Source organism: Aythya ferina, assembly GCF_964211825.1.
Source record: "Aythya ferina genome assembly, chromosome: 1".
Taxonomy (NCBI): domain Eukaryota; kingdom Metazoa; phylum Chordata; class Aves; order Anseriformes; family Anatidae; genus Aythya; species Aythya ferina.
In genome coordinates this window covers 81,730,813-81,874,478 of record NC_140296.1, presented here as the reverse complement: position 1 = coordinate 81,874,478, position 143,666 = coordinate 81,730,813, and the positions used below count along the sequence as shown (strand labels likewise).

The window sequence follows — 143,666 nt, the reverse complement described above, 5'->3', positions numbered from 1 at the left end:
TATAGGTGTTAACTAGTAACTGTAGTTAGTAGGGAGTTTTTTTTTCCTTTATAGATGACTAATAAAGTCTAATAAATCTTTATTTAGGATAACAAGGCTGATGTTATTCTAAAGTACAATGCAGATGAAGCCAGAAGTCTGAAAGCATATGGGGAGCTTCCAGAACATGGTAAGAATCTTCTCAGTTTAAATTCAAAGTTCATATTGGATAAGAATATGTAGTGTGTCTTGACTTGGTATAATTGCATTCCTTAACTTCTCTAAATGCTTTTTTAGCTAAAATCAATGAAACAGACACATTTGGTCCCGGAGATGATGATGAAATCCAGTTTGATGATATTGGAGATGATGATGAAGATATTGATGATGTAAGTAGTAGACATGTATTTTGTATCACGTTTGTCATCTTTGGCAATAAGCTGTTTTTCAGTGTTTTTTAGAACAAGTAAAACAATACATTAATGTTCAGAATAGCTTACCTTGTCAAGGATTTTATTCTTAAAATAATTTTATGATAGTGTATTCACATTCTCAGTTTGCACTGCTTCAAGGACCTGTTGTTTCACTTCATCAGCTCCTGGAATTCTTTTCAGAATAAAGCTTTACCTCAGACAATCCTCATAGTTGTTTGAGATTACTGCTTCAGAAAAGGGTTCCGTTCTCTTTTCTGTCCTACAGTCCTCTTTTAGTTCACCTCTGTGCAAAGCACGTATGCTTAGTGTCATGATATCAAAACTTTAATGAAGAGCAGTCTTCTCATTAACTGTTAAGATGCTCAAAATCAAAGTAGATTGACCCCAAAGACTCAGATTTATGTTGCAGTGTCTAATTGAGTGATTGTGTGTGTGTGCACACATGGGGGAGGAATTGCAGTTACAAAATTCACCAGTTAGATCCTTGGATGTAGCTGGATTCTGAAGGAGTGGAACATCTCCCTAAATACTGCTCCTGTAAGCTCCTTCCAAGGGGCTCATGTTGGAAAGCAAAGTAGATGATACAGGAAAGTTTAGCAGACGAGTAGGATTTCCTGGCATCTCCTGCAAAGTAGTCTGGAAATACCACTCAGGGAGCCTGCACAAAGACCTGTGGGTCAGTTCCTGTGCCATGTGGGGCAGATTTGGCCAGTTCATTTGAATCAAGACGAGCCGTAGACAATGTTGACCCAAATTGTATTGGGCACCAATTGCTGGAATAGGTCACAGGTTACGTAGCTGTTTTGAGGACTTACGTAACCATGTAGGTTTCAACTTCCTAGTTTCTCTGTAGCTTTAAAAATCTCACCATCTAATACTAAGTACAGAAACAGTTGAAGGATTTTTTATTTTGTTTTTGTTTAATACCTTAAATCTCAGTTTTTGTTGCATGCTGTGAATTCCATAAGATCATGAAAAGCTTCACCTTAGTCGTGCTAATCGTAATTGCGAATTTGCAGATTGTCACATTCAACTGTGTTACTGCTTATCACTAACCCATAGTAACTGACTGTGCACATTCTTATGGTAGTAAAATGTATTATAATTCAAATTAGAATCTGCTGTGAAATCTTTTCTATGATTTACTTTATCTTGCAGTAGAGAGATGAATGTGTACACAGTCAGCAGGCTCAGAGGATAAGTAGTAACTTACTGAGCCTGTGAGTTAACTTAATTGGATAGACTGTTGTAATTATCTCCTGATACTTTAACTCATCATCTTTTTAGTCGTTTCTCTGAGTTGGTGATACGGCTAATTCTCTTTAAATGCTTGTATTATTTTGACCTCATTGAGGCTCTCAATTTCGATCACATATTTTCAAAGTACCAAAATCTTGGTAAATTTTCTTCCGACTTCAAAAATTGCCCTTTAGATCTGTCAGCGGTTGAGCTTACTGAATGTTTAGCTAGAAATGCTTTCTAGTACTGCGTGCTTTTAATAACGAAGCTACTGAAAGTGCTAAATTGCTGTATGAATATTGCAAGAATAAAATTTCCAAACATCCATCTTTGTGTGGGATGATAATATATTAATGTGAGCAGCTAGGATTGTTTTTAATTTTATTCAGCTATGCAATATTACAATATTCTTTAAGAAAGGAGCAAGTGTAAGTAACAAAATATGAGTAATCTCTGAGGATCATTGCAGCCCACTTAGAATGAAGTGTGGCTTTGAAAGTCAGAGTTAATGTGGTGGAGCCCTTGCTTGGCTGCTCAAGTCAGAAGAATGGTTAGAAAACTGTTTTGCCACTAAACTTCTTTTGATAGTCAATACTTAGGAACCTTACCCTTAAACTCAGTTTTGGCTTTTGTTCTTGAGAATCAAGCACTTATTTATGTCTGTACTGTTTATATGTAAGCATATTGGCGTAATTGCTCCCTTATATAACAGTAATAGCATAACATCAGTGGTGGGGACGTAAGAGGAAAGTGGATGTTTGCTTATTGAGAAAGTGGGATACAAGCTGAGGTAAAAACATTATTGTAGTGAGTTCAGGAAGTTTCCTGTTTTGACTATTAAAAAAAAACAAACTTAAAGACAGAACTGATTGATTAAAAATCATGTGAAGAAAATGATTTTTTTTATTTATTTTTCAGATCTAATTTGGAACAGAGGTTTACATTCCAACTTCCTTCCTCCAAGGATTGTTCTACATTGATATTTCGATTATTTTTTGGGTGAAGTCCCTTTCTTTTAAGAAGACTGAAAATTCTCGGTAAAGAGTGTAGTTTGTTACATCAAAAGGATTTATTTTCAATGTTTGTTTTAAAGTATTTATATTTCTTTAGAGATGGATAATGCTGGATTATCACAAAGGCTAAATGAATTGCCACAAATATTTTGTCTCTTCACCAATTAGAGCTTTTACCTCTGGATGTAAGTGAAATACAATGACATGGGCTGTAAAAGACTGCATTTTCCCCTCTTCTGCTTTCATCACTACAATGCAGTTAATCTTGTATTTTGAAATAAAAATTGTTTACCCTGTAATTATCATGGATTTTGATTAAATACCCAGTTCAGATTAGTATCAAAACATACTATGCAGTGTCTGTCCTTATACCCCTTTCCTTGACGTTAACTTTTAAAAGATTTTGATAATACAAAGGGAAGGCAGAAAGCTGCATTTAAATTCATAATGCGTGAATCTGCTTTTCATGTCTACTAGCATGCTGCTATTTTTATACTGATTTTGATAATTAAAAACACTCATTATTATGAAGTTGTAAATTTGCCATAGTGGAGAGGTAGAGGGAAGTAACAAAGAAAAGTAAGCAGCATCTCAAATTTGCAGTTGTTAAAAACTGTCTTGTATGCATAGCTCTTCTGTATTTTAAGTACAGTAGTTAAGCTGTAGTTGCAGAAGATGAACACTGGGTGGCAACCAACTTAACAGGGATACCCTGATACAAAACATTAGCAGTTGGGTTTGTACTGAAAAATACATAAAGCAGTTTTTTCCCCAAAGTGAATGCTTAACATTATTGATATGTTAAACATGTAGAATATTTTTACATTATAGAAAAGGGTTATGTTAAGAGTAGAGTTTTATTTTAATCTTAAACTCCATGCAGTGTAAGGCACAACATTAAAGTTTATGTGAACCTTGAATAACGACGTAAAAGAGAAATTACACTTGTGTCAAACGTAGGAAAAGAATCTTTTCATCCAGGATGAATCACTGAAACAAATTAATGGAAAGATTCTTCTCCACCTTTGGACTGGAGGAGTCAGTCAAAAAGCTGAATAAAGACTAATATCATCATGCAAATATTATTTTGTGGTAGCCTTAGTTTGTCTTCACTTATGTATTTAACAACTCTGAAAGCAGGTTAATGCAAAACTTCCTTTTGTGCCATAAAAATCTGATTCTTGACACTTGTATTCGTTTTACAGTCTTTTTGGTATGATGTAAAGTGACTACCCCCAATAGATAAAAACAAAATGGCTTTAAATATTGAGTGGCCTCATTGCTTTACATGATTTTTGAGGAGAAGTTCTGTGCTAGAGCTTCCAGAGCTTTTAAGATCATGTCCTCTCTCTTATATCTTTCCTTCTTCATAGCATCTCTATCCTTTATTGGATCTGATCTTATTCTAGGGATGATTATTTCTTAGTATTGAGTAGTTTTGCCAAATGTTTCATGGGTTTTAAATAATCATTGTAAAACTTGCTAAATATTGGGAAAAGGTGCTATTGACACAGCATTCTTAGTTCCCTGTTGTTAAAGTGTATAAGGTCTTTCTATGTCTATAGAGTTCAATTGTGAATCAACATAAAAACGATAGAGTTTCAGGATAAGGTTTATAAACCATTCCCTAGCTTACTGGTGTCCTCAGACTATTGAGCAGATCTGAAAATGGTTAAAAGCTCTCAAAACTGGGCTTGAGGTCCAAGTGCAGAAGATTTCTGTTCAGTTGTGCTAGCAGAAAGGTTAATGATTAAAATCCAGTGAATGTTACTGAAGATAAAAATACTATGGGATTTATCTTGCCAAAAACAGTATTGTACATAGGGGAAAAATGTAAAGTACGTGGTCAGTGCTAAGGAGAAATACAGATAAATACACTGCTGTTGTAAGGAACTTCTTTCTATGTACCAGAGTTCTCTGGTATCATAGATACTTCAGCTCTGGAGCTGAAAAAAAAGATGAAATTCTAAATTCTGGCAGAATTGGTTCCAGTCCTTGGCGGTGATAGGCTTGTGTCTGGCTCACCCAAAACTCTTCAGAGCTTTTAAGGAAATTTCCTATTTATTAGTGCTCTGTCTCAACACCACCTCATTGATGTTTTCATGCTAGGCTGCATTGTCTTTGTCGATACATTCCCTCATTCTCAGCTAGAGCTTCTTTCACAGAGCAATCTGGGCAGCTTTATACTGTCTTTTTTTGGGGTGGCGAAACAGCTTGTACAAGTAGCTCCCTTTTCAGTGTCTCCATGCGAAGAAGGAGGTAAAACAGTAGCTGCCAGGTGGAGGATTACAAGATTACTGACTAAAACCATGAAAGGTGGTCCATCTGTAACAGTATTTTCAAAATAATTTTTTAATAAGGCTTTCAATATTGGGAACTGATGCTGGCTTTTCACCTGTAGTGTAAAATTGAAAGTAGAGATTCAAAGATGAATTTTCTGCTACTGAAGTGTAAACTTTGTGTTCTCCAGGATGTTTCACATTTTAAGATCATTTTGTGATTAAAACTTTGAAACACAATTTTTGTTCATTGTTCCAGATTTTATCTTCTTTGTCTCTATCCCTCATAATGGTGGCAGCTGCATGCTTCTTTGGACAGCCCTAATGCTTTTCCACCCTAATTCTTTGCAGGTATAGTCCAGACACAAAGTTCTAAAAAAAAATATATGTTTTTAAAAGAAATAAATTATCCTTTCCTTCCTCAAAAGGAGGAGGAGGAACTGGTGACCCATGATTGCTTGGCTGTGTGCCATTTACTTGTTACTACTGATAGGTTATGTATAACATATGACTGTGATGTATGTGCTACTGTGCCTGTATGTGGTACTGCATACTGTGGCCATCAATGAAAATACACTGATGACTATCTAAGGGTGACGGTTTGCTCAGTGTGGTACCTGGCAGTGCTCCTAACCAGGTTCTTCGTGACAAACTGATCAGACTTGTGGGCTATGTAAGTTGTGAACCACTGCTTCTCCCCATGGCTATGAGGTAAGTCTCATTTTCAGGTGAGATGGGTTGCTGAAGCTTGCTCAATAACAGGAGCAGTCAACCTAAACCATAATCATTTGCTATTACTGAACACGGATGTCATGGGACCTGAGTCTCTACTGGCTCAGTAGCTCAAGCCTAGTTTTTTGCCTGTGAACACTATGAGTGAATATTAGAAATTAGGACTTGAAAATTAAAATAAGCACAGCCTTTTGGAAGAGCTGTGGGAAGAGGCAAGTACTGTCTGAAATAATGGAGTAGTCTGATTGCAATTTCATTTGTACCTTTAAATTTGATGCCTCTTGCTTTTGTGAAGGTCATTGTTGGCAATGCTTTCTCATTCTGACACAAAGCAAAACGAAGCTTAATTTATTTCTGTCGATGTTCATGCCCTTTGGGAAAGGTGGGAGAAGAGATGAGCGGGGAGGATGCCAGGAAGGATACACACACACTCATCACACCAAGCATGAGTCAGCATTCCTATTGACTAATTCAGGTTGCTTGTGCTGTATCTTGCCCATCAAATTTAGTGTTGAAGATCAACTTTTATAATCAGTCTCAACCAAATAGAGAAACTAGCTGAAAACAATGAGTACTTTCATAAACTCCATCTAGGAAGATAGGTATTAACAGCAGGGTACCACTAGAAGTGTCTAAAAATGCGTTTCTCCTTTCAAGTGCTTGTTTGCTCCTGGGCTGCATTTGGGATCCATATGTTTTAATTATGCTAAATGTATTTGGGGGGGGGCTTTTTCTTTCAATACTTTAAAACGTTTATAGCTAAGATAGAGACAAGTTGAGTGACCAGATTTTTTTTTCTTTTCAACTGCATATATAATGTATAGGTTGTCAAAACAGACAACGGTTCTAGTAGTTTGCATGTTTTCTTCAGTGCTGCTGTGGTAGGCCTTGCCTCTAGCACTTTGTATTTTCTGTCCCATGAATTAGATTTTCTTCATTTTATTAAACGTGTAGACGGAAAGGACAGTTGCAGAGCAATTTGGTTTATATTCAGGCTGTCAGCTCAAGAAGAGGAAGTTTAATCAGAAGCCAAAAGAGACTCGGTAACAGCTGAGGGACCTATTAACTGCATCACGTGCCTAACAGTAAATCCTTTTTTTGAAATGCTTTTACTGGGTATTCTTCCACATTCACTCTTCCTGATTGTAACAGTGGGTAGCTCAAGTCCAGTGCCTGTTAACTGTGTGTCTAGGCTGTTACGTTGTTAGGAGTCTTTTCTGTTGTCAGTAGCATCTATACTACTTTATCTATACTACTTTAACTCTTCTTTATGGTTGGTTAATTTTATTCCAGCTTGAAGTTGATCATTGGCAAAATACCCTTATGTGTTCAGTCTGTGGAGGGAGCAGATGAGCTACCCAAAAACCATCAACAACAATAACAACAACGACCAAAACTTGGCATGTTGCAGTGACTGGATTGCTTCAAATTCTTAGGATTTTCCATCACAGGGTTTGGGGACTCTGAGGTGCCTCGTGTCTTTAGTAACTACTGCCAGGAATTGAGATTTTTTTTTCTTCCAGACCCTTGAAGTAGTTTGCCTTCTTCCTAAAGAATGAGCTGATGGAAGCACACAGGCATGGGCTAAGGATGCAAACCTGTCACTGGCAGCAACACTTGATGGATGCTGCTGCCCCTATTTGTAGTAGGTGCAGTGAAGATCAGCAGAGACAAGAGGATTCCCCTGCAGCACCCGGGCCTGCCTGGGTTGTACGCAGTTCCTCCAGAGAGGGCTCAATTTTGTGACAACCCTTGAGCTAGTGACAGGAGTCTTTACAGTTGCTGCATGAAATCTGCAAAGAAGGGAAGTGTAGTGCCTGCAGAGTGCTAGGCCAAGGGAAGCCAGTTGATGTAATCTTTTTGGATTTCAGCAAAGCTTTAGATGCTTTTTCTCACAGTATCCTTCTGGACAAGATGTCCAGCATACAACTAGACAAATACATAACATGATGGGTGAACAACGGGCTGATGGGTCAGGCTCACAGGGTTATAGTAAATGGGGTTACATCAGACTGGCAGCCAGTCACCACTGGGTTTCCCCTCAGGGCCCCATTTTAGGGGCAGTCAAAGCATCAGTGCTTTTATAAATATAAAAATAAATATAAAAACATCGATACTTTTATAAAAGATCTGGATGCAGGACTTCATACTAAATAAGTTTGTGGATGACACTAAATTAGGAGGAGCTGTTGACGCCCTTGAAGGTAGAGTAGCCTTCCAGAAAGATCTTGACAAATTGGAGGGCTGTGCGATCACCAACTATGTGAGATTTAACAAGCAAATTCTGTACCTGGGATGGGGCAACCCTGGATATGTGAACAGGTTAGGATGCCATGACCACTTCCCTGGGGAACCTGTGCCAGTGCTTGACCACTCAGCACAGAACCCTTTCATATTATCCAACACTCACTAAAAATGTTAGTATGCCACCTGTAAGTGGAAAAAATGCTGGTACGAGTGTATTGGTATACAACTATCAACTGTGAAAGAACTGGACAGTGGGGAGAGGGGTAACAAGAACAGCTGGTGCTCCTCTATTTAAGCTGTAAACCTCAACAGACTGCCTCCTCTTTCCTTCCTCTCCCCAATTTGAGTTGATGCCATTGTCTTGCTAGACATACTTTTCGTCTACAAAGGTGGGAAGAGTGATCTCATGCTTCATAAAATGTTGCTTTAGGTTTTGATCTAATCTGTTGCTTTGCTGATAAGTTGGATTGATTTGTTAGAGGAAAAACAGTATTTTGACTGAAACTGCTGTAAACTTGTGAAAGTCAACGTTAACTGTAGTATTTCCCTTATTATCATACACTAAATACTACACGATTATGAAAGAGAAGAATACAGCCAGTAACTGAATATATAGGTGTTATAGGCAGCCTTACCTATGCAATGTTAGAGAATCGAGGGGAAAAGAAACACTGAAAATGTGAGTCTGATTTAGGGCATGGGGAAACAGAAGAAACAGCTTGAGTGCCAAGTATCGAATAACTTGATTTAGATTGAGAAGAAGGCATGACTATTTCTGATCATTTTCTGTAGATTGACGTCTTCTGACTTAATCTTTAGTTTTTCAGCCTTCAAAATGATCTTTATGCTTGTTTCAAGAGGTATTTTCATTCCCTTTTTTTCTGAACTTTTATAATCAGTTATACATATGGTAGCATATAAATGGTATTTTACAGTCTCATTCTTCATTTTGCACAACAAGGCTAAGTAAATCTGTTTTCATTTTCCTGTGAAAACCTGTTTCTTCTGGCTTGAAGTTCTTGAACTTTTAATTTTTCCCACATAATGTCTGGTGGCCTAGTTAAGTGTCATTGCAAAATCTTCCTACAGGGATAGCTGTGCTGGTAATGAAAGTTGGAGACCACTCTTCCATTACATGGTCCTGGGTCAGCAGTCTTCTGTCTCTATGCCACATCCCCACTAGGAGGCTCTGCCAACATTCCCTCAGTGCTACTGCTAGTCCAGCTGGGACTACTATGTTCTTCAAAAGGTGTCTTGTTAAAGCTTTCTCTAGGTCTGAATATGCTAAAACAGGGAAAAATCTTCACTGAGGCCTTGTTTCTTCCCAACTCTTGCAAGGGAAATTGGCAGAAACCATGTTCTCCTGATACACAAATGTTTATTCAGATCAGAAGACTCGTAAGACTATTTACATCCTCTTTCTGTGCATGCATTTCTTTTGATTCATATATTTTTGCTATCCACATGTTACAGACTGGTTGTTTCATACTGTTTATCGTTGAGATTTCACAAGGGACTTTTCCACGTATCTTTATCATGAGAAGTATTGTCATCATGGGGATACAGCATTGTTCCTAATAGCTTAATATGCCTTAGTAATTTACCTTCCTGTGTCCTCCCTTTAAAAATATTCTTTTGATTTTTACCTCAACGCACCATGGGTGACCTTGGTAGGAACTCAGTTACCGGTTTTCCTAATGACATCGTTACAATGGATGATACTTAATGGTCCTTCCAATAGCTATCTAAGCAAGTTTTATTTTTTCTCTCTCCCAAAAACTATGCTTTCCTCAACTGGAGTGCATTCATGTGTAACTTGATCTTAGGCATACAAAGCAAAGGTGTTTAGCTGATCTCCTGTCTTATTCCAGAAATTTCAAAGGATCAAGGACTGTTTGTTAACCATAAGCCATAGCTAATTGTCTGTTTCAAAATAACTTGGTGTGCATACTGTAGCTAAATGTTTTGTCAAGCCACAGGCAATTTAATATTATTCAGAAATATTTTCAGAACTGATTTGTATGGCAACTACATCAAAGAGTGTACATAACTCACTAACCATAATTCAGTTAGAGGTATCTTATCTTGACACAATTTGCTGAAGTCTACAGCTACTGTTCTGTTAGACTGAAATCTTTCTTCTAGCAGCAGTCTGTTGCTTATATGTGATAAGAGATGGAGTGCCCAAGGGAAATCACCAGCACAGTAAGTAGATTTGGAATGCACTGAGCATGGATTTTCCACCCACACCACTATGTAGCTGTTTCCATTAAAGTCCAGCCTCTGCATTCAGAAATCCAGAGGTGGCAGACAGAGTAATGTTCCACCTCCCGTCTCCACCACATTTTATTGCACTTCCCTATTAGTCCCATTTGAATCTTAAGTAACAGGTCTCTAAGTAAAACACATTGCATCTCTTGCAGTATCTTGGAATGTTTCAGCTTCGGAATATCAACAAAGTATTTCATAAACATGGAAAATTAGCCAGTCTGTGTCCGATTGAAAGGGTAGTCTAGGCCCTGTCATCCTGTTTGTGATTACCAAAAGCAGGTAGAGAAGAATGCAGGAAACAGGTGGTATGCAATAAAGTCTTTCTTATTCTGTAGCTTCCCACTGCCAACACTTACCAGATTGGGGATTCCCCAGCTGGAGCTCACTTTGTCATGTCACAGCCTTCCCTTCTCAGATAGGAAAATGGGGAGCAAGGAAGGGAGTTGTTCAGAAGAAGACCGGGAACAGATTTTTGATTCTATAAGTGACCAGGGTTGCATGTGTGCTCTGGGGCTGGATCAGGAATCTGGGCTGAGCATTCCCCTTGAACTTCAGGTCATAGTCTTCGAGTATGCAGAAATACATATTTCAGTGGCATCGCTTCAGGACAACAGCTCAAGATTTGTTCTTTTTGGTGAAAAAGTGATTTCCCCTTGGAATCTGTTCTTCTGTTACAAACAGCTGCAAATCACTGAGAGCACTGTATGTACTAGCAGAATACTTAAAGAGTAGGTTACAAAGGGGAAAATAGATTCCTCTTTCAGGGCTGAGAAAAACTTTGTGTCAGTTATTTTCATCACCTACTAGGAAAGTGCTAGACTTTCAGATCTAAATCCAGACTCTCTCCAGGCCCCTGATGGGCACTCCCCACCCCATCTGAAAAGACTTCACATCTTTGTTCTCTCCATAAAGGTACAGTGGTGCCTGCTTCACTAGCTAGCGGCCTGCTGCCATGGACAGAATCGCTTCCTGTGGTGGTGGTGGAGCTGCATGGGGATTCTCTGAACCTCTTGTTTTTTATTACTATATTTTTATTATTACTTTTCACAGTAATAATAATGCACGTAGCTTACTTAACTGAAGTATTATATCCATGCCATTTCTTCAGACAATATTATTAAATTATACAATAAGAAGTCAGAAGCTACAGAAACTTTGTTCTTTCTTGAGCTGAGCTGAATTAGTGTTGGCACAGGAGTCTTTTCAACTAAACTTCCCCCACTGTAGTTCTACTGTGAAACTATTCCCTTAATGGTGCTGAAGGCCACTTTTCCATTGATTAGTATAGAGTTGAATATTGGGCACTTTATGAAGCGGGTGTTTGTGTGCCCAAAAACGGACGTGGTGTTTTAGATGCAGTTTCAGCGTAACAACATTCTTCACTGCAGTCTGAAACAAGCATCTGGTGTATGATTTTAAAGCGTGCTGGCAATTATTCTCCCTTTAATTGTAATATCATACTGTATGGTACTTTCTTTTCTTGTCTTGCTTCAGAAGACCTGTGGCTCTCACAAAACCAGAAGTACTGGCAGGACTCATCAGTCTCACGTTCAGATGCACTGAACGCTACCTTCATTTCCATCTGCCTGCTGATCTAGTAGGCAACTAGCTTTCTGCTCTGCTCCCTGCAGCATTGCTCCATATTTACTCTGGCTAACAATAACTTCATTTGAAAATGAATATGTTTCTTTGAAGCTTATTATCAATCTAATACTTTGTTTTACCAAAGGGAGTATAACTTCAGTCAGCTGCATTTGTATTGGCTAAGCGTTACCAGTGCCTAAAGTTTCTAAAGCATTCACTGTTCTCTAGCTTGCTCATTCTTCTGTACAGATTGCCTTTATGTTCAGGAGTCAAGTCTCAGGTTTCCCTGGAAGGCTTGTCCACTGTTGAGCCCTTGGAGTGCTCGCTGGCTCTGAAACACAGGACATGAACTTGACTCCAAGAATAAGAGAACTCCTGACTGACCTCCCTGTTAGAGAAGGTAACTGAGGGACTCTGTCCCGGCGGAGGAGTTCTGTGAAGTGAAAAAAATATGATTGGTAGATACTGCAGAATAAGTGTATAGATTCACTTTTTTTTTTTTTTTTTGAGGCTACCTTTCATCTTTGGTTCAACCAGATGTGCTTCTATCTTCGGTGAAAAGTGCACCACAGACTGCAGTATTGGTTACTCTCATATCCACAGTCACATAGACCTGAAAACCTTTGGGAAAATAAAACAATTCTCATGTTTCAATGATTCCCTGTGAATTATTTGTGAAAAAGTTTTCAATTGTGTGCTCTTAAAGCTGGTTTTGTTAATAGCCATTGACTTGGGAGAATAAATGAGATTCAGACTGTCACTGTGGATTTCTGAAACAAGTACATGTTCCACAAGAAGACAGTTCTTAGATGCACCCATGTCTTGAGCTTAGATTGGGACTTTTGTTAAATTCAAGTTATTTTGTCTCGAGGCTATGCTTCTAAGATTTTTTCAACTTTAAGTTGTCAAGGTTCAGCTCAATTTATTAAAGTGTTTTTTGTTTGTTTTTCATTTTGTTTTCTTTCAGAACTACATGCTTGCCAAAAGGGATTGGCTGCATAGCATGAATGTGGAAAGGCTTTTATCTGTTATTTCAGTGATTTTGGTTTGTTAACTCGGGGTAAGATTCAATGATCAGTTTGGAATCTACTGAATCCCAGCTGAGAAAAGTAAGACTAAAAGTAAAAGTACAGAGGGTAGGAAAGAGTTCTCATACCAGAATGGCCTTCACAGGTACACTTACACTTGTTTGAGGTTTGTTTGGAATTAGTTTTAAGTTCGTGTTTATAGAGAGCATTATTCTTAAGTATATAATCAGTTCGAGTGTTCATTCTGTAAGATCATGTGGTGCTTAGCTGCCTGCCAGGTCAAGCCCCAACACCTGTACTGGTGCATGGGTTTATTACTCCCCAGATGCAGCGCTTGGCGTTTCCCCTTGCTGACCTTCATGAGGATTCTGTTGACCCATTTCTCCAGCTTATGAAGGTCCCTTTTAATGGCAGCACACCCATCTGAGGTGTCTACTCCTCCCAGTTTTGTCATCTTGCAAACTTGCTCAGAGTACACTCTGTCACATTATCCAGGTCACTGGTGAAGATGTTGAGCGATACTGACTTCAGTACACCACTAGTGACTGGCCTCCAGCTGGACCTCGTGCCACTGATCACAACCCTTTGAGCCTGGCAGCTCAGTTGGTTTGCAGTCCACACTACTGTCCATTTATGTAGTCTATATTTCATCATCTTGTCTGAGGATGTTACGAGAGACAGCACTGGAAGTCTTGTTCAAGTCAACATAAGCCACACCTACTGCTCTCCTTTCCTCCACCAAGCCGCTCATATCACCTTGTCATAGGGGAGGCAGGATCTCCACTTTGTACACCAGTTCTGACTACTCCCAAACACTTTCTCATTCTTATGTTTGCAAATCCTCCTAGAAATGATTTCCAATACCACCTTCCCAGGGACTGAGGTGAGGCCACCTGCCCTGTAGTTTGTTGAATCTTCCTTTTTGCCTTTCTTGACAATAGGAATGACATCTGCTTTTTCCCACTCCTCAGGAACCTTCCATGGTGGCTGTCATCCTTCAGAGATTAACGAGAGTGGCCTCACAATGACATCAGCCAGGTGCCTCAGAACTTGGGAGTGTATAAGGTGCATCTCATCAAGTGTCTTCTGGTTCTAATTTCTCCTAGCATGGCTAGGAGAAATCCTAGGGACGCACTATGCCCTACCATTTCTCCATGGAAACCTAGAATACTGGATCTAAAGCCAAATCCAAAACAAAAGGAAGAATTTATATGTGTAGGATATATGCATACATATTACCCTCTCTGGAGATTATTTATTTTTTTTGGTACGAAAAAACCAACCACCCCACACCTCTAGTCAAGAGACTAGCAAATTACAGTGTTCCCCTGAATACGGTAAAACAAGTTCTACCTGTGACACCCGAAAAGGTGACACATGAAAATCCTGTTGAGTATAAATGACCTTATTGTCACTTGCCTAAGATTATAGAAATCACGTGGACTCTCATTAGCATGGCAACTTGCTTCTTGCAAGTATTAAGTCCACTTTGTAGATCCAAAGTATGCAGGTCCAGCTTTCTCTTCTGCACCATCCGGCATTGCTAGAACGAAGTCTGCAGCCTCTTAGAGTGTCATAGTGGTAGGACCAGGATTCTGTCATAGGTCTAGTTGCTTCAATTTCCTCTGCTTCAGAGGATGATCTATAACTCCAGTTTAATGAGGATAGAATCGTTTTTTTTTTTTTTTTTTAATATTATTTTGTTGAGATTTAAGCATCAAATGCACTGTTCTGATTTCATCTGCTCCATCATGTCAAGCTGTATGGAAAAATATGGAAAAATTATATTTTATTCAGGAGGGATTGTCGTTCCTATGTACCTCATTCCTAAGTGATAAAGGCTATGACAGTCCACGGATTTACAGGCAAATTATAATCTTCAATATTTCCTTACAGAGCAAGAAAAATATAATGCAGTTGAGAGACTTGTTTTCTGTATCATGCAGCATTGGAAATTATGGGGCTGAAATGTTATAGAATCAATATAGTTCACAGAAAAATGTGTCTATTTATACCAAAGCATTTCCCACACAGCAAAGAAGGGGGATAATGCTTTGCAAACAGAAGGCCAGACTAATTAGTAATTTAGGTTATGCTTCAGACATGACAGAAGGAATGACTGAGTCTAGATTCACATTTTAATGAAGTATGGGACTAAGCCAGAAAGATGAATGGGTGCCGTGGCAAGGGAGTGAGGGATGTGGATTTAATGCTGTTCCTTAGCTGAAGTTTCTGACTATGCTTCTACCATCTCCATAAAGTGGGTTGATGAGAGGTGTTGTCTCAGTTACATAACTCACCAAGGTGTTTCCCTTCCGTAAAGTCATCTCTCTGCAAACAGGCTAGGTGACAATCTTCTACCAGCACTCATGAAACCAAACAAGTTAATAAACAGATTATTTTAATAATAGGGTTTTAATAATAAGGCATTGTGAAGACCTAAGGCCTGCTGCAAGATCATAAAAATGTTTGTTGGAAGACACCTCTGGAGGATATCTTTGAATTGAACTAGCTCAACACCGGATTATGTTCCTCGTGGCTTTGTCTGAATCTTGAAAAGGCCCAGTGACAGAGGTTCCTCCACCTCTCCGTTCTAGTGCCCAGCTACTCTCATGTTGATTTTGTTTTCTGATATCTAGCCTGAACCCCCTGAGCTGTAAATTGTGGCAATTGCTTTCTTAGATTAGCTAGCTGAAAGAAGAATTTGTCCCTGTTGCTTCCATAATAATCCTTCAAACAGTTGTAAACTGATGTTATTATCATTTCTTAGCTTCCCTTTTAGCAAACTAATTAAGTCTGTCTCCTTCAGCCTCTCCTCCATAGCCTTCTTACAAGTCTTTCACTGAACTCTCTCCAATTTCTCCATGTCCCTCTTGACCAGAGGTATCCAAACCTGAGCACAGTATTGGTATTACAGGTGTGGCCTCACCAGTACCAAGTAGAGATTATCAGCAAAGCTCTCTAGATGTGTTGGCCACGCTTCTAACCTAACCCAGCATGCAGCTTCTTTTACGAGAGCTTGCTGCACATTCACATTCAACCCAGGGTGCACCGGCCCCCTCAGGACCACCGTAACCCAGTCAGTCTCTTCCCAGCCCGTACCCATCCAAGGGGGTTATTCCAGCTGTCCCAGATGTGGAACTTCATAGAGATCATGAGGCCTATGACCAATCCTTAAGTTTCTCAGGGTCCTTCTGTGTTGAACCATCAGCCACTTCCCCTAATTGAGCATTATCTGTAGATCTGCTGAGAATTAATTCTGTGTAGCAGCCACGTTGTTGATGAAGGCAGTGAGCATGGGTGCCAATACTGACCCCAGGATGTTCTGCTGTTTATCAGCCAAATTTTGAGTTATTGACCACTCCCCTTACAACCTGATGGTCTGGACGGTTTTCAGTCCCTCTAACAATCTATTTGTCCAGTCCATCCTTTTTCAGTTTTCAGAGGGGAAGGCTGCAGGACGTTGGAGGTTCTGTCAACAGCCATGCTCTAATCAAGGTGTATTACGCCCTCAGCTCTGCCCTTGCCCACAAAGCCAGTCACTCTATCATACCAAGCAGGTCACACATGATTTGCTGTGCTGGGCTGACTATGACTGGTTGTGCTCCGTGACCTTTGTATTGATTGAGGTGAAGTTGACTGCTGCAGAGTTCCCTGAGTCATCCTCCTGGCCTTTTTTAAAGATTGATAATGGCCTCACAGTCATGCCCACAAGACAAGGAAGACCTTCCAGCAGCTTGTAAAGGAAACCTAATGGGTCTTAATAGACTCAGTTTCTCTACTTAGCCTCTAACTTGGTCCTCCATTGCTGGTTGCCCTTTCCCCTTCCCTGCTGTGCTCATACAGGCAGTACGGGAGCAAGCTTATAGTTGTGAAGGCAGCAGGAAAAAGAAGCAGAGCCCTGTTTTCCTTGAACTTGCTTTTCTAAATAGCATGCCTACAGATTCTGTCTTGTTCTCATCAGTGCCCCTGGGCAGTCCCAGCTCCAGCTGGGCTTTGTCCTTCCTGATTTTGACACGAAGTACCTAGCACTGCTTTTATACTCCTGTTTGCTGCCTGTTCTTGTTTTTGACTCTTCTCCACTCCCTCTTTTGTGCTAGTTCACCAAGAAACTCCCCTTGCAGCCATGCAGGCCTTCTCCTGAAGTGCCCAGGCTTCATGTATTACTAGATGGTTCATTACCAGGCTCTCAGTAAGTCTCTCCCTGGAAACTCCCTTGGGCATCATTCCCCTTCACAGCAGTTCCATGAGGGATCCTGCCTTGCAATGCCTGAGCAAGGCCCTGTTTGTTTCTCCAAAGCCCAGGGTCCCCACTCTGCTGCTCATCTTCCAGCCCTTCCTTTCAACCCCAGCCTCTGGCACATCTTCGCAGACACATCACCTTCAGCTGAGAGCCTTCTTTGTACTTACAATGGGTAAGGAGCTTTTAAAGCAATAAATAGAAGCAATGCACTTTCTAGTTTTGACTGGAAGTATGGATATATAGTTTCAAGTTTCACATGAGGGTGAGAAAGCTGTAAATTGAGTTCATTATATTTTTAGCTTCTGGAGAAAACTTTTAAAATATGTCTGTAGCTGGAATTCACTGTGAGTCTTCAGAGGTAATAAATTATGACTGTGCTGTGCAGCTTCACTCCCTCTTCTGCACGCATACTCCTTTATCTTTCCTCAGTGACAGTAGTTTTCAGAGAGGCTTACTACAAAAAGCGGTCCCTGTAGTGTAAGAATCATTAAAAGGAACAAGATTTTTAGAGGCAAAAGTTTCTACTTCATGTAACTTCTGCTGACTAAAGAAAAATGGAAAAAACAATCCAATACCCCTTACAAATTGTTATCAGAAATGTATATTTCAGTATGGTGTTGCCTGTATCCATTGCCTGCTCTCTTGCTACTTCTCATGAAGGGGATGCAGTTCTTGATACAATACATGTGCCTTAGCCAAAATTCTTCCTCGTTCTTCTATTTCTGCCTATTTAAGTGATGTCTGTCAAGTCATAGTGGTTTACTTAAGATAATACAATAGTTTTATCTACTTTTGATTATCTAAATTGCATAGTAGATAGTCTTTCTAACTATTGCCCACTTTTACGGGGCATCTGAACAGAACTCATGAATGAACATGGACAAATTTCTCCAATTGCAGAAGCAATTGTGTGCCAGTAGGAAGACACGAAAAAGATGTCTAATTACAACACAATTTAACTGTGATTAATAAAAATATCAATAAAAATGGAATGAAATTCACCTGGACTTTGACAAATTAGAGGAAAAATGCAACTGGACAATGAAGATCCAACAGATCATCCTACATGAAGGTATTGGGTTGGTCTGCCATTCGGGGAAGAGGATCATGCGACAAATAGTTTGAGTTCTGGACTGGGATTAAGGCTAATTTGATAAGAGCTTAAAATTACAAGTAGGGAACAAAGCTGGGAAAGGCTCATTTAATGACAATACAAGTTCAAGACAAAAACAAACAAAAAACACTAAATTATCCAAGATCTAGAATTCAGAAAATATACTAAGTGACTGCAAAATAAAACGTTATGGATTTGGTATAGAGTTCTTTGCATTATTTACACAGAATCTGTAATACCTATTTTAACTCGGTACAAATTACCAGATCTTTTTATATTTTGATCTCTTTTATGTTAGCTAGAGAGGTCTTGAATTGTGTTCATAAACATTTACACACTGCATTCGCTATGTTTGCTTAGCTATAACTCCTATATAATTCAAAGCTAGTGGAAGTGACATGTTCCATGAATTGCTGCTTTTCAGCAAGGATTGTATACGATGCCTAATTGTATATGAGAGTGATCTTTCACCTGTGGAATTAAGTTAATGTTTGATTAGCCTCTGATGTTTACTCAAATTTTGAGATGTACAACTACCTAAATACATTTCTGTGAAGCATGTAAAATTATTAGACTTTTTTTAGCATATATATTTCAGATTTCTTTGTTGATCATTTATACATTATAAAACAAAGTATCTGAGTTTTCTGTTCAGAGGTGGATTGTGTAATTTGTTGTAACCAGGCTGAAGTTAGTGGAGCTCAGCCTGAGGATCTATTTCATTCCTGATGAACAAGTTTTGTCAATAGAAACCTCCCCCTTTTGTGTTAAAACGTTCTCTATAATATTTCATACCCATTGATTTGAGGCTCAGCTACCTTTTTTCAAACACTGCTTGCTTTAAAATTACTGATCTCATTTTAATCATCAGGAGACCTTTAGACTGTATCTATAGGCATATCCCGATTTATCGTGCTTTGAAGCAACCGCAGAAGCACTGTGACCAGTGTCGTGGTCTTTATGTTTGAGTGCACCAAGTCACGTGGATGAATAAACATCCTGGTCTGTGGAAGTTAAGGAAGAATGAGAATTGATCATGAAAGTAAATGAAATCCTCATCTTTTGCAATATTCTTTCCCTCTCTTCCAGAAAAAGCACTCAGAATTCAAATTCTGTTTCCCTACGCTGTGCATGTGTATCTGCAAGTCACTGATCTTTCTCTCAATGCATCTGGCTCTGTCATAGACTCATATGGTAAAAATTCCATAGTTCTGAAAGCGTACCTAAACTATTCTGCCTTGTCTCCTCTTTTTATTATATCTATACCTTATTGACACTGCTCAGAAAGGACGAGATACTAGACTTACTTGCTGTATGCAGAGAAGTTCCCCTGGAGCATGCAGATGGTCTCACTGTGGGTGCAAGGCAGAGCTCTCCCTGCACATGCTGTACAGCTCATGAATTTATCTCATGGACATACCTGGTCTATGTCTGAGAGGTTTGCGTCCCCACTGTAGCCATGACTTCCCTCCAAGATGATTTACTTTCTCTTAGACAGGATGCTAGTTTAATCAAAAAAGTCAAACAAAAATGAATTCTCTACTGACTGCCATTCAATGCAGTATAATTATTATTCAATGATAACAAAACTTAATTAGTTTAATGCTATTTTGGGCATTCAATCAGAGCTGAAGTATCTTAGGATTTGGTATTCCATAACCTTGAGAACATGTCAAACTGGAGAAGATCTGTTCTTGTCCATGCACAGTCTTCCTCTAAATGAATAGATGTACAGCTGGGGACAGAGTGCTCCTATTCCTGGCAAAGTACACTGGTGCAGTTAAACAAAAATACTACAAATAACTACAGGCAAATATCAATCACTTCGGCAGGTGGTGAAGAGAAATGTAAAAAATAAAAAGCGTTTCTATGGCTGCAGGGCAGACATTCTTTCCTTCCTCGGCAAGTCTTATCTACTCTTGCCTCTCCCAGCAAATGCGATGACTGTGTCACATCCTGTTAAAGCATGAAAAGCAAACAGAGCTTTTGCCTTTTCTTTGCCTAATAGTGCAGTTAATAACCTTTAGTTTAATCCCACAATCAAAAGTAATCCAAAATTCATCAAAATCTCACTTGTTCACCCCCCTTTCCTCCCCCAGGTGATTCCTGGCCAGTAATATGCAAAACAATAAATAACAGAGCTCTTGTAATTCATGGCTCACAAGGTTTTGAATCTGGAGGAGAAGAACACGTGTTTGGTGGTAAATAAGGATGGGCTTTTTTATGGGAGAACTGGAGGAATAACATATATCACCCTTTTAATGAAACATTGATGAAAAAATATTCAGTTTAAATCAGGTGTGAAATAGGTTTGTGCTGCATTCCACCACTGTTTCTCCCACTGCTGAGCTCAGGAAAGCAGGGTGTGTAGGCAGTTCTGTGTTTGTACATGACTTAAAATGCCTGTGCCAACAGTAAATAACGCAGGACGAGGTGATGAGGGAAGTTGTCTCTTTCTCTGTGCTTTCACTTATTTTTGTGAAGACAACACCAGTAGTGTCAGCCTGATCCAAGTCAAATAGCTTCAACTGAACTTCAAAAGGTACCATAAATGTGTGAGAACTTGCCCCTAGGATGAGGCATTCCAGGAGCATAAAGAAAAATCACACATGGCATAGGATATTAGGGTAGAAGATCCGTGATTAGCATAATGTAGTCTTTCAAATATGTATTTTTATGTGGAGAAGAACTAATATACTTTTTGCATGCCAAATACAAAAGCAATCTATTATGATTCATCCTAAAAATTATTTTAACATTAGGCTGATATTATTCATTGAATGGCACTTCCTAGCTATGTAAGTACTTAAAAATAAAGCAGGCAGATGCAGTTCAATCTTCACCAGACTGAGTTACACCCTGGTCCTGCTCTTCAACCAAGGGAACTTAAAAGATAGTTTAATTCCTGCAAATATTCTGCCCTTGGTTTCTCAGGCAATGAGAGACAAATATAATTAGAAGCCATTTCACCAGGGCATATATGACTGTTTTTGTTTTGGTTTGGTTTTTAATATTCACAACTAAAAGGTAAAGGTCCTTTAGAAATACCACTATGACTTTTGATTTCAAAGCCATTTTTGAAACAGAATGCTATTTTCCTGTTGATATGTAGCTTCAAGACTGACACAATCAGCACATTTTATAGAAAGATTTCAAGCAACTGAAAAAAAAAAAAAAAGTTTTTCTCTATTATCATACTGCATCTAAGTTAATTAATCATTCAACAGTCAGGGATAACTATAATTAGCTATACCTGCCACCTTTCTTCAGTTTTTGAAGTAAGTGTTACAACACTCTTTTTAGCTTCCCAGTCGTATTTTGTCTCTCAGAGGACGCTAACTTATCCAATGAAGAGAAGTGATTGTCTTCAAGTGAATTTATATTGTCTGCAATAACACTTTGTTGCAAGCACTCAATTTTATTCAGAAGTTATAAGGCACAAAGCGTTACAAATGAGACATTGGACTTCCAGGAGTGTTCGAAAGGAAAGGATAATTTTGAAGCTAGAGCAGGCAAGGACTGCTTTAGAAAACTGGATTTTACGTGTCTGACATGCAGTGTTTGAATGATGCTAGGCCACTTTATTCAAAATGGCAGAACAGAGCAGGAACTCAGGAGACACATTGTGTAATAGATGTGGCTGTTTTGCTCAGGGCTGGTGATTCTGTGTCCCCTTAGCAGCACTCCCAGGAATAGATTGATGGCTTTTGTTGCATAGATACAACCGTAGGATCCAAAAAAAAAAAAAAAAAAAAAAAAAAAAAAAAAAAAAAAACACTGAAAAGCCAAGCCAAGCTTTTCAAAACTAGTTTATGCTTTTGACAATTTTTACTTTAAAGTCTGTTAACGTGGCAAAATTGGCAGTCCTGCCAGCTTCTTCCTGCCTACATCCTGAGCAGACTTTAGGACTTTTCCACTACCTCTCTGCAGATTTACCTCTGAGATTTTCCCAGCCCTACATTGATCTATACTCATTGCAGCTCATGTATGAATATCCGGACAAGCCCGTTAACAGCACCTGCTGAAAACTTGTGGTAAGAGGCAAAAATGTATTCCAGAAAAGAAACCCAACATGTTATTGATTTTAATGGAAAGAACATGATATAACGTTTAAAAAAAAAGAAAAATGCTTTAAAATACAATGATCTGGAACAAGTGTTACCAGAATTTCAGTCATGGAAAGACAAACTGGGCATCAGACTACGAAAGCAGAATACCCAAACTGCCTGCAAAGAGCCTCTTCCAGTCAGAGGGCCCAACATGGTGTCCCTGGGGTAGACGAAACCGCGCTAGGGACAGTTCCTGCACTGCTGGAGAGCTGATGGCAAGAGGCTGGCTGCAGACTGGTACACGCACAGCTCCTCTCTGTCCATCTCCCTGCCCTCACTGGCAGTGCTGTGGTCACTGAGCTTCTGACCCTTGGGACGAGGAGAAGCTCCCTGATCCCATCCCTCAGCTCCCCGGGGGCTGTGGGATGATATAGTCCTTCTCCTCTCAGACAGAAGCAGAGCCTTGCATTGCAACTGGTGACGTGCCTCCTCTAGGATGGTTTTTTTTTCAGTGTGATGTGAAGAGAGACTAGACCTAGGTGGGGTACGAAGAGTTTGAGAGGGACATGGTGCTCTAGTGAGGTGACACCCCCAGCTTGGTGCTTGCAAGCACCGACTGTAGTCCTGGCACAGCTGGAGGAGCCAGCAGTTTGGCTGCTACAGTGAATAAAATCATCTTGTTCTGTAAAGTACGGGCAAAATTTAACAGTTCATAATTTCCTTTTTAAAAGTTCAAGATCAAAAAATTCCCCAGGGTTCCTCTACCTGTCATAAAGAGGGATACACAAATGCATCTGAAACCAGCTCCTGACTCCTGGGTGTTCAATACATAGCAAAGCTTGTAAGTTGTAATTTGCCCTAGGTTTGGTACTTAAAGATCTGTAAAGTATTCAAAGTAAAACCTGAGCAGGGATGTTTATGGTCTTGTCTTTTAGGTGCTGCTAAGTGCTTGCTGTGTTAAATTCCCTGCTTTAAAACAACCTGTCAGCCTTTAGTACGTAAAGGATTTAACAAGCATCTACTGGCAACCCCAGATCCATTACCTTCTCTAATTTCTTCCACATGCATAAAATATGATAATAGTACTACTTCAACTTAGAAGGATGTTATAAAGTTAAATTTATTAATGTTTGAAGGAGTTAAGATGGTACAATGAAAGTATCACAGAAAAGCCATCATGGAAATTAATTAACCTGTCTTCAAGGCAGGGTTTGAAGAATGTACGGTAAATATGACATGAAAGGTTCCACTTTACATGATGAAAATGAAGACAAACATTGAAGAACTATACATTAATTAAACACTATCCTTTGCATTGAATGAGGCAGGAGTCTTGCAGAAAAAATACTCTGAAAGTGATTTAAAGATGGAATCATATTACATGCTACATACAGTACCAAAGGGGAGCTTTTTGTCTTTGGATCCTTAGTGTTTTCAGTACAGTTTCCTTACATTTAGTTTAAAAACTATTTTCATCGCATGACTCCCAGGCTGAATACTAGTCAGGTTGTGAGCCATCTCTCACAGGATATTACAGTGGTAGGAGAGTAGTTATTTTTCCATGGGATGTACTATGCTGAAGGACTTCACAGCCACTTGGGATCCAGCACGAGCTGGCTCACGCTCCCCAGGAGACATTCTCCTGTGGTCCTGTCTGTCCTTTTCCACCCAGTCCCCAGCTCCTGCCCAAATATCATATCACCTTCATATCCCTGTTTCCAGCTTCTGGCTACACTCCCCCATCTTTTCCCGTGCCTTTGTATCCCCCTTATCCATGCCCTGTTCTCCCAGTTCCAGACCCTCTGGTTCCTCTCTCTCAAGCCCATGTAATTCACACTGAGACCAGATATTTCTTCCTGTGTGTTTGTCAGACACCAGTAGGGTGGAGACAAACTGAGATTACCGTAGAGTCTTCTTTCGTCTGGTGGCATTGCCAAAGGAGCCCCTGGAAAGTAGGAGGCACTGCTACAATAAGACATGTAAGAAATTTGTTTTGTAACATGAACACAACAGTACAATGTCATCCCTAGATGGGTAGAATCACAGTAAGGGAAACCCCTGGATAAAAGTCTAGCCTGAGAAACAGCTGGTGTGAAAATGTCAGTTGAAATTGCTTAAATTTGGCAGAGTTATGAACATCAATAAAGTCTGAAACCGATAAGGCGGCATTAGGAATAGTCGGTGCTTTATGCACCAACAAAAACTAAATCTGCCTTGTTAAACATTCTATCGCGGTGTGCAAACCCAAACACGAGGACAGCATTTGAATGTACAGATGAAAGGCAAATTGTTGACCAGCGAGCCTCCCGACAGTGTAATTTGCAATTAGTAAGAAACTTCAATTTGCTTGGGAGATGCAGAAGGAAAACCAATGGGGAAGGGAAGGGAAGGGAAGGGAAGGGAAGGGAAGGGAAGGGAAGGGAAGGGAAGGGAAGGGAAGGGAAGGGAAGGGAAGGGAAGGGAAGGGAAGGGAAGGGAAGGGAAGGGAAGGGAAGGGAAGGGAAGGGAAGGGAAGGGAAGGGAAGGGAAGGGAAGGGAAGGGAAGGGAAGGGAAGGTTATTTCTCCGCCACCTTGCATTGATTTTGGTCTGAATTTTCAGCTAATGAGAGAATGTAATGGGGACAACATTGCCAGGCAAAAAGAACAGAACAGAAAGACCAAGAAAGGGAAGTAGGAGGATTGAATAGGTCTTAAACACCAGTTTTGGTGAAGTGGGATGGGAGGTGAGGCGGTCTGTGGCTGTAGCATCAGTTCTACCGAGGCTTTGGGGCGGTGGAGTGGGAGCAAGCGGAGCTCCGTGCCCGAGGCCCCCCACATCGCCACATGCGGACAGGCACCCCCACACCACCCAGAGCCTGCCGAAACGGGATGGGGGGGACCAAAACGCGTGCCACAAGTTGCATTGTTCCGTTTTGTGCTTAGCATGCAGACATTTAAGGGACAGCAAGCTGGCGTCTCCTCGCTTCCCCGTCTCCCCCAGCCCCAAACAAAGGACCCCCGGCTGCCCCTCAGAGCCGGTGCCTGCGGGGCGGGGCGGGGCGGAGCGGGGCGGCAGCACCTGGCGGGCCGGGAGCCGCTGGGGGCTGCCGGTATCCGCGGCCCCGCTCCTCCCCGCCCGGCGTCAGGTGCCGCGGGGCGGGCAGTGCGCCTGTGCGGCCGCCCAGGAGCGGAGGGGAGCGGAGCGGAGCGGAGCGGGGCCGGGTAGGGCAGGGCCGGGCTGGCGGAGAACCGGCGGCGGCGGCGGCGAGAGCGAGAAGATGGCGGAGCCGGGGGCTGCGCGCGGCTCCCCGAGGGCGGCAGGTGGGAGCCGGGACGGGATGGGACGGGATGAAATGAGACGGGACGGGACGGGACGGGATGAAATGAGACGGGATGGCGGTGCCACAGCCTCCAGCAGCAGCCGTCCCGTCCCCGTCCCGCCTCGCCCCCCGGTGAGGGTCGCTGCCCGCCCGGCAGGTGCCCGCCGCCATCTCGGGGCTGCGGTGAAATCCGCGGCCGGCGGCGGTGCCGGCAGGCAGGGAGAGAGGCAGGGAGGCAGCTCGGGGCTGCCCTGCAGTGGAGCGGGGCTGTGGGTGAGCCTGGGTCTGTGCCGTGCCCTGCCCGGGCCTGCCTGCGCTGCCAGGCGAACTGGTTGAGCTGGTGCCGAGCCTTCCTGGGGGTGGGGTGGGTGCCTCCGCACCGCTCCCCTCGAAAATGTGGGGCAGGGACCCCCGGCAGCGCGGGGTGTCGGTGGTGGGGTCACCGCCTTCGCGCTTGGCTGGTGGCCACCGTGGCTCTGCTCGCGCCTCGCCCGACCTCTCCCTCATCCGACGCCTGAGGTGAGTGGGGACTGAGGAACGAGCTCCTCGTTGTACTTTTACCTCCACCGCCTGATACGGGGCCTTGGCGTTGTGGCGAGCAATCCGTCCGCAGCCCAGGCGTTAGAAGAGCTGATTTCCTTTTTGTCCTAGGCTGCTGTAACTTCTGAGAGTAGCTTTACAGTTGCTCTGGGGGATATGTGTTATTCTCCCAAACTTGGGGAGTGGGAAGGTGAATCCAAGCCTTTGGATTCACCCCAGGGTCGCACCGTGTCAGCAGCCAGGGACGGAGCCAGGAGTGTCTCTGTTTGTTCTGCCCCTCGCTCTCCTCCTGTGCTTGGCAGCCACAGCTCCTGCTGTAATCTGTTGCAGCCGAGCAGTCGTGTGCTTCTGGTTCTTGGGTCTCCAATTCCCCATGTCTCACATGGGAGAAAAACAACTGATGCTGAGAATTCATATTTCTGATTTCTTCCCCTGCTCTGAAACTGAAGAAAGTCTGCCCGGTATTCATGTGCCCTGTTAACGGAGTTTTTTCTCCTGGCGTTTTCCTGTTTTCTACCCTTTAACTTCAGAGATGAACGTTGCAAAAGAGCTTCGCCATTTTTCGTGAGACTGAGAATCAATAGAAAATGCAGCATGTGGTGTAATTAAGATAGTATTAAATGAGGCATGGGCAGGCGTCACCATGAGTGGCCAGGCGCTGGCATTTGAGCACCAGTGCCTGAGCACCGCGGTGTGGAGTGCTCTCAGCCAAATGCGTTGTTTTGTTTGAGTAAACTGGTAGAAAATAACGCAGTGTGCTGGGAGGAGGTTGTGGATGTGTGCATGATGTGTTTTACAGACAGCAGCGTGGATGGGGCTTGCATCTGTTGCAGCAGAGAACAAGACACTTCTCTGGGACTCAACCAACTCTGTGGCAGTGGGAACAGCTACTCACACAAATCGCTGGGAGGGAGCACAGAGCTCATCCTCTCTTAATTCACACGTTTGTGTGTACGTCAGTTCCTGGAGTCCTCCTCCAGTTCACAGGGACGGGGAGGGTCCTGCCTCTGTATCCCAAAGCAAAATGCTGCTCCCTGGAGCTGTTCCCAGCGGGGTGCTGTCCTGTCACAGGTGGTGGCGGCAGCCTGGTCCTCCTCCCCAAACTGGGAGGTGCTCTGGCAGCATCCAAGTCTTGCTCCCTAGGCCCCTCCAGTGCTGAGGATGCTGCTGGGATGGAAGCGAAAGTGAGGCGCCAGATTTAGCCGTCCATCACTTCAGGCTCTGCCAAGATCGAGCTGAACAAACAAGCCTGCAGTACGGGAGGCTGTTTGCATCTCTGGGCTGCTAGGGAAGAGATCAGTGGTATATAATACTGCAAAAAGGAGCAAAATCCTGGGGCTCAAGCAATAAATAGTTGCGGAGCTCAGCTGTTTTTCTTTGCTGAAAACCTAAGCCCATGCAGCAAACAAACAGAGATGCTGCAACCTGAGATGTTGCAGGAATCTTTTTTTGTAAGGGAAAGCGCTGGGTGACCAAAATGTAGGCGTTACTGCTGCTACCATCTGTAGTAACAGTAATGACTAAATAGCATTTGAAGGACAAGCTGCTCAGTATTGGATCACTCATCTTCCTGTTTGATACCTAGTTAAATTGGCTTAATGTATGTTCTGAGAGACTGAAATATTGAACACTTTGGATTTCAGACCAAGAGGGTTTAAGAAAAAATTGCATGTTAAATCAACCTAGACTGCATATCAGAAAACAAACAAACAAAAACAAAAACATGTATTTCTTTCAAAATACTGTGTGCTTTTCTTCTTCTTAGCAGTGTTTTTCCAACTGATTTCTCTAAGTCATTAGTATATTCCTGTTGTATTACATCATTTTTTCTCACGTATGGATGTTTAAGGTTGTTTACCCTCAGGTTTAATTGCTGTGCTGCTCTCTGTGTGATGTTTACTATTTGCAAGTATTGGTTTTAGTTCAAAGGAGTTGAATACTCTGCATGCTTTCAAGGTATTATTTAATTTTTTAAACAACATCTTTCTTGCAGGCTTTGCCTCTGTTTCAAAAAAAAAAAAAAAAAGGTCAGAGCCTTCTCCAACTAATTTTTGTTAAATTGTAAGAGAAAGAACAACTTCCCTTGGAATTACAAGACTGGAGAATTAAAGGGAAGGCATATCGATGCCTTGAAACATGCGTGGTAGGAAGGTGAAACTCCCAAAAATTTCAGAGTGCTTGCAAGATGCTGTTGTGTAGTGCCACATACCTCCCTGTGCTTTGGTGGCTGGTGGAAATGCATCAGGGATGCTTTTTTTGTATGAAGTAATCATTTCTAGGTATGCTAATTGAGGGAGCGTATACATATTTCATGTAAATGAAACTACACATCCTGCGTGTTGGTATTGTATGAAGATTTATGAAGTAAAGCCTTCTTGCCTCTCATGAATAAATAAAATACAATTATAACTTTCTTAGTTATTAGTCTTTTAATGTGTGTGGAGAAAAACCAGCAGGGGAAATGCTTTTAATATCTTACTCTTATCTGTCATTCATTGCCTCATGCATTTTAAGGCTACAGAAAAGTAAGAGCAAGTCTTTTAATTCTGAATTGTTCTAATAGGGTTCAGACAATAATAAAAAAAAAAAGTTGTTTGCATGGGACTTCTATAAATAAATGGATGTTACAACATGGGGAAAGGAACACAGCTGATCAGGAAACTAATGCAAATTGTGGGAATGCGAACTGCATTGAGTAATGACCTACTCAAGTCACCTCCTCCCTGTTTACCATCTTCCTCCTTTAGTTGGCTCTTTCAGTTGTTCTCACCTGGTAACCTCAGGTTTTGGGAGGTTTATGCATCTTCTAGGTCTTGTTTAATGCTGGGACCTTTTGCAATTCATCTCTTGTGTCCTGTGGTACCGTGACGTGGGCCAGTAAGTCTCTTAAATACACTTGTTTGTGTTGTACACCCAAGCTTAATTTTGCTGTGAATCTCTCGTACTGGCTGGGAGAAAAATATGAGTAGCACTTTTAAATAATGCTGTAACTAGTTAGGGTTATTGCAGTCATAAAAAACAAAGTCCTTGCAGTACTGCAGTGGATTATTTTTTTTTTTTAAACCTACATAGTTTATGATGTGTAGATAATTTCTGAGTTATTTTGCTGTAATTGGCTTGTTTGGTATTTCTGTCACAACTTGTTATATTACCCCTGTGTTTCCTCTGATTGAAAGCAGTGCGTGTAAGAGTATGTTGTGTGTTTTATTTCCTACTGGTGTTCAGACAGCTTAGCTGGTGAATTAGTGCTGCGTAGGTCGTGTAGTGGTCTGCTTATCAAATTGATGGAAAAGGTGACATGAAATCTGGACTAATCGAAGATTTATTTTACCACGCAGTATTACCTGGGACTGACTTTAGATGGGAGATGTGCAAATACCTTTTGCTGTGCTTTATTTCCTTAATGATGATGAGCAATGCTGATGTGTGGGGGTGTATAGACAGGAGGCAAGTGGTTTTCACACAGTGGGAATCTATCTTACCATTAAGCTGAAAAAAAAAAAAAAAAAAAGAAAATCAGGATTGCAGTTTTACTAGTTAAAATACTGTAACACCTGACAGACTTCGTGCCTGTCATTCAAATAATACACAGTTCTTGTCTTAAATGAACGATCCACTTCTCCCAAACGATTTATCCCCTCTGTGATATGAAATCTTGTGAAGCAGGTGGTTGGTTTCACTTACCGCACTGTTTGCACGTGCCACGTGTGCTCACTGAACGCCGAGATCAACCCGTGTGGAAGTGTTTGGACCAAACGCTGGGACGTGGGTTTCTGGTTTGCCCCCGAGCACCTGGAGGCTTCCTCGTGAGTACGTGTTGGCTCTTCCCTGCCCAGCAGGATGCCGATCCGCCTCGTGCAGTTACGGTGCCGCAGCCAAACGTTGGCTTTGTGGTGATCGATAAAGCCTTCCCGTGACCTTTGCTTGAGCTTTGGTTGCACAAGGGGCGGGCTCACCTCTGTGTCACGCTCTCTCGGCGAGAGCAACGCGAGCGCTTCTCCGTGTGCCAAATTTTCTCCTTTCACTGCTTGCGGGTTGTTTTGTTGGTGTAAATAGGGTGCCACTAGCAAACATCTCCTACTGATGTCTTTGCTTGGGTTAAATTAATTCCTTTACGATATGGGAAGTGCAGCTTCTTGTACTCCAGTGTTATGCGTACATGCTTCTACCAGTTGGGATCATTTAAAAGCTGTAGTGTCAAGCCAAATTTCTTGTAATGATTCAACAGAAGAGATCGTTTCTTCTGCAGCACAGTATTTACCTTTTTTGAACTTTTTTTTCTATTACAAGTGTAACCACATGTTTGGAGCTGTCCTAGGCAATAAGATCTTTTTTTGTTTGTTTTTTTTTTTTCAGTGTGCTGGAAACCTGTAAATGCCCTTTTCTCTGTGCACAGAGTATGGAAATAGATGAAACCGGTCAAACCTTTGAAGTCAGCCCCTTTACTAATAATTCTGCGTTTTGTACAGTCATCCCTTGTGTTTGCATTCGCCTTCCAAGAGGCAAATACACGTTAACTTGGTTTTGAATGATAGGCTCCTTAGTCTGAGGCACTTTCATGAATCTGCTTACCTTTGTTTGTTGAAAGGTTTCTTTTGCAAATTCCTCTTTCCTTACATCGACCTACACTCTAGAACCCCATTGTATTTATTAATCATTAATACCTGAGGCCTTGATGGGACGGTATAGGAAGTGTTGAACAAAAATATCTGGGAAGCGTGTATACCTCTGCAAAAGCACCTTAGAAATCTTCAGGAGAATGATAGTAACATTAGCATACCTGATTGTTTTGTCTGTTGTACTGCCAGATGCTGGAGGGCATGTTGTGGTTATGTTTCAATTAGGTAGGACCTGGAAGGATGCCTTGCTTGGTTCAATCCCTACGAATTATCAAATTACTCGTCTCATGCCGAGCAGAAGCTCGCAGAGCTATTCTTTATTTCAGCAAAGCGCTCATTGAAATGTTTCTGGTTTGCAATTAATTTGGGTTGCAGGCGTGGTGGAGGACTGCACTTCGTCATGTGGCTTTGATCGTGAAAGAGAGAGACAAATGTTGCTGATGGCTGTGCAGCAAGCCTGGGTTTGCTGGCTACAGAGGGAGCGCCCAAGTGGTCTTCCCCTGCACAGGCAGGGAGAGCACCGCTGCCTCGTGGCTGCAGCAGATAACCAAGCACACACCAGTGTCAGTAGGCTTGCCTCAGTTATTTAATTGGAATAAATCACTGCTGTGATTTCTACCTACTTGGAGCAAGGGCTTTTCATTTCCCTTCCTGCGGTCCCCTCCTTCTCCCTCCCTCCTGGAGGCCCGCGTTGCTCTCGCCCTTGTTTGTGTGGAGCCTGGCACTCGCCTCTGCGTGCGTGCAGGCAGCAACCTCGGGGAGAGGGCTGGAGACGTGTTGCTGGGGTTCTTGAGATCTTGATCAAAAAGATAGGCCAATTACTGTTTCCAAAATAAATGGTAGATGGACCGGTTCTCCTCTCCCCGTCCTAAAGGGGAGTGGGAGTCGGGCCTGACTTTTATTCTTAGTTCCTTGACTTTAAGTATTGTGCTCCAGCCAGCGGGCATCTTTTCCCTTACCCTTAATGGCCTATTCATAGATGGAAGTATTTCCATTATGCTTCCCGGGTTTAGTAACACTAAGTGCTGTGGTTACACGTAAACAGGACAATTTTCAGCAGCCATGGGAAGCGGTTTAATGGTGCAGTGAAAGAAAGGGGTGACCTTCCCGTGACTGAAGGGGCTGGTTGTGGAAGAGGGCACCGGGCTGCAGGGTCTCAGGGCTGCGGCTCTCAGAGGCCAGGTTATGGCACTGAGTGAAAATGCCTGAGCGATGCACGGGGAGATGCTGTTTAGAGAAGGCATTTTGCGGAGAGGACAGATTTTAGGACACTGACAAGTTATAGAACTGAACGAAAGGGAAACAGAAATGCCTCATGTAACCTCTGCAGTTATTTACAAATAAAAGGAAGGGTTTGTTTTTTCATGGTACCTTTTGGAATCAAAGGGCAGGTTTGCATTGCCCCTTGTGGTATGTTTTCCCTGTATCATGATCCCCCCCTGCCCAAAAGTACTCTTTTTTTTTTTTCTTGCACCACAGTCGCTGACTATCCCCTTTAAGTCTCACATTGCTGAAGGGTGTCTCAAAAAGAATAGGCAGCCTGTCTTTGAATCCTAATACATTTAGCCTGTGATGAAGTTGCCTAAATGATGTGTGAGTGGAGCTGAAAGTCACGTTACGCAGTATGAGCACATCCACTTTCAAATCCAATTTTTGTCACTGAAGACAAACCGAAGAGTGTAAGGAAAGTCTCCGTGCAGCCAGCGCCCCTCGAGATGGGTGCTCCCTGAAGCATGCTGACAGGCTCCCAGGCCCTGTAGCAACTCAGAAGAGCTCTCCGTTTAGGTAAAACCTCTGCAGCATTCGAATCTTCTGCTGCCAAGGTAGGTGCTGGTGCACCCATGCTATTGATAAACTGACGTCCTACTGGGTTAACTCCTGAACTTCTTGTAGGATGGCTCTTTTTCCTCTCTATTTAATGGTCCTTTCTTCCTTCCCCATTCTGATCCATTCACCCCTGCCTACAGGGTCGTAAGGACGGACAGGCTTAGAGCAGGTGTCTCCCTCACTGCTCTCTTCCCTGGTGGCCAGAAGATGATGCTGAGGGCAGAGGGTAAGATCACAGCAAGCACACAATATTCTTCCTAGTGTCCCACAGATTGCAGTCCCGGAGCTGGAGACGTATCCAGAGGACTTGGATACATTCCCATCCTCTGTCCTGCTCCTCTCTCTGGCTCCATAGCTGTACCCAGCGCATTAATTCATTCTTGTGCTACCGTGGAGCTGACTCCACGCCACCCAGCCTTGGGAGCAGTAAGTGTGAGGCCGAGGAGGAGGCTGAGCCCATCGGGTGGCCTCTGGTAGGAGCTGACCTCTCGCCAGCCCACCTGCCTTTCAGCAGCAGGAGCCCACAGGGCTGAAGTCGCTCTTCATTTTGACTTGTGGCAGCTGCATGAGAGGCGAGGAGGCTGGGCAGAAAGGGAAAGAAATCACATTCCTTGCTATCTAACCCCCTGCTCCAGGCATCACAGCTCAAAAATGGAGAATCACCATATCAAAGAACCCTTTGAAAATCAAAGGTAGCAAACAGCATGCAGGCTGAGGAATGTTTCCCTAGCCTTCAGAGCAGCTGTCAGCTACCCAAAGTTGCGGTATGAGGTGTCTCCTGGAGTTAGAGGCTGGGAGGAGTCCTCCACACGGTATTTGAATGGCAATTTGGCACTGAAATTCATCCAGATAGCTCCTGGTGATGCACACTTCTCGAGGAGCTCCAGTCAAAACTACTACGGGCGGCGTAGCTCTTGGAAGACGTAATTCGTAGATTTTGGCCTCCAGCCCTGCTGGCCGAGAGCTGCTGGAGCTGGTTCGAAGCAGCAGCGTTTCAGGCAGATTGTATTGTGCAGTCCTTCATAAAATCAGACAGCTGAAAAGGTCCCAAGAAAGAAAACCTTTGAAGGAATCGGGAAGAGCTAACTGTTCAGCAGCCAAAAGCTAGCTCTACTTCCAACTAGATTTGAATACGCTCAACTCCAGTCTTTTGTTTCCAGCTAGATAATCTACTCCGTTATTTTATGTCTTGCCAGAATAAACCCAATTTATCCTTCTTCTGTGTAGGTAGAGGTTGGGGTAGAGCAGAATATGTAGGTGGATTTGAAGGGCTGCCATTTAGCACGCAGCCTGCAGTCTTTGGGAGCTGGGTTTGGCGTAGCTTAAGGAAGCTTGTAAGGGCTCATCGTGTCAGCTTTGCAGAGCAAAAACCTTTCCTGGTGTGTGTCAGCCAGCACAGCATACACAGGGTGGTGTGGGACTGGGCTCCTGGTTCCAGGTTTGGCTGTGCACGTTGTGCTTAAGGAGTTTGCCCCGAGTCTTCAAACACTTAGTTTTTAGGTTGGCAAAGACCTCAAAGACCATCGAGTCTGGCTGTTACGTTCCTGTGTAACAAGATTGAGTGCCAAGTTTTGCTGCTAACTCTTTGGTGGCACCAACCCTAGAGAGGCGGAGGAGGTCCAAATGGTCGGCTGTGTGTCTTACCTGCCTCTGCCTTCTTGTCGCCTCACCTGCTGCCCCAGACAGACCGGTCCCTCTTGCTGCTGCCAGTTTGGGTGTGCGGAAGGGACATCCTCCTGCGTTGCTGGAGGAGCACGTGCGGGTCCCCCCGTGAGCTCGGTGCATGGTGCTGCGTTGGGCAGAGCCCCATCCTGTTGGCATGAGCGCACGGCAGCCTCTCTGTGTGCAGGTGCGTCCTGAACTTTGCTCTGAATGTCCTCACCTGAGCCTAATTGCTCCTGGCGAGGCAGCTGCCCTCTGCCAAGGCTGCTCTTTCCTCTGCTTTGCTGAGCCTGCCTTTCCAGCGAGGCACAGCCGGTGGGCAGGCACTCTCGTTTTATTGCACCCGTGAATTGTAGCATAAACAAGCAGCTTCCTCCCCTGGAAAAGGAGCAACTGCATCCCGGTTCGTGGCACATGGGAGCGTCCGGAGGCCAAAATCACAGAGCAGGTGGGTGCAGGAGCCTCGAGGCTCCCCGCCAAGGCACGGGATGCCGTGCCCCGGGCTTTTGCACGGGGCTGTGCTGCGGCAGGGCGGCCGTGCCCAGCTCAGGGCAGGCTGCAGGTAAGAGCTAATCGAGGGGGAGGGAACTGGAGTTGAGGTGTGACATTTATTTTGGAAGGCGTTCCGGATTTGCAGGGCGGGTGTTGCCATTACGCTTCATGAGGTAGCAGCGAGGGGAAGCCAAGCCAAGCCCCTGGGGGTGCAGATCAAAGTGTGGCATAAGCAGCTGCTGCTGCTCTGCTATTACCCGAGATGTTTGTTGTTGTGTTTTTTGTTTTGTTTTTCTTCTTTTATGCTTACGCCCAAACTACCGCAGCTCTTGTTCACTTCTGCCTGCTGTAGCAACCCTGATTAGTAGGTTTGTTAACTACACTTTAATTGGTGCAATTCTAGATTAGCAAAGGAAAGTAGAACTGGTGCAAACATAGGTTTTTGACATACCCTTCTTGTCCAGGACACATTTTAGTGATTTATTTTTTTTGGTAGGGTAGTGGAAATGAGAGAAGCACTGACTTGCACCATTGCTGTATGCATGCGTTTTTCAGATTCTTGTTGTAAATAATGCTGCAGCAAGCATATTTCCTCTCTTGCACTGACTGCTAAATATTTACCAATTTCTAAATCCAGTAAGTGTATTTAAGCAGGTAGGGCTCATGTTTTGTGTCCGGCAGGTAATTTGTTACCTCGGGTTTTCACCTCTTTGCACTGTGCAGTGCGTGAAGATACAAATGACGCTGCTGGAGAGCTTCCATGGAAAGCATGACACAGCCTCCACTTGCCTTGCTTAGGCAGCTCCCTTTGTCAAGGAATAAATGTCAGGTGTGTCCTGGCTGGCAAAAGCATCATCAATAGTGCTGTTGGTTTTTTTTGTTTATTTTGTATTTTTTGTCAGGGCTATGGTAGGCCCCGTGCTGCAGGTGTGCCTAGGGGTTCGGCCAGCACAGGCTTTGGACCCTCATTTAGCAGCAAGGAGTTCAGCAGGAGCTTTGCTGGTTCTCCATAAGGCTTTTATGGAAGGGGTTAGGGTTAGGAGAGAGCAGAAGAGATCCTGCTGCCAGCTGCAGCATCACCAAACACCGGGGCTCTCCCTCGTGCCAAACACCAGCTCTGTCCCTCACACCTCCGTGCTGTCCTTCAGCGTTTAAGGGCTCCAGTTGTTAAGATATCAGGGACCTGCACAGTTAGCTGGAAGGCCACCTTCTCTCTTATTTAGCCGAGCTGTGCTTCTCATCAGGAGCTGTAACTGGGACCCACTGTCAAAACCTTAGGTGCCCGAGGGTGATTTTTTTTTTTTCCACTTCACTTGAAGGGAAGTGAATATATGAGGCCGTGTACAACTGCTTAGTTTTGGATTTAAGAGCTTTCAAAGTTATTATAAGATTGTTCTTCATTTTAGCCTTGCTTTGTTCCTAGTGACAAAAAGCTCAGGTGAGTGAAAATTAAAAATAGAAAATTAAGATCCTGCCATGAATGTTGTGTAGGATATCCTTCAAAGCTTTTTGCCTTTGAAAATGGTGTGTGTTTTCATCTCCTACACAGATTGCTTGCTAGGTCTAGAGAAGTAGCAGCTCTCTTAGCACTGTGCTTGCAGCGTGAGGGCATGTGCTTTTTAAAAATGTTTGGCAGAACAGTAAATCGCAGCCAGGAGGAGCGAGAAGGCTTGTGTGCAGCACAGACACGTGGAGGAGGTGGGAAGCTGATCCAGGAGGACAGGGTAAGCTGCTGAGAAAGGTGGACACTTCCCTTACTACTTTCATGTCTTGTAAGTTGGTAACAGTAGTAGAGAAATGTGGGCATGGGGGAGAGGTCTGCAGAAATATTTTAAATTGCGACCTTGTACGTGTGCGTAGAGGCAGGGATTGACCAAAAGTTACACCAAAGAGGTGTATATTGACAAGGACAGTGAAAGCAGTCTGCTTTATTTTAGAGGAGGTTGAAATAGTAGGTATAGTAGCTAGGTATAGGTATAAAAGGTAGTAATAGCAAACTATACTTTTTTTTTTCCCCTTCCTCTGGAAGGATCCTAAAGCTGAAGGCAGTTGGCATCTCCCTCAGAGTCCTGATTGCTCATGGAAGGAGATAAATGGAGACAGTTTAGCTGTAGCAAGGCACATTTTAGGCTTGACTTCAGGGAGGTGATGAGGTGAGCTCCCTGCAGTTCAGGGCTGGGATGCAGAGCATCACCCACTTGTGTTGCAGTGGGCCTGGCTTTGGGGAGGCAGCTCATGGAAAACTGGTATCTTTAAAAGCTTTCTCTGTATTTGAGCTATTTCATATTACATGTGAGTGGTACTTCTCCGTATGCCAGTGTTAACGCTATTTTAACTTCATGCATGCCACGGATGAGCCAACATGCAACATGCATAGCATTGGCAGCTTCAAGTTCATAAGTGAGGAAGAAATCCATTTGTTCTGCTTTCTTCTGTAGGAGCTTTTAGGTCCTCCTGAAAACAAGCAACGAAGTCTGTGCTTCAGATATGGATGGACAAGTTCTGGTAGATCGTTTAGCAATTTATTTTTTTTTCTGTACAGCTGCATGTTCCCTGAGGAGCAGTGGCAGTGAATGAAGGTGGTAGGAAGCTCACGCTGCTGGGTTTTGTGTGAAACTGCGCACACTGGAACGCTTATTTGCATTAGTATTTTCTTTTATTTAGCTGATGCTACTAGGACATGGCTTTAGTCATTTGTATTACCAGTAATGAGCAATTGCATTGCTTTCCTTAGAGCTTCCTACGGTACACTGACATTTTTTCACCCAGCTTGAGTACTGTGAAAGTTCATTACTATTGGAAGTCACTGACTCATAGCATTTGCTCTGATGTTCTGGTACTGGTGTTACCGCTTAGGTTACTTAGGCTTGCGTTTTGCAAAGAAGATACATTTGTTAATCAGTGACCATGACTTGACTCCCGTAGAAGGACAGAAATACAAGATTTTCAAATAGCTTGAATTAAAATAAATAAATAAGCAGCGGGGGAAGGATTTGGAGAGTAGATGGATTTATCTGTTTTTAAGTTGTTGATTAAAAAGTGAGAATGAAGCTCATAATTTTCAATGTCCAAGCTCTGCAAAATTGTGGAGGAATGCATAAGCAGTGAAAGCGTTAACATTTCATAGTGCTTATCTGCCATGCTTCTTGCACCCGAATTAAGAATATACATCTGCGCATAGCTATCTTGTTAAGATAGTGTGATATCAGGGGTGAAACATGGCAGTATAAGCCTGAATTTCTCAAACGTTAATCTCACCTCTGTGCCGTTTCTGCATCTTTCCTCCCTTCTTCCCTCAACTGTTGCAAAACCAGTTTCTCAAGTTGAAATTATCAATTTTATAGTGCTTTTAAAAGACTGAGTACAATATAAAACACGTAGGTTGTTCATTTGGAGAAACTAATACAATTTCTTCCGGTCTCAGAAGTTTGCCTCCTTTGCTGTCAGAAGGATTGAATTTCTTTCAAGGTTTAGCTGTAGTTGGCATGGGAAAAATGTTGAGGACGATAACTTTGATCAATACGTTTCACTTCATCTATGTCACGTGTGAGCTGAAGACCAAAGGGAAGACGGTGAGAAGGTGTTCCTGTTCCCTGTTTTTCAGGTCAGCGACAAAAGATCTGCAGTGAAATCTGCCCTCACAACGTTTCTTTTTACAAGTTCTTTTGTTTTCTACAGTTTGTTCTTCCTACCATTTAGTTTATTATGAAGACAGAATGCAGCCTTCCACGTAGAACAAAGAAATTCATCTTGGAAGCACTTGGGCATGGGCATACTTAACCCTGATGAATAGTACAGAATGTGGGAATTCTCTTCCTCTGACAAAATTGCTTTTTTTCCCCTCCTGCTTTTTCTAATGTGTTTCTTAGCAGAAGATATCAACACTATTGTTGTTAATATTTTTCTTTTACAGAATTGGATATTGCGTTCTAGACACTTGGCTAAAACAGAGTAAAAACAGGCTTAAGAAAGAACGACAAGCTAATTAAAGAATAAATAGTCTCCCTATATTTGTATTCTGTGAAGAAACATCATTACATTAGAGAGGAACTCATTGATTTTCCTCATGGTCCTGTTACACATGCATTTATAAATGTGGAAACAGGTAAGGGTTTTGTGCATTGATTTCTTTCACAAAAGAAGAGATCTGATTAAAGACTTTTTTAAGGAGCATCTTGCTCCTGATGGATGACCCTGCAAGGAAATCAATGTGTGAGGCTGTGTACCGGAACATCTGCTAGATATGTGGATTTTAAAATCTGTCATCCTGCATATAAATAGAAAGAAAAATGCAGTTCAGTGAGGTTATTGCTTTATTCTTACTGTTTATTCTTTTTCATTCTCTTATAATGGACTTAATTATTGCAGATTTTGTGCATCAGATACATACATATTTTGTAAGTCATCTTTGGAAGCAACCTGTGCTTTCCTTCAAGTTCTTTTACAGCCAGTCACAGAAAGAAAAAAGCATGCTATGCATCCCTTTTGCTGTGAGTGGGATTTATTTCTGTGATGGAGAAAAAGGCTAATGGGATTAAGATTAAATAAAGGTCTTATTTTACGTTAGCATCACTGCACTGCTGTTGTTTCCCAGTGACCTTTTTCAGTAATCATTCTTGCTGTGCTTTCATTTAACTGTGAAAACTCTGAGGTCTCCTTGGGTTTATTTCTTATCTCTAAAGTTAACAGAGCGCTTGTGCTCTCTATTTCATGCTGCTCTGAGCATTCAGCTTGAGCATGTCCTGAACCTGAAACTATATAGTGGAAGGCTGGTACTACTGTTGTGCTAATTTCTTGTTAAGAGACACTTTCCTGGGAAATGATACCTTCTAATGAGCATTTACACAGGTTTGCCAGGCGGAAATGTCATTAAATGTGGACTTGTCAACATTACATCAAGAGCTAGGTTCCCTTCATCTGTTTTGGGCATTCTACTTTCTTAAATGCTTCAGTTTTGCTGAAATTGGTTTTGAGGCAATGTTTTTATCTCTTTGCTAGTCCAAGGAGATAATTATGAAATTAAGTGCCTAATATTTTAGTTCCTCCTTAAGCTGGGATGCTTTAACTGGCTTTTCTTCCATTCTTTTCAAAGCTTTGATACCGTCTTTGCCTCAAGGTCTGTTTCTCTTGCAGTGAAGAAATGCAGCCTTGGTTCAAGACTGCAAAGGCTGATGATGTAGGATGTGGTTTTATGTAATGAAATTGAAAAATATGAGCTCTCGTCTAATCTCTTGGAAACGCCAAGTTCAGCATGTTCTGTTAGGAGCCTTTGATCCCTAGCTGGGAAGTCACCATTAAATGCTTCCTGCCTCAGGAGGAGGTGGCTGCTCCCAAAAGCACCTTGTTCTCTCCAGAAGGTGGGTAAGAGAGAAGCCGAGAGCCACTACCCAGAGGTAGGTGTCTAAATAGGACCACTGAAGTTCAGATGGATCTCGACCTCCCTGGCAAGTTAGAGGTGCCGTAGCTGCCCTCATGAAGCCAACAAGACTTGTTAGAGCAGTGGCAGTTTGCTTTCAGCTCTCATCTTCCTCACTGTGCTGACGGCTGTCCTGTGTGGCAGGAGATGGCCTGTCTAGGCATGGGACAGCCACTCTATGCACCTAAAAATAGTTCGTTCTTTCTCCATGGACACACAAAGCATGGTTAAGCAGCAGAATAAAGGAAGGAAGATGCTGGAAATAAAAGTACAGGAGGGAAAATATATCCAAATGAGAATATGGAAGAAAGCATGATCTTTGGGAAGTTAAAAGGATAGCATTACAAGATGGATGTTTTTGAGGAGCAAACCAATAAAGACAAAAAAAGGACTGTGAACGTAGCCCCCTCTCTGCCCCCCCCCATCACACCAAGCCTGCCAGACTTTGTGGCAGGTGGCTAAATGGTGCATGTGTGAAGGGAACAGTCGAGAAACATAAGGCTGTACCATTCAAGTTTAGTTATTTGAATCAGTGTTCAGTGTGGAAGAGCTTAAGGGATGTTTCTTATCGAAGTTTTTCTTGCAGTGGCATATAGTTTAATCTATTCCTGAAATTATTTTTGATGCCAGAGGAAATTATCCTCCATACAAAGACTTCAAAGTGATGCAGAGAACTGAAGAGCGGCAAATCTAAGTTTTCAAGCATAAAACTTAATAGACAACATATACTGGAAAAAGTCTATGGAAAAGTTATATATATTCTACCTGCATATCTTATAGTAATTGGCCTTCTCACAAGAGGCCATCAGATACATGAAGTGGTCCAGATGAAGAGGTATACTTGGATTTTCTAAAAGGTGGTAGCAGTATTCTTCATCAGATGCTAAACATAAAGAAAGCCCTGCACTACCTGCTGAATTCATAAATGATGTGGGAAAAGTGTGAATACAGCAATGGTGGTTTGTGTTGATAGGGTGCTAAGAACAGTCAGGCAGAGTTGTCATTTACTGAAGTTTATTAGAAAAATTATACTGAGTAATTGAGCAATAGAAAGGCAGACAGAATTACATCCTCATTAGGTGCAAATGTCTGTGGGGAATGATGTCTGCAGGAGGCAAGCGTAAGCTGTTAGCATAAAGGAAGGTAGTCTTTGGGTTGCAAGGTGTACTCAAACATCAGTGGTCAAGAGAAGTGAACTGCATCATTAAGATTTGGGAAGGACACTGCTCTGTTGCAAAGCATGTGCTTTGTACATGACCTGGGAAATTGTATGTGCACTTCTAGTCAGCATCCAGAAAGGTGAAATAAAAAGCCACAGGGTGCAGATAAAATGGGTTTGATTTACAGCTTGACTAATGAGCAAACTTAAAAGTCAGGGGTATGAATGTGGGCAATGGGTTGGGGCACCATTCTTCAGTGGGTCTTACTAGACAAGAACTGGAAAGTGCCACAGAAAGAAAAATCAGGCAGGAGGCGTGATATAAAAACGAAAAAAAAAATGCCTTTCCAGAAGGCATTATAAGGAAAATTGTAGAATTTACAGTCACGTGGTCTTGTTGATGTTGAATGTGTAAGAGTGACAGTTTGTAGAGGACGGACCCATGTGACATGTCTAATGGGGTGGGGGGGTATTTTCTTATTAGGGATGTCTGTGCAGGACGCCCCTAAGCTGCTGGCTCTGGCCAGGGTGGGCTAAGCAAGCAGCCCTGTGCCCCTTGTGCCCTTCAGAGGGCCATGTTGCTGTCTGGAGATGTGACAGTCTTTTTTTCTAATTGATTGGCCATCTTAATGGTCATTCAGAGGCTGGCTACTTGCAGTTTGTCTATTAAATTATGTGTAGTATGTGGAAAATAAGTGTATAATTCGTGTTAGAAGTATTAATGATAATTTCAAATATTTTAAGAAGCTTCAGTGCTGTCCAGAATTTGGCATATGGGGAATGAGCTGCTGTTTCTCAATGCCATTATCAGATATTTGCACTGTGAAGTCCCAATTCTGTTTGAAACTGAACTTTCTGCAGAAAATATGCAGCAAGGAAAACGTTGCCAACTCTACTGCCTTTGTAAAATCTACAAGACTGCTGTGTATTTTTGTGCTTTTTTACCTGTTTGAGGTTAATCATCCAGTTTCATAAGTACATAACCATAATGTAGACTTGAGGAGATTTTTCAGTTCTCCATGAAAACTAGCAGTAATCTTCAGAATGAAAATCTAGTTGTATAGAGACTGCTGTCTTATTCCTTGCTCTGAGCTTTACATTTTAATCAGATACACGTCGTCCTCCACAGCAAAATCATTACTTACTGTTGTCTTTTGATCAAAGGAACTTCATAGGTTGTCCTTTAAAATCCTAGAGTGGTTTAATCAAGATAAGGATATGAAGTTAGAAAGTACTCAGAAGCTAGGAAATTGTTTGATTTTGAGGATGTTGCTGTTGTTCCTATTAATAGTCTTATCTCAAAGCACCTACAGTAATGCTGTTTCTGAAACAAAGTTGTCTGATGCTCCTGAGCAGATAAGCATGACATTTGTCCTCTAGTTCAGCAGTGGGCCTTGTTGTGTGCGTGAACACAGCAACAGTCTGCTCCCAAAGCAAATTCAGAGTTCTTGGCTCCTGCTTTCATTTCGGAAGGCCATTTATTTTTACTATGTTGCCTTTAAAAATCAAATAAGGCAAGCAGTGTTTCTGATGGGGTTCAAATATCATGGGTTTTATTGTAAATGGTCCACTTCTTACCAAGTTCCAGGGTAAGGCGATTGAAAATGTAACACCACCAAAAGCGTTCTAGTTTTTCATTGCGGATCTTACCATGTTTGCTGTATGTAAACTCACAGACATCACAGAATCACAGAATTTCTGGGTTGGAAGAGACCTCAAGATCATCATGTCCTAATATGATTTTTTTTATCTTTAAGATTATAAGATAACGCCTTCAGGAATGCATTGGCATTATTGCAGTTGCTTGTTTTCCATCTTTTTCAAAAATATCCACATCTTTATCTCCTTTCTGTGCTGTTTTAATATGACCTAGTTGTTCAGAACTGGTGCCTGCAAAGGAGACCAGTGTACACATACAACGTCCAAGCTTGGCTCTGTTGGTTTCCAGTTTAAACCAGGAGCACGCTGTGTTGCAAATGTATTGCCCTCTTTAAATTCTGACCTTTGTTTCACGAGGTGATTTCTTAGTGAAATCTCATGTTTACATAGATTAGACCAAGCTCCTGTTTTTCCTTCCGATATCCCCGTGACGTACAGAAGTTACCTTCTAGCAGGTCTGTCCATCGGATGGGGCTGGAAAACATAGCCTGAAGTGCAAGGGTCCCTGGTGGTGGTCCTGGTTTGGTTTGGGAACGTCTGCTCAGGCAAGATGAGGAGCAAGGGGGATCCCTTCCCTGCTTTGCCACATCTCAGACGGCCGCCTTTCACACCCTCCTTGTGGGGTATCCCATTTGTCTCGCTTTGCAGCCCTGAGAAAGCCGCCTGCCCAGCCCTGGTCTGAGTTTGGACTGATCCTAGTAGTCTGGAGCTGTGTGCTTTCTCCTTGGCTAAATCAGGCTTCTTTTATGATGCTGCAGACTATTTCTTGAACTTTTTTTTTTTTAAGCTACGAAAGAATCACTGTTAAAAACACATTTAAGAGTGTAGCCATATAAAAGAAGTGAAGTTTTCACCCTTAAGCAGGGTCACAGCTCTCTGAAGCCCTTCAGGGCTCTGAGATGTGCACATTAAGGGAATTTTCACTGTACTGCTCTGAAAGATTGACTTGCTTGGTAAAATATTCTGAACTAGGGCTTGAGCGATTGCAGAGAATAAAAACAAAAATTTTAAGAGCCTGTAGTTAAACCTTCGTAATGCCTTAACTCAATCTTCCCACACAGACTATTTGCGGCTGTTTTCCTTTTTAAAAGCTTTTTTTGCCTCTGGAGACTATCAAAGTGATGCTGTTTCTTCCCTGGGTTCCCCATGTCAAAATATTTAGCTTGGTCTGCTTTTGTGTGCGCAGATGTCAGAGGATGCTTCTGTATGTTGTATTATCATGCTCCCCCATGTCCTCAAACATTGCCTGGATTATCTTTACAAAAAAGATGAGCGTGTAAAATAAAGTGGATCTCAAATGAAATCCCTTCTTTCTTGCCTTGTGGTGTCATGCAAGCCCTTGATTTTGATTTACCTAATGACCTTTGTAAGCAAGTGTGTATTTAGATAGCTACAGTCAGAATACTTTGAAAGAAGCTGGTTGTCATGCTCAGACACAGTACTGTATTTTGGAAAAAATTCAAGTGCTAGTCAAAATCCAAAGTCAGACCCATCAGGTTGTGCAGATAAAGCATGAAATTCCCTCGTTCAGGCAGGTCAGCACCTGCCACTAGCTTTAAAGAGCTGTGCTGTCACCTCCCTCCCACCTGCCAGACGTGGCTGCCTGCTCAAGCTGCACTCTGCCAGACTCCCCACGTTTTATTCAGCAGTCGTGGCGTGGGAGAGGTGATGGTGCCAAGCTGTGGTGGAGCTGGGTGTCCTGCCTTCAAAGCATTCCCCTGCTATCCCTGTTTTCCCACTGCACGGAGTGGTCCCCCTACACCCTTGCAAGCCAGTGCATGGTCTCATGTGCTGGGTAGGTGGAAAAGGTGAGAGATGTGCTGTGCTCGTGTGCGCGTTGGAACAGAAATCCCCAAATGTAATCTGCAGCCTGGAGGTTGGAGATGTTTTGGTTAGGCATCTTCTGGTGTTACTTCTTGTTATTTTGGTATAGTGAGTAGGATGAAATTTCCTTGATAAGCCTTAAAAAGTAATTAGGAAACAAAAAATCGTGTTTTCAAATACCCCACTTGAGTGTGTGAGAGACTTGCTGGGTGAGTAATCTCCATCAGGTCTCTGTATAACATCCATCGCCTTGGCACCAAAGCACTCGGTCATAGGTAGTCTTAGATATGTGGACTTTGCCCTTGGAGACTGCGATGCCTCATGCTGTTCCTCATTTCTGTGGTGCCAATAGTGTGTGTGCATAATGCTGAAACCCTAGATCAAATGGGTGAATTCATCGAACTACCTTTCACGAGGGCAGTCTTAATGGGAGCATCGTTGCAGCAATGTAGAGGTACTTCTAGCTGTGCTGCCTCAAAAAGCCTGTCTTCTCCAAGACACAGCTGTGCTGGTGGCCACTGATGGATTTCTGCACGTGGACACAGCCACTGGTATAAGCTATTGGTATGGGGAGCGTAGGTGTACATATCCATAGCAGGATCAAGGTGTACAGCAGTGCAGTATAAGGATTCCTCCACTCCTAGAAGCAAATCTGATAGGGCCTCCAATGTAACTGTTAATTTATTGATTTTTTTTTTTTTTTTTTTTTTTGCTACAGAAGTCTAATTGCACAGCTTTGGTACTTCAGACATGAAATCCCGTAATTATGTCTTGGTATGATAATGTCTGAATTTATTTTTAAAATAAACTGACTCCCCAGGAAAAGCTGTTATACTGAGACAGAGATTTGTTTGCCATTTACAAATAAGGCATTCAAGCTGTTAGGGAATTTATTTGTGTCAAGCTGCTTATTTCTGATGTAATGAATAATGGAAGAATTGGAGGAGATTTCTTGTTTTTTGTTTGTTTGATTGGGGGTGGAAGAACAAGGCAGGCTCCTCGTGCCTAAATCAGTACTCCACAGCTCGTGAAACAACAGGTGCGATCCACACGTCCTCAAGCCCATTGACTGAGGCGTATGTAGAAAATTAGAGATATTTTCCATTTGCCAAAAACCTTTTTTTTTTTTCCTGTATGGAAATTAGATTCTGCAGCACCAGAAGGCAGTTATCAAAAATACAACCTTGTTCAGCTGTTGTAAGCTGGCCCAGTTCATCTCCCCCTGCTTGGATTCTCAAGAAATGATCACGATGCAACTGCTACTCACCCAGCTATGATGCTAACCGCATATATAGTTGTGTTGATTATTAATACTTAAATGTGCTTGGCTTTAATTGCATTATTACCATGGGAAAATAATGCCCTGAGTATTTTAGGCAGCTATTTTTGTCACTGAATTCAGAGCTGTTATAGTATAGAAGTGCTAGTATCCAAGAGATCTTCTCTGCTATAATTATGTATAATAGATGAGAGCATAGTACTACTCTCTGCAAAACGGAGGTTGTGTGGAAATTGGCTACTTAGTGGTATGAAAACATTACTTAGCAAAGAGGCAATTTTCTTTTTAAAGAATTGTGTACAGGCTCACCCCAAATTAGTTATATTAAGGTAATCACAGTATTCACCAAATAAAAACAGCCTATGTTTTGAGTACAGCTGCTCGGGGACATGCCTCCGTTTGTGCTGCAATGATAGCTGCGGGAAGAATGACTGCATAGACTCGTGTATTTTTTTTTTTCTTTGTCTGGTCTTTTTTATAAAGAGGGAGCAGATCTGTGAAGCTGATGATGTTCCTGCCTATTGCTTTCAGTGAGGTGGTGCGATAACGTAAAGCTTTTAATTGGCTGGTAACATGGGGCTGCGCTAAGTGTTCGTTAGCTTCCTTTGCTCACTGAACCAGTAACAAGCTTCCAAAATTGTTCTGCTCACTGAATTCCCACAGCTGACAAGAAAAGCCTATAGTGCCCCCAGCCTGCCCTTGAAGACTGAGCCATCACCTTCACCCTTCCCTATTTGTCATCACTTGAAGTTTTTTTACATCTATACAGTGCTTTTGCACTCAGACCTTTGCCCTCAGTTTCTGAGCGTCGCATTGAAGTGTCTGTGGAACCCAAAGACTTATTTTGAGAAGTGGTATATCAAACAAATTGCGATTGCTTCATCTGAGTAGTGTGACAAGATGCTGTTATTTAAAATGTGGCAAATAAGTCTTTAAAGCAGAGAGATTTGTCTGAGGATTCAGAAATGGTAGTTCTGCGGAAATCTACATCTTTGTAGACAGGTATTTGTGGGGATGGAAATGGAAGAAATGTTCCTTACAGGGTGTTCTGAGGCTGCTGGGCCAAAATTTTAGCTAAGGATGAGATTTTTCAGTGTTTCTTTGTTACAGACTTAATGGTTTGTCCTTGCTTGAATATTTCTGAATCTGCCATGTAAACATAACTGTTTATACTAGGAATTTTTGTCAGTGATTGTGTATTTTTTGTAATAGAAAAATGTGTCATAAAAAGATATTGTTAATGCTGATTGTGTAGCTAAAAATAAGCTGAGTATCCTTCTGTCATGGGTGGGGGCAAGCAAACTTGGGAGGATCCAACTCTAAGTGATGTTACATTTCTTTTAAACCAGATCTGTCTCTGCACCTTTCCACCTCTTACAGAAAATGCACCAAAAATTGAGCTTTCAGAGTATTAGCACAAGTTAAGCTAACTTTAGACATAACAACAAAGATGCCCTATGCATTGTCATTGCATGTATCAGCCATATCAGTGTGGACGCACTGAATCTCGCACTTGGATCCTTGAATCCTTTCAGATAAAAACCCCGCTGACCTTGTTTAGTTTGGGTCAGGTCACTTGCAAGGATACTCGTATATGCCAAACACTATTCAGATAATTCAGAGGAAAGAAAGGGGAAAGTTGAACAACTTTTAAACTTGTAAGAGGAACAGATCACTTGAGGTTTCATATTCCATCTGTAATTAAAGTTGTGCTATTACTATTGTGTTATTAAAGTTGTTCTGAAAGTGGTATATTGGCAGTATATTGATACTGATTAAGAACTACAATGTCATTTTTCATCAAATATTTCAGATATTTCTGGACAAAATTCCTTGAAAAAAGAGATGGAGTAGACCTGTTTCAACAGTAAATTGAATACAAAGCATATTTCTTTTTTTTTTTTTATTTGTCAGAGAGCCCCTAGGTAAAGTTCTATAAAAGAAGATGTCAACTTTGAAATATTTCTATTTTAGTAACCCGTTTGATTTGCATTGATTCTCTTTTTTACTACAACTGGAAGTGAGAGGAACTTTTACTGTAAGGTGTACTGCAGTAAGTGCTGCTTTATGACCTTGCAACTCTTCTAAATAGTTCATGAGAAGAAAAATACCAGTCAGATACAGCAAGGCAACAAATGTTCTTCTTTATGGTGGTTTTAAGTCTGTCCTACCTTAATGACTGAAAAATGAAAATGTGAGCAGTCTGGGCTCCCTGTAATTCGCAGCCTTGCCTCAGGTAATGTGGCTCTCTGGGTGGTTGTGCCTGGCGTGCTGCAGGCCTGTGCCGCCATGTTGTGAGGCAGCCGAGGCTCGCCTCTCACTTGAGCTCATCCCCGCCTGTTGTGGTGCTGTCTATCTGTTTGTTCAGCCCAGACAAATTTTTGGGGCTGAGACGTAACATGATTGCATAAGTAAAACTTGTCTGTGTGTCCTGCCAGAGAGCCCTGTGGCAACTCAGGAGCCTCCTCTGGCTGATCACACACACTGGGGAAGTGGGCATAGCGGTGGGGCGCAGGGTGCTTGTACTGGAAGCCTTGGGGCTGTGGCAGCAAGGCACGTGGGATGTGACCAAAATGGTTTTATTTTCAGCTGTGAGGTTTTGAGGGAAAAGAGTTCATGTGGATCAAGTCCAAGAAGTGGGAAGGCAGGTGAGGACCTGTAGGGCGGGCCAAAGAAGGGCATGCACGCACAGGCAGGGCCCAACAGCAGGGCTTCATTTTAGGTGGAAGCTGAATTATTCCAGAAAAAAGCAGGGAAGGTTCCCATAACCATTTGTTCTCCTTTAAATAAATTGAGTGAGGAAAACTGCATGAGATCAGGAGAAATGGAGCCTGGGGTACTGATCCTCTCTGTAGCAGTAGTCTGCTAAGGTAGAAACAGGTAATTAGCCTAATCACACTGTCATCACGTGTCATCTTGGCAGTGTTATCTATACACCCCTATTACCCAGGTATGTATAAATACAGCTTGTTTTCTTTGGTAAATACAGTGTAAGAATCAACATTGTGTAACATCTGTCACCAGTGAAGCATAACTTGCGCATTGTCCTTCACACCACAAAGCTGTTCGCTTGGCTGTAACTCCGTCTCTGGGCAGAGATCCTGGTCCTGAGGTGAGAACTGCCAGGACACTGCTGTGTTAGGGAAACGGGTTTTGATGTGATCGTTCCTGGTCTGCCCTGCATATGGAAGCTGTAGCAGCAGTTTTCCTGCTTTGAGATAACCTTGTAAAATGGTGAGCATCATGGCTTGGGAATGGTGTTAAGGACAAAAAAGATAAAGCCTGCAGTACAATCTTGCATTGTTTTGAAAGGTGCTAATGTTTATCACTCTGCTTGTGAAAACTGGGACACATTTTTACATCTTGTTTTCATTTCCTGCCCTCCCCCATTCTGCCGTATATATTTATGAGGGGGCATATATCTATACACAGAAATATATTTTTTTCCTAAATCTTACTGCGCATTTTTAATCCTGCAAATCAGTCTAACATGGTCTAAACAAAACACACACGCAAAAATGTGAAGACTAATCCAATCTTTGATTGTTCATACAATAAACAACACTTCCAACTGAACTCTTTGCCAGCAAGAAATGTAATCTTGAAATAACAATGTAATCACTGTGTAAAGTGTTGTGTATTTGTGTTTAAAAAGACAGTACTAACAGAGCTCTGTGCACTGATTTTCCTGTAGAAGTTAGCTTTGCATAAACTAAAGTAGTAGACCTATTACTTTTTTTATACCCTTAAAAGATGGAAAGTCCTTAGAAAAAGCCTGGATCTTCTTCCAGTGAGAGGAAGGAAGCTCAGTTTCTTACATCATCTGGTAGATGTCTTTGGCAGAGTCATTTTGAGAGTGAAATTGAATGACCTATTTACCTATATTTTTAATATTTCTAAAGGGGGGGGGGGAGTTATTCTCTCTTCTCTAGTGTTCAATAGAGCACTTTGCACTATTTCAAAAAAAAAAAAAAAAAAAAAACAACACTACAGAAACCCTACAGAATATTTTCTGAAAATAATTTCTGGAATTAGCTGTGGTATTGCAGTTTAAAAGAATGATTTTACTGCTGGTGATGGCAGCTGCACCATGCAAGATATTGTCTCCTATCTGTCTAGATATAGATAGTATTAATAATCAAAAGCTGTTGGCACAGCAGGCAAATTAGTTAGTTGTTTTCATCTTGAAAACTTCCTTTTTTCAAATTGAAACTTAGTGATTTTTCCTCCCAGGTCTACTTTTATCAATTTCAGAACTTGCTGCAGTTGTGCTATATGTATGTATGGGGTCTTGCTTATCTCCTTATTTATTTTAAATTATGTGAATTTTCTTTAAGGGGGCTTTAGTAAACAATTCACCTTGGTCCTTTTGAGTTGCAGGATATGCAAATATGCAAATAGCCCTGACCTTGTTGAACTGCCCTGATGGATTACAGGCAGTAGGAGTCTCCTCTTCAGCGAGTGTGCTTTTCAGATGCCCTTCCTTCTAAGACTTGTTTTTTAAGGTCTCAAAACAAAAATGCTTCAATTTCAGCACTCAATACCTAATGACACTAGTTGTCCTTGTAGCCATTGGTCTGAGGACAGGTTCATTAGCAGTACATCCTACAATTTAGGAAGAAGAAAGGTTAATTAACATGAGGTTGGGGGAACAAATATTGCTTTGGTGTAGGTATTAATCTTTTTCTTTCCCCCAAAGCCTTATTTAACTTCTAATTAAGCTTTCATTTAACTCCTCCTGGCTTGTCACTCATTGGGCGGGAGGTGGCTGCTGGCTTCTCCAGGGAGGGGTGTCCAGAGCAGCTTTTCCTCCCTCTCTCTGAGCAGCTGACGGCCCTCTGTGCAGTCAGCACATGGGTGGTTTGGTGGCTTCTGGTTGTCTGTGCACCAGCAGTTGTTTCTGAACATTAAATGAATCATTTATTGTGAGCATCTTTTATGTATAGAGCATTTGGCCTAGCACGATTATAGACCTGGGTAGTGAGGCATGTGTGGTTTTTTTAGGACTAAAACAGAAGAGTGTAACACTGCCAGCTTTGAACACTTGATTTTTATTTATTTATTTATTTTTGTCGAATGCACTTAACAGTTTATAAGCCTCGCTGTAAATGACACGGTTACGGTGCACAAGTAGTGCTGTCCATACACAGCTGCAGCAGCCTGTGGGCTGCAGATAACCAGCCACACAGGGCTGAGCACTTTGGTTCTTCCACGTGAAACAAATTAGTAATATCTTCCAGGCTGCTCAGGGCAACCAGCAGCTCCAGGTGGCTTTGCTGCTGGCGAGGGATACACGGTGAGTTGTGGAGGGCTGCTGAGCAGTTACAGCTTACGCTTACCCAATACTTCAACTTAAAATTTACCAAAAACCAAACAGTCAAAAACCCAAACAAAAAAAAAAACTACCAGTATGGCATTAGTCCCTTTGCTATGCCAGAGATGTTCATTGGTGAAACAGAAAGGGCAGGTGGTTACAGGGTAGTTTCACTGTTTGCCCAAAACTTCTCATGCTGTCCAGTAGGTCTTTTACTACGCAGATGAGTGCTTGGACCTTGGCTGCTGTGGAGACTACTGAGGTCATTAAATAGTGTTTTAGGTTTTGCCTTCTTTGGATTAGCCCTTTCTGTTGCTCTGCGTCTGCGCAGTTTGTAAACAGGGCAAATTTTTAATTAAGGGTTCCAATCAATATTTCTAGCAATTCTTTATCATTTGTAATGTGGTTGATATTGCATAATTCATGCAAAATTCTTTCAAACAACCCTATGAAACCCATCTTCTGTTAGAGTCCAGTCACTCTGACATAGATCATAGCAGTTTTTGCCCCCCCAGCAGTAGGAGGTGTTTTTGTATATATGGTTGATCCTCAATAACTTTATAGCAAACCAAAAGAAGGGTGATGAAAAGACATCCTGATTTGAATCTATGCATGTGTTGAAATTGGTTGCCTGTTGGAAGCTGAAAAAATCCACTGATAATTTTGTGGTATTTCTATAATTGTGTTGTGCAGTTGTGCTTGTCAGGCTGCTGGACTGCCAGTTTGTGCCTGCAGTATTGCTGAGAGGATGCTTTTTTGTGAAAACCTGTCCAGTTTTGTAGGATCCAGTGTAGGAATTCTGTATCGACATAGCTGACAGTGTTGGACCAGGAAAAGTTGCGTATCTGTCTCTGCTCGATAGCCGTAATGTGAGCTCTTGGCAGGCCGTGCAAGGCGGACAGTCTGGTTGTCTCAGTAGAAACCTCAGGGAGATATTAACATAGATAAGGAAGGAAATGTAAACAGATATTAAGTTACAGAATGACCGGAGAGGAAGTTTTATTGGTACAAGTGTCATCATAACTGAAGGACTCCATAAAACTAGACATTTCTGTCCTACTGGTTTGGTGGCATACAAGTAATTGAGTAGGAAATAAACTTAGTTTGAGACTTAGTGTTGAGATTGAGGCAGGGGGGGAGACAATGACACAGCAGATGTTTTTTATCATTAAAACAGGATTATTGTGCCATCTTCTTGGTGCAAGGTGGATCCTGAGCTTTTGACTTCAAACGCCTACACTGTGGGGCCAAATAAAGCTATGTTTGTTTTATTTGCAGGGTCAGCCAGGTTGAATTTCCTGCCAAGAAATTGTTTTAGTAAAGCCAAAATTGTGACACATCAGAAGAGAAGGGAGAGGGAGGAACAATGAACCAGAGAAAATTGCAAAGGAAATTTTAAGTAGAAAATACCTCTTAATCCGCATAGAGGCTCATCACAGGCTTACAGAGAAAAATCTAAGAAGTTGAGCTCACTAGTGTTTGTCTTCCAAAATGTACAATTACATTGTGCTGTAAGTAGGTCCTTTAACTGCTAACTCACCATTCAAGTTTTTCCAAAATCAATTAGAACAAGGTATCACGTGCCAAGCATGCGTGACCTTTAATTTCTTGTATTCACCATGCGTTTATCTTTATTGAAGAGCTTTGTTTTATTTCAAAACACATGCGTACCATGTGCTACTAGGCTGATCTTTACACAAAGAAAAAAAAAGAAATATGACTGCATGATTACCATGTATTTAGTGTGGCATCTCTCACAGGAAAAAAAATGAGTGTGAATTCACTTTTCAGTCTTAGTGCCAGTTAGTGCCACTGTTTACTTGTGCAAATAATTATCTTTGTTTCCATTTAGAGCTTGTTTTGCTTAGCACAAAACATTTAAGCTCATCTGTTACCATCCAGTTTTTAGCAGACAGTGCTGTTTTGATAAAGTGCAAGCATTAACAGTTTGTCATTCTGCTTTTAATAAATAAGCAAAAAAGTTTCCACTGGAAGTTATTCTTCCATTATTGTTGGTCAATTTATGTTGGCAATTTAATGTCATGACGCTGGATTAAACTTCTTTCAAAGTGCTCATTTCATCTGTTGCCCCCTGCCTTCCTTTAAACTTGCCAGTTTCAGTGTCGCAGGGAAATAGACGCTCTGAAAATCAGTACAGTGTAATATCACACGTTTGTTTCCTAGAATATTTAAACTGTTTTAAATTTCACAGCTCTTTTTGGCTAATAGAAGTTTTTTTTTTTTTTTTTTTTTTCCAGTACTGTTATTTCATATATTACTAAGAAAATAATGTGCAGAAGAGGTATCGATATTCTTCTGAAACTTTATTATATAAAAAGAACATAAAGGTTTTGGTGTTAATTGTTTTCAGCAACTTGCGTAACTTATGATAGATTTTCCTAAGTTGTCATGGGTGTTCTTTTCTTCCAAGGTCATCCTGTGTGAGTAGCTGGGACCTTGGAGGCAGAAGACCCTGAGTGGTGTAGTGTCCTTGTTCACTCTCACAGGGTGTGCAAAGGAATAAGGACTTTAATTTGGGTCTTAAGTGTCTGGCTCCAGTTTCAAGATTTCAGTTGTCACCCACCTGTCTGTCCAACACTCTGTCCTGTCATCAGTATTCATACACAAATAATAAAGAATGGCATTTCATGGGTATGTTCGTATTTTCTTAAAAATAATGTTTTGTGCCAGTGTCTGAGATCTCTGAAGTCAATTTGTGTAATACTCAAAAAGCAAGTGCTCTGCCTGTAGCCTGCAAAGCATGAAAATTGCACATTACTGATTTGGGTACCTCGCCCAGCTTCTTTCTCTTTAGCCTGTAACCATCACTAAAGAGTGTAGGGGATGCACGTGCCAACTGGAGTCTCTCTCCATCCTAAGCAGTTTTGCTGCATATCACTGCGTTCCTTGGGTGTCTGGAGGCTGAGATGAACTTTGACAGAAGGTGCTGAATGCAGGACCTTGTTACTGTGCTAAGTGCTACTTGCTGCAGAGTTTGGGGACCCACTGTGTTTTAATTGGCTTTTTTCTGTTGGCATGTGTGCCATGAATTCTGGATTCAGTGTATGCGTGTTCATCTTTGCACATAATTTAATCACTTCTTGTTAAGTCACTTTCTGCAGATAGCTTTCATTTCTGTTTCATCCTTCAGTGTTTCACAGCTTTTTAAATCCCCTTGCAAGTTCCAAATTCTTACCCTGAAATAAAACTTCCTCTTTTTAAGACTTGAAAACTCTGTGGAAGCACAATCCGCCCCTCTCTCCTGTGTAGAAAAGTTTTGTTGTGTTAAAATATCTTACTTATTCCGCAGGTTAAGAGCTCATGTATAATGTGCCTAGTGTTCTGAATTTACGTAAACAGATAAGAAGATTTACAGTGGAAACTCAGTGAATAATCCTCTGAGAAATTACAGATTAAAGGAAGATTTATCTCTTGCAGCGGTAACAAGGTAGACTTAATCTTTTTAACGCTATTTCAAGTGCAAAAATTCTACTGAAATTAATATTTAAGAAAATAGGTTCACGTAATTTTTTTCACCTTTATTTGTGTTAGTGACTCTGTCTACATACTGTGTCTTATCCTTGAAAAACGTTCTTCTAAATAATAATAGAATATATCTAACGCTTTTTGCAAAATGGTAACGTCTTTCCATAAAAATGGAGCAGGATTTAGGCAAGATGGGTGAGACTGATCATCTCCCATGGTGAAGTATATTGGCCAAATACACCTACCAGAATGCAAGAGGAAAGGGTAAAGCAAGATGTCAAATCATGTAAGCTTGTCTTCCCTGTGAGTATTGGCCGTGCTTGTTCCTAGAATGCATTGTTTTGGTTGGGGTATGTCAGTGGATGCTCTTCCTTTCCCTTAAATAAATCTGTGGGAATTATTATTAGTGTGAAGCCCAGTAAAAGCAACGCTTTAATTCCTGCTCCTAATCGTAGTCAAGTCCCCAGAGGATAAAGTTCACTTGATAATATCCACTCTGCATTAATCAGCTTTGCTTCTTTTTTGAAGCTTTTGCCAAATCACGGGGAAAATATATTTTCTCTGTTGGGAAACATTAGTTTCTTCTGTGGGGAATAACGTGAAGTTTCAGCATTGCATCAGCCTGGGGCATAGGAAAGTGGAAATCATGTGGATTAGTCATTGATGGGAGCGTGCCATGTTAGTAAGTCATCAGCACTTTGTGTAGTTTTTTATGGGATGATGTATAAATGGCAAATGGCAAACAGATTCTTCTTTGAAATGCTTCATATTCATTTTACTCACCACAAAGAAAAGAAGAGGATGACTCTGAAGCCTTCTCCAAATCTTCAGTCATTGCTGACTTAATGATGAAGGACAGGGTATTATGAAAAATGAAGGTAATATTCAGAAGTGAACTACATTGTCTAGCAAAAAAAAAAGTATCTTGGGAATGAAAGGCATGCTGATAACAGCCTTTTTGTAAGTGTTGTTGGAAGTTAAATATATATTCTTGATTCTGTAAATACACTTTTTCTAAAACTCATAAAATCCCAAACCATAGTTGCAGTCTCAAGAAAACTAGACTTGAAATGAATAAATGTTAGTTTAAGGATTTGAGAGTTATCCTAATGCATACGTGTGGAGTGGATTGTTTAAGGTCAGTGTTACATTGCACAAATTACCATGGCTTATATATTCATTCACCAAGCCTCTATCTCCCCTGGGCGACCACTTTCCTTTGTCCATAGATCAAAACATTATTTTATCATTTCATCAGTGACTATCTTTTTTTAATGATGGCTAATGAGAAAACAAATCTGCATTGTCATTTTTACTCAAGGCTCCAGAAGGATGCCCTCTGGCTTAGTTGGTTTAGGAGCAAGCTGGTTTTGCTGTGTCAAGCTTTTGTGTGGGTACCTTGACGTAGAGGTTAATCAGGAGTTAGATTATAGGACTTTTTTTTTTTTTTTTTTTAATCCCTACCAGCTGTAAGCATTTGCTGTGCTACAGAGGGCTACAGGAGTCTGCTCTGCCCCTGCATCTTGACCCACGCTTCAGGCTATTGCCACGGTGGGAAAATCACCTCACCTTTTCTCTTTGCTGGGAAGCAGGATGCAGTAACTTTTCCAGGTGCTCGTGTGGGAAAAGCTAGCAGTTTTCTCCAAATAACCATCTTTGCAGATCCCTGCACCCCTTGGTTTTAAATTACAGCGTTGGAAGTTGCTGTGAAGGTTTGAGTGAGTGTTGTCATCGTCAGCAAAGGAAAAAAAAAAAAAAAAGCACACTGAAGCAGCAGGGATGGAGCTCCAGCTGCAGATCAGCTCCTTGTCCACGTGGGGGCTATGCAAGACTGCGCTGGCTGCAAGGACACCGCTAAAGCTCCTGGTATCTGGACCTAGAAAAGCAGGTCTGTGCTCTCCCTTCGCTTGTGCTGTCTTCATGCACTTCAGCTGTCATCTGAGAGCACAACACAGCAATGAAAACTGTAAAACAGCTAAAGCATGAGATCACCGCTCAGTGCTACCCACCAAGAAAGCCAATTAACTTGACTAGGAAGTGGGTTTTAATGTGCGCTCGGGGATTAGATGCTAACTGGAGGTGGGGGAAATGGATGTGTACCCTTTCCATCTCCTTTGCTGATGCTTAAAATACCAGCGTGTCTCGGTGCAATGCTGGCTTTCGCTCGGCTCAGGTTGTCTAATGCATAATAATAAGTACATAACACCTGCAGGTGTTGGCATATAAATGTGTACCACACGTCCAGAAACCAACTTTTAATGAGGAGTAGCAGTGTATTAAACTACACTGCAAATGCGAAGCTTTTGTTTCTGGTTTATTCCAGCGAGTAAGAATGAGTGATACCTGGCTTAAAAAAAAAAAAAAAAAAAAAGGACAAAAGTTTCTGGAAAGAGACTTGAATTTCTTTGGCATTGATGTGCATGCTCCTGAAATGCTGCTGTTCAGGCTGAAGTCATTGAGGTTGGTAAACAGCTGGGTATAACGCTAGAGCATTTCTCTTAGATAATTTGAGAAAATGACTCTGACTCATAGGCTTACCGTCCTATGAGAATGGTTTTTCTTGTAAAGGTTGGGAGATGAAGTCAACTAGCCAAGCGGTATTTGGGTATTTATAGAAGCTCTTTCCAGTAACTGTATTTTTTTCATCAGGTTATTAATTATGGCAGCACATGAGTGATGGGGCCTCTTGCAGCCTTGGGTGGAGTACGTGAGTGCTCCCTGATGAGGTATTTCCACCTGTTCTAACAGAGCCATTCTGCTGGGCTCAGTGAAACTTGTCTGTGCAAGCTAGCAAATGCATTGAGACTACTAAATATGTGCCAGGACTATTGCTAATTAAAGAGAAATGCAGTGGAAGAAAAAAAAAAGCCTTCATAAAAGAGGGGAAAAATGCTACAGTTTTAATGTTTATGAATCTGGGTTTGGGGGTTGGTTTGCTGTTTTAGCCTATTTCCAGCTGGTACCAACAATTATTCCTTAGTGAACTCTACCATTGCTTATGTTAAAAATATTAATTGTGAATTAGAAGTAGTATTTATGTTTTTCTCCCTTTTTTTTAATCCATTCCAGAATGCATTTTTTTCTTTCCAGAAGGACTTTTTTTTTCCATTCATCAGGTGTGCTGAAAGAGTGGCACGTAACTGTGCACAGAATTTTAAGATTATTTAGTTGCCCAGGGAGCAGGTTTGGGAAGGATGGCTTCTCCTTGGACACAGTGTGCACGGAATGAAACTGCTATCAAGGTAGTGTCAGGAATGCAAAAACTCCTTTGGGATTATAGTCATCTTTTGTTTTGCTTCTTACTCTAGACCCTCTGCATAGTTAGCTCACTGAAGGGGGAAAGGGCTACATTATCATTTTTGGTTAATATTCTTGAGAATTTTAATTATGGTACCTTCTCAATCATAAGAAAAAGTTGTGACTGGATTAATTTTAAAGAGACCAGTTTTCCCACATCGCAGTCAGCGCATCTTCAAGTTTGATTCTCTTTTACACTGAAAATTTCTACGTTTAGTAGAAGGAAAAAAAAAAAAAGATTTCTTTAAGAAGCAAGTTCTGTTTTAAATAAACAACAAAATTACAAACTGCTTAAGTTGTTTTAAGATGTGTTAAAAATCATTCACGCTTGCAATTTTGATACTGTATAATGTCCTCTTTTTTGATAAAACAGCTCCAGAAATTGCTTAGACCTACTGCAAATGTTGAACTAAAATGAGCTGCAATTAAGTACAAAAGTATTAAACATTTTGGTAGCATTTATTAAAAAAAAAAAAAAAAAAAAGAGAATCTTCAGGCCTCTTTTTTTTTTTTTTTTTTTTTTTTGCTGCTTTTCTTTATCTAACTTTGCAAAATTCAGAATTTTTAGTCAACTCTTACATTTTTGTAAGAAATACCTTGATAAAAATACTGCTACTGCTGGTATTGTGCAAAAGATAAAAATTCTCAAGGGGAGCAGAAGTGGAATGAGTGCATGGTCAAGCCCCCAGCTGCAGCTCTGCCCTGGAGCTAGCCATAGAGCTGTGGCTGCTCAGGTCAGTGATGATGAGGTGTTTGTGGGCTCATGCAGAACCGCAGAGATCTGCCTTTTCCATTCTAGCAATTTTTTTTCTTTCCAGTACAGTAATTAAGATATTTTTAAGATTGAAGATGATCAGCAAACAACCTGATACTTTATGTATCTTTTAAAAGCTATTTGGCCAGCACCTTGGGATCATTTTATCTTAAGTAAACATACCAGTAGGATATACCTTGCTACTGACACTTTGGTGTGAATATGGGATGCAGCTGGAGCTCTTGATTTACATGAGTAACTTGAACGTTTCGGGTGGGGGTCAGGAGCAGAAGGCTGGCACCTTGTGACACTGCGTGTCCTAGTGTCCCAGCTGTTTAACTGGAGCGTGCAGGTCCCTGGCAGGCTCTCTCTGCTGTCTGCCAGGCCACGTCTTAGACAATTAGCCCAGGGTGTCTGAAATGCCCCTGTGTCTGGCAGCTGAGTCCGCCCTTAATGACTTCATCTGCTTAACATCTTTATAACAACAGATACCTATCCTGGTATCTTAATTAGGCATAATAGAAAGTGTCTTTTATTTTTTTTTATAGTGATATTTGACATCCAGCCTGGCAAACATAACAATAAAATTAAGTAGCTGCAAGCTTTTATTAATTAAAGAAAACTTCTAAAAAGGCAGTTATCAAAGACGAGGCAGATTCACTGGATTTTATTGAATATATCTGCAAAGCCTGTCTGCTGTTTGCTTGTTGACTTTACCTGAAAGCCTCTCAGCAATACCCTGTAATTAAAGTTTAGGAAAAGCACTTTTTCTTGATGTAAACAGTCATCCAGGTCCAGTCCCATGCAGTCTTAAACCATTTTTCCTTTCAGAGTGTAGTCAGTCCCTGAAAACTTGAAGAATATAACATTTCTTCATTCAGCAGTACCCAGAGGGAAGCAGCGGCAGGTGGAAGAGTGTGTTCTTTATTATTTCCAAGAACAGCCTCAAAGGAGAGAAACCAGATTCCAGGGAGTAAAACATTGATTTTATGGACTGGGATTATATCATTTGAAACGAGGGAGACTGCCAGCAGAAGGGTGGGTGGTAAGTGCAGTGATGCCTCTGTCTGGTCTTCTCTACAGACCTCCTCACCACCTCCGTGCTGGCAAATGTCTACTTTATGAGCGTTCAGCTGTGCTGTCTCCGTGATCACTGTAAACAACATGGAAGAAAAATGCTTTCCCACTGACAGAACTGCACCTGGACCAGGAATTTCACCAATGCAGCAACGTCACTTTAGGGCACACGCACTGTGGCAAAGGTCTAAATAACGTTGACCGTGGTTGTGCAGAGTGGGCAAAGGTCTGAAGGCATTGAATGCGGCCGTGTAGGCTGGCCAAAGGTCTGAATGTGTTGGACGTGGTTTTGTAGAGCTGGCCTTGGAGCCCCGGCTGACTCTTCTTCTCCATTGGGATGCCTGCTGTCAAAGGGCTGGGTATCTACTACACAAAAACACGCTGTGAAACCAAACACCACAGGATGTTACAGAGCTCAGAAGAGTACATGGGTTTAAAAACAAAATAAGGAAAAAAAAAAAAATGGATGGAGGTGCTACCTGCTGGCAGCTACTCACGTGCAAATTTCAGAAGAGGTGTCCAAGCAGCTGCGTGTTCCTAACGAAGCATACTCTCAGCTTCCAGTAACCCGATTGCCCTGCTCGAGTACTCATTTTCTCAACCCAAAGCAGGGTATGGGTTTCACGAGACAGAGCTGGCCTTGTGTCTCATCAGGACGCAGCGACCTTCCTTTCCGTCTTCAGCAGGAGCCGAGATGTTTATGCAACAGTACATGGTGCAGAGTGTGTGCACGTGGTCTGGGCCTCTTTCATCTGTAAAAGTAGATCTGTGTTGCCCATCTAAAAGGGTCAAAGCCCCGATTAACGTGCCAGCTTTCAGTTCTGTATGTATTTATTTCAGAGTAACAAGGTGTCGGAGGAGTCCTTCAGCATAAGGTGATGGGTGACTGCTGCAGGACTGCTGACATTATCACTGGTTTAAGTCACCTTCTTTTTCTGTGGAAGTGCTTGTTGTAACCGAGGCCCAGAGGAGCAGCAGGCCCTGCTCAGTCAAAAAATGAGGCATGATCTCGAGGGATTAGCCCAGCGGTCAGACTCACTCCTCTGAGAGTGGGGACTCCTTGGAAAAGGTTTTTTGGAGGAGGGCAGGGAAATGAAATATAAGTAGTAGTTGGGAGGGCGAGGAGGGTGGTTTCCTTGCAATAAAATCTTTGTTGTTGTTAATTGGGCATTTTCCTTATTCCCCAAGACTGGGAATAAAAGACTGTAAGAGAGTTTTCTGCTGGTGCTTCTTTGTATTTATTACCCTGGTTGGCAGAAGGCACAACCACTCTGTGTTGATGTCCTGACTCTTAAACGTTGCACTGACTGCTGCAGAGCTTTTTAGCCTTGTGTGGTTGTAAATACGAGGAAAGCTCAGGATAAAGCTGAGCGTACAAGATATTAACCTGAGGTCACTTCCCACGTCACAGTGAAAGCTGTTTTTTCACTGTGGGGTTTTCTTTTTCATTCAAACCTTGTTCTGCCCTCTGTCGGTAGTTCATAGTAGGAGATGGAAATGACGTTACGTTACTTTAATGGTAGAGTTGTCTGTGCTGGCTTGCTGCTTGTAGTCTGCTTTATGAAACAGAATTTGAATTCCTATCATTAATTCATTAATCAAAATTTTCACCACAGGTTACTGCTGCGCCCATTGCTTTTATAATGTGTACTGCATGAAGATGTGTAGTAAATGCACTAATTTTGACCTTAGTGTACAGTAGTGTACAGAGTACAAGTTGTTATCCAAGGAATGGTTATTCCATCCTTCAAAGCCATGTTTACTGTCAGAAGGCAAGCAAATTTCTGTTTTTTTTGCAGGCAAGCTGATTCATGAAGTCAAGTGTTTGAGTTAAGAAATGCTGCTACTGAGGATGCCTGTGCAACTTTAATGCTACCCCTGCTGCATGCACATGCATTTATGATGTCTGTACTTAATTAGATTGCATGATATTTTCCTCCACGTAGGTTTTTTTTTTTTTTTTAATGTTGCACACGTAATGAGCAGTCATCCCATGCACTTGTTTCCCCTGTGACGTAGCCACCTCTGGAGCGCTCTTCTCCAAGGCAGCCTTCAGATGACAGACCTTTCTCTTTCTAACCACTTCCCAGTTTCAGAAGGAAACGAAGCAGGAAGCATAAGTCACAGTTGTTTTGCTGTGAACTTGGTTCACCCCTTGAGGAGCTTCATCCGATGTGCTACATAAGGGACGTAAAAGGAAAGAATGCTTAATGTGTGTGTGGATGGAAGAGAAACAAGGATCACACGGACTGCTTCAATTCTGATACATCTGCATTTCTGAAGTATCTGGCATTACAATCTTTGTATTCTTTTTGTATTACCTGGATGAGATTGAGACGCCTGAAGTCTTGAGAAAGCCAGCCTAAAACACCAGAAATTTCATCCCATCTCATCATACCTCAGCTTTGGACAGCTATGGCAGCTGTGAGCAAGGCCAGAGCTTGCAGATCCACTTCTGCCAGCTGCATTCATAAAGCAGTCAAGGTAGAGATAAATTCACTCTAATTTTATTGGCGATCATTGCGGGACATATATTTGACAGTGAGTTTCAGAGATAAATGCAAGAGAGTGATGAAAGGCAGTGCAGGGTTTTGTGAACACGATCGAGGGGCTCTTACAATCCTTCCAGCTTATCACCATCCTGGTTTCCATTTCACAAGTGCCACTTTTCCATCCCAACTCCATCCTTGCCTCAGAAGCCCTCAGTTTCTGCCTCAGCTTGCTTCCTTCGTTGTTTAAGCCCCTGCGTGCTCCCAAGCCCACTCTTCCTTCCTCAGGCTCTTGTTCCAGTCTTGATTTAACCTCTGCTACCTCGAGTCTGAATCACAGAGTCCCATTGTAGCTTTCAAGCCATTTTGACTTTCAGATCTCTGAAAAACTTGCCATGGATGGGAGCTGTAATTTAACCATGCTGACAACAGGAATTTCCTTCCTAGCTCCTTCCTGCAGGACCTTTCAAAGCAGTCGCACAGCACTGCCACGGCTGCATTACCGAGCCGCTTGCTGTTCCCACTGCTTGCCTGATCTGGCCATAAATGTTCACCAAGTGAACAAACAAGTGGATGAGTCTTTGGTAATAAATAGCTGTTTATCTGACCCACAACTTTTGGGTGTAATTAACCAGCTGGCAGCTGTCGTCGCAATTTTCCAGGGGCCTGGCTGCCATCGGGGAGTCTCTGTCTGCGTGTGTCAGCAGGGGAGGCTCGGAGATGGAGCTGGAAGGTGCTGTGTGGGTAAAAGCAAGCTGTTACTCCAATGCAGAGCAGCTGAGAGCTGCATTTTCCCTGGCCACAGGAGACAGAGGAGCCCAAATGATGATTGTTAAGGATGTGAAACCCCGTGCCTGTTTGTGCTGCAGCCCTGCGAAGAACCCAGGAGATCCTGAAAGTGCAGAGGGAGAAACGAGGGCACCATTTCTGCACCCTGTAGGCTGTTGGACAAGGCTCCCATCCTCTAGCATCTCTCAAGTCAGCAGCTGAAGCCTGCCCAGAAAGCAGGGGCTGCTGTGCAGGTGGAGGAGCCTGCACGGGTTCAGCTGTCTGCCCATCACAGGGCACGGAGGAAGGCAGGTAACTCCCGGGTGCCCTGTGTGTCTCGCTCCATCTGCCTGGTTAAATCGCACTGTTCAGTGGATCAGGCCGCACAAAGAGCTGCGGTGTCTGCATCCTGGTGCAAAACATCCTTAGGCGACCTCCTCCCAAGCAGGTAACCTGCTTTTAGGTACCGACTGCAGGAGGAAACTGTGTTTCCTACCTGGAGAAGGGGGTAGGAGGGCAGCTGCCTCCGTAGCCTCATCCAGCGCTAATTACTGGTTGTTGCAGTGAGCTGGTGCTCGTGGTTTCCTGTGGGCAGGGAAGTTGTGTGCCTGGGTTAAGCCATAAATACGAAGGCTGGGACTTCCACAAAGCATTGAACTATGAGAGAGCTGTGTACTGCTTTTACTGCTTGCCTGAACCGCCTCTTCTTTTAGCCAAAAACTTTAAAATGAGCTTATTAACAAGGCTGAATAGATACTAATTGCATCCTTATGGTGTTTCCCAAGAAAGTTACAAACTTTTAAACAAGCACTAGCAGCATGCTTGTTCGCTCTGAGGAGAGGAGTCAGGTATTTACACGGATGAGCCGTGCTTGGACTTCAGCAGTAGGTAGGAGACTGCTCTGGATGTATCCAAATCCCAATTTGTTGCCCCCCCACCCCCTGCCAAGTGCAAAATCGTGTTTTTGTTTGGGTTGTTAAATGCATTAGATTTAATTTGGTGTTTTTTTGAGTTCTCTTGTGTGCTTTAATTTGATTAACACTTTTGTTTTTCTTCTCTTTCTGATTTCAGCCATTGATGGATTTCTAAAAACTGACGAGAGACAAAGACTCGCAAAGGAGAGAAGAGAAGAAAGGGAAAAATACCTTGGTAAGATGGCAGGAGGTGCATGTATTATTTATGTATATGTGCTAATAGGCTTAAGTTACTTATGTGACATTTTGTCTGTTCTGAATTCTAAACGCTGCCTATTGCTAGTCCTTATTGCTTGTATTACTTCTTCAAAACTAGTCCATGCCTTCTTTGATTTCCATTCTAAGGTTAACGTGCAAGATACTAACTGTTAGATTTCTCATTTGTAAAAGAAAAGAAAAGAAAACAAAACAAATAATCTTTGTGTAGTATTTATGATAATATGTAGGATGATTTGCTGAAACAGCCTCAGTTTTAGTCTATTAAGTTTTAGACATATTAAAAGATGATATGGAGCTGTTCACTGTGGTATAAAGCTGAATATTTTTCTGTCAGTTTTAAAAGGATTAATCTCCTTTCAAGGGAATGAAAAAATCTATCAATTCATTGTGTTTTAAAGCATCAGTGTTTTTTAATGTACTAACACCTCCAAGAGAATGTCAGGGAAATTTTGTAAGAGAGAAAAATGAACTGTTCAAACTTTTTTAATGTGTGTGCGTGCATATATAAGGGTTTAAAAAAAAAAAATTCCTCAGTGCAGTAACCAGAAAGGCCAGTAGCACTGTTCCTTAAGGTTACCTGATGCTACCTCTCAAAGGGAATTGCCAGTGTTTTGATTTTGTAAGATTTAGGTTTGCTATATATTTTGAGGCAATGGTAACTGAAATACTGTGGGCACCTGTGGAAAGAATCACAGGAAAGTACTGTTTTCTTTGCAGTAAGTAACTAAACTGTTGACAATTTTTTGGTAAAACCAGAGGCCTGAGATTTGATGTTTTTTAGTTCAGAGAGCTTGGTGAGCAAGATTTCTTTTTGTAGTTCCTGTGCAAATCTGCTTAGTGAGGACTTAGGTTTTAGTAGTTAATCTCCCCAGAGGTTTTGTCCACATGGGGCATGCACCAGCCTAAGGTTTTATCTCCTATAGCTGTATTCAGTCCCAACTACCTCTTCTTTCTTCTTTATTATCCCTGCTTTGCTGGCTCCTGAGTAAGCGATATGAGTAGTAGATTGGAAAGGACTTGGATTAAAAAGCAGAAGAGAAGATGGGAGGAAAACTGAAAACTGGAGAATCTGGGAGTGGCTGGTGTAGGGCATTTGAAAGGTGTTGGTTGTGGTTCTTATATCCAGACACTGTACATCTGTACATGCCTTCTGGAAAGGTGTGTGTGTATGTATATATATATATATATATTTATTAACCTATATATATAGAGAGAGACCATTCCTAGATTAGGGACCTCTGGATTTTGGCCTCAGTAGTTCTTTGTCTTGCAGCAGGTTTATTTCAGAAATTCAGAAAGAAAACACATTGAGTTCCCCAGAAGGACAAATACATGTATTTATGCTGCCAGCAGGTACTTTGCACAAATATAGAATAACCTTCTCATGAAAACCAAAATTCATTAAGTAGTGGCTTAGTATCCCTAAATCAAGAAAAAAAAAGAATTGTTTTTATGTCCATGATGACAGAATGGTTTGCTTCTCTGTCCAGAATCTGTCCCAGGTTTCAGCTACGTAATCAAAAGGTAATTTTAGCACCATCTCCGGACATCTCACTCTGTTTTTGGTTTTCTATCAACTCCAGCATGCTCTTTTCACGTGTTCTACATAACGTGGCTAGTAGTCATCAATAATTAGTGACTGGTCACTTGTTTTCCACCGTCTCTGAGGTAACTACTAGTTGAAAAATCCAAGCCTTCATTCTTAAGAGTCCAGGCTCACCTACAGCACTAACACCCCTCTCACATTGACCTGCCCTGCAGTGGAAGAAAAATAGTGAGTTCTCCCAAGACAAAAGGGGAAGACAGCACCAACCATAATACTAACAGGAATAAGGCAGAAGGCATTCTGTAAAGCAGGTTGGACACCTGGAGGAAGTATCTTATAAGGGTCTGGTATTCAAGAGGAAGAAATGCATCTGTTGGGAAAGCATCTGGTGTTATGTGGGACTCTGGCTTGGTGACAGAGCGATACTAGAAGGGACTGAAGGCCACAGCTGTGGTTAAAGAGCTGGGAGGCAAGGAGCTGAGGAGAAAAGGCTGATCTATGAAGAGGGAATTGAGATAGCTCAGTAAGAGTCTAGGACTGATGGGAAGAAGCTAAAAGTGAGAATGCTTGAAGGGTGATAATTTGCTGGACAGGGAAGCAGTGACTGAAAAAGTCGACTGGGGCTGAACAGGTGAGCAGAATGAAGGACCAGCTCTTGTATAAATCATGCTAATTCAGGATTTCCATAACTTTCAAGTTCTTAGCCCGGCAGCTGTGCTAATACTCTCTTAGATAGTGGCTGTATGTATGTTGGTATGATGTTACAGGTCAGCCTGTATGAAGGCATGCTTACTGACCTCTTTCATGCCTTTTATGGAATGCACTTGCATGAGAACTGGGTTTTTCTTCACCATTTGTCACATTAACTTCTGTTACTTAGGCCCCCTGTGTAAACCTGAAGCAACAGTCCTGTGTGTAATGTTGCAGTCTGAATTTCTGTAACAACAAGGTAATGTCTCAAGAGGATTATGACTCCAGTTCGAAGAAGCAACTGAACAAACTTTCAATAATAAAAATGTTTTCTTTTACTGCTTGGAGCCTATAACAGCATAGCATCAAATTATGAGCAGAATGGTGTATTTTCAAAGCTTCATGGAAAGTTTAGCTTCTATTTTTATGTATTTATTTTGAAGGTAGCCCTGTAAAGAGAAACATAGTCTTAAAGAAATTCCAAGGGCTTTTGCTTCAACATAAGAAATTGACTCACCTCAAAATCTAGTGGGAGCATTTGTTATGTCTGGAAAAAAAATATGGTTTTAAGCTACAGAGGGATTAGAAGGATTTATCTATATATTTATATAGATAAAAGAATCGTTAACTATTCTGCACGCTGTTTTTACACAAGTGGGGGGACAAGCTGTCACCTATGTACAAAGGGCTTCCATATTAAATAGTATATCAGTTGAATTTATTAATCATTCAAGCATTTCTGTGTACTGTACTTTTGATCTTAGTGCACTAAAAGAGCCTGTGTACTTGTGTTTGTTATTTTACTCTATTGTGTCACACTATCAAGTAATTTTAAAGTAGGAGAAAATTTGCATTAAGTGAAACACGTGTTTTTTTTTTTCTGCCTAAGCTGCTAGGGAGCAGCAGATACTGGAGAAGGAGAGGAGAGCAAAACTTCAATATGAAAAGCATGTGGAGGAACGATGGAGAAGACTGGAGGAACAGAGGCAGAGAGAGGAGCAGAAGAGAGCAGCTGTTGAAGAAAAGAGGAGGCAAAAGCTTAAAGAGGAGGAGGTAAGGTCTGCTGGGATTCATACAACAGAGCAACTGTATCTGTTAGCATTACAGATAGCGGAATATTGACATGCACAGCAGGTTTCTTTCTCTTTTTCTCGTCCCAGAGACGTATGGACATTACTTTGTGAACTGCACCCATGTATCACCACAGCCATAAATACTCTTCTACTGCTTGTACATCGAAAACATTTTCCCAAGCTTTTTTTGTCCCTTGATTTTTGTCTGATCTCACAAAACAGTCATCTACTTACACTAATATATCTGGGATTCTGATTGGCAGGTGGTAAAGCAGCTACATCCTGGAAGGTAGCTTTTAAAGATGAGTGTTTCCATAAATTGGCACGATTTTGTTTACACTTCCATAAATGCAATTTCAGTTGCATGGGCAGTGTAAAGAAATTAGTATTTTTCTTTCCACGGTAACATATAATGAGAAATTCTTAAAGTAGTGAAGAATCTAGTCTGACTTAAATCTGTAGAACAGAAATAATCATAATACCTCTCTTCTATTCTCTCCACTGAGATCATTTAAGGTCCTTTTTTTTTTTTTTTTTTTTTTTTTTGTGCTCCAGTGAGTCCAATTTCTGATGCTGATCTCTGGTTGCAGTGTGTGTGTGTGTCACTGCCTTCACCACATTCTGTAGAAAACATCAGCACTGCGACTGCAACTGATAAAGAATTAATGATTTTAGGAAAAGGGGACAGTGGTTTAGGGGAAAAAAAAAAGCAAGAGAAGGTATTTCCTTAGTTTCTGTAGAAAAAATGCCCTAGAAATCTGCAGTTATTAGCCTTCCCCCCCACACCTTTTGATCAAGTGTCTTTGCAAAAGAGATGAAACACTTCCACGTGGGATCAGAATAACAGGCTTCTTTGAGTGTGTATTTTTTTTCCTCCTGTGTTTGATTCTTCTCTAAATTTTCTTTTCAGGTTACAGTAAATTATATCCTGCCATTCCTCTTTCAACTGTAACATACTGTTTCTGGCTTCTGCATAATTAGCTGAGAATTCATTTTAAAATGTTTTGTCATGTGAATAGTTTAAAATTTTGTTATGAAGGATGACAAAAACAGAAACAAAGGCTTAGGAGATCTATCTCCTCCCACAGTAACATCATTGACCTGATGTTCTCCTTCCCCAGTACTGCCAGCTGTGATAACCTTTTGCAGCTAAGCAAAATCGATCTCCATCATGGGGGATGTAGAGGAAAGTGGCAAGTACAAACACTTCCAAATCCCTGTCCTCAAAAACTGCACTGGAGGGGGGCAGGGAAGGGGAGGGGTGTGGGCAAAGTGAGCAACTTGCCTGCTTTGCCTGCCTGCATGATTTACCCACGCTGGAGAAATGGAAGGGTGGGTTGTGAAACATGAGAGCTCCCATACTGGGAGACTTCTTTATTGACTGAAGAAAGGGTTGTTGCCTCCAAGTCTGTGATCATTGAATGAATACCAATGCTCAAAGATCTGCTCATTCAGCCCATCCTTCAAGCTTAAACTGTCCAACGCCTTGCATGGGCTGAGGAAGCTGAGGAAGGGCTACTGGGGGCAGGAGGACAGGAGAGGGTGGGTGCGTGTTTGGGGTTGGGTTATCCCTGATGGATGGGAAGATCCAGGAGTTTCTGAAGGAGGGAAGGGTACATGGAGTAATAATCTGTAGAGAAGAGGAGGATGAGGGAAGAAAGGGATCGGGAAGAGGAGACACCACCACATCCTGGTATTGCTTCACAGCTACTTGTCACTCTTTCATTTCTCAAACTCCACTTGAAATTTACTAAAGGATCTGCCAAAGCCACCCCCCAGCTCTGATGAGCCACGGGTTTCTCCCCTCTAATCCCATATATGCAGTAGTAGTGGAGGTCTGAGTAAGGATGGTGATGAAGTCACAGCCCCATGGGCATTGCAAATCACTCATTCCACCTGAATCATTCTGGACATTTGAGGTTGTCTTTGCTGGAAGAGCTTGGAGCCTGTATTTCCCACACCCTGTGGGTTTGTGACCTGGCCAGTGAGCCAGCACACTACAGCATATGCTTGGTGTTTCTTCTTTTAAGACTGGTTTACTTGGGTGGGGACTGGAGCACTGATGTTACCTGCCCATCAGGTGTCTGAAGTGCCCAATAGAGAGATTTTGTTCCTTGCTGTCTGCCTTATTGGTTATCCTTCATATCTTCCTTGGGTGTTGTTTTTTTTTTTTTTGGCTTTTTAGCACAGCAGAAGGCAGCGCATATCTGTGACAGGAACAGGTTATATAAATCTCACTCTAAAAATATTGTTGTGTCTGTAAGAGTTTGAGAAGTGAATGGCTCTGATTCATTTTGTTCATTAGAGCTTTCTATGCTCAGCTGCTTTGTATGCAAAGGCCTTGTCAAAGAGGAGGTGACCAAAACTTGATTTATTTTGCTTTTTTTCCCTCTCCACTGCCAGATAAGAGGTGGCAATTTTGTATTAATGGAAAGAGAGGTGTTCTAGCAGAGTTATTCTCCAGGGCAACTGGAGCTCCCTCAGAGTAAGATGGAAGTGTTTCCAATTCCTCAGGCAGAAAATGAATAAATGTGCCTGAAAATCCTTGCTGAAAGTACTTGCTCTACATTTACTGCAACTTTCATATCTGGAGAGGTATTCAGTAGCAGTGCTGCTCCCTCCGCGTTCTTTTTAAAGCTGCCTTCTCCTTAGTGTAAGCAATCCCTGAGCCTTGAGGAAAGAAGAGTGGTGGTGTTCAACTGGAGGTATCAATGATTTACTTTAAACAGCAAGCAGCCAGTTGGAGTTCAGCCAGCTGAATAAAAGCAAACTGGTCCTCATTTGGTTAATTTTTCCCCTTTTCCCACCTTGAAGCTTCCATGTGCTTTGGAAGTACACTGTAAATAAAAGCCTTCCTACACGTAGTATATTGGGAAGTCTCTTTAGAAGCAGTGTTCTTCTGCTCATGTAGTCCATGAAACAATACATGGCCCATACAAGTGATGTTTGTTAAGGGTAATAGTGTGAATAGGAGTGAGAGCACCCATATAGCACCCAAAATTAGTTTTTAATAAAACAATCAAATGTTGTTAAGAAGGGAACTGATAACATGTTGTACCGATCCTACCAATATACTACTGTTTAAATGAATAGCTACTAGTAAAAAGCTAGACAGCATCAAATCTAGGCCAGCATGCCAACTTAAACAGATCAATGTTAAAAGGAAAAGAACATCCTACAGCACCGGGAAGATTTTTTTTAGTTAGATGTTTATTTTGGCATGTGTCCAGTGCTTGTTACATTTGAAAAAAAGTATGTGCTTAAACACAAGGTGGAAAAACCAAGGTGGATGGTATAGTGACAATTACTTACTTTTCTAATTATAATATATGTAATTAATAAACACCTTTCAAACATCTGGTAGCAGCTCATATAACGAGTGGAATTCAGTTGCACAAGTAACACAGAAATTTTGCTGCAAGCTGGTTGAGATTGCTATGCAAGCAGTCTCTTGATTGCTCTGCAGTGGGCATGAGGAGAATTTAGTCCTCTGTGTAACAATGAGCATCCTCTCTGCTGCTGTGTGCTCTCCCTCTGCCATTATTGCTGCTCCAGCTCCACACGTACGTACAGTAATGCAGAGCCTTCATTTGTCCCGTCCTTTTATTCTCTGATGCACACGCCCTTTTTCTGTGTAAGTCTTCTCTTTATACACACCCATAATTTTAAATTGCTGGGGGTAGAAATGAGTTATATTCAGAAGGGGTAGTTAAAAAATGATTTTTTAAAATCTATTTCCTTTCTTTAAGTAGAAAACAATAGCTTTTTTGTTGTTACGTGGAGGAGCCTCTCTAATAGAAGATGAGGCCAACTGATAAGATCAGGAGACAGCTACTTACATACGGCACTGATGAATACAGAAAAGAAAGGGAAGAGTTTTTCCTCTCTAATCTTACATTTGGGTCTTTTAGATGTTTTATTGCAGGTTTAAGGGAGATTGGTTTAGAATTGTTTGCACAAAATGAGTCATAATACTTGTAAAATTATTTTTTCTTTGTTTTCGCATCTGCGTCATGTTTTACATAAGTAAAAGGAAAGTACTTCAGTCAAATTATTTGTATTCACAGTTCAGGTTTTTTTGTTTTGTGTTTTAATTCAGGCAGCCCAAATGTTTGTTCTGTTGTTTAGTCTGAGAAAAACACGCATGAATAACTATATGGGCTTTGGAAAGCAACATGTTTGTTTAGTTACCAGCAGTAGATGGCTCTCTTTTTATGCTTTTACTCATTCTTAAGTTAACCCACGTGTGAAGCTTGTACATTACATGTTTTTTAGTGCAAGTTAACTATATACCCAGTGCAGAGATTTTTCTCAATCTATAGCAATTAGAATTCCCAAACAAGGGTCAGACAGTTGAGTATGTCATTAAGAAGTTACCATGTCTATAACATAGGAGGGGTTTTCCACAGTGTTTGCTGATGAAGAAACGCTTTGTCTTGCTGTTTAGTTTTTGTCGCAAAAAGATTAATGTATGAGCTGTTTATGCTATGCTTCTGTGCATCTCGGTTGTTCTCTTTGTCTTTTTGGCTTTGTTTGGCTTTTTAATTTTAACATTCAGCCTTGTGCTAACTTAATGCTTTTTAATAACAGACCTTTCTTTGTGCAGAAGGTCTTCATATTGTTCTTTATCTAAGATATATCTGCAGGGTTTCACGTGGCTTAATCATTATGTTCTGCAGCACTTTAATGAAAGGCTCTTTGCAAATGAGAATAAATGATGGCTTCTCCACGTTGAGTAATTGAAGATTTCAACCTCAGGATGTGTGTGGTTTGAGCTTTCATATACGTATGAAATGAAAAATCATTTATTTTCTTTATATTATTTCATCATATACATTGTTTGATTCTTAGAACAATGCCCTCATGGTAGGTGGTGTAAGTGTATTCGGTGGTTTCCAAGCTGGAACATAGTGCTGGGCTTTGCTCCGAGCAGCATTTAAAAAGGTCATAAATCACCCAGATAATTGAAGCTTGTCTGCTTTCACACCATCTCTTTTATTAATGTGCAATGATATTAATTAGATATGGAAAGAAAGAAGATTCTGTAGAATTGTATGCTTTAATAGGAAAGGAGTGGGAGGGTTGTTTTATTTTGTTGCTAGAAACGTATTTTGGGGTAAGAGCCATAGTAGAAAAAAAGTAATGAAAAGAAGTGAACTGCAGAGAACAGGTACTGAAATAACAGGTTTGAAAAGAGTACAGAAAAGGGCCTGAAATAGAATGAAATTAATGTTGAAGGGTGTGTAGTTAAAAGTGGAAAATATGAAGTTGAAATAGTGAGCCAGCACACATTTTAAATGTGAAAATTGAATCATTAAGTAGCAAGGAAGGAAAGATTGTGCTACAGGGCAGTGACTTTGGTTTTCTAAGACTGGGAGATTACTTTCTTTACGTGTCCAAACTCTGGACAAGAAGTGATAGAGCATTCAAAGCCATGCGTGTTTTCTTCTTTTTTTTCCTATGCTATTATTGAAAGGTCTGTGCTTGAGCTTTGTGATGCTTCGTGCATGTTCTCTTAAGGGGGTTTAAAAAAAGAAAAAAAAGGGAGGGAGGGAGGAAGGACAATGATTTTCATTCCTGCCTACCTGAACACTGATGCCACTGACTGGATAGGAGGAAAGAAAAAAAGGGGGTGTAAAGGAGGAAGCAGCTGCTTTCTTTCTACCTGATACACCATAAGCTAAAGATACGGAAAGAAGGTAAAAAAGTGAGTTCGGAACAGGGGACCAGAAGATTGTTTTCCTGGAGATGGCACCAAAAATGGTAAAAGCAGGGTGGGTCAACTGGCCAAAAGGTAACAGAGAGCTGAGCGCCTCTTTTCATTCCTTGTCTGGAGGAATCTGTGATGGAATTTATGGTGTAAGTGATAGGTGAGAAAATTAAGAGAACTTGAGGACGAAAAGATAGCGGTTGGCTGTTGGAATCAGTGGGTAGTGGGGTTGGCTGAGGTGGGAAATCCTGGTCAGAAATAAAATACTGGAAGTCGTGGTGGTGGAAGAGATTCCTCAAACACGTGGAAGAGACAAAGGCTGTTGCAGATACACTCCCAACAGCTTTGGGGTATCAGCTGTTACTGAAAGTCAGTGACTACAGGTGATTGCAGGAAGGTAACAAAGTTTATGGATGGTGTACATAAAGGTTCCCAACACGCTAGTTACTGGAGGTGCCTGGTGTTGATGTCTGGTCTGTTGGAGAATACAGGGCTTTTGTACAGACTGAAGGAGATGTGCTTGAACAGTGACTGAGATTTTGTGATTAAAATATGGCAGGGAAGGGTATAGGAGACCTAGACTGAAGTCACGAGTCAGTGAGAAGAAATAATCTGGCCAAGAGATGCAGAAAGGCTTTCAGTGCAGTTGGGCTGAGCTATCAAAAGATGCAGGAGGTGGCACAGGGGATTGGTAGAAATGGAAGGAGCTGTGATGTAACCACAGAAACTGTGTTTCTGGGGTGAGAAGCCTGCAAGAGAGAGCTTGAAGTAAATAGAATGGGAGTTTTATACAGGATGGGAAGGACATAGCAAAGGTAGTAAGTAAGCAATAGGACGAGAACTACTAATAGCATCAAAGGGTTAAAAATGATTGGGGCAGGAGCTGGAGGCACGAGTAAAGACTGCTCCTGGACCAGGAGAAAGAAGAGGTTGCCAGAAGTGAGCAAGGTACCAGGAGGAGGAAGGAAGGAAGGTGGTAGGTGATGGAATGGTGGGTGGGTGGGGAAGACCCAGGTTTTATGGGCTTGAAAGGAGGAAGACAGGTGCAGAGAGAGTTGCCCCAAAAAGTCATGGAGAATCTGGTAGGGAGAGGAGGTGGCAACAAAACTGAGTAGAGGTCCATGAGAGTTAGGAGGTGGTGGAGTTGAAACAAAACCATACCTAGCTGTTGGTTAAAGGTAGAGCAGGATTTGGAGAGGGAAGGAGACTTCTTGTTCTTTCCCATCTGAAAATCCTAACTCATCAAGCCTTGGAGAGGAATATGGAGGTTCATGAAAAAAGATAGCTCAGAACAGGGTGATCTGGGCACGTACTAAAAAAATACACGGGAGAAAAAAGGAAAAAGAAGCAGCTTTTAAATGCCTGCAGCTAGACTGTAAAGAAGATAGTGGAAGAAAAGAGGGAGTGTTCCCCAAAATAAATAAATAAATTGACCATCCTGCAAAGTAACCTACTTTGGGTTTGAAGGGATCATTTATCCGCGTGGCTAGGAGGAGCCACTGGCATTGCAGCAATTTAGCTGTACTCAGAAAGGGAGTGGGAGAAATCCCGAGTTCTGCATAGACAAGAAGGAGTTAATGCTTGTCGAGCATTATTCTTATACAAATTAAGTCCAGGGCACAGCAGCAGCATCACCAGCAGGAGCAGATGCTAGGCAGTGATGCAACCTGTGTTATTTACTTAGGCCTCTGTAGTGACCTCAGTGGCTTGCAGACAAAGGATACACATATCTGGAGGTAGGTAGCATGCTGATACCTGCTTTATTCACCCCTTTTTCTCCTGTTGGAAACAAGCTCCTGCAAACATCCTCCATCGAGCATCAGAGGAACAGCTTATTTTTAGCATGGTTTTGGAACGGGAACTAAAAAAAAAAAAAAAAAAAAAAGCCCTGAAAGAACTGATTTCAGTTTTTCTCTGTTTTTGTGCAATTGTACCCAGGAACGTTTAGAAGCCATGATGCGGCGGTCCCTTGAACGCAGCCAGCAGCTGGAACAGAAGCAGAAGCGATGGTCGTGGGGAGGAGCACTGGCTGCAGGCTCAGGAGGGAGAGACGGTAAGGGAAACAGGCTGCCTGCATTGCAGATCCTGAAGTGCAAAATGCATGAGGTGCTGGAGATGGTAGGGAGGGTGCGTTTTATAGTTAGTGTGGTGCTGCAGGGGCTACTGCCTCAGGGCGTGAATAAATGCTCTGTAATTGCTCGCCAGGTTCCCTCTCTCTAACACTTGCTGGGGAAAAAAGGTCACTCCTAACTTTAGGAATGCAAATCTTTTTTAATAGAGTAATCAGAATCTGTTTTGAGGATGACAGATGCTAAAATCAAAATTAGTGCTCTTTCTCCCTTGTTTTCTTCCCCCGCATTGTCTTCCCACGCATACAGTTAGCAAATTTAATATTCACTAAAGGACTAAGTGCTGTCCAAGCCTTGCAAAAGGCGATCTGTCATTGTTTGGTACTTCTAAAAACCTAACGGGAATTTCTAGATGACTATGCAGCATCTTCAGTTCAATTTTTTTTTCTCCCGCATACTTTTGCTGTCGCTCTTTTTGATTTGACTTCAGAAAAAATACTTTTTTTTCATGATCAGTCATGTGCTGCTTTTATATTTTGAAAATATGCATGTTTTCTGTTTTAAATCATAATTTATTTTAATTTGCCAGGTTTTAGTAAATTGTAGTTATAGGGAAACATATCCATGTTTGCGTGGCAATGACCTTTTTTTAAAACAGTGTGTAAGTATAATTAACTCTAAAATGGCAAACTGTTTCATGTCTTAATTTTCATGGAATGCCATCAAAAAAGCCAGGAAATTAAATATATATGACAATAAAAAGTCTTTCATACTCTGAGAAAGAATCCGATTTGTCTTTGTGATGCAGTTTATGCTTACTTCCACCTCCCCCAACTTATTCAGTAATTTCTTTCACCTCTTTTTGCTCTGATTTTTCTGCTGTGTAGGTGAATCAGAAAATACCCCACCCCCTGTTCTAGGTTTAGCTGCCAACACCCTTCCTCCAGACCCTGTGACCTCTACCGCTCCTGCTGATTCCTTCAATGGTATTTCAGAGAATCACAGTACCATCGTGTCTCGTTTATAACTGTTCTAATCACCGTAAACCATCCACTGATCTTGTCCTCCCTAACCACTGTTTTCTTATTATTTCAGTCTGATACTCTCCAGCATTACCCTTAGTGATGTGGACCAAGTGTCTTTTTTAATTTCCTTTTAATTTTCTCATGTGGAGCAGTGCATGCCTCACATTCCGACACAGTAGAGGCATTTCATGATTTTCGCACTAACTGTAGACTTCTACAGCCCAGATTCTCATCTCTGTTAATTCTGTGGGTCCTCTGTGTTTTTTTTGTGTGTGTAAATGTAAATATGCATATATTACAGTTCGAATGTATGTGTGCAGGTGCTGTTTTGAAAAAAATCAGTAGGAGAAAATGTGTTACGGAGTCAGCGTTTCGTCAGAGCAGTCCTCTTTTCAAATCTCAAGGGCCTTTTTCTGCAGTATTTTCAGAATGAGCACACTCATGGTATAAAGCACACATGGTATAAACAGCAATGCTATGTTTTCAGCCTCTTGAAGTAGGTTTTGGCCATGCTGGTATTTGTAACAAACTCCAATAGTTGACTTTGTGTTTAGGCAATCGCTTTTTGTTTTCTTTTGTGCCTTTCAATTTTATCTATCTTAGTATTTTTAAGTATTCCCCATTAAAAGACAGCACTCCAAGATTAAGAACGAATTACGTATAGGACTTCTAATTTTGATTTAAAATGTGCATGACATTTTGAAAATGTAATGCAGCCAGTGCTTTAAGAGCTCTGTTCCTTCTCTCCCCCAGGAGGAGGAGCAAGGCTTGACTATTCCTTCTGCAGAATGCAGCCTATTGATTGCTGTGCCCATGCTCTTGCAGAACTATTTCTGCACAAACATTTGAATTTTTGTACTAATTGTTGTTCATGCACAAAGATTTGGATGTGCAGCTGGTGTGTGCTACCTGCTTTACAAAGCATTGTCTGCTTTGTAAATGTAGAGAATTGTAGTTTACTGTAATAAGTGGAGGCAAATCTTGCAGACCCCACTGAGGGGGTTTCTGGGGATGTTATAGGGAATGCAGTAATTGAGGTGCTGCAGATTGGGGCCACATATATGTCTTTAGTTGAAAGTTTTTTGTTTCTGAAAGAAATTATTTAAATTTAAAGGGCAAAGCATTTGTGCTTTGCTGTGCTTCTGAGCACCATGCAGTGAGCATCATAGAGGAGTGCACTCTGGTAATAATATTTGTTGAACAGCATTTTCCAGTCATTCTGCTGAATAAATGGCAAGGTAGGAAAAGGGATGTGCTCAAACAAGCTTTGTCAAGCAGTGAGAAGAAGTAACAGGAAAAAAAAAAACACACACACACTTGGAAGAACCAAAAAGTTCTTCCCCCCTCTCTTTAGGTAACTTTCTGCTTGTGCTGATACTGATTATCTTGTGTCAGAATGGCTTCCCTCATTCAGACCTGATACATAGCTATTTGCCTGTGGCACTGTAAAACACAGGCTGTTACGTACCTGAAATGTTAAATTCACAAGCAGAAAAGTTGCATCCCAAAGCATGTCTTAAAAGACGCTGGTCATTTGGCAGTCAGACGAAGCATACCTCATGCCTTAGTCATCCAGCGCTGTGATCAGTGGCAAGGGCCATGAGTACAAATGCAAGGTTAATTTGGGGAGTTTATCAACGCTGTGATAAGAATACAAATATCTTCAATGCGTCTCTCTGCAGCATGTGACAAACTTTCAGCTTCTACAATGAACCTGCCAAAGCAAATGGAATCGCCAATCAGTAAGCGCCTCTCCTCTTCCACAGCGGCAATAACACATTCCCCCGACAGAGGCAAGTGAAAATGCTGGTCTCCTGCCAGCATAAACTCTCCTTCTGCTTAAAAGCAATTCTTTCTGTCCATATATCTATGCAGCTCTCTTATGTCTATGATTCAAAAGCCATTAAACGCTTGGGGGGCTGTAAGTTAACTATTGATATGGAATACGATAAAACAGTTCGATAGCCTGTCCCAAGACTATGCTACCTTGCTGGAGATCCTAGGCCAGGGACAAATGCTGTGGTCTTGGCTTTTTTTGCTGTTCTTTTTTTGTTTACAGATTCTTTTTTCAACTTTTGATACTGTAGCAAACGAGATTGTACATGCTGTGACTGCAGCGATTTCCCATAACTCTACAGCTTGTAATCTTTTAGCCAAGTAATGAAAAACAAAGCAAAGCAAACAAAGCTGGACAATAGATACTATTGGCAGAAGTACCTACGATGAGTCACTTGGGAGACCTCAGCCTGGTGACCAGAGTTTCAGAGCCCTTTAATTTGGTTTGAAGCCCTGATCCATGAGACACTCAGCAAAAGATGATCATCTTGCAGGATTAGTGGTTGCTGAACACTGACTAGGGGACTGAAGGATTTATCCCTCTGAACTGTTTGGATTTTTTCTGTTTTGTTTTGTGTGTCTTTTTTTTTCTCTTCCCACCTTTTCTCTGGCCTTTTTTTAATTCAGAAACAAAATGCTGACTGAAATAAGAGACAGTAAAGGCTCATTTCTAGAATGAAAAGCGAAAATAAATTTGATTTCGTTTCTGAATTGCTTAGTGAAAACTCATCAATAGCTTTGAGATTATTGTGATATGTGGCTTTACATATGCATGCAATAAGAACATCTATAAATATCGTTCTTATATAGTTGGTGCTTATATTTAGAGGGTAGAAGGGAATGCAGGCATATTGTATAAGTAAGATTTATATAATGCAGTGAGACTGCAAATTTTAAATGCATTCCAGTATGGTTGGCACACTAGAGCGTAGCTGCGCTGTTACACCAACTATTTCACCTTTCTACTGGGGAAGAAAGCAAGTGTTTCTCATGCTGAGTCACGAAAGGCACCATTTTGTGGAATGGAACACTGCTCTGTGTGAGAACAAAATGCTACATAGCCTTAACCTTACTGTATTTATTGTACAGGTTGAAAAATAATTTAAAGTGGTGGAGGAACAAGAATCCCCTTTTCAGAGGGAATGAGAATTACCTTTAAATACGTAAAATCTCAAACACTTCAAGACTTTCATTTCATTTAATCATTTCATTGTTTTGTTTCTGTTACTTTAACATAGTTTTTGTTTTGTTGCATTTTAAATTTTATTTTATTTGCTCCCATCCTTCAGCTCACCGCATGCATCTTAGTCCAATGGAAAACTTTATTGTTTCTCGGCTGCTGACTCCCACACAGTCGTCTTTAGCCAGAAGCAGAAGTACATTAGTGCTTTCTGAGCAGTACAATAATCCAGGTAAAAATGTGAATTTTTGAAACCATTAAGGTGTGTTTTGGGTTGCATTTGAGTAGTTGTCTAAAGAAAGTGGAGTACTATGAACCAAATGACAATTTGTATGGTAGCACAAAATAGACTATTAACTAAGCTGTTCTTGTTAGTAGTGTTGTCATCTTTTACATCCAAATAGTATGCAGAACAAAATTCCCAGTGTACCATTTGAGCCTTTAATATTTTTATCAGGGTTACAGCTCTTTGCTGTTAAATCACTTTTTGTCTTTAACTCCGTGTGTATGTCTATTATTTTTGTATGTATGTATATACATACAAAAATACACATATTAAATTACATTTACTTAAAGGAGAAAACGTAGACACATTGATTTGGAAGGTATAAGTTCTAGAAAATATTCCTCTTTAAGAAACTAAAAGTTAAGGAAGATAATTACTGTTCCTGTTTGTAAATGGCGGTCTTAATAAAATCCTTATTTTGCAAACATGAAAAATTAATGTTTCTGGTCCTGCTAATACTTAGGCACAGGCCTGACTTTGAGTAATTCCTAGTTAAAAAGTTATGCCTGCTGTCATAGTGTTCACAGAAACAAGGAAAAAGGTTTAATAGCTTTTCCCACACTTTTATTCAAAAGCAGAAAAGCAACCAAAAAAAAACAACTGTCTGCCAAAGGAAACTTTTTAAGGATGAAACTGGTTAGACAGTAGATAGATTACCATTTTCATGTTCTATATTTTCATTTGTTGTAATTGCAGTAGGCTCAGGTCCTACATCTGTGATTTTTTTAATACAAAACATTTTAAAAATTAATTACAAAGTAATTGTACTTTCCTTTGTGCGTTACTTCTTGTTGTAGTGCATAAGGATGTTGGTTTTGAATGACCTGGAAATTACTTCCCTCAGTTTTAAATTAAAGGTAGCACCTGCTAGGAGCAGAAATGTTGTCATACGGTACTTTGCCCATGAGAAAATTCCCAGTTTACTTACTATTCAGGGAGCAACTACTGCCAAGACTGAAGAAAAAAAAAAAAAGCCTACTCAAAACTAGATCAGAATAGTCTGCTGGAAACTTTCAGGTGAATTGCTTGGACCATCTATTGCTTGGATGTTTTCTATGTTGTTTGATATTGAAGAAATCAATAGGGACTTTCTTTGTCCTTCTCCAGTCATTTTGTTTGTAAACTCTCAGCCTTATCTCCCTCGTCATCACAGAGTTTTTAAAGTAGCATGCTGGCATGTCTGACAAGGATGCAATTTGGCCTGCAGATCGCCTTTTCCCTGAGCTGAAATTAGAACGCTGATTCTGGGAATAACTCTGAACCAGCGTCCTTTTGTCATTTCTTTGCAAGGCGATCGACCTGTAGCACAGATTGTAAAGAACATCGATACCCAGTGTCCATTGATGGTTTTGACAGTAGTTGTCAGCAAAAAGGGTGAAGGAGGATCTCTTATTTGAGGCGTACTTCTCTCAACAGAAGTAACTTCCAGAACAGGGAATAGGGTCTTTATTTTTCATAGTGGATACCATGCCTCTGAGATCATGTTTGGGTCAAAATTACTCTGCTCCTGCATTTTCTATAAGTTTAGAAATGAGGGTTCTCACTTTTAAGACTCTTTCTTTAAGGCAAAGCATTATTACCATAACTCAAGATATTCAGGCAAACAGTTTTTATTGGAAGATTATAATAATTCATTTTTTTAATGGTTGAAGTAGGAATACCTTAAGCAGCAATCAAGTTTCTGAACATTTTTATTAACATCTAACAAAGTTTTTGTCCAGTTGTTGGAAAGTCAGTCAAGGAAAACACAGCCCTGTTAAACTTGAAAGCACGCAAAAAGGCATCAGAAGAGATGATATAGGAATGTCCTCGATATTTGAAAAAAAAGTGCTCTCCTTAAAATTTGTGTGTAATTAACATTTTTCCAAAGTCAATATCCTTCGTGACCTCAGTGGAATAAAGTAAGGCTGTAAACACTGTCACATGGTTACATGTGACTGTTGATTGTTCTATATGTCTGTGAAAGCTTCATCTTAGAAAGCAATATGAATGAAAAAAAGAGTAAAATATCTCATTTTTTTTAAAACCCTGTTCATATTGCAGGTAAAAAAGAAATATCCAGAAAGAGTTGCCTTGTAAACTGCAGTGCATGTGTCCTATTCAAACCTCATATTTGCCACTAATGACAATAACTGAAATACCTACAGCAGCATTTATTTAGAATTTATTTAAATAATTTAAGTATTATTCTGAAGAGCAACTGAGGTGTTCAGGAGCCTTGGCCACGTTTAGGCTTTTTAAAAATACAAAAAAAAACTTTATTCTTTTATCCCCTTTCCTGTTTCACAGTATTTGTTCAAAAGCAACCCAGCTAGAATTATTTTATTACACTTTTTTATCATATTGACAGGAAGCCAGAGTTTTCAAAAGATAAAAGAATCATAGTCACAGTAAAGTGATTCAAAAAGTATATGAGAGTGGTATGTTATAGATATTTTTATTTTTTTTTTAAAAAAGTCTTACAGAATGTTACTTTTAGTTGAGGCATTTTTAGCAAATACGGGGCTATGTTGAATGTGTTACATAATGTGATGTTTGTAAATGCTTTTTTAAAAACTTTAAAACAACCTTTGAATATTATAACATAGAAGTATGCTGTTTTCTCCTCTCCCTTGCTTCCTCTGTCTGTGCTCCCTTTTACTCTTGCTATTGTACTATAACTCTTTAGTATTCCATATCTGTCCTCGTGTAGCACCAGCTAGTCCTCTTAAATCTCCCTACAAGCCTTCCCCCACCCGAAGCACAGACAGAAAGAAGGCAACTTCGCCCTCCACTTCGGATGCCATGAAAGGGGCGGCTGCAGCTGAAACTACTCAGGTGGGTTTAGAATGTTCTTGATTTCACTTCTGGGTAAACTGACGTGGCTTCTGCTTGTTGGCTTTTACTTTATGTTCATAAAAATAAAGTGATGCCCCTTTTTGTAAGAAAGTAAGTCTTGCATGTTTTCACATTGCTGTTTTCACATTCCTGCTTAGTTACATTTTAATGTTTTCCTCTTCCTGGGAGTCAATGTTAAACAATGGTATTTGGAACACCACCTTTATTTTCAGGGGAGTGAGATTTCTGGCGCTGAAGTGCATACATCTAGAATTGCCTGTAACCTCTGAGAATGGGGATGACAAACAGGATCTCTCTACTGCATATGACTGACTATAAGTCAGTCCAGTCTTGCTGGTTAATTAGCAAGCTTCACATATTTTGGTAACTTGCCAGAAGTATTGGCCATGCCTGTCTTTTATTCACGTTGCTCTTGTAGACATTTCAGATGCTGTTTGCTTAAAAGTTGCATTATTGATCCACTCTAGTTTCCAGAAAACCAAAGGCAAATAAATCCTTCTCCTTCACTCAGTTTACACAACATAAGACACATTCTAGAAAACTTACGCTAGGGCTGTAAATTTGTGTTTTATAAGATCCTGTGTCTTGGAATAGTTAATATCAAATGGGAAGGGGTTTTATGCTGTCTGAATTGGGTGCAAGTGAGGGGACCAGAGCTGGGAGCTGAAGTTTTGTGTAGTCTGACTTAGGTGCAAGTCACAGTGTTACATCCAGCACCATTTATGTGGTCATACTACTGACCATGTCTAAGAGAGCTTGCAGTCTGATTTTGGTGTAGACCCTCTACCCTCAGGAACTCCTGGAGATACAGTGCTCTGATATGGTTTTTTGTATTTGCAACTTGAATACTATGTCCATAAAAGACATGATTATTTTTTCTATATATGGGGAAAAAAATCATGTCAATTGTGAGTTGCTGTTTAAAAAACTTATGTATGTTACAAAAATCTGTTTATGCCATCTTTTTACTATATCTATCAAATACGTTCTTGAAATGTTGCTCATAATTATGGAAACTAAAATGAATGGTGTTTCTAGACTGAGAAAATAAAGAAAGAGAAGCGACCCTCCACACCCAGTTCTTCATCTGGTATGGGATCTCCTCTGAGAAGGTCTGATTCTCCCGCTGCCATGTCCAGGAGATCTGCGTCACCTGCAACACCTAAGTATGCCTCTCTGGTCTAATACACTTTGAGTTTCTTTTTACCTATAAAAAAGACAGATTCCTGAGGAACTTCCTTTGTAGTATTGTATATAATCCAGTTAATTTTATCCATATATATTGCTATGTAGAGAGAAGTAGATGAGCAGATACAATATATGTAAAATTGTGTTAGTGGTCACTGGAGATATTCTGCCTTTTCGCAGTCATTTCAAATTATCCTTGTCCAATTCATAGTTCCTGTGAAATTTTACTAAACGTTTGTTTTTAAGAATGCTTTTTGTTTTATATGATTTTGAGCAAATGCATAGAGCACAATTACTAACTAGAAATTTCAGCATTTAAAATGTTTCCTATTGCTGGCATTACCATCTGGATCCATCAATATACTTAACTGTGTGTCATCTAAACCATCAGTTTTAATCTTTGTTTACTTACATACCTCTTTCCCCCACCCTGCACCATGCAGAGCTGTAGGCCTATGGCATGTGTGGCCTTACTGCCAACTGAGTTGCTTTTCTTAGTTCGCTTTTTGCACACTCTCAAAACTGTAGTCTGTGCGTACAGCTCACAACTCCCAGGTCTTACCAAATGTCTCTTCAGCTTTCTTTGAACAAGATATTAAGTCTGGCTCAAATGCAGAAATTGTCTCTAAGGCCTAACCGTCAGCAGTAGTTGTCTGTTTTTTTCTGTTCTAGACCCTGTTCATGGGTCCTGTGTTGGAAATGATCTCCTTAGGTCTGGTTATAAATATTTTTTCTATCTGAACCTGGCTATGTTCTGGACCACTCTTGGTGATCTTTCTGACAAATTTCTTCTGCTTCAAGAGCTAGCTAGCATTCCTTCTCTGCTTCATCTTGGTGTGCACAGTCATTTAATGGAGAAAAGATTTTGTGTGCGCATCTGGTGTTAAACAAAATGCAGGAAATCATCAGACTATGGACGTTCTTTCTGTTTCAGATATCCCCTTGCATGCAATGTGAAATTACAATTCTTGGTTCATATTATGGGCCACAAATGCTCAAACTTTCAATATTATATCTAGAATATCATCACATTCTGAACTATATAATTTTGTAAAGAATGTAATGGTAGCAAATGTTAATGGTGAATGGCTTTTTCAGTAAAATTTTGAGCAGATCATGCTACGGTTGGCACTCAAAAATGTACAGAGGAAAGGTCACACTAAAAATGTATATTATTCTAGAGGTTGCTGATATTTTCTCTTCAGAATGCGTTTTTCAGTTTGGATAACCAGTATGAAAGACATACCAAGAAACATGTGTAGTTAAAATGATTTGCAGAAAATGGGTTGCTGAGTGTGAAGCGTGTCGTGATGGGCAGATACTGAAAAGGCTGGTACAGCTCGTTCTAGAGACATGGAGGTGGGGAAGAGGTTTTGTGAAACAGGTGCTTCGTTCTCCATGAAAAGAATATATCCAGTCTTAATTTGTAGAACTAGCTTCCATAAAAAGTTAGGCAAAGATTTAAGGTGTTTTATTTTTTTTCCTCAGATATGCAAATGCAAATTATGAGAACTTTTTTATAGGAAAATATTTTTTTCTTATAAGGAATATAGACTCTGCTGTTTAAAGGAAGAAGCAGGTGCCATATGAGGAATTAAGATGCCTTCTAGTGGGTTTCTCTGTGATTGTAAGCCCCAGATAGTTACCCTTTTTTTTTTTTTTTTTTTTCTCTTTCTCTCTTCTTCAAGAGAATCTGATTTTGATCACTGCTACCAATGTATTACAGAGAGTTTAATCTCAGCATGGCCCAGTTTGAACACCCTTCTTGACCTTATGAGAGATGCAGCAAATAGAGTTTAAATCTGTTTGTTACTGATTGCAGAAAGACAGTTGTGCTTCAGTGCTCTTGAACTGTCCCTTCAGAAATTAAAAAACAAAACAAAACAAAGTATCCCATTCAGCATATTGTAGTATTATATAAAGATATGCAGTTCTTCATGCAACTCAAGTACCAGATGATCTGGCTAGTCAGCGGATTTAAGCACAGGAAGCTTCTTTTAGATTGTATAATGTTAGCTTTTCCTTTAAAGCTAACTGTGGAGCTTAAGAATGATTTTAATATAAGTATGTAGACAAATACTCATTCTTGTTGAAAACTTTTACAAGTTTAATCTTTTTCCATCCAGCACACCACATGGCCAAAAGCTACGTGTGGAAGAAACAAGAATATGTTTTCAACAGCATTAGTAGTTAGTGATCCTGTATAGCACCTTAACTTTGAAAGTTATTGAGTAAAGAATCAAGAACGGCCAGTGATTTAGGTGATAATTAGATGTAGGCATTTTTCTTCTCAAAAACATGTGACTTGACATTCCAGTTTACTTGGTATTGTGCTAGTTGTTAGCTCTTTACAGTTGTTATCTTGGTTCGGGAGTGGTTGCTGCCTGTCTTCTCTTCTTGATATCTTGTTTCATTATTTATTAATTAAACAGCTTTCTTTGTCATGGTAGAGTAACTGAAATAGGCTCAAACGAGACAGTAAAACTGTAACTTGAACAGAGAGAGTGATTGGCAGAATGGATTTGCAGTAATTGCATAAATAAAATAAAAATGTTTGTGAAGGTGCAAAAAAAGATGAAATCAAAAAATAATACACAAGAAAAAATGAGTAAACAAGTACAGACATAAAAAGAGGAAAGAAAGAAAACGGTATATGGTGAAGAATAATTACAAGCAAGGAAGGACTTCAAAGGATGGAGAAATTTGACAAATTTATCTTTAAATAAATTTGAGAAATTTATCTTTAATAAAGATATTAAGAGGCGCCACACAAGAAAGAAACACAAAACTATTGCTTTGAATCCAATGTAGATCAGCTGACAAAGATGACAGTTAATGCATTAGAGAGCTAGGAAAATAGATAAATGATCTTTAATTTTTACAATTGCTATTGAATACACAATTGTGTAAAATGCTTCTATTCTTCAGATCTATTCACAAGTTCAATAATACCAGGATTTTAGAGTGTTTTTTTCCCCCGGGTTGTTTCATCTTCAAAGATCTATACATTAATCAGTTTATTCTTGCAGCGTCCCTCAGAGAATTGGTAAGTGTCCCATCTTATAGATTGGCAAAGCAATAATGCTTGTGTCCTTCGCATGTCTTTGGGTAAATAGTCCCTTCAAAATCAATGGGACTTGACTGAATCAAGGAAGTAGGTTTTAGTTTTAAGTGCCTTCAGATAAGCCATAGCAAATAAAAATGGAAAGCTCTGACAGGCCCCTACATTAGATCATTATGCCAAACCATTATCTCATGTGAGAAGGAGAAAAAAGGGGAGGGGGAAGGGAAACAGGAATGCAACCCTGCTAGTCATTCTTGTTAGTTTCCAGCTCTGTTTGTACCACTACCCTTTGCTGAGAGTTTCACTAACTGAACCTGTAACTTGGTGGTTCTTTCGGGTAAGTGACATCCCATTGCAGCCACTGGGACATCGCTGTGACTAAAGAAATACATCTGTGCAATCAAATTACGGAAAAGTGATTAAATATGAATGTATGGTAGTACAAAAATGCCCAGACTTTTAAAAGTTTTTAAAATGGCCCATTAGCAAGATATTTGTTTTGTGGTGAATTCCTTATAGAAGTAGCTTCTATGACCCCGCTAACCTAGATCTAAATTTATTTAATACCTACTATGTTTGTATCAATCTTTGGTTTGCATTGCAAAGATGAAAACAATTGTTAAAACGTTGGATTGAGATTATTCGGAGTTCTTTTTTCGGCAGCTAGCCTAAAGGATGGGCCAGCTGAAGGTTTTGAAAACTGGTAATAATGCAGCTATCAAACAGCAATATTTAATAGACCTATGCTGAGTTTATGCTCTTTTAAGGAACCTAAGAGGAATAAATCTGTCTGTGGCTAGAAAAGATCAAAATTAAGAGTAAAAAGGAAATACTTTTGAGAAAGCATTGCAAATGATAGAGCAAAAATGTCAGAACCCAGGAACAGTGTTTGATCAGAGTAATCTAAGAAGAAAAGTTTGAGAACATGAAAGTCCTTGGTATGGTTCCAGCAGAGCTTTTGTTGAGTTAATAGGGAGATAGGAGAGAGAAAAAAAAAAAAAAAAAAAAAGGGAGCACTGGCATTGACCTCTGCTGATCTCTGATTTAAAGATATCCTCCTTAACTACCGTAACTGATGACCTGCCATGTACCTGGCTTTTAAAGAAAGCATGCTGTTCTTTCTCATGTCTCTTATGGACAAAATTGGTTTTGACCTCTGACTCATGTGCTACATGTACTTTGTTTTCTGTGCTTAGCCAGAATAAGGTCAGAACTCCTCTGCTGGGCTTACTTGTTCATGGGACATTATTCTGCATTACGGGCTGCTACTACTTCTCTTTAACTGAAATAAGGGCCTCTGTAACATAAGCACCAGTGGGTTCTCAGGCCCGGTAGAGATTCTTGCAGTGCACATAGGGGTCATGGTGCAAATGGCTTCCCCTGCGTCAACATGGGGGCAAGAGGAGAAGGGTAAGGCTTCATGGAGGCAGGAAGATGCTTCTTGTGCTTTTGCATTCACCTGTAAAATCTTGTGGCTTAGATAAGCTAACTTCTACACAACTGATGTGTTGCCACTTCTTGGATTTTCAGGAGTCTATTTAATTAATTAATCTTCACCTGGTATGCTTCCTGTGCTCCCACAGTCTTACCAGCATTTCATTCCATTCCCTTCCTTTTCTCCCAAGGCAAAAAAAAAGTGAACGTTTTTTAAACCCGGGCAGACCCCAGCGCAAGCATTGATCTGTTTGTCTTAATGATCCTGTTCTCTGTCTTCACAATCAGTTTGTCCCTTTCTGGTGGAGGAAAAAAAAAAGTGGCATCAATCTAAATACTAGTAGTAGGAAAGCTTTACACGTTAACAGTTCTGCCTGTGCTTAGAAATGTTAAAAATGCTAACTTGACAGTGTTTAAATACAAGGGGGAAAAACTATATTTAATAATTTATTCTGGCATCAAATAAATGATCTTAAGCTTCTGGAAAAAAAAAAAAAAAGTTTTTTTGTTCCTGATGGGCTTTCTCAGCTTTTCACTCCTCACAGTACGCTCTTATTGTCCTTACAGTAATCTGGCTTTTATATGCTTCTCCCTTTTAGTTTCTTTTAAAACAAGCGAAGCTATAGGTGTTCTTTTGGCCAAACAGTTATATGGAAAAATCTTGTAGGTTTTAAAGTTCAAGATGTTTTACTTCATACATTTAGGGCATGTTTCTAGTCCAACAGGTAAGTTGTACAGTCAGTTTGCACTAATTCCTATGCAGTCCAAGATACGTAGCTGTCATGAGTAGACTCCTTCCTACCAGCCTCTTTAATTTGATTGTCACGTCTTTATTAGAGAACAATTACTTATTTCTGTGCTAATACTGAAAATGACTCAGCCTTAGTTATGACTGTTTTGCTGCTCCTGTCAAAACAAGTTAAATAGAAAGCCTTGCAGGAAATACGTGGCAAAGTCAAATGTAAGACAGCAAGATGGGGCTGTGCTTTGAAACAGTGTCTGATTGGCAAGAAGCATCCTCTGTGCTCTGGAGAAACATAAAGGTTGTTTGCTTTCTACTTACACATTATATTTTTATGAAATGAAATGGTGTAATGGTGAGGCGCTTCTTTGACACTGTTCGTAAGTAGGTAGGGACTTTGACATCTCTTTGGGAATTGCATTTGTATCATGAAGAGAAAACTAAAGGCAATGATAAAACCAGACTAGACTAACACCAACCAATGTTAATCACCTTTTTCCATTGCTCTTTATTGCAAGGGATGGAAATGCTGACTTGCCTCTCTGCATCTTCCAATGCCTGTTTTTGTCCAGCAGCAGCAGGAGCGGGCTGCACCGCAGGGCAAGCGATTCAGGAGCTGTGGGTGGCAGCAGGGCAGGGAGGGTCAGGGAGCTCACTCACAGGGCCCCATTCCTCAGCACCCAAAAAAGGTGACCGGGGCATGTCAGGTGTTGGTGACCAGTCAGCTAAGAGTCCAGTGACGGACAGCAAAGGCCTTAATAATTATTCAGGTCTAAGGACAAACCAGGACATCAGGATCATCAGGGTACGAGGCTGGGTGCAGTTGTACAGCTTAGCTCACGGGAGGAGCAAGGTCAAGGAGCTGAGCTTACAGGGAGTTCCTGGGCCCGAGGGCAGAGGGTACCTGAGCTGAACTTCAAATTTAGTTGGGTGCTACTGTTCCGCTAGCCCAAGGGCTTTTGCAGTCTGCAGTGGCTCTTCATGGGAACAAGAGTGTACAGGCAGTGCTCTACAGTGTTTCCCTCATAAACTGGGCAACTTTAAGTGAGCTCCCTGTGTTCTGGTGGCTCAGCCTTTTTCAAGTGCAACATAAATTTCTTTTCCTGAATTCACAAATTGAGGGGGAGTTGAAAGACTTGTAATTTTTATCATCTGCTCTGTAATGCAAATCCTGTTCCGGTTGTAATAGTCTCTGGCCACGCAATACTATAGTTAAGTTTATACAAAGCTTTGCACTCTAGTCCATTAATTTTAAGGCATTGCCCATGCTCTTCATGCCTGTGGTCTGCCAGAATGAGTATATAGTACAGAAAATAGGCTGTACTATATGAAACTGTATACTGTGCAGATTAAAAAAGGTGATAGGGGATAATGTGTTTATATCGTAATTGTATATATCCATAAGGAAGGTTAAAACTGCTTGTGTAATGCTTGCTTTAATATAGGAGTGCTTCCTCTAATGGGGCTTGCATAAATCATTTTTTAAGATTGGAATCTCATTACTTCCATAACACTTAGCCACACAGCCCAGCTTTTCTGAATGTTAGAAGTGTTTAGTGCTAGTTACTGCTGTTAGATAAATAATGAACGATTCTTTTGTGTAGTTTTGTTTCCTCGTAATTTCTTCTCTTATTTACTGAAAATGTGCGTCCTTGCCCTTTCATTTTCCTGGAATTGACATCAGGGTTATCAGGTAATCTAAGGCATGCAGCAGCCAAATGAGCTATCCATTGGCAGCACTGCTACTGTGCCATCCCATCTCCACAAGTGTGGCCATCTAGCAGGTTACACGGTCTGGGCTTTGAGCCTTGAGTCCTGCTTTTTGGTGCTGAAGAAAGCACCAGCTGAAATAGTAGAATGGGCTGTGGAATGGTTTGGTCAGTTCTGTCTCTCTTGCACTGCCTGGCTTTACCTTGGTATATAATAATATTTGGTGCTATTTAAAAAAAGCATTTAAAAGATACTACTTAGTGAAAGGTGGTGTTTGAGAAGGCTGTATTCTGAGGAAAGCAGCACGTTGCGGCTCATCGTCATTGCTGCAGACAGAAAGTAGTCATAGCTTCACTTTAAATGTTGAGGTAGGCTCTTGAATACAGTAGTGTTGACAAAATGATTATGGAATTATGAAAATAATTGTTTTTAGGTAGTCTGTGGTTGCTTTCCTACAACTCAGACAGTATTACTGGTCTTACTAAAGGAGTCTGTAGTCATTTGTACTTGCTTGCCAATTCCCTGCATTTCAGGTTCTGATTGCTTGCATCCAGGTAATTTCTATGCAGCATTGTGCAAAACAGCTGATACTCCTATGTAACCAGAGCCAAGAAGAAGGAAGAATGATCTGTGTAAAGATGGAACTTGATTTGAAGTTGCACAATTTGTGGACAGTTTTTGATTTTTGTCTTTCCTCATCAGGACAGTTGCAAAGACTTATCCTCAGTCTCCTAAAAATGCTAAACAATATCCAGCTTCTCCTGTGAAGCATCGTGCCACTTCTAATCTCAACCAGGAAACTCCTAAAAAGAAAGCAGATAAAGAGAAAGAAAATGCCAGTCATCAAAAATCCCCAGGAGCACGCCCCGATGAGGCAGGCCAGGTGGCTTCTGAAAAGCACGTGCCTTCTGCAGCGAAGACTGAAAGCAGTGAAGGTGAGTTTTACTGCAGGAACACATTGCAAGGTATTGCGGGTCCACGGGGCGGGTGTTCAAGCAGTGAAGAACTGTTCTTGTGAAGGTATTTGGCTATGGGTTTATGAATAAGTGTAAAAGTACGTGCTGGAACCAGTAATGTATAGTTTTCACCAGGGTTACCCCTGTATGAAAAATGTCTTTTAACACGAATGTGAAAATGTTGCGATACAGGGATGCCCTTACCTGTCTCATATTCTATCTTCAGAAAATGCTGATGTGTGCTTTGAAAAGCAAAGGTGGCATAACAGTGTGAACCTGGCCCATTTTAGCTGCTGTGCCAGTGAGGAAGCACTGGGCACTCTCTCAGTTCCCTTTTTGATTTCCACCCTTGGTCTTCTTCCAGGGAAGATCACAGCAGGAACAACTGATGCAGAAGAAGCTGCAAAAATTCTAGCTGAAAAAAGACGACAGGCCCGACTGCAAAAAGAACAAGAAGAAAGGGAGAGACAGGAAAGAGAAGAACGGGAAAGGTATCACTGCTGATCTGTGAAAATTTATTAGCTAATAATTTGACTTGTATCACTGAAGGTGCTTGAAACTGTGGTGTTTTTAGAGTCAAGGCAGAAGCTTTAATTTAAGTGTTAATTTATTTAAATTTGGATCCATAATTCATTAGTGTCTTTATGCAGTCTTTATGACTAGTGAAGTTAGAAAATAGCAATTTTGCCCCTTCAAGAAGCCTGAAGAAACTCACTCATCCAAATACTTCAGGTATGTCCACACTGCAGTGTGCAGTACCTTGTTAAAAGGTACTGAGGCAGTTTTTAAATGAGCTAGTTCATGTAGAAGAAATCACCATGTGGTAACAGTTTATGCCTTAAACTGCAAGGCTTATATTCAAAAAAATTACCTGAAGTTCATCTCCCTGCCCAGTACACTTGAGGGCTTTAAGAGTGTGGGCACAATGAACATTGTTGTGGCTAAACAGTGGATTTCTGGCTCTGTTCCTGGAGCAAGTTTTTGGGTTGTTCTCCATACTGGACGCTCTTTGCATATGTCAACTAATCATGCCTTCCTTCCCTAATACTAAATCTCTAACTCTCTCTACATGTCTAAATGCAACTGTGCCTGTTCTTATTGAGAATGTTTGGGGAAAAAAATCACTAGTGTCTGCCAGTTTGGCCCAGCGGAAATACTTCCCATATCCCCAATATGCAGGGATAAGATTGTTCAGTTCTTAAAACAGCTCTTGATTGTGCTGGTGAAGGAACATGCTGTCCTTGAGTGGGCCAGTGAACAACACAGGTGGAATATTTAGACCCACTCTTTTGAGCATATCACTGGTCAGTGGATTTTGTTTGCTGCTACTGATCCAATGTGTTTATCTTTAGCTAAAATGAAGGACAGAAATACATGCTTGTGTATAGATACCAGTGTTCTGGGAGCTAAGTGAAGTACTGGGGAAGAGGGATGTCTTTTATTATTGAAGCTTACAGAACATTATTTCTTTATATTCCATTGGAAACTAGAATGGAAATGATTTGTTTTTTCTTTGATCAAACCTGTTTGTTTTTTGTTTTTTTTTAAAGGGAAATATAATTTCTATGAGAAATTATATTTAATATATTTATTATATTTAAGGTTGGAATAAACCTTTGATATTCTGGGCACGCGCTCAACCTCTTTCTTGTATTCTTGGTATTTTTCAAGAAGATGTCCACCAATGCAGAGACAGCTAATGATGACTGTACGCCATACATTCCACAAGATTCATGCTAAACAAGATGAAACCTTTTAAATGTACTCATGTATATTTGCAGGCTTGAAAGAGAAGAACAGAAAAGAAAGGCAGAAGAAGAAAGACTTCGTCTCGAGGAGGAGGCTCGTAAGAAAGAGGAGGAGAGAAGACGTGAAGAAGAAGCAGCTAGAAAAAAGGCAGAAGAGGAAGCCAAGAGAAGAGCTGAGGAAGAACAAATGCTGAAAGAAAAGCAAGAAAAAGAGCTCCAGGCCAAAATTGAGAAACAGGTATAATCTCAAACACAGATATGTATACATATATTTATATATACATAGAAATAAAATATTTTACACTATCCACTAATCATCCTGAAATAAATAGTGGACCTATCATGTTTTGCACATTTTGATTAGAGGGAAGAAGCGGAAATCAAAGCCCGTGAGGCAGCTGAACAGCTTCGTCTTGAAAGGGAGCAAATCATGCAGCAAATTGAGCAAGAAAGACTGGAGCGGAAGAAGGTAGGTATTTGTGTCTCGTTTAAGATGCTTATTTCAGGTCTTGTTTAAATATATAACCTGGGAAGTATCCAGTAGAATCCAGAAATAACACTGGGGGGGGGAGGGATTACAGATTAGTGTTTATGCTTAATTTAGTATTCTCTTCTTACAGGTTAGGGGAATGTCTGCATCAGCATATGTAACAAAGTGGAGCTGCCTAAGGCAATTTAGAAGAAATGACTTTCCTCTAAGTAGTGAACAAACACAGAATTAGCCTCAACCCACAAAATTAAATGCCTGAGACAAACAGGGAATGGCATGCCAAGGCAAATGTTGATTGCCACCCAGCCCAGGACATCACAGACTATTGAGGAACATGAGTGACTTTGTTTTAAAACTTACTCAACAAAAGCTCTGTGTTCTTAATTGAGAAAGCTAATAGGATAAACAGGTTTCTTCCCACCTGGCTTGTTTCTGGTTACATTATGCAGAGGCAGCAGGGCTGTCTTCCGCAACTGTTTTTGCACAAGCAAGGCTGGAACTGCATAGCTTAGCTTTACCTACAGCTCTGTGGCAAGAGACAACAGCTGCAGAGCTGCTGAGCCTCTTTCTGATTATAGAAGGCCTTCTTTCCATATATGTTATTCCAATATGTTATTTTTAACAGTTTACCACTGAGCTGGAGGCATGTTGCAGTTGCAGATTAGAATACCAAAGCAAAATGTCTTTACATCTGAAATAGTTTCCTTTCACAGTAGTGTAAAGAAACAAGGCTTGCTGGGAGTTGTTGTTGTGTGGGTTTTCATTATTTTTAATGAAAAGAGAAGAAAAAGAGGTTTTAGGGTAGCTACTTGCACATTCCTAGCAAGAATAACTTCAGATGTTTCATTTTACTCCATTCCAAAAACCCTAACTATTTTTAAAGCAACTATTTGGAAATAGGAAAAGCAACTAGATTAAAATAATAGCTGTTGTTTTAAAATAAATCTCTTTGTCCAAAGCTGAGCATAACTCAAAACTACGAACACCTTGTATTTAAAATATCTGTCTGCCTATAAATTCCGTCTAGTGAGAAAGTCCTGTTTTGTGAGCTCTGGAATGTGAAAGCCAGCTACCAGCTGCTTTCTATCTTTTATTTACTTATTTATCCTCCCTTTTTCAGGAGAGGCAGGAATGAAGTCGTGAAATGACACAACTTTTTATCTTCTTTTCTTCCTTTGTCTCTTGTGTTAAATATTCTGCCTGCCTTCTCATACACCATTTTATTTTGATTTCTAGAGAATAGATGAAATAATGAAGAGAACAAGGAGGAGTGAAACACCAGAAATAAAGGTATGAAATTATTTTTTCAGGATTTGTTTTGGTTTATAACTCATGTGAAAATTAAACCCTAGCATTGTTCTATGATACTAAGTATACTTAGATATGCCCTACACCCAAATTTTAGTTGCATTTTAGAATTGAGAATGACTTACTGTTGTGCCACTGCAACAGAGACACAGCTTTATGCAAGTGTTGTACCTCCTAGTGAGGTGGGAAGAACCCATCCCTTGGAGGTAGTACTGAATGCTGGAGCTGTAGTGTTTGCTGATGTGTTGTATCTTCTGCTTTGTATCAGCCAGTGAATTAGTTATTAAGCTCTCCATGTTAAGCCTATCAGGAACGTAGTTTTTGAGAACAAGGCAGGTGTGTGCAGCTAGAAAGTTACGAACAGTTACGTTTTCACTTAAAATGTAAACTTTCTACTAAGAAAATAACTTGTTCAGTTACTTTCAGAGAATGTTTGAAGTTTGTTTTTTTGTGTTTTTTTTTTTTTTAAAAAAAGCCCAATATTAAAAGAAAAAAAAAAAAACTTCTCTAATACTGTTGATGAACTTTGACCACCCCCTGGCCCTGGGGTACTCCCAGAGGTTTGGAACACAATCAGTTCCATGAAGATTACGCTACTTTGTCTAATACAGTTGATTTGTTACTTGATTACAGAAGGAAGAGCCAAAACTGGAGATACCATCAACTTTGAATGTGGAAAAGCAACCAAAAGTCCTTGTTCTCAACCAGCCAGGTGAGGCTTGCTGTATTTTTCTGACCTCTTTTAATAACTGTTTCTTTTCAGAGTTTTTCTCAGACATAACGCTGTGTATTACCACAGGTTCGTTCTTTTTATCTCAAAAAGAATAGCTAGGTTTATGTCAGTCACAAATGTTAGAGACTGGGAACTCACCCTTGTTTAGCCACGTAAACAGAAGCAGAAGAAAGTTTCTTCTCCATTTAGTATCTGACATAGCATTTCTGTAAATGAAAAGTTCCAGTCTGCTAGTTGGTTTGGCTGCTGCAACCTACGTTGGAGTTTTGTTGGTTAAAAATAAATAAATAAATAAAAAATTTCAGCATGCAACCAGGCTTGCAAGCTTTTTATAGCATTGCTCAGAGTCTTGATGAAAGTAAGATTTAATTTGACTTGTTGAAAACAACACGTATTTTTAAGAATTAATTTTTAAAAAAATAGCTGTGGCATTTATCTGTGTTTTGTTTACTTTCCTATGTTAAGGGCTTTTAGTAAATGGCATAAAAGATGATACATCCTCTTCCTGTTTCATTAAAAGTTGTAACATAAAGCACAATTTTAGAGTGGAAAGGAGGATTGAAAGTGTAATGTGAATCATAGATGAACTTGAGTCCCTCCTTCATTGTCAGTTATCCTTTCTACTCTGTAACTTAAAAGCGTTTCTGATTAAATAACAATAATAATAATAAGAAAATATTGCTATTGTCATAATTTCTAACTTTCTTTTATAGAGATCAATGGACTGGCAACCTGCCTAAAAAATAAAAGCTTAGAAAGTGCTGCCTCTGTAGTCCCTTCCCAAGATGTAGTTGCTAATGGACTAAAGTCAGTTCCAGGACTTATTCAGCTGGAAGCTGTTGATGGGAAGTCTAACAGCATGGAAGACTCAACAGATGAGGTTCAGTCTATGGACGTGAGGTACAGACCATATCTACAAATAGAATTTGTGAAATTCATATTAGACACAAACAGTTTCCTGTTTCATTTGTTAGTACTTACTCCTTTACTTCTCACCTACTCCACAGTGCATCAGGATAGTGGTGTCTGCTGTGGCATATTCCACTTCTGTCGAGATACAAATTGGTTGTTTCAGACAAGAGTCTGACCCTCATCTCACTCTCACATATTTGGGGGTAGGGGAGCTTCAAAACCTTTCTACTATTGTTGTATGGATTCCATACAAATTTTCCCAAACCTTTCAGATAGATCCCAGAACCCAGAATGTTTTACTGTGAAAGTGGGTACTATAAATAATATTCAGATGCCACCATTACTCTTTTATTTGTATCAAGACTGAATAGTACAAGCTTTTATATGTTCATACAAACAGAATAAAGTAAATTTATGAATTCAGAGTTTTAAGTACTTTATTGGAACAAATCTATCAGAATGAGTAAGTAAGTTCCTATGTATTAAATTCTGTTGGATTTTGGTTGAAGGAGTCAGGAAAGAAGGAAGTTGGTAATTTTAAGGTTGTTATGAGAAATCTAGCTCTGAATTTTAAACATTAAAATTTTACTACATTTCATTAACCAACCAGGTAAATTAACCTCTCATACAGTTTACATATTTCCAGCAAATCTGCATAAATACGTAAGTGCCCTACTGGGCCAGACCAAAAGTCCACCTAAGCCATTGTTCTGTCTGAGCAAGTACGAATAGGAAAATCTAGTTAGGGAGAGCACCTGAGCCTAAACCACTTCCTGCAATCCAATACCACACAGAAGTATTATATTAGGGATGCTGGAGGGTAGAAGTCTGTGTTGCCATGCTTAATATCAACAGATCGGTCTGTTCCTCGTGTTTATCTAACTCCTTTTTCAACCTGCTAATATTTGCTTCCATGACCTCATCTGGCAGCAAATTCTACAGCTCAGTCCCTCTGAGGTAAATTATATTCTTTGAGCTGTGTTAAACCCAGTCTCTTACCAGTATCATTGAGCACCACCTAGATTTGGTGTTACTGAACCTGATGCACAGCAGTTCTGCCTTTTCTTCTCTGAATTGAAAGGTACTTGCTGTTGTAGTCTCTGTAAAGCATCAGCTGATTGCAATGCTGCTTAAATTAAATTCTGTCATTTCTATGTCTGACCTATGTCATAAAGTATTAAGAAATATCCTTTTATTTAAATTGTGAATTGCTTTAGGTAAATACTTGCAGGGGCGGGACAGTAATTTGCAAGATGTGATTAATATTTAGGTAATGAAAGGGTGCAGGCGCTGTAATGAGCGGTCAGTAAACTCAGTTCAGTAAACTACCAGAGATGTGTTTTTTTGGGATGAATTTTCATGTCCCACAGGTACCACAAACCTTAATCTTTAAGGAGTGTAAATTAAGTGTGACCTTTCTTCCTGAACAGGATAATCTCTTTTTGTTTGGATTGGGACATATTCTAGGTAAAGGCTTACTGCAGCTGGCCCTAAGATTAGTAGTAGGTTTTAGATGGTCAGAAGATTAATTTGTTGCTTAATGAAAAATTACACAGCTGTTATTCTGCATCACCTTTTCATATATCTTTTCTATAGCCCGGTTTCAAAAGAAGAACTTATCTCTATCCCTGAGTATTCACCCATGAATGAACTCATGCCCGGTGTTTCTTTGGACCAAAACGGGACAAGTAATGCCAAGGCTCTTGAAGATCTCTTGGATTTCACAGGCCAAGCTACTTACTCCAAGACGTCCAGTGATACCATTAGCCTAGATGACTGTAACAAAAACTTGATTGAGGGGTTTAACAGCCCAGGACAGGAAAATACACTTAATTCCATCTGTTGACAACCTCGCTTTTCAGCAGAACAAAAAAAGGTACAGTATTGTGATAAACAACTTAGATGTGATAAATTGCTGTGATTACTTATGAGCTTCCCAGAAGATAGAGCAGTTGTAAACACCAGCTTTCTTCCTCTCTTCACATATGGTCTCTGAGATACTTAAATGTAGCATAATCTTTCACATTTGCAGCTCTTTTTAAATGGGCATCATATGTAAACTGCATGTATCATAGCAACTGAAAGTATCTGGTAAATTGAAACATTTCCCTTTTTCCATTCAGAATGTAGTGTGAAAAGAGCTGCTCGTTTTCAACATTAATAAAATACCTTTCCTGTAAGTCTTCGGAGCACATTAGCAAAAAGAAAACAGTTAAAAGTGGGGCCAACCTAGAAAATAGTCGTTATTGTTGCTGCTTGCTTTTTTCTGCTGCTGTAAAGACTTGCAGCATGGAGTAGAGTCACTTATCCTGGAAAGCTGACAAACTACATGGGGAAAAAATGGCAGGCTTTAATGGCAATTTCAAAGTACGTTTCCACAGCTAATTTTATTAAGTGTATGTTCTAAATTACAGAACTGAGGTCATATAACTTGCATAGCTGACTTGGTTTTCTTCTTTTGTTTCTTAATTGACAGAGGTAGTGATCTGTGGAGGATATATATCCCTGTGATGCTACTGAGGGTAAAATATGAGCTTGTCACTTGGAAAAGCTTCTGCAGTCCTTGAACACTGGATCTCAAATAATCGGAGCTGAATAGAACTTTGTCTTCCCAGGGAATATGTTGAATAACTGTCTGCTTTTGGTGGCACACAGTGATCTAGAACCTCGATGGTTTCAGGGAAGACTATGCATTAGAATCTGAGCTTTAGCTGCTAGTAAAGCACTTAAAATTTCTTTTAATTTAAAATCCATCTGAACACTTCACTGTGATTTTTACTTGTGCATTTTATTTTAAAATCATTCTTCCTTAATTTTATCATACGTATATTTAGATGTCTTTTTCTTGTAAATAGTGAAGAAATTTGCCCACGGTGCATTGAAATGAAATAATCTACTGTACTTTAGTTTTGTGCCTATCTTTTTTTGTTTCCTTTTTAATAAGGAATTATTGGCAACATTTATGCAGGTGTATAATTCAAATCTATAAGTGAAAAGGCTTGAAAAATACAGAATTACTGGAATTGAAAGAGCCTTCTTACTGACTGTGGAGTGTGGAAGTTATCACGTTGCGGTTATGTTGGCAGTTTTAGTCACTAGTGGCACTTGTTGGTCAAAACGTATAGTCCTGGAGCGACTATCAGTTATGTGTTTAAAAACATTCTTGTGTAACACCTGTGAACGACATAGGCAAAATGCCTAGTATAATCCTTTAATACATATAGTATAACTGTAGTAGATGCAAATGAGTATGTCGGGGGGCAGATAACATGTTAACCTTTGAGGATGTGGACATTTGATAAATACCAGCAGGCTTGCTGTCATGTGGAGAAGCATTTTGTCTTCCTTAGAGGCTCAACAAAACAAGGTACAGTCAGCAGCAAAATAATATTCAAACATTGCAGCAGAAATACAAAGGCTGGGAGACACACGGTGAACACTGCTAGCCTACTTAATATCCTGTAAGCATCTGTATGGAAGAATTCACATCAAGATGTATAATGTGTAGACATTACGTGCCATACAGCATTAACTTTATTTCTGTTGGTAAACTATGATAACTTTATGCTAGACTCTGTGCTGCTTTGAGGACGCTTTTGTCCAGTTCCTTATAAAAATAAATTATAAATACATCTCTCTTTGGAAACTAACATGAAAAGAAGTGAAAACTTGTTTTTTTTGTTTTTTTTTTTTTTTTTTCTTGTGCAAGGGAGTTCAAAATGTAGCTTGAGCTCAATTGTAGACCCATTCTTGCGCTCTTTAAAGCCAGCAGTGGGGATGTAACCAATGAAATTATGTGCGATGTATACAGGAAGCATACCTACAGCAATCCAGTTATTTATGTTGGTGTACTTCAGAAAAATAATTTCTTTTGACTGTGCAGTAAGCTGTAGCATGGTACTGTGTCTTCCAAATTAGTCCTACATTTATTTCTTAAACGATAAACAAACAAAACCAATTGGTTTGCTGTGATACATTGTATTTGACAAATGTCACATGATATTTTATGGTGTCATTGTATAACCTGTAGATTTCTTTATTTGCATGACATGTATAGCATGTATAAAGGTGAAATACATTTTCATTTCTGAATTTAACTTTTGTTTCTTAGCTTTTTTTAATCCTAGCAAAAAAAATAAGGCTAATTTTAAAAGTACCTGTGTGTTAATTTGTGCTGAGATGTTTACAGGCTTCTTCGGAAATAGTGAACAAAGGAATTCTCAGAGCCTTAAAACATTTCACCATTGCTTCCTTTGCCATACACTAATGCGCTTTCTGAGGTCTTGCCAATACATAGAAGAAATGTAGGCCAGTGGTAGAAAAGCCATAAGGTGAGGGCTTCCAGACTATGACATCCAAAACACTAGTGACGGCATACAAACCAGTGTGTGGCCTCGGCTCTCTGGGGTATTACTTGGCAAAGAGAAAGAAAATGAGGAAAAGAGAACTTGAGCCATGGCCAGTAGACACTGTTCTGCTGAGTGTGTGAGATGTGTTCTGTAACCTACCTGTAACACAAATGCTCATCTTCTCTCCAAGCTAAATGCACATGCTGCTACCTGGAAAGCGACCTGCTTGGAGTTGCAGTATTCTTGTGAAACATGAGGGAAAACATTCTGCAGATACGTTTTTTAAAATCATAACTTTGGTGAAAATTTAAAAAATTAAAAAATGTACTTTATAATGAAGTATATTAATATTTTCCATAGTGACAGTTCATCTTGCTCTTATTAACTCTTGAATCATTCATGTGATCTGCCCACTCAGTTGTTTACTAGGATTAAAGGATGTATGCTAGGTCTGTAGTTATAAAGAAAGGCCATGTGTATTTTCTTTTATATCTGCTTTCAAATGAAAGCTTAAAGAATCGTTTGAATATCTGGAGCAAGTACTGTTAGTTGAGGGGTTTAAATTGCTCCCACCTTTTGCTTTAGGTGATACAAATCCTTTGTATCAATATTAATATTTGCTGCTGTAATTCAAATCTGCCCAGAGAGCTTTATTTTTAATTTGTTGGTGGCCTTGGAACTGTGCTGGAAGATCACTAGTGATTCATCCATGTCCTTTGTAGAGTTTTGCTGCTGTAAAGCATTTGAGGATCAAGCTCTAAGAAGCAGCAAGAGAAAAAGACTACAGCAATGATCCTTAAACCGATTTTCATGAATGGATGAAAGGATTTTTCTTTCAGTATACTTTAATAAAAGTGATTTGCAAAACAGGAGTGAGTGTCAGAGAACAACCAAAACAGAATTAAGACTAAAACACTAAAACTACGTATTATAATGAAAACATAAGTTGTTAACAAAGTTAGGCTAGCATGTAATATTTTCTGGTAACGTGTAGAGCTAATACAGCATGATGAAATAATGCAAATGTAGCTATCTCAAGCACCAAGAAGAATCTGACACTGCTACTGTCTTTCCCGGATTTATTTTCAATAACTTGTATAACTATTAAAGCAGAAATAAAGGTAAGGTAATTGGCCATTGCAGTAACTCCCTGATTAGGATGAGCATTTTCCTTGGTATTGCTCTGGGAAACACCACCCAAAGCTTGTCTCAGGCCTTGGCAAAGGCCTCAAGCAGCCCTCCTGGCTTCCACGTGTGTTCACTTCAAAATGAAGCGGCATCAGTGATGGGCGGATCCGGACCCCGAGGCTGCATTTTCATCTAGTGATACTGGGCTAGGAGGGGGGAATCATCTGCTCGCCTGTAATTGTACAGGTAAGTCTGGAGAAAGCAAGAGGAATAGCACAGACTGCTACTCTGGCTGGTGGGATGTTGGTCTTCCCTTTGCCACCTCTCAAAAAGCGACTCTTTGCTTGTTAGCTCCCAGCCTCATTAGCTGTATGCAGCTTCTTTGGGTGGCTGGCCACTCCAGGCGCCCCTGCCACCACCAGGCTCATATTTACAGCATCAGCACTGCAGCTCTTTTGCTTCTCCACAAACCTGCGTGCCCGAGGTGGCGTTGGCAGCCTTTGATCAGTGATCAGCCGTGGCTGGTCAGAGGAGCGTGGGATGCCAGGGCAGCTCTGGAGCTGCGAAGCAGCCTGGAAGCCCCAGCAGATGCACTTTTGTCAAGGGCTTAAGCTGCAGTCCCTTCCACATCTCAGCCAAAGCCCTTCCAAACCCAAAACATGAAATATATCCCTAGTAGGTACCTTCTCGTTAAGCTAACTGAGCTCCAGAAGGCGCTCTGTGCTCTCAGGACAGCAGGTAAGAAGGGACCCTGTGGTGAAGGGACCCTGGTCTCTTCCAGTGGTGTCTGCTGAGCAGGGTTTGCCGGTAGCACCTCTAAGGTCACTCCTGTGACTACCTACTTGTTCCTTACCCCTTGAAAGGGTATTAAAATGCAAGCAGTTTCATACTCAGGAGCCAGCGATTTACTCTGTGAGGTCTATTTCTTGTTTTCTTTAAGCCACTGCCCAAATTCTACACTGGAAAAACAAGAGCAAGACTCTCATTTGAGCAGCACACAAATGGATCAGTGGGGACACGCTGCTTGACCTGCTACAGCAAAGCGTGGGACTTCATCCTTCTCCTGTCTCCCTCCCTCTGCAAGAACAACGCAGAGACTGAAAAGCTGTCCACCTCTGCTCCCATTTTAGAGGAATGCTGCTCAAGCTGTTGGTTGCCTCCAAAACCAATGTGAAGAGTGGTTGTTGACCTCTGCTGCCTATATAAATGTCAGTTACCTGACACTTCAGGACGCTGATTTGCAGTGTTAATACTATGTTTTGAATAATGTATTACCGCTGAGCCACTATGCTAAAATCTGGAGAATGTATATTGTGAATGTTTTTTTTTTTTTTTTAATCTTAAGAAAAACAGCTTCTAGGTTCATTCACTTTCCAAAATACATACATATATATACATACATTTTAAAATAATCTGAACCTGAAGATACTCAAATGCATTTTTGTTATGCTTTTAGTGGCAGCAATCAGTCCAGGACACTGCAAGCCACAATGTTCTTCTCTCCCCAGTTCTTTATCCCATCATTTATCTTATTGCTATTACTTCTCACAGTTGAAAATTAGGTGCTATTGTTCACTCAGTTGGCCAATTTAATTCATCTACTGTAGCAACATGTTAAGTGTAAAAGCCCTTAAAATTGCAGGCAGAAACACTAACAGGAAGGATGCTTCAGCTTTTAAAATAATTACCTAAAATACAAGAAAATGGTTTCTTGACCACCTGAGTAATTTTTGACTCTTGTTTTCATCTCAGTTACCTTGTTCGTTCTCCAGCTTGTAGTACTAAAGTACAATAACACAGTTTATAGTATTTCTAATGATTCAAGACTGAGATAGCAATGTTTTTAAACTAGTGGGCTGCGTGATTACTTGGCGCCTGCAGTTCTCAGGATCAAAATAAATGCTCTGGAAACTAGTGCGTGGTGTTCACTTGGGAGCTTTACAAAAATAGAAGTGTATCCCTCCTGAAATCAAGCCTTAATGATTTCCAGAGAAGAAAACAACTATTATTCAGAAGAGATTCACTGAATAGAAAGAAAAGGTAAGCAACGTGCTGTTCTCTATGAAGTCCTTGCTCTAAGATTTTTAAGTAGTTACATGAATAACAAACCACAAGTTATCCATGATCACCTGCATCTTCTAGCATCGCTTGAAGTCAGTGGCAATTGTAGGTGATTGACGCTGTACAGGAATGGACCCGAGAACCTTCAATTACATAGCTGGAGAAAAAATGTAATGGGTGTGAAATATGTTCACAATCAAGGAAATTACTCTGGCAGGATTTCCTCATTTTTTCTATAAATAACAGCTACACTCACCAAATTCAGCACATGAACAGCACAGTAAGCAGTACCAGGGTAATATCTGTGACAACACTATATTAACATTATGTTCACTCCTCCCCTTTCAGAATAATCTCTCTTTTAAAATACAGAAGGCAATATTGTCTGAAATAACATTATTAGCATGGTAAACATGCAGAGCGATGAGGGTCTAATACCAACAAGTTCTGTGGAGTTACTCCTGATTTTCCTGCTGCGAGATCTTAGACGAGGAAGTTTTCACTCTCGCTTTTCTTTTTGTAAACCTCTTATCAGTTCAAACAAATAATCACAAGAGAATACAAATTCTTGTGGTTGCCTGCTGCAAGCAGTTTGTGCTCCAGTTTCCTGGACAAAGACTGTCCACACCATCGCTAGCAGAGAGACAAAAGATCAGTTGTTTTGGAGACTGAGTATCTGCAGTAGTGTGTCTGAGACAGCAACGAGGCTCTACTGTCACAGGCGATTCATCCACACGGGCCTGGTTGGATGTGGATAAAACCTCCCCAGCTGAAGACTGCATTGACATTTCTTTCAGCAAGCAAGCTGCATTTCTAACCTAAATCTTTAAGAGGTTAGTTTATGTTTTGTGGCTGAAAGTACTCCGTAACAAATGAAATTTGGTGGCTTTAGTGAGTGAGTTGGTGGAAGGCAGGAAAGGGAAGAGGGATGGCTGAAGGTCCCGTCGCTGAAGAAATGCACGGATGATGTGTGTGTATTATCGAAGTGATTATCATTAAAACTGCTAGGAGAAGTGAGTATGGGTAGCCCCACAACCTCCTGTCAAGCTGTACCCTTTGAAACTTCTCCCTCCTCAGACTTCCCATCTGGCTGCTTCACCAGAGGGGCTCCTCAGCCTGCCTCCTTCCTGGGCCCTGTGCCTCCGTGGCCTCCCCAGGCCCATCTGCAGCCGACACGGGGACGCTACGCCTCGTTCAAAGCCACTGCACTGAGGTTTTGTTACCTGCACTTGTGTCACGCGTCCGTATTAATTCATGCGTGGTGATTGTTTTCACTGCTAAGTTGCAAAAATCCAGCCAGGTTTACGCAGGCTGCACGCCCCGAGGCAACGGCGCAGCTTCTGCGTGTCCTTACAGGAAAGTCGCGAGGCCCGTGTAAGTAACACACGCGGGGCTGCAGCCTCGCTAAAGGCTCCCTTTACAGAGTAATTTGGTGATAATATCAGAGCCCAGGCGTGCAGCCAGTCAGCCTCTCGCCTTCCTTCAGGTTTTAATTAAACGATGGCTTGACAGCTTTCCCTAAGTTTCGGAGCTAAACAACGTGGGGCTTGTTTCCTCAGTTAAAGAGGGAATTGTTATCTGTTGCTCTGAGCCCCGACTGAAAAAAAATACCACTGTTCTCCGGAAAGCTGTTGAACAAAGCTCCTACAACACCACATCTGGTCTTTTACTTTATTCTGGACCAAATTCTTGCCTGGATGAGGTGTTTTAGATTTAAAGTTATTTTGACAAGTAACCTCAGGAGTTGACCTAAGCACCGGTATCTCAGGTTTTTATGAAGACAAACAGCTGACACTCCTTCGCTGGGAGCTTGGAGGTTTAGCTAATTTTGTTCCACTGAATGACGGAAATCCTATTTTTTTATTGGAAGAAGCAAATGTGTTGTGTGTCTGCAAAGACTTAGCTTACTTTTTTTTTTTTTTTTTTTCCAAGGCAGCAGACGTGCTTTGTGGTTTGGCAAAAATATTGTGTTATAGCTTAAGGACAAGAAAGGAATGTTTGTGCTGAGGAACGGGCAGGTGAGAAGTGAAAAAGAAAACACAAACATGAAACTGCTCTAAAAGCAGAGATCAAAGTTAATGAGGCCAAGCAAGTCTTATCAGGAGGCATAATAAAACAGTGAAGTACAAACTAAAGATTTCCCTTTAAGTATTAAGAGAGGTTGGCCACTAAAACCATTGTTACCGTTCCTGATGGTGGATCTTCCCTTTGCAGATGTTTGCTCCAGCAGATCCTCTCTCACCGCTCCGATGTTTTGTTTCTCCTTCAGGTATAACCATCTGCGGGCTCTGTCTACACACACCAAAATGAACCGCGTACTGCAACCAAACTAACCCGCTCCCTACAAAGGGCTTTTAATTTCATTTATCTAGTCCACCTCGGCGGAGAGCAGCTATGCAGAAGTGGTGGCTGTGGTGGTGAGCCCGGCAGCGTGGGAAAGCCCAGGTTCCTGGACCTGACCCTCCAAGGATCGAGGAAAGTTTTATTTCTGCTTTTTTTTTTTTTTTTTTTTTTTTTTCTTCTAAATTAACCTATCATTCAGCAAAGTTTGGCTCCAATAGTAAAGTTTTATGTGGAAAACAAAACTCCTGCTTGAAAGAACAAATAGGTAAGGTCTATCTACTATCTCATGCCAGTTTCTGCTTTCAAATTCTAGCTTACTTCCATCCATAATTTCCAAGCATTTAGCATGCAAACCACAGCCGTACTGTTTCCAAAGGGAATGTTTACTAAATTAAACATTAAAGGAATATGAAAGCTATTCTCTATTCTAATGATACCTAATTAGAAAAAACATGGAAATAGATTAAAATAATTAGTCTTAATAAGTAGTAATTGTCAAGCCTTGTGCAATAGAATAGCCTTCACAATTTAGGGATGGAGAATAACAATACTGGGGAGCTCCTAATAGTCACTGGTTTGAATATTAATTTAATTTGTAAAGTGTGTTTAATTTCCCATTTTCCTGGACTACATGGTCCCTACCACGGAGACCCTTGTGTATATGCCTGATGTTACCCATCAGGATAATCACAGAATGGCTTGGGTTGGAAGGGACCTTGAAGACCATCTAACGCCAACCAGTGTATGATGGCTCGTGAGCATCTGAGTGGAATTCAAATCAAGGGGTTAGTAACAAAGTACTTGGACAGTGCACGTCATGTGTAAGTTTACCATGCACACATAGCGGTGGGTTGGCTATGCTTAAGTATCAGGGCTGTGCTCGCCTTGCTACACCTAGAGAGCAGGCAAACCATTACGCCAGCTGCAGCAGGGAATAAAACCAAATCGCTTTGTGTCAGTTCCATTCCTTGGGCTTGGGAACGAAGCTGTGCAGTGATCATCACCTTGTGTGTCATGAGAGGCGTGCCAGACTCGATCTGCCGGAGCCTTGCAGGCGGTGGGAGGCCCTGGGGGCCTGGGTTTCTTTGGGAAAGTGTGGGTGAACAGCACTGGCCCAGATTGGTCTCATTTTCTCAACCTGAAGATTGCTCTGCCCAGTTCTCACCTCGAGCTCCTGTTAAGGAAAATACCAGCCAGGAACAGAGGAGGTAGTTGTTTAGTGAAAGCTGTGACCGTATTTCTGTATTGTATGGTCAGAGGTTAGACTCGATGGACTATATTGGACTGTGTTGGGCTGTATTGTTTGGTCAGAGGTTGGACTCAATCTTGAGGTCCCTTCCAACCTAGACAATTCTGTGATTCTGTCAGCCTTCTGCACTCACATTTAACTGGGAAGACTCCTACCAAATGTAAAAATAATCCTGTAACGTTATGCTTTTCACATGACAATTTCCAAGCATTTTGCTGAAGACGCTGGGAACTATTTCGTGTGACAACTGACTGTTAGGTGGACTTTAGCACTAGGTTAAAGGTTGGCCTGGATGATCTGAGAGGTCTTTTAAAAGCTGAATGATTATATATGTATGTCGAAGATGTGGGGAAATGGCCTCAAGCTGCAACAAGGGGAGCGTTAGGCCAGACATTAGGAGACATTTGCGTTTGAGCTGCTTCGGAAAGGACTGAAGGACTGAGGTTATGAACAAGGCAGGGCACTGACAGCCCCTCAGCCTCCGCCTGGCCCCGATTTAAGCGGCGGGGAGGCCGCGGGCCGCCCCTCCCCATCCCTCCCCTTCCGGGCCGCCCGCTCCTCCTCTCTCCCCGCCCGCCCTTTCTCTCCGCCGCCGCGCCCGTGGGGAGCAGCAGCGGCCGCAGGGCCGCCGGGACCCGCCCCGCCTGCTCGGGGCCGGGCACCTGCTGGGGGCCCGGCGGCTGCGGGAGCGGCCGGGGCCGGGGCCGGGGCCGGGCTGGGCTCGGCGGGCGGTGAGTGCCGGGGCGGCGCGGTGCTGGCAGCGGCCGGCAGGGCCCGGCCCCGCGGGGCTGCGGGAGGGAGGAGGAGGGAGGGAGGGAGGGGGGCGCTGAGCTGAGCCCGGGGGGGAGCGGGGGGTGAGACAAAGGCTCCTCAAATCGCCGGGGGCTGCGGGGCTGCCCGTGAAGTTTGGGGCTGGGGAGAGAAAGAGGAGGAGGAGGAGGGAGGAAGGTGGAGGGCTGGGCAGGGCTGCGTGGTGAAGTCTTTGCCCCTGTCCGCTCCGCAGGGCTGCCGAGGAGCCGTGGGGATTTTCCTGGTGTGTTTTATAATCCGCTGAGGTGAGGTTCGTGAAACTTCCCCCCCCCCGCCCCCTTCTCCCTCGCCGGCACGCCCTGGTGGTAAACAGCTGTCTCAACGGGGGGCCGTGCCCTCCTCCGCCACGGCTGCCCTTGGCGAAATAACTGGTATTTCTGCCGCCTGCGGGGAGGGGAGAGGAGAGGAGAGGAGGTAAGGTGAGATGAGATGAGATGAGGTGGGCTCCATCGCGGTGCCGCCTGCCTCCTGGGTGCCCACCCATCGTCCCGCTCCTGCCCCGGGTGGCAGCGGCTCCGTGGGGCAGGAGGAGATGCCCCGGGAGGGCTCCTGCTGGTGGCATTGGTGGCTCTGAGCGTGGGGATCGCTCTTGCTTTTCTCCTGTCGTGATTTACGGTGAGAAAGCAAAGATCTCTGTTAGGGTCTGTGCGTGTTGGATGGCATTCAATTGACAAGAAGTTATTACTTTTTTTTTTTTTTTTTTTTTTTTTTTTTAAGCTTACCTATTAATACAATGCAGGTACGGATTTCTAACCTGCTTCTGGCGTCTCTTTAGGACCTGGTAGGCAGAAATGGCTGGGGATGGTGCCGTGAAAATTAAGGCTCTGTCACAGCCACGTGTTAAAGACCTGTACTAAAATGCCCTGTAGCAAAGGCTAGCCAATATGCTTATAGATCGTGCTGTCTTTGTAAAATGGGTATTTATCTTACAGAATCACAGAATGGTTTGGGCTGGAAGGGACCTTACAGACCCTCTAATTGCAACCATGGGCAGGGACACCTCCCACCAGCCCAGGCTGCCCAAAGCCCCATCCAGCCTGGCCTTGAGCACCTCCAGGGATGGGGCACCCACAGCTTCTCTGGGCAGCCTGTGCCAGGGCCTCACCACCCTCTGAGTGAAGAATTTCTTCCTTATATCTAATATAAGTCTACCCTCTTTCAGTTTAAAACCATTACTCCTTGTCCTATCCCTACACCCCCTGACCAAGAGTCCCTCCCCAGCTTTCCTGTAGCCCCCTTTAGGTACTGGAGGGCCTTCCCAGAGGCTTCTCTTCTCCAGGCTGAACAACCCCAACTCCCCCAGCTTGTCCCCACAGGAGAGGTGCTCCAACCCTCTGATCATCCTTATGGCCTCCTCTGGGCTTGTTCTAACACTTCCATGTCCTCCTTGTGCTGGGGGCCCCAGAGCTGAAGGCAGGGCTCCAGGTGGGGTCTCAGGAGAGCAGAGCAGAGGGGGGGAATCACCTCCCTCGCCCTGCTGGCCACGCTGCTTTTGATTTGAGACTGAAATCCGTAATTTATTATGTGCTATAGACTTACCCGGCTCAGTCTTTTCAAGTAGGCATTGTAATCTGTTTTTCTACAAAGGTGAGGCATTGCCTGCTAATTAGTGTCATTAAATGGGTTAGTTTTAAATGAGAGCACACTGAGCTTAAGTTACATGCTCAGTGAGATCTGCTCGGCTATTTTTATTCTTTTGTTCAAATACGCAGGGGCAGGGGAATACTTCCTCTGTATCTCAAGGAATTTCTTGCAATGCATATATTCCTTAATGAGCCTCTAAACTTTAGCTGGGATTGTGCTTCCAGTAATAGGTCTTCATCCTTGCGGGTAGAAGGGGAACAATATTTTGCATGGGATGGCTTCAGCACTAGCATGAGGCCCGGCCATCTGTTAACGTAGCTCCATACTAAGGATCAACCTGTGTGAAGCCTGCAGGTGGAAATCAGTATCTAGGTCTTCTGCCTAGATATGTTATCAGATACATTGCCTATAAAAGTAAACTCTTGAGAGATCCCTCAGCCAAGTTTCATTTGCCTCAATCAGCACATGTGACTGCTTGTGGCACCGGCATGCCCTACGTGTGCTGCTGCCATGACTTACCCCAGGGTCTGGCAGAGCTGTCCTTTTTTTTGTCCCTTTTTGCCCCATCCCCAAGTTGCCCATGCACGTGGTGAATCACAGAACTGTAGGGGTTGGAAGGGACCTTGAAACATCATCGGGTCCAACCCCCCTGCCAAAGCAGGTTCCTCAGAGCAGGCTGCCCAGGTAGGCGTCCAGACAGGTCTTGAATATCTCCAGGGAAGGAGACTCCACAGCCTCTCTAGGCAGCCTGTTCCAGTGCTGTGATGTCCCCATGCCACTGGCTTCACTTGTGGGGAGAGATCTGAGGCAGGGAGTGAGAGGCAGCCTGGCTGAGGTACAGCTTGGGACATCCTGGTGTCTGTGTGTGCAGGTACAAATCAGGGGTTGGGGGTTGGAGGTGTTCAGCAGAGAAACTGGGGGAAAATAAGTGTCTGTGGCCCAGCACAGCGCTTGTGGTGGTGGTGCCTGAGCTGTCTGGGAAGCACAGAGCTGAAGGATGCATGAAGCTGCAGCTGGGAGATGTCTGTCTGTTCTTACGCTCTTCCCTGGGCCCTTGGTGTTGGAGGTGAGGTTTATGTAGATAAGGTTTTGAGCTGGTTGTGCATACCCAGCACCTCGGCCAGGCACGTGGTGCAGCAGTGCCTGGGGGAGGAGGGCTGTGTGTCAGCTCAGCTGCTTCTTCACAGGCAGTGTCAAGGGAGCTTGTTTGCCTGGAAGCCCAGCAGGCAAGAGGAGCACACAAGGCTGATGTCCTGCTCGGACATCTGACAAGCTCTGACTCTGTTCCTGTAACTTACTAGAAAAGTTGTCAGTCCTATGCTTGTTAGAGGATAGGATAAATGGCTTTCTGTACTGCACTCTTTAAACTGTCTGGATTGCCGCTGGACTTCTAATTTGATTGTATTTCTGGCAGGTATTTGACTGTCTTGGTGTTGGCTCTCAGGCCCTGGTTTCTCTCTTGACAGGCACCGCAGCAGTGCATGCTCTGGCACGTCCCTTGCAGTTTCTGCTTGATCCCAGCCTAGAAGATAGTCAAATGAGAAGCTTGCAGGTTCCCATTTGCTCCTAGAGCAGAGAGGAAGGATGGTGATCTGGGTAGGTTTTGCAGCAAGGGTCAGCGTCTGTCTGTGACTGCTGTGTGACCCAACTTAGGAAATATTTGCTTAGCCCTTCCTCTTGTAAAAGGTTTGGGAGGCAGTTGTAGTGACAGGCAGTCCCTTACAAAGGGACAAGAGATGATGTCTCCCTTAAATTGCTCTTCACCTTTCCAGCGTGGGGTTTCTTCTGTCATCTGTATTGTGGATGATGGAAGGATCCAGAAGTATGTAAAGCAGCCTGTGCATTTGCGGTCTGTTTACAGAAGAGTTAATTTCTACTCCAGCTGTGTTCTGTCTGTAAGGTTTTAGCTCTCTGGGGCTCACTGGTGTGGGACTGTTTGCATTAGCCAGAGCTCCGATTCCCGATTCCCCTTCATTCAGCTAGATGATTGTGGTCACTCTTTTGTTTACTGCCTGAGAAAACCAAAGAGGTTGGAGATGGTTTCATTCAGAAAAGCAAGTTCTTAAAAGTTGATAACCATTCCAAAAGAATGTGTGTTCTGGCTGATGTACCCCAAACGGTTTCTGGTTGTTCTCACGTTATCTCTCTCAAGATACTGTGGTGGTTTTACTCGAGTGGGCGGCCGAGCTCCACCACAACCGCTCTCTCACTCCCACTCCTCAAAGAGGATGGGGGAGAAAATACGATGAAAAGGGCTTGAGGGTTGAGATAAGGATGAGGAGATCACACAGGAATTATTGTGACGGGCAAAACAGACTCAGCATAGGGAGGTAGTAAGATTTATTGCTTATTACTAACAAGCTAGAGAAGCAAGAAACAAAGGAAAGAAACCAAAAGCACCTCCTCCCCCTGAGTGGCGTGGGGGAACGGGGGATTGAGGGTTATGGTCAGTCTACAGCGCTTCTTCTCTGCCGCTCCTTCTCGGTTACTCTCGTTCCCTGTGCTGTGGGGTCCCTCCCACTGGATGCCATCCTTCCCCAACTGAGCCTGCAGGGGCTGCCCACAGGCAGCAGCTCTTCAAGAACTGCTCCCACACGGCTCTGTCCCACGGGGTCCATCCATCCCCCAGGAGCAAACTGCTCCAGCACGGGTCCCCCACGGGTGGGCGGCAGCTCCCCACAGACCCCCTGCTCCTGCGTGGGCTCCTCTCCACGGGCTGCAGCTCCGGCCCGGGGCCTGCTCCTGCGGGGGCTCTCCATGGGCCGCAGCCTCCTCCAGGCCACATCCACCTGCTCCACCGGGGGCTCCTCCACCCATGGGGAGGCTGCAGTGTGGAGATCTGCTCCATGTGGGACCCATGGGCTGCAGGGGGACAGCCTGCTCCACCAGGGGCCTCTCCCTGCACAGCCCGCAGGGGAACTGCTGCTGCCTGCCTGGAGCACCTCCTGCCCTCCTGCTGCACTCACCTGGGGGGCTGCAGGGATGCTTCTCACTCCTCTCACGCTCCCAGCTGCTGTGTAGCACAGTTTTTTTTTTTTTTTTTTTTTCCCCCCCAGTCTTGAATATGCTCTCACAGAGGCACAAACAACATCACTTAAGGGCTCGGCTCTGGTCAACAGTGGGGCCCTTACCAAACATGGGGCAGCTTCTAGATCCTTCTCACAGACGCCGCCCCTATGTCCCCCTGCTACCAAAACCTTGCCACGTAAACCCACTACAGATACTTCCTCTGGGTCACTGAAACTACATGAAAGTGTTGATTTCCAAAAGGTAGAATCAAAGGGGGGCTGGCAGCAGGCTTAAGGCAGTGTCTCCTGAGAGAGAAGCTGTCAGATTTCCATTCTAAAAGTCAAGGAAAAGGTGGCGTTTCCTATTAATGTTAAAACCATCTAAGCACAGTTAGTGATAACTCCTTCAATGAGTCACTTATTGTCAGAATGCAACAAATGTGAGGAGCACTGGGAACCTGGGAATCTTGCTTCACAGTTTTAAAAAAAGAAAAAAGTTTTTGTCACGCTTTCATAGTGACAGCATCCTACAGAGAGCGATAGGAGGACTCGGTGAAATTCAGAATCCAGAGTACAGCAGGCCCTGGCATCTCTGGCACAAAATGAGCTGGCCTTTGGGCCGCATCTGGATGGCTGACGTGGGGGCTGTAGGGCCTCCACATGGCTCAAATCATTCTGCAGTAGTCAGGCTTGGTGCCTGGTACCTTCCTATGGAAAGCTTTCTTTTGGCTTGGAGCTGTATTGCTGATCCAGGTGAGGCGATTTAAACCTGAATTTAGCACTGTGTGGATTCTGGTGTTACGCTGGGGGTTTTGCTTGGGGTTGAGCATCTGCTCCCTTCGTGTGCCGCGTGTTGCAGCTCTGAACCTCGCTGTGAGAAAATCTCATAATCCCGGGTCACTTCTTAGGAGGTGCAATAAAACAAGTGAGCGCTTTCTTTCCACTGGGGGAAAGGAGTGTCTTCGCTGAAAGTTAGAGTCATCTTGTTTATCCGGAGGCGAGACCTAGACATGCTGTCATAATACTTCTCGTGCTGTTAGGGAGGTTGTTTAGCTGGACTGGGAAGAAGAAGAAGAAATCTTCTGTTGTTTCCAGCTTGATTGATTTGTGGCATGATGTCCTGGCATTATATTAGTTTCTGTGTGAAGCTTTGGGTGGGGTTTAATGGCACTGCGTGTTTTTGGTGTTTGCGTGCTCCTTCTGAAATGAAGGATGAACTTCAGAACGGAAGGGAAGATAGAAAACAGGACTCTGGCATATTAAAAGCTGTCAGCTTATAAGGAAAAACAGTAGCGATGAATCTTCAGAGCTTGTGGGACGTGTATCTCTGTTGCTGGGGGTGTCTTTTCATGTTTCTGACGGGTTCGTGTTTCTCTTCAGTGTGATAGGGTGTGTCTTAATTGGTGAGAAATAGGAAATTATTTCAGCCACACTATTACCACTTCTTGAAAAGTATTTAATACAAATACTGGTGTTGGAGCATCTTTTAGCTTTGGCTGTAACAGTCTTACAGAGTAAGCAAAGGGTCTAAAGTACATTCATGCTGCACAGTCCTCAAATACATGCCTTTAGGATCTAAGAGGCAATACTTACCTTCATATTTGAAATTTCAAGGAACCAATATTACATTGTCTTTGGGGTACTTTTGCAAGAGATAGCGAAGCCAAAAAACCCTTCGCACTTACAGCTTCATGCCTTGCCACAGGGAAAGACTCATTGCTGAGCAAATACTCTAACGGAACATGAGACTTAATAATAATAAAAAAAACTAGATTTTTTTTTTTTTCTAGAACTGTGCTATTACTACGTCTCGCAAAAAATTGTCTGGTTAGATTATGCTCAGTTTATGAGTAGGAAGTGAATGTTTTCAGAATCAGCCTGAAATGTAGTGGGTTAGGGATGGTTTGTCTAACATCCATCTGTGGTGGGAGGCATCAGAAACAGGCTGTATGTTCTCTTCTAAGGTAGTGCTGTTCTAGCCAGGATCTAATCAGACAAAAATAAGATATAGCAAGGCCTAGTATTTAATTTGACCTATCAGTGTGGGGTGGGAGAGAACAGGCATGTGGGCACATGCCTACTTCTCTGTGTTTCTTACGAGCCTTAAAGCATGTTGTTTTTTTCCCTGTCCTTTCAATTTCAGTTGTTCTGGTAAAATATTTTTATACGAGAAATGATCCGAGTGCCTGTGAGTGTCAAAAAGGCCTTGTTGGCCAGTCTAGGGTAGTTCTCTGCCTCCACAAGGGTCAGTGAGCAAGTTTTTATGGCAAATACCAGAGCATGTATAAAATGACACTGACCTGTGCATGTTTTTCCAGTTCCAAGTGACTGGTTGTTCATTAATTTCAGAGCTGATGATGGATTTGTTTTTGCATCCATTTATTTCTTGTGGTAATTAGGAGTTTTAGGCTTGGGTATGTGGTCCAAATTCCAACTTTTACCTAGCTAACTGATGATAACCTCACCCCGTTTTAATCCTCCTGTTTGCTAAATAATGAATAACTGTTCCATGCTGATCCCCCAGTCACGTTTACTGGTGAGCTTGGATAGCCTTTCATTACTTGTTTTCCAAGTGTCTGGTAACTTTTTGCTAAGAAGAGCAAGACAGGTAGATTGTACTCATCTCTTTCTCATTCCTCTGTATCTTTTATGAGAAGGGATGCCCAAAACTACTTCCAGGATTCAAGAGCCGCGTGTCTATGTAGTGTAACAAGTGAAGTGTAGAAATTAATCTTTAATATGTGGTTTTGTTAGGGTGAAATGTGATGATACAAGTTAACACTTGATGGAGCAGTTAAAGCTTACAGGAGGTCTGTAATGATGGAAAAGTATTGATGTATATTACAAACTTGTAGTTCAGTATAGATGATAATGGGAAAAAAAAAACATTTTTCCTTATAAATTTGATTTTAAAACCGTCTCTCCTCAGTCTGTCATCTGTAGCATTTAGTGCCTCTAATAAATACAGCATTATTTCCAGTTGCTGTAGCTTGTGGGATTATTTGCTGCTGTTTTTAAATGTTAACAGCATTAAAGAAGGGAGAGCAATGGCCAAATATTTAAATTCTTTATAATGAAAATAAACTGCCTCCTAAGATCAGTAATTAGGATAAAAGTTACTTGCTTTATGATGAGAGCTAGAAGTAAAAATAAAACTTGCTAAAAATAAGCCATAGCCCAGCCCTAAAGCATCTAATATTGTGCTGGTTAAAACAAATGTCCCTGTTGCAAACTGTAGCGAATTCTGTTGTCACACGAGTGAATTCTATCATTTTTACAGCTTCAAGAAATTCATATAAACACATGAGAGAAGATGACAAGGTCTAGATCAAGATCACCGCGATGGAAACAAAGGTAAATATTTATCTGTAACTCCATTTGTGTTCTGAAATGTAGCTCTGTATAGGGCTTTATAACGAAGACTTAAAACTTGTGCAAAAGTGAACTGCAATCTGAACATCATGTTTTACAAAATAATAATTGATTTCCCAAACTGTTTCTGCAACCTTTTTTCCAAATTAGAATTTTATTGCTATTTTTTTAAGCTGGAGATATTGAGGTTTTCTTCTTGTGAAGAGCCTTTTTCAACTTGCATGTTTTGAGACTTGGAATTGCCTGAGGTACTGAACTCAAGCACCAAAATAGTTAAATGTATTTTTACTCAAACACCACCTGGCGCACTGTCTTTAGCTTGCTCCTGTTCCTCTTCTTAGTCCGTAGTGGAGGGCCAGAAGATCGATTGCTAAAAAATGCTCTGTTCAAATACCTCAGGCTTTCTGAGCCTTTGGGGCTGATCAGTTAATTGGTCTTTAGCACAGTGAAATATGCCGTGCAGCATAAGGCAGAATAAAAGCATGGGAGTTAGTGGCCTTGTTTTTCAACACCGGCATGGTAGCGTGCGTCACTGACATAAGGCACCAGAAGCACATCCAGCCAACTTCAGGCAGTTAAGTTACCTGCCTAGTTTTAAGGACTTGCAATGCGAATGTGAGGTGTTAAAGCTAGAAGGCTGGAATATGACCTGAAGTTTTCAAAACCTACTGGTATGTAATACAAAACCTTACTTTGTTTTGATGGTTTTGGGTTGCTTTTTTTTTTGAAGTAGATGTAATAATTAGGTTGGGGTGACAAAGGGAGTTTGAATAACAGAGATAATCTTTTAGAGAAATCCCACCTACTTCCATACTAGACTGATAATTGGCAATATGTCCTTGGAGCAAAGGACAGAGCGAAATTCCTGAGCTCTCGTAAAAATGCAAGCCTTAACCAGAACAACCAAGAAAATTTTGGGGTGCCAGCATGGGTGCGAGTGGTAGTTAGCTGCTATAGTTTTATGCAGATCTGTCACTCTGGCTTTGAACCTGTTTGCAGGAACAGAGGAAATAGTTATGCCAAATTGTGCACATATTGCAAATGTACAAAGAAAGTGACTTGAATTGTTTCAACTTCCAGTTCTCAATCTTTTTATTCGAGAGTGTACATTGAATCATTAAATACACTGATCTGGTTTTGGACTGGGATTACTTTCAGGCTCTTGCTACTGGGTTGTGCTGCTTTTCTTTATTTAGGGAGATTTTGGCTGAAAATGCTCAAGTTGCTTTCATTTTTGTAACTGTAGGTCAAAGTTCAAAAGTGAGAAGGGTGCTACTGAGTGGATCTTTGCTATTAACAGTTCAGCTGCTGAAGTTGCAAGAATAGTGCATATGTTCATGCATATACAGGTACACATGCACACGCATCCACAAAAAGACCAAAGTCTTTCTCAAACTTTGTCTCTTCTGCAGGAAAATGTCTACCTGTGTGACATTTGAAGTAGAATATTTTTATAATGTTTTTAACACCTTTTTTTTTTTTTTTTTTTTCCCTTGGCATGATAAGAAAGCCTGAAAAATGTGTGTGTTGGCATTTTTTTTATAACTTTTTTGCATTTCTTCATGTGCTTTTTTCCATTCCCCTTTTTTCTCTTGGCACTGAAAAAGATAGGGAATGCTTGAGAAGTGTGAAAATGTGTAACAGTTGTTTTCAGTGTAGTGGAAACTTCATATACATGAGACTAATTCTAGTTTTAAATGAAAAAATGTGAGCAGAGGAAAACGACTGACTTACCATTATTTCGGGCGGGTATTTCTTCCTATTAACCATTTCAACAGGGTTGAAAGCAAGCTTGGTATTCCAGCTGGACAAATGACACTGAATATCTTGTCATGTTCTTGAATTTTCTTACCAGTTGATGAAAACTGTGTACTGAACTATACATCCTTAGGGAATAGATGTTCTCATTAAGAGGCTGATTCAGTTTTATGGGACTACTTAAAGTGAAATTTATTTTTGCTTTAGGTCCTTATCTCCAGCATTTAGGAGTCCAGAGCACCACAGGCAAAGGCATGCTCATATGAATTATGACTGTGAATATAAAAGTTTTCGTAAGGACCCAAAGAAACCTATGCCTTGGAGAACAGATGACGAAAAATACGGACTAAGCAATTCTAGATTTGCACCTCATGGAAATAACCACCAGAGAATATATGAACGTAGATCACCCTCGCCAAACCTGAAGAGAATTCTCATGGAAGATGCTTACGGTCATAAACCCTACAGAACACACTCATCAGAAAGAACTGAAGGCAATAGGAGATGCCAGTTACCACCAAAATACTCGGAAATGCCGTATAAAGAGCACGATCGGCCATTTTACCACCACAGAACAGAAGACAGATACATGTTTGATCACTACAACGTCGCTGGAAACGAAAAAGGAATGAAACCTTTTCATAGACCATTAGGGGCTTCATGTAAACTTGAAAGAAAATGGCATGAAGATGACTTGAGGCACCAGAGGTTACATGAAGAGAAGTATGTTCAGTCACCCAGAAGAGTGTCTGATGAATTTACGTCAAGGAGCTCTTTACAGAAGAGGTATAGGAATAAAATAATTAAAACCTGGGTATTGTGGTGTAAAGCCTCAAGTGAAAGTCTGTTTTCATTATAGTTGAAGATAACCACCTTGAAACACGTTTGCCACTTTGTAGTTTAATTATGGGCGACTGGTAATAGTGAAGTATTTGTCTTTTAAGTAAATCGTATTGATGGCTAGAGTATGAAAGGATATTATTTCCCTCTTAAGAGCCCCTGCACATCCGTACCTTGGCGTGAGGGATTTTGGGTTAACTTGCCACGCATTCTGCTGTCCAACATTCTTCACATATAAGTTCTCGCTTTCTTCTCTAGTGCAAGTGTAAATTGCTTTATGTCAACACAGGTATCCTGAAGATCACGATTACAGAGAATATGGGCACGCGTCTAAAAGGGCTAAGGAAATGGAGAGGTATGACGGTGGAGAAGTAGCAAGAAATTCCAAGTGGAAGCAAGAACGTTCTTTTCCACCCTACCAAGAAAAGGAGGAGCAAAGAAATCTGGGTGCCCAGTCTCACCGCTCGGCCGAAAGGGAGTACTCGGAGGGTTCTGTCACAAAGATAGCCTATGAATACAGTCACAAACGGCGCAGGCATCCAGATGGGGAAAAGTCTTTCTCAGATGATAGAGCTCAGAAGTATGTGAAGCAGGAAGACCAGAAATGCGGTTCTTCTAAGGGTGCCTGGAATAGCAAAGAGCTAGATTACTTTAGTGGTGGAAGAGCGAGACAGACTGAAGAAGGAGGGCATGCTGAAGTACCCGTTAAATATAGCTCAAAGAAGGGCTGCAATGCATGCGTTAACTCTTCCAAGATGGATGTGGATCTGAGACCCTTTAAAAACAAGCAGAAGGAAAGAGTAAGGAAAGAAGGGGAACTCAGGAGTAAAGTAGATTCCTCCAGTAGCCAGCATGATTCAAGTCACACTGTTTCAGATGTGAAAATGTCAGATGTCAACTCTAGGAGAGAACATCTCACAATCAAAGTGGATATGAAGAAAATGGTGACAAAGTACAGGTATTTCTTTCCCCTCACCTGTTGTTCTTTCTTCCTGTATGCTTACAGTTCGTGAATATCAGAGGAAACAAGTGTTTCCTTAGGAGGTAACAAGGATGAACTAAGGTTGTACCTTTTTAATTTTACTATGTTTAAAACGTTGGCTTGCTCAGACTGGAAGGTCGTAGCCTGTTTCTATTTAAGAAATAAAACAGTAGTTCATTTCATGGAGATGTAGTAGCGAGTGGAAAGAGCAGATATGGCTGATACAAACTGTAATAAAAGTTGCTTATTGTAAGCAAATACATTTTTACAAAAAATAAAAAAGACATGCCTAGTCCTCTGTTCTGGAATGCGATGGCATTTTTTTTGGCTACCTGAGGAGTTCTTCATTTCTTTTGAAAACCAGGTAACCTTTAAATTGCGTAAGTCTCAGTCACACATTCAGATGTTCAAGATCAAGTCCAATAAAGCTGTCAAAAAATTGAAAATTTTTGGATTGTTATTTATTATCATAAGGAATGAAGTGGCAATCTGCTGAGGCATCGGAACCGAAAAGTAGTAGAGTATGTTTCTGTCTTGTATGTAGTGCTTGTGGTTGCCCTTAGCATTGCTGTTGTCAGCTTAATGGGGGGGAAAAAAGGGGTAATATGAAAATCAAGGTAGAGGATATGTGGTGGAGTAAGCAGCTTGGTTTGTCTAGATATTTTCTGGTTTGTTGCCTTGCTGTTACAGGCAAAGATGTTGGATAATGGCAGTAATCCCTTTTGGAAGCTGATCAGCCTTCATTTTAAAAATACTTTGCCTCTTTTCCCTGATACAACATCTATATATATTTTTTTTCCTTTTTCACTATTTCAGAAATACCTAATGCAATTGAGAATTATAAAGACAAGTCACTGTCTGCATGTAAGGGGCTAATATAAAAGACTGAGGGAAGGAAAGGGATTTTTGTTGAGACATGCATTTACCTTCCTAAACGATAATGTAAGGAAAACAACTGAATTCTTGCTGATTTCTGTTGCAAGCCCACAGGATGATTCCTGTATGCAGTACTCTCTCGCTGCTGATCTCGAAAGTCATGCACAATGGACATGGTAATTCAGTGGGCATGGTTATTTTCTGCAGACTGAAGAAAGTACAGTATTGATTACAGCTTATTTTATGTGTAGAAGATTTGGTTTTGCAACCAAAATTAAAAAAATACAGCAAGCTAAAACACTAATTCTGCAGAAGCTGATAACTGGGAGTATTCATGCTGTGTACTTTAGGCACTTAAACACGTGACATCAAATGACTGAGCTGATTCTTTATAAACCTCACAAGAAGGCAGATAATTCAAATCATCTGTGACAAGTGCCTAAAATGAGATTGTTTGGATTCACTCTCATATGCAGTTACTGGGGGTGAATAGATGACTTCTGGGACCTGCTAGAGGCTGTTTCTGATGCAATTTTTGCATGAAATTCTACTCTCCTACTTCTCAAGTACAGAACAGACAGGTGCTTAATCACTTTGCACATAAAACCTTCAAGACAAAGACTTCACTGTCCATTCTGCAGTGTTTGAGTCCTCAAATTCTTTACAACTGACAAGCATTCTCGTTGCAAATAAAGCAGTAGAAATTTTAGCGTTTGCTTCCTTGTCAAAATAGCTCTTAGGAAGCAATGCACCCATTTCAGGCATAAATATATTTAGAATGAGTAAAACCTGACCAAAAAAAAAAAAAAGATGTTAAACACGTTCTTAAGTTTACACACTGCCACTGGAAAGATGTTTGACTAGGCTCAAGTGATGCAGTTATCAAAGATGCTGTGGTTTTGACATCTGTGAGCTGTTCTTGAAAACAGTCTGGTAGCTCTTTGTAAACAAAGACACAGTTTGCCTCCCAGAATTACACTGAAAAGGCTATCAGTCTTCATTTATCTATTTTATTTAATAATCTAGATAAAATTTTTAAATTACCAATTTTGTATTGCATACTTCTTGAAACAAGGATTCCCAAGACCGTAGTCATAGCTGTTTTTTTATTTTTATAGCTTCCTTCCTCATGGCCCTTAGAGTTGCATTTTTTGGGTTGTTTTTAAATTCAAAGCAACAAAATGAGATTTCTGTTTCATGACACTTATTCCTAAAGCAAACTTCTTTATTTTGTTCTACTTTTTTTGTTTGAAGTTTTCAAATATTGAATTCTCTTCAAGTGAATATCTACATTTTTTTTTTTTTTTTTTATTTTAGGGCTGCTTCTAGTCATACTACAGAGAGACAGATGTCACACGATCTGGTTGCTGTTGGCAGGAAAAATGAGAACTTCCACCCGGTGTTTGAGCACATGGAATCTGTAACACGCAATGTTGAAAACGACCCATCAAGAGAATTTACTCAGGAAATAATCACAATTATCCATCAAGTTAAAGGTGGCTGTAATACTGGGGGTTTATATGTATGCCTTTATGTATTTATAACTACTGTATAACCTACAAACGTAGGCTGAGGATATCAAGTAGGCGGGTGGAGCATGATGTTAAGAAGGTATCAGTCCTTAACAGAGGCCTTGTTGTGGAGCGTTAAGGTAGAAAGGATTTCTTGCAAGTGCTTAAGATTAAACTGCTTGTTTAGGAATGACAGAGAGAGGGGGGGAAAAGCTTATTGTAATCACAGCTTACTAGTTATGTATAGTTCCTTTACTTTTTCAGATTAGTTCCTAGACAGTTGCATCATGTTCAGTGTGGAACTCTGCTATTGAAGGATGCCAGTAGTTGCCATGAGAGAGGTAATAAATAGTCAACTTTCTTCAGTTTAATCTTACTTAGTAAGGGGGTTGTCTAAGTCAGGCTGACCTAATCTCCTGCTTGAGAGTCTTAAACTGCAAGTGGAAATAGTTTCAAATTTAATCTTGGAAGTTGTTTGTATCTTTAACAGTTAATCTTTTAAAATATACAATTTTCTGCTAAACGCTTCAAGTAGTACAAAGAAATATTCTTGTGTTTAATCTTTTCACAGCAAATTATTTCGCATCTTGTGACATAACTCTGCATGAACGGTTCTCAAAAATTCAGGACAAACCAATTCCAAATACAAATGAAGCTAAAATAAGTTTGGATCCAGAAATTCACAGGTAATTGGTGTGCTTCTGCCTTACTTTATTTGCATTAAGGTGGTTAATCTTCAGGAGGCATTGCACAATATAGCCCGAGTGTTTTTTAACTGACTTTAAATTTTCCATACGTAGTCTGAAAAGAATCCTGTAGTTGGCTAACAGCAATCTTGCTGTTTATCCTGATGGTGCTTGTTCTTATGTAACTTCTCTGTTCCAGGAGGATTGACATGTCTCTCGCAGAACTTCAGAACAAGCGAACTGTGCCATCAGAATCTCCTCAGGTACTATTTAATTTTTTTTGACAGTTAAGTGAAAATTAGATAAATGTAAGTAACGCTTTTCCCCTTAAGCCACTTCTATATTCTCTTAAGACTATCAGAAATTGACTATTTTTAAAGAAAAGCACACAAGTATATTGACACATACCACAAAGGTGCCAGTATGTGTTCACTGAGTAAAATGCCAATATGTAGAGTAGCTGGAGGGTGGTTATCCCTGCTCCTCAAACCCCTCTCTGTCCTTGAATTCTATAAATACGAAATAAGTGACTGACATATAGATCCTAATTTCCATCTGAGGTTGGAAAAATGGAAAAACCATTGACAGTTCTTCTATCCAGATGTTAGATTGGTCCAACATATAGATTAGTCCTCAGAATGCTGTTTTATCCAATGCGTTTATCAAGGAACATGGGATTTTATGTTCCACTTCTAAGCTATATTTTCTGTGGTTTAGTTACCCCTTTTTTTCTATAGTAAAAGTATGTGAAAATACAATTTAAGATCTACTATTCTTAATTAAGGTTTACTGGAATTTGTGAATATTTTTTATTGTGGTAACTCAGCAGGAACTTGTTTTGCTGAAATTCTAGTGTTCTGTTTAATGTTGTTTGGAAGCTTGTAACAAGGCAGATAGCACAAGAGAGGGTAGTTGTTTGGGACAAATTATTGTTACTGTTTTGGATTTGGGATCTTTTGGGTTGATGTGCATCTGTCTTATGTCCAGATGGTTGTACTGCATTAACAAGATTATATATGGGATGCAACCCCTGAAGGACAGAATCGAGTTAATGTTTAGCTATTATGAGCTAACTTGGCTTCAACCCTTGCTTTTAACTAGAACATTATGAGAGTTTTAGAAGATCCAAACGATCTAAGGCATGATATAGAAAGGAGAAGAAAAGAGAGACTGAAGAATGAAGATGAGAGAATGTTTCATGTAGATGGTGCAGCTCCAAGGTAATTAGCTAATAGCAATCCTGTTTGCATAAGTCCATGTCTCTCTTATGCATTAATTGTATTGACGCTTCCACAGGTGCATTCAAATTTGTTGTGATTCCTTTCCACTGAGTTTCTGAATTTGATTTGGATTGAAATTCCACCAATATACATTGCAAATGTAGTATGTAATGGGGTATTGACTTGAAAGAGGTTAAGTTGCAATAGGGAGGGGGGGAAAAAAAAAAGGCAAGCTCAAGTTGCAGACCTGAGTGGAATAGGGGAAAAACCAAATCAGAAGATGCTTTACTATTTTTCTGCTACTTTACGTGGTATATAACAGCATTCTCTTGATATTTTGGTTTTTCATAAAAGCATTCTAGAATGACTGCGTTGTTTTGCTGCTCTAGTTGTTTGTAATGTCGTGGAATGTCAGAAATTGTGGTTCTTGGAGAATTGTATGAACTAAAATTAGATTTTTGGAATTGCTTGTTCCTGCTCTGAATTCCTGCAGCAGGTTTATTAAAGATGGGTGGCCCAGAGGTGTTTGCTAAACCTCAGTCATCCTTTTTTGCTTTGATGTTGTGAGGTTGGCTGACTTGACTTATTAGTGCTAGAAATGTTGATTGAAGATTTGCCAGAGTGTAATGAAATGCATCTATGCTGCAGTCATGACTTGCAGATACCTCTTAATATATTGCTGTTTGTTCATTTTAAATATGGTCTGTAAATTGCAAATAGCAGCAATACATGTGTACTTAGGAAAACTGACATGTAAAGCTGCAAAGGAAACACTTCTTGTATCTTATACTTTTTTTTTTTTTGAACAAAAAAAAAGGAAAATAAACCAAATTACTGGACAGTTGCTGATAGCCTTTTATCAGCCTGGGGTTGTATTTTTAGTATACGTTTGGCCCAGTTGTCTGGGAAGGCTGCTTCTGCTATTTCCACAGCTGCTGTCTTCCCTACCTTTCATATCCACCACTTACAGAAGGAAGCTCAAGCTGCTTTAAGAAGTGTGGCTGTCCTGGGGTGGGGAAGTGTGAAAATTACGCTGTCAACCCTAGTGGATAGCATATTGTGAGCAGAAGGCAGCAATTGGATGAGGAGGAAAATTTTCCTGAGATCAGGGTTTTTTCATAGTCCACATGTGAGATCCTGGTAGTACTTAATCAGCTATTAATTTATTTCACATCTGTGATAACCATTCCTGTATGTTTTGGGAACTATACATTTGTATTTCTGGTGATCACTTTTCATGGTATGTGTTTTATTTAGAGGTTTTATGCACATCTGTATTAACAAAGTGCCCAGTAAAAAATAAAACATCCCCGCCCCCCCAAAACAAAACAAAAACAAAAAACCTGCTTGTTGACGATGAAATGAGCATAAGTTCACATCTAGTGATTTATCAGAGCTTCTGTCTGGTGTGGAATTTTTGCAAAATTGAGAGTTTTATACAACTTTTAAAGATAGTACATTACAAAACTGCTGAAATGCAGAAAGCAGGTCAACCGGCAGAGGGCAGTGACAACCAGCTGTGCAGGTGTAGCTGGGTGAGCCAGGGAAACCTGATTTGATAGTGAGGCTTTTGAGAAAGCCGAATATCTCCATTAATTATCATTGCCTAAGAGAATACAGCTTACTGTGCAACTTGTACGCTAATGCTAAGCCCTAGTAATTTTTCAAGTGTCTTAGATTTAGATCGCTTGAAAACCATTACTTTACAACTTCTAAGTGGTACAGATGTTAGAATAAGGTAATTTAAATTACCAGGTGTTGCTATATTATGGTTTGGGGGTTTAATTGTTCTTTCTCTTTCTCTCTCTGTCTCACGCACATCAGGAATCAGCAAAGCTGCAGTCTTTCAAAATTACAAAACTCTCAACTTGATGGCTTCCAAAAACCGATGAGGTTCATTAAACCACCTTTCAGGAAATTTATTGGGAAACCTCACCTGGTAAGCCTAAATATAGAAGTAGTAGCTTCTGCATTATTTTTTTTAATCTTTATTCATGATTCGGTTTCTGCTGCACTGTTTAGGCTGATGTGACTTTAACAATCTGTGAACTCTTGTCTTTAAGTTCCCAGTGAGGCTTTATTTTCAGACTTGCTCAACAATAAAAACAGTCATAATTTCAGTTATAGTGCAACAGTACTTCCTTAGACTTCTGCAGCATAGAATAATACAAGTGAGCTAAAATCACTCTTATGACCAAATTCTGATTTAAAACAAAAAATAACAAACGGTGCTTTTGCTTTAGAACACCTCTGTAGTACTCTAAAACCACTTTGCTATTGTTTTTTTTTTTTTTTTTTTTTTTATAACCTAGCAGGGAAGTTGTCAGAAATTGGTGATATTGGGTGTAACTACAGTAGAATTAAAATATTTTTTCAGAGTCTGGAAGTAAGGTGTGCAACACTCAAATTCTTACTGAGTAGCAGGAGCAGGTAAAACTAACTTAAGATTCATAATGACTTACAGAAATTGATTAAGCGATTGATTTGTACTGTGAGACAGTACAAGCTTCTTTTATAAAGCTACAAACAATATAAGTTTCTATATATTGCATTTCTCCTAGTTCATAATATGATACTTAAACACAAATTAGAAGGCCTTGTTACTGAGCAGATAACCTGAGGTAACGTGGAATAGTTGTCAAAACTAGCTGTCAGCAGCTGGAAGGGAAGGTCTGAATCCTTGGTTTGTGTAGGTAGCATTCACAGAATCACAGTGTGACTGAGGTTGGAAGGGACCTCTGGAGGTCATCTGGTCCAAAGCCCTCCTCAATCAGGTTTTCCAGGACTGTGTCCAGCATTATTATTAAAACAATGTTTCTCCTTATGAGAGAAGTTATGGGAAGCTCTTATTCTAAAAGCAAAAATGAAGAACATGTTGCAGAAATAATCAGAAATGCCTGAAATTATATTCCTAAGGATGGAATGCTATACAGTGGCATAGTTTGTCCGTGTTGATACTGAGTTTATCAAAGCTAGTTTGGGCACTTACTCTTTCTTAGGCTCTCTTTGTAATGTATTTTAATATTGAAATGGGAAGGAGTTATATTAAGTACAGTAGTAGTAATTTTTTCCCTTCTGGAAAATCCCTTGTAAACAAGTGCAGTGCTGTTTCTGAGTGCTTGTGCTTGTTTAATTTGGGCAACTGGTGGGACTAGAAAAGCTTTATTTATATGGTATAACTCTAAAACCTGTTTTCTGCTGGGCACAAAACAAGGAAACTAATGAATGACAACTTATTATACATCATAGTTAATACCCAATGGACAAGGTTCCAGAAGACCATACAACTTTTGAAGTCCACCAAAAGTAGCTTTTATTTAGTCAAAGTAGTGATTGTCACTGAAATGTAGCTGCTTGGCAAGTGTAAGTGTCTTTCATCGCAAAACAATGCAATACAACAATTTTAAAGAGTGAGGGACGTTGAGATTGAAGCCCCCAAAACACATCCTGATTGCTCATTTTGTTTGCAGTGACTGTATCACTTACAGGGTGTTAGCTGTTAGTTTGAAATAAAAACTGACTTACTATTAGATCTGCTGATGATTCTGAAGACTGCATTTTGATACCTGCTAGCAAACTGCAAACATGCAGTTCTTAGGTAGCTTATCTTCCTTAGGGGAGATTGGATAACTCCTCGGTGCAGTGTATCGCTCAGAACAGTGTTATCTGTGAAAGCATAGGTATTAAAAATGCAAGGGATGACTCTTCATTATGTCAGCCATGCGTAAGTTTTCAGACAAAGTGGGAAGTTAAAACACTTTGGTTTGCCATTCACGTGTGCCAGTAGAAGTAAAATGAATCAATGCTCGCCACCTGGCATAGAGGGGTTACAGGCATTTGGCAAATGTGTCCAGAGTATGCTAATTGGCACTTCCTAATTGCATCTTCTCTTCTGTTTTTGTTCTTCGTTCTTGCTTTTAGTTCGTATGCTGCTCCCGTTGTTTGTTTTCCTGTTATCTGCTACATCTGATGCTCAATATGTGAAGTAATGCAGAAAGAAAGTCATCTTTTCCCAGGCAGAGCAGATCACTAATACCCGAACTCTCATATCTGAGACAATATAAACAGTTCAGCTAACAAGCCAGCTTCAGTAGCATGGCATTTCCTGTGGTGTGCGGACACGTTATATGAGAATGTAGGGTCCTTTCCTGAAGGAGCAGTGCTTCAGGACTGGGTGCTATGGGAGCAGAGCTTATCCTGCTGCGAGCAGCTCAAACTTGACCTCCGCGTATCCTCTGTGTATGTAAGGTGCTAGCACTGCTCTACTATTTATTGTGGGAGTAGAGAACTGGAGTAGTTTCTAAGTGTTCGGTCACATTTTCAGCCATGTGTAACTTATGAACTGAGCAGGGTTTCTGTAATAAATTCAGAGCTGCATGACTGTGTCCACTGCTGCTTTATTCAGAAATGCAATATTAATGCAGTTGAAAGCATCCTTAAAGCAATGAATGAAGGTAAAGACCACTCACGCCTGTTTCTTACAAGAGGACAGAGGTCTGGAGTTTGAGATTCAGTCTTCTACTAGAATAGAGTTGCTCAGATGTGAACGCTGCCATATGTGTTGAAAAGTGTAGGGACTGTGACTAAAAAGTGACCTTCAGAGAAGAGTGCGTTGGATTTAAGAAATGGTTTGATGCAACATCAGAATATTGATGTTGGGCCAACCACATTTAGGAAATAGGAAACATCCTAAAATGGAGCATAAACTGTGGGAAGCAAAAATCTGTGGAAATACTGAGGAAGGGATTGAAATGTAAGCAAGAGCTAAGATAGTAGTTGCTGGATAAGAAAGTAACTGTGGTTTTGCTTACGCTTAGAAATGTGGGTAGGAATCATTTCAGTGAGCTCCACAATATAAGCAGAGCTCTCCAGTTTTTGTGGGAAGGTGTCTTATGCTGCAGAAGAGATGTAGTGATAGCATATTGTGTCAGCAAAATTGTAAAGGTGTGGAAAACACATGCAAAAGTATGCAGCAGGCATCTCTTACCACTTATATTTCGAAGTGTTGCACCTGTACCAGGAAATGCACAAGAAGAACTCTAACCTTCAGCACTCCTCCCAGGCTTGGTTGCTCTTGCTTACAGGTGAATATATAGAGAGAGAAGGTACATCAGAGAGCCAGGCTTCCAATGACGAACATAACGGTGCCAAGACTAAAAAAAAAAAATGTTTAAAAATAGTATTTGACAGGATAAAATACTTCATAAGTTGTAATACAGGATTTAAATTTTTTTTCGTCTGAATTTACTAACGAAGACTTTCTGGTTTTGTTTGAAAAACCACAATGAAATTTCACTCTGTTGTGTAAGAAGGCGTGTGTATCAGTACTGATAAAAGATGGTTGCTTAAATTCAAAGCCTGATAAGCAGATAACAACATCTGATGTGAGGATGTTGCCTCACGTAGAGACAGATACTGTGTCAGTCCTGTTAAAATATACTTAGAGTAAATTATCAAAATGTGATATTAACATCATTTTGGTTCTGTTGGGTTTTTGTTAAATGGGCAATATTTGGATCCAAATCGAACAAGTAGATCTCCTATTGCCTACTTCTAGTGTCCAGTTTCCATTGGTTACCAATATCTTTTCAGGGCAAGGTATGACAGAACCTTTAACAGCAGGCCAGTGAAGGGAATGTGCTTCTCATGTTAGTATTTAATAAGTGGGAGATGAGCTTAATCTTGAGCATAACTTTTGCCTTGCAGATGTAAATACCTGCCTAGCCTTGCATGTTATTGACCAAAAGGCTAAAGAATATGAGATCAGAATAAGCACCTACTTGTACTTTGCATTTTTTTCTTAAAATTAAGTCTGTCTTAGGAAACTCCTGAGCAGTAGGTTGCTAGAGATGTGTAAATCAAGTAGTTCTAATGGGGTTTTTATGAATGTGCTTGAATCTGGGGGAGGGATGGGGGGAGTGTAGAGTGAGGATGTCCATATTTAATGAAGACAGGCTTTCTTTAATTCCCAAAGTTATATTTTTAACTATAACAAGAAATGTTCTTGAATGGTTTCTCTTTTAATTTTGCTGAGTTCTCAGCTTTAAAGAAGAGTAAACTTCAGTGGGGAGCTTCCTTATTTAATTATGTAGTGCATGGAGAAATAACTTGATTTCATGGAGTATCTTCAGATGCTGATAAGAGAGCTGGGAAGTTCCTGACATGCTTTTTCCTCTGGGTATTTAATTTTTTTTGAAAAGCCATTTTGACTATCTTGATCTCACTTCATAAACTTTCTTCCTCTTTTCTTGTTTCCTGCTGAGTTGCTTCTCTTCAAAGTGCTTTTCAGAAGCTAAATAGTTGAGTTGTAGGCAATAATGTTCTTTTTTAAGAAAAAAAAAGATAGCTTAAATTCCTGTTAGAGTTGAATTGCATTGCAATACTGCACTGTTGCATTTATTAGCCACCCCAAATTGCAAAGTGTTAGAAAACATCCAAAAAGCTTCTGCCACCGGAAAGGTTTAATATTTTGTTAATAGTACAGAAAGTCTATAAACAGCAAAGCCTGCATTTGCATTTTATTATAAAATGATAGTTTATTTAGAAAAATAAAATTTATTTGGGGAACAAAATAACAGCACTGGAACATTTTTGTGGTTCTTCAAGAGGACTTTTAAATGGAACAAAAAGAATTGAATTTGGCCAAGAGTTCATTAGCTGTTCAGGTCTGTCTGCATTAGATGACATTAGTACCTGTTAGTATGTAAATGTAACGCTTACAATTGTATACCGTGGTTGGAGAGAGTCATATCCTAGCTGTATGGATCTTCTCAAGGTAGCTCTTGTGGGAAAAGCTGGAAAAGGGCCAAAATACACAGGTAGAACAGTGCCTGGGTGGAGTGCTCTGTTTTATGCAACTGTGGCTGTTTGACTGCAGCTGTTCGGCGCGTTGACACAAACAATTTCAGTACCCCTTGTCTGCTCCACTTGTTTTTGAAAACAGGTATGTTTCTGTGGCAGGCAAGTGTTTTCTGAAACACTATTCTATAATGCAAAGTTAAAAGTAGGATCTTCTATGGACCGATGTAATGTTGTACACATTTGTTGTCTGGTTGCTCTGGTGGTGTCTGTGGTAGCATTGCATGTGTCTGCTGTAGAACACGCTAACCAACGATGACCATACGCTACCCAAGGATGTCCAGAGTACTAATCCTATTCTTATTCCTGACTCAAGGGATGAATGCTATTCCACTACACTTGCTGCATGCAAATTGAGGCATCTGTTCTGGGGGGAGAGGGGTGCAGAGCCTTAATTGAAGAGATCTGAGCAGGTAATGACCCAAGAGAATGATATTCCAACGTGATGGTTTGTATCATCTTTGGTTTTCATGGGCTCTGCCATTGCTTCAGCCAACCTGGACTGCAGGCCATTTTCTCCTATTCTGGTGCCTTCAAACAGTGTCATAGTGTCAAACGCTGTAAGACTGAAAAGATTGCTGTGTGTTAGTATAATCTTGAAACTTCTGTTGTTTTTGACTGTTTTCCTTCATAATTTAACATTAAGCTAATAACTTTGTCTGTTTTCCTACTAGAATTCATACTATTCTTCAAAAACAAGTGATACTTTTCCTCATAGACGCATTAGAGGACATCTTGAAAATACAGGACCCATCAGAAGACACTTTAAGGTACAGATCAGCTTTTATCAGATGCGTTTGTTAAATAAAATTAAGGTTTTGATCCTGCTGAGTTAAGTAAAAAGACAGATTTGAAAGTATTAAATGACATGGAAATAATGGCATCATTGCCTAATTGTTTCCATTGAACTAATTGGAAGTAAGAAGGTCAACAGAGATGAGTTTTCCAGGATTGTATCCATACAGTTGAAAGCCAAGTTCACTTCCCATTCTCAACTTTGGAGTTCAGAAAGTGAAGAACAACTAGAAAGTTCAAAACCAAGCTGAGCAGCTTTCTGTCCTTCTCTGAATATGTATGGGAGCCTGAAACGTTTCCGGAAATTCAGATATTCTGAAAGCAGTACAATTCGTGTATTAATGCTATTATTTTATTTGCTTTTTCGTATAGGGATTTCTGGGGAACTAATGTCTTCTGTGAACCCTGCATATTGGTATCTTCATTTTTGGGGGAAAAAAAAAGTAAAAGTTTATTTTCAGGGTCTCAAGATGATAAAGGGGCGAACAGGTGTATTGCTTCCTGTGATAATGCAGTTTCTTCCTAAAACCATTTAATTGTAAAATGTATTATGGGATCAGAAAACAAGCACTTTCTCCTGCTGATAGTGGCATTGCTATGCATGGATTGAATTAGACGCATTTATATCAGAAAAACACAACTTATACTCATTTTCTACTCTACAAGTACCCCTACTAATTATTTAACAGGAGTAAAATACCACACAGACTAAGTAGTGATCTGATTTTGTAGATAGGGGAATTGAAATAAGGCTTTGGGTAAGTTGAGTAGCTGGTGTTTTGGATGAAACTTTGAAGGGTGAGGAGGTTCCTCCCTTTCCCCTCCCTCAGACTAAACATAAGCAAATAGTTATGAAAAAGTTTTTGGGGTGCTCCTGTTTAGGTATGCTTTGCCAGTCAATCTGCCAAATAGTGAAGCTAACAGTCTCAGAAAGGGCTAACTCCATTCTGGTAATGTTCGGGGGGAGGGACTTTTCCAATCTGAAACCAGTAAGTTTAAAATGTCAGCCTGACATATCTCTAACATCTTTAACATGTAAGGACATCACAGTCTCTTAATTGGTATCCCCTCTGTATTGCCAGTTTGTAGGGGGCGGATGGATCATTAGCACTGGCTGCTGTATCATTATATCAACTACCTACACTGCCTTATAATATAAAGAAAATAAACGGCTGCCTTAATTTACTTCAGCCAAGAATCCTGCAGGAGATTATGCAGACAGGAAAGTGCCTGCTTAAACTGTCATTGCCTGTGTATACGAAACCTGAACATTGCTGTATCCAGTGATCTGTCCCGTGGTGTTTTAAACTTGTAGGGAAAACAGCGTTTTCACTGGTATTGCGGTTTCCATATGTGTACATTACCTTTGTCACTGCCATGGAAACAGCACTGCTGATTTGACATTAGTTTCATCAAGTTCTCACATTGAGTTTCCTCCCGCATAACATCATGGGAGGGGAAAACCCTTTCTGTTGCTAAAACCTGCTCGAGGAAGGCAATTTGATTCCTCTATACTCAAGAGCTTTCCACTGATTATTAAAAACAAATAAATATGCTCCTTCCGGATACATAAAACGGAGGAGTTCTAGCTGAATAAGCAAAAGCAGGGGTTTATTTAGATTATTTTTGCAAGACCATATGTTTTTCAAGAGTTTAACATAGTACAAAAATATTTTTAGAGCAGCAGTTTCATAAAAGATCTGGACAAATCTTATAAAACTTAAAAGGTCTTTTTTGTAGTAACACTTTGAAATGAATCACTAAGCCACATTTAAGTGGTATGTGCGTGGTTATCTTTTTGAACTAAACTTTTGTTCTGTTTTGCATGGTTTGGTGTATTAATGGCTGTGGAGAGCAAGCACATGGTACCATGTAGCTGCCTGCTCACTCTCCTCTTGCTCCCACCTCCAAAAGGACCAGGGAAGAGAATAGGGGGAGCAGAAGCAAGAAACTCATGGGATGAGATGAAGAGAGTTAAGGAAAGGAAAGAGGATGAATAAAGAAATGATGCAAGGACAGCTGCTCACCACCTCCCACAAACTGACTGCCCAGCCAGTGCCCAAGCAAGAGCTCCCTTCCCTTAGTTTTTAGCCAAAACACTGGTGTGGTGGCAGTGCTGTTGTAGTCACAAATCCAAAATACAGCACCGTGTAGACTGCTATGAAGAACATTGACTCCACCCCAGCAGTACGTTGGTGTATGTTTGCTCTTACAGAGCTGGAAGCCATCAGTTCTTAGGCACTGGGATTAGCGTTATTTGTAAAATAGTCTTAATGTAAAAATAGATGTCACTCTAGCATATTTTTAGACTGTAAGTGAACTGTTTTCTCACACACCTTAGACTACCTCATATTCCTCTGACCTGTGTGTGACTGCAGTACCTACATACCAAATGTATGGCCTGTTAACTTCCTCTACAGCTGATTCTGCTGTGTTAATAATACCTTGATTTCTCTTCCTCCCTGCTTATGCAGATACTGGAGTTGAAACTAAAGTGCGTGTATAATCTCACTTTCAATATCTTGTACATTTCCTCCCTTTCCCATTCAGTCTGCTCCTTCGCTTGTTGCTGCACAAATGCAGAGACAGACCACTAAGGCCTCCACCTACGTCAGAGCAGAGAACCACAGCAGTTGTGGGAGAAACGAGAACTTCTAATGTTAACTGCGTTCACTGGCTTAATATAGCATTAAAAATGCCCTTCGGCTCTCCCTGTGGTAGGCTTATATCTACTTAAGGAATTGACTTGCACCTAATTGTGTTGTGCTGAGACTCAGGTACCTTTTGAGCAGAGGAGCTAGTTAGCATTTAGTGGCCTTTTGCAAGTATGTCCTCTGCCCACAAACACTCTTAAGAGTAACCCTGGGGAACTGATGGGGACAGCTTCTTAGTTAGCTCCTATGCAGTAGGTGGGTGAAATGATTTTTGAAATAACAGGAACTGTGCATAAAGGAGCCTCTGTTCTGTACAGTCCCTTCTTAGCTGTACATCTTCCACACAGTGGAAAGCAGTGGAAAAACTGGTACCAAACTTACCACAGCCTAAGAGTACAGTGAAGTGATCCTTACTCTGTTAAAAGGACACAGATTTCACCAGAGTAATTGTGTCGTGCTCAGAAAGGGCTCTCTTTTTCTCTTCTATATGTCAAAGCTGTTTGTAAAACCTGACAAGTATTCTATGTTGCCAGAATGTTTCCTCTTTTCTGTATCTAAAAGACCATTGTTTGGTTGTCTTTAATTTTTTTTTTAATTTCAAGAATGAGTGCATATGGGAAATTTTTCTGTCAGTACTGTATTTGAAAACTGACCTGTGTTACTGGAAAACTAAGTGAAATGATGATGAACGGGGGGTTTCTTGTGCTAAAGTTTTTCACAGTGTGTTTTGTTGGAGGTCTGAGTGCCTAAGGACAGAAACATTTTTATAACTGTAACTATCAGTGTAGGTCTTGCAATATTGTTCTTTCTGTGTATGTGTAATGCCACTCACCTGCAAGCTTTTTGTTACCTCTGGTCTTCATTCCTATTCCCATGCTAGGTTGATGTACAGTATTTCAGTCTGGAAGTGATAACAGCACGGAGTAATTTATGTTCAGACCATAAGATAACGTAGAACTGTATGAAAAATAGCCCTACTGACTTCTGTTTAGCATAACTGTTTTTGGCTCAACAGGTTTGCTTGCTGCAGTCTAACATCAGTGAATTTAGTAGCAAGTGATGTTAGTAAATAGATTGTACAATGCTTTAATGCTTTTCATTTTCAATGAGGAAGATGGTTTCAGATGTTTTAAACAGTAAATACAATGTGGCAGCTCTGTGATCCACATAGTAGCTAGTAATCTGAAGAACAGAAAATTGAAAATAGAGGCTCAGCACTTGCAAATGTGGATTCTTGCTCAGAACTGTAGGTTTTACATGTGTATATAACTGTAAATATAAACTATTGAGTTTCGGTGCCCTCATTTTGTGCATTTTTTTTCTCCCTATCCTTACAGAGCAACTTTGCAGATGGTCGCTTGCAATCCCATTATAAATCAGGCTTAGTACAGAAGGGTTTATATATTCAAGCTAAGTACCAGCGGTTACGTTCTGTTGGTGTAAGGGGATTTACCACTAATAAATTCAGAGATGGATTTTTGAGGAAAGAAAAGGTGAGTTGGCTTAATTTATTTTTCACTAAGTCCTTTTAGAAAATGTGAATATTCAGTTGATCTGCTCCAGTTTTTAAATCCCCATGGAATAACTTGGAGGGGATTTCTTGGAGTGTTGTCTCTTTGCACTTTCACAGGCAAACTTGATTTTGCACTTATTTTCTTCATGATTATGCCATAGGAACTTGCTGAAATCTGTTTTGGATAGTTGCAAATCAGAGGTGGGCTCCGAGATTCTGTAGTTACTTCTGTTCTAGTATTTTCTCCTTGATCTGTTACTGATAAGAGAAAGTGGCCCTCTGTAGAAACATTACATCCTCTCAGGCTACAGTTTTAAATTAACTTGAAGGATATTAATACACTTTCTGATTAGGTCTGTATTTCATCTCTTGTTCTGTTGCCTTAAGAGTTCATCATGTGCTTTGAATTACACACTTGGAGTACTGTTCTGAATAAAGCATCCTGCAGTACGTGCTGTCTGTGTAAAATGGTTTAAGCTCAAGCTGAAGCAATTAGGCACATCTGTCCTACACCTTCTGGTTTGGGGTGTGCATGGGATGGTGATAGTGTTAAGGTGCAGAAGAAGTTTCGAACAGCATGAAATGTTACAGCTTATGGGAGGACAAGCAGTTGATCAGTTCTAATAAAGGATTTGTTTTAAGTATGATCAAAGTTGTGTGGGGTTTCTCAGACTTCAGAGAATTGGATTAGGTGACCTATGCAGCCCCCTACCTGTTAAACAGGTTGCATCTTGCTCAAGTATACAAGTGAATTGCTTTTAAATTTGTATGGACTCCAAGAAGCTTGATCTCTGAAGGGTGAACAGAATTGGAATTAGTGGAAAATAGATGGAGAAGGGCTTTTTTCCAAAAATAACAAACCAGGAAAATGGGCATCAAGTGCCATAATGTAATTCTGTTGTAGTGAGCTTTTCCCCCATTAATTTCCAATGCTGTTCCTTTAATTGGATATTAAGGTTCTTGTCTGGAACTTACTAAAACAATCTTAACAAAATCTGGCTCCTGGAGATCACGATTTGAATTAGAGAAGCATAATAAGATCTGAATATTGATTTTTGACCAATGAAGAAATTGAATATTGTTGAGTTGAGGTAGAATCTTGAAGAATAAGGACAGCCATTATCTTAATAACATAGTGATTGCTTGTTAAGTTAACTGTTTAAAACCCAAATATTCCTTAGATTCTAGCATTTCCTTTATTTTGTGTAGTATAATAACTATGTCCTTAAGATTTGTTAAACTGGTCAGAACACCTTCATGGTTTACTTCACCATTCTGAAATAGTTGTATAGTCACTTGCAGTCTTTACAGTTCTGCTGTTCCAATCTGTAATTGAAAGAATTTGTTACATACAATAATACAGTACCTGCAGGAAAGTTGGGAGCTTGCTTTTTTTTTTTTATTGTTACTACTTGATGGTAATGATTGTTTTACTTTTCTCTGTAGGGAAATTTAAATATTGGGACAGAAACCTGAACTGAGCTCTGATCCTGAAGTTGAAACACCTAACACAGCAAAGGGAACACCTGTTCATTTTTTGCAACTTTGTCAAGACCTACAATAGGATAAAGGAACTAACCCTGTAACTTTCTTGATTAAAAATAACTTTATTTTTCAGTAGTGGAATGCTGCGGAACTTTTTTTTACAGTTTTAATAATTGCTTTTAAATTACAGTATTTGAATGAAACATTGTACCTTTAGTTCCTTTTGCATACCGGCCTCAAGTAAAGAAGTCATTGAAGGGAGTCTTTATTTATTGAATACCTTTTCTTCTAAGCATGATGTTACAGATGGAACTTGAGTTGTTATACCCAGAAGTTTATATGTTGGAAGTTTATTGCTTATGTAATAAAAGAAAAAGGAGAAAAAAGTGCCTGAATTGTTTGGTAATAGCACATTAGCTCAGGATTTTCCAAGTAATGACCTTTTAGGTTGTGCAGTAGATCTTACACCTCTGTTCAGTCGTTTCCATAAAAGTGTTTTGTATTACTTCATTTTAATTTAATAATATTATTGGGTTTCTGATGTGTATATACACTAGTGAATTGTTAGGATGTTGAGACAGTTTTCAGTATTTGATTAAAATGAACGAGCAGGCAGGTATGTAATGTGTTGTAGCAGTAGCTTATAACTGCACTGAAAGCATGCTTGGGTTTGTTAGAGGATTAGTTGGTCTGTGTTCAGAGTTATTCTGTCCCATTATATTTTTCTGTGTGTGACATTCTTAACCAAGCCACATGTTTTCTAATCTTTTTTTTTGGTCATAAATGATTTGGTGGTTTTGTGGATTCTGAAATTGGGGCCTGAAATATTTAGTTGCAAGAAGAAAAAAAAAAGGGCAAAAAATGTAAGTTTTTATAAGCATGTATTCTAACAACGCTGTTTGTAATTGAAACTGCTTTAAATGCAGATAGTTTGTAACTTTGTTCAAAATCCCAGTAATTCTCTGGGTCACCATACTTCAGAGAAGAGCATATTGTTACACTGTACACAGAACTCAAATAGCTTGCCATGTTTTTCTAAGCAGCTATAAACAATATTGTGCTTATTTCCTGTTTATAGCTTTTGCCTTAATATATAGTGTATAGTAGGGTTTTGTCTGTGTGTTACAGATTTAAGACTTCTTATTCCAGGTAAATTAAAGATGCATAACAAGTAGTTTTCAAAGGAAAAAAATGTTCTTATTTGTTTTAAGAAGCGTTTTTTTTTCACAATCTGAGTGTTAGCCGTAGAGAATGCAGGCTAATCTCTGTTGTGGGTAACCGATCAGAGCTCTGGTAGTGGGTAGAGGTAAGTGCAGAGATATGAAATTTGGTTTTGGTGGAAAGTCAGGATGTGATTTTTTTTTTTTGCATGCTTTTCTCATGTTTTTTTTTTTTTCCTAAAATACCATCAGTAGAGGGACTGTCTATTGGAACTGTAAGTATGGCTCAGAACTGCTAAAATAGTGTCACTTAATCTTCAATTCATGGGGTGTACTGCTTAGTGTTCAGAGGAAATAAGTAGGCAGGAAGTGTGCCAGATTCATTGATTTTTACGGTGATTCAACAATAACACCAGATGGCTTAAGTTTCTAAAACCCAAGTTTTCAACTGAAGTAATTACTAAATGATTCAACTAGTTTTTCAGTAACTTTTTCCCATACATACACAAAATGGGAAGCTAAAGGAAGGAGATTCCCTGGTCAAATGCAGCTAACATTCTGCAGTTAAGAAATTATGCTGTTGGTGATGAATCTGGCAAAATTTCGCTGTGTAGATTTACTGGGAGGTGGAAATAAGGAATTGAAACAAGAGATTGAGTCAACACAAAGTGAATGTGGAGTAGCCATGGTTAGGCAATCCGTTGTCAGAGGAGCATTGCGTGTGCCCCTGCAGGTTGGGGCAGGTTCTTCCTAAAGCTGACAGGCTCTATTACATTGCTCCTGAATGTGCTAAAGCATTGTAAAACACAGGTGAAACCGTACATGGTATAGGACAAACTACTGATTGTCTCACTCAACAGGATGTTACTGTTTCTGTAAGCTTCCTGCAGTGTTCTTATTAAAGCTTGGAAGAGAACTCGCTGTTGAGGAAATGGGAAAAGATATGTGAAGAAACTTCTGACATGCCAGTTTTGCTAACGTTGTGTGGAAGTAACTGAAGTAGCCTGACTTCAGCCAGTTAATACTGCTCTTCCATTTTTATCTTCTATTGAAAAGCAGCTTTGGAAATGTGAATGGCTCCTGATTTTGTGCTTTATTTTACTCATGCACAATTAGCTTCACTATGGTTTTGTTACCTTAACAGTTTAGCTTAATTATTTCTGTAAATGTGAGCAACGTATTGCAAACATGGTATTTTTGGCAAGTTTACTGACACCCTCCCCTTCCCCAGCCCATCATTGGTCCCAAGATAAATGCCATATGATGAAATGTAGCCCCCGTTGCAGTTGCTTTAGCTTTTTTCTGAGGAGATTCCATCTGCCCCAATTACATTCTTTACCGATAACATTGCTTTACTAATTCAGGATTTTGTCATGACAAAACTTCCTATTTCACATAAATTTCGTACAGAAAATTAGTTCTGTGCCTGAGTTAAGTGGTAGAGACAGCCAAACTATCTAGTCTATCTAGTGTGTGACTTTACTCTGCTTTGTATCTTCTTTTAATTGCAGGCTTATGTCTGTATACTCATACACAAATCAGCCCATTTATTTTTTCTGCACAGAATATTTTAAGGATATAGAGTGTTTAGTTGAGAATAATATATTGAAGTTACTGATGGCTCATGAAGACACGAGATGAGAAAAATAGTATTAAGCAGAAGAAAGGTCAGTTTACTTGAATAACTTTGTGCCTTTCTATATTGTGACTGCATTGTATAAAATGCCCTCTGTACGAAGACTTAAGTAATACTCTAATTGTTGCATTGTTTCCAACAGGAGCATGGACTTGGGTACAGTTGTTTAATGTAACTGCTTGCTTTAAGGATATGGGTCATCCTCAGCTCCAAAGGGAAACAGTGTTCCTTGTATTAGTAAAGCCTGTCACTGTGTTTGCATTGGAAGGGCAAGTTAAGAATGGGATTGTCTAAGAGCTAGTTAGCTTTTGTTTTATACTTCTGTAAATGTGAATTGCCTTTCTGTTAATCAACTTGAAATGACTGCTAAATCTCGTTGTTTGTATGTGAACAACGCAGTTGTTCACATGTGAAACTTTTTTATTGATATCCAAAATGCAATTGTTTAATAGAGTCTTCCTTAAGTGTCTGAAGTAATAAGTTGTGATGTTAGCACTTACATTGCTGATCAGTTTAATCTCTAAATTGATTAATTGATTGGGTTAGAAGCCTCATCTTATGATTCGCAGCTTTTAATGTAATGATCAAGTTCACAGGGTTAACAGTTCTGGGGCTAGTAAGAAGCAACACTTTTGCAAGGTATATACAAGTCTGCCTTAACTCTAATAGTGACTTAAATGTTTCAAGTCACCTTACCTGAAGAATTTAGATGGTCTCGAGACCTCAGTGTGACCATCTCTGCTCAGGTAACTAATAGCAGGGGGTGGGAGTAAATCCAGCTGATAGCCAGTTGTCTGGCTATCTGAACCTGCTGCCTTCTCTCCCACAGCCTCGGTACGAAATGCTGAATTTTCTTTGTATGAACTTGCTTCAAAAAAAAACAAAACAAGATTACGCTTCTGGGCATTACAAAAGGCTGGGTTTTCAAAAGTGCTTTTTGTGCTTTAGAAAGTCATTTTTCTGTCATGTCTTAGAAATTGATAGAGTTGCTTGGAGAAGATGATTAATGATTATAGCAAAGATTAAGCTATGGAGACTTGATTTCTCAGTAGTCACTTCAGAAGACTGTAAACAGAGGGAGATTTTCAGCTTCCTTGCTTTCTCTGAAGAAATCTCTTCCCGTACACTGTAGAAACATGCCTCTTGCCTTTCTTTAAGCATCTGAACAGCCATCTGCAAAGTTCACTACAGGAGAGCTCTCTGAAGGAAGGACTTCAGGCTTGCATCCTGATGAATCTGCCAGAACTGGATGTTTCCGCACATATCTGGCCCTTGACAGACTTCGTTCCCCTGCTGCAGGATTTGAAGATCGGAGGCTCTCCATACAAAGGGGAAATGCAATAGAAAGCCATTTCGAGATCTTTGAAAGCCTACTTGTAACACTTGGCTCCCTTGACATCAAGGACAGCAATGAACACTTAGATGTGTTCTGTTTTAAGCTTGGTGGGCATACATTTTCAGTGTTAGGTTTGAGAAAACCATTGTCCATAAACCCCTTCCTTGCCCCCTTCCCTGCCCCAGTAGTTTTTTGTTGGTGGAGGGTTTTTTGAGTAGGCATTTAGACGTGGTTTAATAGTTTTATGTTGCCTACCACTTTAACGTGGTTTTCTTCTGTTCGCTGCTCTGAATTTTGTCTAAATCTCATGTTGTCTTTTTAATATTTCATTTTCTGTAAATAATGCAGTAGATGGCTTTTATTTTGTGACTGGCTCCTCTTATGTCTTTATTGTTGAAGGAAGAGACAGGGTGGAAACAGTTGTTTTTAGTACACTCTTCATGGAATAAAAAAAGTCTCATTGTTTTGTTTTAAGAATAGCAGGACTGTTTTTAACAATTGAATGAGGATGTGGGCTAATGTCCATTTCTAAGAAATATATTAATATTCACTTTATTTATTCTGTAGTTTTCTTTTCCACAAGGATTCTGAGTGTATGTGCACATGAATGTACACACGCATATACACAACATGATTAGCAACCTTTAATGTAATTATTTCTAAATGTGGATGAAAAGTAACATTTTTAAGCTACTGAAGATGGAGTTAAATGCAAAAGCATTTCAAGTCTGTAGTCCTCGGAGTCCACAATGGTGCTTTTGACAATGTTATCCCATACCTAAAAGTCTCATGTTAATAAGTATATATTAAGATGGAGGTATGTTTATATGTATGTTTAACATAGTTTCTATAAAATCATTGTAAATTTTGTTTCTACAGACAATAAATGTTGTAACAAGATTTTTACTTATAAATACATTCAATGATTTGATTCAGTAGTTGTTTAGTACTTGGCATCATTTTCAGTGTTTTACTTGATGTGTGTAGCTGTTGGAAGGTTATTTATATAACTTGCTGCTTGAGTTTGAAGCTTTGATCCACTTCCTATGTACATCTTTTTGCCTAAAAGAAGCTCCCTATTTGTGGACATAAAACATGAATCTCCCTTTAGGGCTACCACAAAAATAAATGTTATTTAAGGAAGGAGGGGAAAAAAAAGCTCTGAAAGCAGTTACATCTCTCTCTTTCTCAATGGCATTCAAAACCCTTAGCACCTCTGTCAAAGTTTGATTCATGTCCAGTAAAGGGGCAGTATGGGTGAAAGCACACACTTGGTGGACTTTACCAAATTTTGCGTTTAATAAACCAGTGCACATTTTTTAAGAATTTCTGTAATACATAAATATCATTGGTAGTAGGTAAGAATAACAATGTTGTCTCTTAATGCTAGGATTCGCTAACAAAGAGAAGCAGGAATGAGGTTTTATTAAGGAAATATTAACTCCTCCACCCCCCATTGCTCACATAAACTTGGTGTAATATAAATAATATTAGCCTTCACTGTATGTAAGTCACCTTTTTTTTTTTTTTTTTTTTTTTAACAACTC

General features: G+C 40.8%; 3 protein-coding genes across 16 annotated transcripts in view; all 3 read left to right on the top strand.

Moving 5' to 3' along the window:
- Window positions 1–3,750, top strand: part of EIF1AX (eukaryotic translation initiation factor 1A X-linked) — a 9,081-nt gene extending 5,331 nt beyond the window's left edge. Inside the window, exons 5-7 of the mRNA XM_084506252.1 lie at window positions 88–169; window positions 277–368; window positions 2,571–3,750. Of these exons, the coding sequence (XP_084362378.1) occupies window positions 88–169; window positions 277–368; window positions 2,571–2,576 (180 nt within the window). The 3' untranslated portion in view covers window positions 2,577–3,750. The remainder of the gene's footprint in view (window positions 1–87; window positions 170–276; window positions 369–2,570) is intronic.
- Window positions 3,751–25,386: 21,636 nt separating this feature from the next.
- MAP7D2 (MAP7 domain containing 2) lies at window positions 25,387–101,002 on the top strand. 12 transcript variants are annotated; one of them, XM_084506365.1, is made up of 18 exons: window positions 25,387–25,513; window positions 64,246–64,323; window positions 67,493–67,656; window positions 75,325–75,439; window positions 76,343–76,441; window positions 78,163–78,273; window positions 79,606–79,728; window positions 82,451–82,599; window positions 83,659–83,786; window positions 91,461–91,693; window positions 92,079–92,205; window positions 93,496–93,700; window positions 93,827–93,931; window positions 95,189–95,242; window positions 95,894–95,972; window positions 96,707–96,893; window positions 98,502–98,781; window positions 99,382–101,002. In XM_084506365.1, exons 1-17 carry the CDS (start codon window positions 25,471–25,473, stop codon window positions 98,749–98,751), a joined length of 2,250 nt encoding a protein of 749 aa, XP_084362491.1. In that variant the 5' UTR covers window positions 25,387–25,470; the 3' UTR covers window positions 98,752–98,781; window positions 99,382–101,002. The 12 variants fall into 12 exon arrangements, with proteins under 12 accessions (XP_084362491.1, XP_084362496.1, XP_084362487.1 ...); XM_084506361.1 differs by lacking the exon at window positions 25,387–25,513 and adding an exon at window positions 30,437–30,554; XM_084506366.1 differs by lacking the exon at window positions 25,387–25,513 and adding an exon at window positions 34,560–34,608.
- Window positions 101,003–108,631: 7,629 nt separating this feature from the next.
- Window positions 108,632–143,050, top strand: BCLAF3 (BCLAF1 and THRAP3 family member 3). 3 transcript variants are annotated; one of them, XM_084505539.1, is made up of 13 exons: window positions 108,717–108,766; window positions 109,039–109,090; window positions 116,718–116,791; window positions 118,775–119,353; window positions 119,697–120,365; window positions 122,583–122,761; window positions 123,348–123,462; window positions 123,662–123,725; window positions 124,564–124,682; window positions 126,507–126,621; window positions 132,215–132,310; window positions 136,327–136,482; window positions 137,949–143,050. In XM_084505539.1, exons 3-13 carry the CDS (start codon window positions 116,751–116,753, stop codon window positions 137,976–137,978), a joined length of 2,163 nt encoding a protein of 720 aa, XP_084361665.1. In that variant the 5' UTR covers window positions 108,717–108,766; window positions 109,039–109,090; window positions 116,718–116,750; the 3' UTR covers window positions 137,979–143,050. The 3 variants fall into 3 exon arrangements, with proteins under 3 accessions (XP_084361664.1, XP_084361665.1, XP_084361666.1); XM_084505538.1 differs by lacking the exon at window positions 109,039–109,090 and having other exon boundaries at window positions 108,632–108,766; XM_084505540.1 differs by lacking the exon at window positions 108,717–108,766 and having other exon boundaries at window positions 109,042–109,095.
- The last annotated feature ends 616 nt before the right edge of the window (window positions 143,051–143,666 follow it).

Coding starts and splice junctions, on each gene's coding strand:
- MAP7D2 (XM_084506361.1), top strand. CDS start 30,452: ATGGAAATAGATGAAACCGGTCAAACCTTTGAAGTCAGCCCCTTTACT. Junction 67,657..75,324: donor AAAAGCTTAAAGAGGAGGAG/GTAAGGTCTGCT, acceptor AATTGTACCCAG/GAACGTTTAGAAGCCATGAT. Junction 78,274..79,605: donor AACACATTCCCCCGACAGAG/GCAAGTGAAAAT, acceptor CCCATCCTTCAG/CTCACCGCATGCATCTTAGT.
- BCLAF3 (XM_084505538.1), top strand. CDS start 116,751: ATGACAAGGTCTAGATCAAGATCACCGCGATGGAAACAAAG. Junction 123,463..123,661: donor TTGGATCCAGAAATTCACAG/GTAATTGGTGTG, acceptor TCTCTGTTCCAG/GAGGATTGACATGTCTCTCG. Junction 132,311..136,326: donor CCATCAGAAGACACTTTAAG/GTACAGATCAGC, acceptor CTATCCTTACAG/AGCAACTTTGCAGATGGTCG.